This window comes from Coregonus clupeaformis, chromosome 17, assembly GCF_020615455.1.
Source record: "Coregonus clupeaformis isolate EN_2021a chromosome 17, ASM2061545v1, whole genome shotgun sequence".
NCBI lineage: Eukaryota > Metazoa > Chordata > Actinopteri > Salmoniformes > Salmonidae > Coregonus > Coregonus clupeaformis.
Genome location: NC_059208.1, coordinates 53,195,057 through 53,324,244, shown reverse-complemented (window position 1 = coordinate 53,324,244; position 129,188 = coordinate 53,195,057). Strand labels below are relative to the sequence as shown.

The window sequence follows — 129,188 nt, the reverse complement described above, 5'->3', positions numbered from 1 at the left end:
GAAACAGCACAGTACAGGATGCTATCTGGAGGGAGAACAGTACAGTACAGGATGCTATCTGGAGGGAGAACAGTACAGGACAGGATACTATCTGGAGGGAGAACAGTACAGTACAGGATACTATCTGGAGGGAGAACAGTACAGTACATGATGCTACCTGGAGGGAGAACAGTACAGTACAGGATGCTATCTGGAGGGAGAACAGCACAGTACAGTACATGATGCTATCTGGAGGGAGAACAGTACAGTACAGGATACTATCTGGAGGGAGAACAGCACAGTACATGATGCTATCTGGAGGGAGAACAGTACAGTACAGGATGCTATCTGGAGGGAGAACAGTACAGTACAGTACATGATGCTACCTGGAGGGAGAACAGTACAGTACAGGATGCTATCTGGAGGGAGAACAGTACAGTACAGGATACTATCTGGAGGGAGAACAGCACAGTACATGATACTATCTGGAGGGAGAACAGTACAGTACATGATGCTATCTGGATGGAGAACAGTACAATACAGGATACTATCTGGAGGGAGAACAGCACAGTACAGGATACTATCTGGAGGGAGAACAGCACAGTACAGGATGCTATCTGGAGGGAGAACAGCACAGTACAGGATGCTATCTGGAGGGAGAACAGTACAGTACAGGATGCTATCTGGAGGGAGAACAGCACAGTACAGGATGCTATCTGGATGAAGAACAGCACAGTACAGGATGCTATCTGGAGGGAGAACAGCACAGTACAGGATGCTATCTGGAGGGAGAACAGCACAGTACAGGATGCTATCTGGAGGGAGAACAGCACAGTACAGGATGCTATCTGGAGGGAGAACAGCACAGTACAGGATGCTATCTGGAGGGAGAACAGCACAGTACAGGATGCTATCTGGAGGGAGAACAGCACAGTACAGGATGCTATCTGGAGGGAGAACAGCACAGTACAGGATGCTATCTGGAGGGAGAACAGTACAGTACAGGATGCTATCTGGAGGGAGAACAGTACAGTACAGGATGCTATCTGGAGGGAGAACAGCACAGTACAGGATGCTATCTGGAGGGAGAACAGTACAGTACAGGATGCTATCTGGAGGGAGAACAGTACAGTACAGGATGCTATCTGGAGGGAGAACAGTACAGGACAGGATACTATCTGGAGGGAGAACAGTACAGTACAGGATACTATCTGGAGGGAGAACAGTACAGTACATGATGCTACCTGGAGGGAGAACAGTACAGTACAGGATGCTATCTGGAGGGAGAACAGTACAGTACAGTACAGTACATGATGCTACCTGGAGGGAGAACAGCACAGTACAGTACATGATGCTACCTGGAGGGAGAACAGTACAGTACAGGAAGCTATCTGGAGGGAGAACAGCACAGTACAGGATGCTATCTGGAGGGAGAACAGCACAGTACAGGATGCTATCTGGAGGGAGAACAGCACAGTACATGATGCTATCTGGAGGGAGAACAGCACAGTACATGATGCTATCTGGAGGGAGAACAGCACAGTACAGGATGCTATCTGGAGGGAGAACAGCACAGTACAGGATGCTATCTGGAGGGAGAACAGCACAGTACAGTACATGATGCTACCTGGAGGGAGAACAGCACAGTACAGTACATGATGCTACCTGGAGGGAGAACAGTACAGTACAGGAAGCTATCTGGAGGGAGAACAGCACAGTACAGGATGCTATCTGGAGGGAGAACAGCACAGTACAGGATGCTATCTGGAGGGAGAACAGCACAGTACAGGATGCTATCTGGAGGGAGAACAGTACAGTACAGGATGCTATCTGGAGGGAGAACAGCACAGTACAGGATGCTATCTGGAGGAGAACAGCACAGTACAGGATGCTATCTGGAGGGAGAACAGCACAGTACAGGATGCTATCTGGAGGGAGAACAGCACAGTACAGGATGCTATCTGGAGGGAGAACAGTACAGTACAGGATGCTATCTGGAGGGAGAACAGCACAGTACAGGATGCTATCTGGAGGGAGAACAGCACAGTACAGGATGCTATCTGGAGGGAGAACAGCACAGTACAGGACGCTATCTTAAACTCTTCATCTTAGAGCACATTTGTCCCAAGGAAGATCACTCTCTTAGGAGACACGGTGTTCGTCCCAAATAGCACTCTATTGCCTACATAGTGAATTCATTTTTTGACCATAACCCTATGGGCCCTGGTCAAAAATAGTGCACTAAGTAGGGAATAGGCTGCTATTTGGGACGCAACCCTTTCCTATGAGAACAATATGTGCTGATGGGTCTTGTATCATACTAACTAGGCCTGGAGTTGGGTGGATCAATTTTCTATTTATATCTCCATGAGATCAAATACTGCATCATCTTTTAGTAACCGGAGTTCATATCTAACTGGAAGTATAAGCTAACGTGTAAGCCTTGTGAGTATGCTTCACCATGCTGTGAAATGCAACTGATATTGTGTGGAAGTCTCATTATTCTATTTCTTTCTTTTAGGTTTAAATGATCTTATCTTCCCAACATTAAAACATCTACTTTTTTTTAAACATTTGATAAACCGAGCAGCTGCATTTCCAAAACAAAACAAAACCAATTTTGACTGTTTGGCAGTTGGGAGGTTGTGGTGGTAACACTTTCTCCTCTGAAGCATGGAAGAAACGCCACTATCAGTTATGTTCTGTCATGGCTGTCACGGGTTATAATGACAAATCCATTTTCTTCGTTTGAATAAGATCTAGAGAGCCTGAATGAAGTATTTCCTTTGACATAGAACATACACAGAAAACGGCCTCCCTCGTTAATTGACCCTCTCTCTCTCCTCAGCCGGGCTCTGACTTCCTCCCTACTAACTCTCTCTCTCTCTCTCTCTCTCTGTCTCTCTGTCTCTCTGTCTCTCTGTCTCTCTGTCTCTCTCTCTCTCTCTCTCTCTCTCTCTCTCTCTCTCTCTCTCTCTCTCTCTCTCTCTCTCTCTCTCTCTCTCTCTCTCTCTGTCTCTCTCTCTCTCTCTCACACCTCTCTCTCTCTCACCTCTCTCTCTCAATTCAATTTCAATTCAAGGGCTTTATTGGCATGGGAAACGTGTGTTAACATTGCCAAAGCAAGTGAAGTAGATAGTAACAAAAGTGAAATAAACAATAAATATTAACAGAGACAGAGTCAGACAGACAGAGACAGAAAGACAGCCAGAGTCAGACAGACAGAGACAGAAAGGCCTCATCAACAGCAGCCTCCCTCCACTGTGTATCCCTGGCCCACTGCCTAGACAGTCTCTTACTGACTGTCTCTCCAGTAACTGACTGTCTCTCCAGTAACTGACTATCTCTCTAGTAACTGACTATCTCTCTCTACTCCTACCTTGGCCTCTGTGTGTCTCTCTCTCTCTCTCTCTCTCTCTCTCCCTCTCTCTCTCGGTCTCTCTCTCTCTCTCTCTCTCTCTCTCTCTCTCTCTCTCCCTCTCTCTCTCGGTCTCTCTCTCTCTCTCTCACACCTCTCTCTCTCTCACCTCTCTCTCTCTCACCTCTCTCTCTCTCTCAATTCAATTTCAATTTAAGGGCTTCATTGGCATGGGAAAGTAGATAGTGAAGTAGATAGTAAACAAAAGTGAAATAAACAATAAATATTAACAGTAAACATTACACTCAGAAGTTCCAAAAGAATAAAGTCATTTCAAATGTCATATTATGTATATATACAGTGTTGTAACAATGTGCAAATAGTTAAAGTACAAAAAGGAAAATAAATAAACATAAATATGGGTTGTATTTACAATGGTGTTTGTTCTTCACTGGTTGCCCTTTTCTTGTGGCAACAGGTCACAAATCTTGCAGCTGTGATGGCACACTGTGGTTTTTCACCCAGTAGATAAGGGAGTTTATCAAAATTGGGTTTGTTTTCGAATTCCTTGTGGACCTCTGTAATCTGAGGGAAATATGTCTCTAATATGGTCATACATTTGGCAGGAGGTTAGGAAGTGCAGCTCAATTTCCACCTCATTTTGTGGCCAGTGTGTACATAGCCTGTCTTCTCTTGAGAGCCAGGTCTGCCTACGGCGGCCTTTCTCAATAGCAAGGCTATGCTCACTGAGTCTGTACATAGTCAAAGCTTTCCTTAAGTTTGGGTCAGTCACAGTGGTCAGGTATTCTGCCACTTTGTACTCTCTGTTTAGAGCCAGATAGCATTCTAGTTTGCTCTGTTTTTTGTAAATTCTTTCCAATGTGTCAAGTAATTCTCTTTTTGTTTTCTCATGATTTGGTGGGGTCTAATTTTGTTGCTGTCCTGGGGCTCTGTGGGGTCTGTTTGTGTTTGTGAACAGAGCCCAAGGACCAGCTGGCTGAGGGGACTCTTCTCTAGGTTAATCTCTCTGTAGGTGAGGGCTTTGTGATGGAATGTGTGGGCATCGCTTCCTTTTAGGTGGTTGTAGAATTTAACGGCTCTTTTCTGGATTTGGATAATTTGCGGATATCGGCCTAATTCTGCTCTGCATGCATTATTTGGGGTTTTGCGTTGTAAACTAAGTATATTTTTGTAAAATTCTGCATGCAGAGTCTCAATTGGGTGTTTGTCCCATTTTGTGAATTCTTGGTTGGTGAGTTTTATGTTCCTTTTGATGGCATAGAAGGCCCTTCTTGCCTTGTCTCTCAGATCGTTCACCGCCTTGTGGAAGTTACCTGTGGTGTTGATGTTTAAGCCGAGGTAGGTGTAATTCTTTGTGTGCTCTAGGGCAACGGTGTCTAGATAGAATTTGTATCTGTTGTCTTGGCTACTGGACATTATTTTAGTCTTACTGAGATTTACTGTCAGGGCCCAAGTCTGACAGAATCTGTGCAGAAGATCTAGGTGCTGCTGTAGGCCCTCCTTGGTTGGTGACAGAAGCACCAGATCATCAGGAAACAGTAGACATTTGACTTCAGATTCTAGTAGGGTGAGGCCGGGTGCTGCAGACTGTTCTAGTGCCCTCGCCAATTCATTGATATATATGTTGAAGAGGGTGGGGCTTAAACTGCATCCCTGTCTCACCGCACGGCCCTGTGGAAAGAAATCTGTTATTTTTTTATTGCCAATTTTAACTGTGGTTTGTGTACATGGATTTTATAATGTCGTATGTTTTTCCCCCAACATCACTTTCCATCAATTTGGATAGCAGACCCTCATGCCAAATTGAGTCAAAAAGTTTTTTTGAAATCAACAAAACATGAGAAGACTTTTGTTTTGGTTTGTTTGTTTGGCAATTAGGGTGTGCAAGGTGAATACGTGGTCTGTCGTACGGTAATTTGGTAAAAAGCCAATTTGACATTTGCTCAGTACATTGTTTTCACTGAGGAAATGAACTAGTCTGCTGTTGATGATAATGGAGACTCCTCAGCGGGTCTCTGGCTTCCTCCCCTTTAACTTTTTCTCTCTCTCCTCAGCGGGTCTCTTCTTCTCCTTTGTCACTCTCAGGCTGCATCCCAAATGGCTCCCTATTTCCTAAATACTACACCACGGTGTAAGTAGTACACTATATATAGGGAATAGGGTGCCATTTGGGACATAGTGACAGCTCTTTTTGAAAGACACTGTGCTGTTCCTATGGTACCAGCACCACTTTCACTCCTCTCTGACACAACAGCACAAACCTGTAAAACCAATCATCTCCTTAGTTCCTGTAAACCAGCGGTTCCCAACCTTTTTCTGTTACTGTACCAGATGTAAAATTATCCTGTTTTGATTAATTTAATAGAGTGAGTTAGGTCTGCTCTATACCAAATTAGCAATTGAGGCCCTCTTTGCGGGAGTGGGGGGGCATGGGGTGGGCAGGAGGGGCATAGGTCTGATCTGAGGGGGTCTATATGGGGTGTGGGCATGGTTGATTTGGGGGGGTATTGACTGGTTGGGGTGGGGGTGTGGATGTGGCTGGTGGTGCTGTGGTCTGGATGTAGGTCCTGTCGTCGTGGATCTTCTATGTGTAGGTCCTGGGGGGGAGGTCCCGCAGGTCTGGGAGAGTGTCTCACTGATCGGCCCGGCTCTGGCTTCCTTCCGCTTAACTTTCTCTCTCTCTCTCTCTCTCCCCTCAGCCGGTCTCTGGCTTCCTCCCCTTTAACCTTTTCTCTCTCTCCTCAGCGGGTCTCTCCTTCTCCTTTGTCACTCTCAGGCTGCATCCCAAATGGCTCCCTATTTCCTAAATACTACACCACGGTGTAAGTAGTACACTATATATAGGGAATAGGGTGCCATTTGGGACATAGTGACAGCTCTTTTTGAAAGCCACTGTGCTGTTCCTATGGTACCAGCACCACTTTCACTCCTCTCTGACACAACAGCACAAACCTGTAAAAACCAATCATCTCCTTATTTCCTGTAAACCAGTGGTTCCCAACCTTTTTCTGTTACTGTACCTCTACCTGCCTGGAGTTCCCCCTGAAGTACCCCCTTCACGTGTATTTTACCAGTAAGCCTATAGCCTCATTAGTCTTCTCAAGTTACCCGCAGCGGTCCTAGTACCCCTGGGAACCACTGCTGTAAACCAATCAGATGAGAGACGTTCTACACAGAGTGGTTATATTTCCTTAGCTGTGTTCCTTCTGAAGTTATTGTGGTGAATTTTAAAAAACAGCCAAATTACTGCAATTATGAAACTGATGGAGCCTAGTGTCCTCCAGTGTCTGTTTGTGGTATGAATAATAATAATGTATTTGAATGTTGTTTGACGTCGTTGTGATTTTACTCTGTACACGAACGATCAAGTAAAACCACGTTGTATAATGTCTCTTTACTTTATCCTCCAGAGGTATTATTCCAGATACATTCAGATCAAACAGTCCAAAGTGATATACAGATCCTACATCTGCTGTTTTCTCATTTTACCAGTGGTTTACTCTTCTTGATCATTACCTCATAATACCATTATTGATTACACTAAAGATACATAATAGCATTAAAAGTATTAAATGATGTTCCTGGTCATTGTATCCTGCTGTTAGATGAGATCAGTCTGGTGTAATAGTTAATCTCTACCTGACAGAGAAAAACAGGAATGCCATCTAGAGGTGCTCCTTGGTGCCGAGGTCTCTGTGTAACCTGGGTGACACTGGAGGACAATGGAAGTTGACGCTAAATGCTTCTTTATTATACATTTGTTTAATCAAATGTCATTGCACCTCTTGAACATCCTCCTGTCTTCAGTTGGCTCCTCAATTCATTATCCTTGGTTGGAGAGGGAGGTAGCAGCGGTGGTCTCGTAGTCTGGTGACGGTCTGAGAAATGTATGCGACACAGACAGTTGGACTGTGTAGATGGGAGATTCCTCATGTGGCCTATGATTTGCCATAAATACCTTGTTATCAATAGTTAACAGAATTCAGACGTGACAGTCGTGTTCAAGCAGAAAAGGTTTGACTGTATGTGAAAAGGTCAATTCTACTGCTACCCACTCAAAGAATAACTGTTCAAAGAATAAACAGAGATCAAATAGCTTTAGTATAAAGTAAAACATGAGAAGCAATCTTATATGATTGATCTGTTGTTTACATCCTCCGCGTGTTTTAAATGTAAACAGTTGCGTTTGGCCTTGGACCAAAAGGGATTTACACTTTGAAAAAAGGTTTCATTGATTTCTTTTCGATACTGTATGTAATGTATTCTTCACATGAATGAATGATCATAGCCTCCCTACTGTTTTTTTTTCTTTTCTCAACACTTTTTTGTTTGTTGTTGTTTTATTTTTACTTTTTTTGTTAAAAATAAATGCACTGTTGGTTAAGGGCTGTAAGTAAGCATTTCACTCTAATGTCTGCACCTGTTGTATTCGGCGCATGTGGCCAATAAAATTTGATTTGATTTGATTTGATTTGATCAGCCCGGTCTCATAGACTAGACGTAACATAGTAAAAGTAAATCCGGGGACACTCAGATTGGTACGATATGTTACCTTTGGTACGGTATGTTACCTTTGGTACGATATGTTACCTTTGGTACGATATGTTACCTTTGGTACGGTATGTTACCTTTGGTACGATATGTTACCTTTGGTACGGTATGTTACCTTTGGTACGATATGTTACCTTTGGTACGATATGTTACCTTTGGTACGATATGTTACCTTTGGTACGATATGTTACCTTTGGTACGGTATGTTACCTTTGGTACGATATGTTACCTTTGGTACGATATGTTACCTTTGGTACGGTATGTTACCTTTGGTACGGTATGTTACCTTTGGTACGATATGTTACCTTTGGTACGGTATGTTACCTTTGGTACGATATGTTACCTTTGGTACGATATGTTACCTTTGGTACGATATGTTACCTTTGGTACGATATGTTACCTTTGGTACGATATGTTACCTTTGGTACGGTATGTTACCTTTGGTACGGTATGTTACCTTTGGTACGGTTACATAACACAGAAGGTTGCTTAAGGCAGAAAGCGAAAGGAGGGTGGTTGTTCGGGGTGGATTGGTGGGCGTATAACGCGAACGTCTAGCAACCCAAAGGTTTGCGTATTCAAATCGCCTCACGGACAACTTTTAGCATTTTAGCAACTTTGCAACTACTTAGCATGTTAGCTAACCCTTCAACCTATAACCCTAACCTAGCCTTAAAGATGTATAATTTAGCTGAAAGCAAAGTCCTGTCTCTGTGGAAACCATGGTTGCGTCCCAAACGGTAACGTATTCCTTTATATAGTGCACTACATAGGGATTAGGGAATAGGGCTCCCATTTTGGGACGCAGACCAACTGATTAGAGGTAGACTTTGCCCTGGGGGGACATTTACAGGAAGAGAAGGATCGGAGCCCTGTGTAAGAGGGAAGGTGAGTAGAATTATACTACAATCAATATGCTCAAAGGATTTGTCACACCAACTGCTGTTGTAATATTAAACGTACGATGCATGTCAGTACCTTCAAAAACTGTTGCCTTATCAACAGCGGTGGGTTATTCCACAGTGGCAAGGGAGGCGTTGCCTTATCAACAGCGGTGGGTTATTCCACAGTGGCAAGGGAGGCGCTAGAGTTGGATTTTACCTAGATGATTTACAAATATATTTTGTATTTTTAGAGTCCATCATTTTGCTACAATTACTAGTGCTTTTCTCTGAATTTCACTGATCATTCAGCAGGATCATTGTGTCTATCAGTACAGTATAAGGAAGAGGAAGGTTTATTGCCAGTTTATGACGCAGGTACATTTCTCTGTGTGTGAATGAATAGGACTCATTACCTGCCGATAATCTTTTGGGAGGGTAACATGGATCAATCTAAAACAAGCAGTGAAGCCCAACCTCCACCGCCCTACTCTCAGGACTATAGGCAACAGAACCCCTATGCCCAGCAGAACCCCTATGGGCAACGGAACACCTACGGCCAGCAGAACCCCTATGGGCAACGGAACACCTACGGCCAGCAGAACCCCTATGGGCAACAGAACCCCTATGGGCAACAGAACCCCTATGGGCAACGGAACACCTACGGCCAGCAGAACCCCCTATGGGCAACGGAACACCTACGGCCAGCAGAACCCCTATGGGCAACGGAACACCTACGGCCAGCAGAACCCCTATGGGCAACGGAACACCTACGGCCAGCAGAACCCCTATGGGCAACGGAACACCTACGGCCAGCAGAACCCCTATGGGCAACGGAACACCTACGGCCAGCAGAACACATATGGTCAAAACAACTATGGTCTGAACGTTGGCCCTGGCAACATAGCGGTGGTCTCTCCAGCGGGTCAGTATGACGACATGGGTCAGGGTCATCCTGAGGACCAGCAGCAACGTTCGGCTCCTCCACTGCCACTACAGGCTGACTATTCCACTGGGCTGGAGGACACCGGCTGCTTTGATGACAAAGCTATAAGAAGAGGTCAGTCAGTGTCTGCGTCTGATATGACACCCTATTTACTATATAGTGCACTACTTTTGAACAGCGCCCATAGGGTTCTGCTGAAAAGTAGTGCACTATATAGGGAATAGGGTGCCATTTTGGAACTCAGACAGTGTTTTTTTGGGGGGTTGGCGTCCTCGTATCATGATGATCTGGAGCCGCATCAGTCCTCGAAGAGTAGGGGTGCTGATTTAGGATCAGTTTCGCCTTTAAAGATCGTAATTAATAAGATCGTGTGGACAGGGTGAACCTGACCTTAGACCAGCAAACCCTACTGTGAGAGGCTTGATGCAAACGGCCCCTGGCGCTATTGATTAAACAGGTGTTGTGGTGAATGCGACTGTAATGCTCTGCTCCGTGTTATTGTGGGCCTACGGTAAACTAGTGGGCCTACGGTAAACTAGTGGGCCTACGGTAAACATCGGCTCACAGTTAAGGGATTTGTTTCCACAGGCTTCATAAAGAAGGTGTACCTGACTCTGATGTTTCAGCTTCTGCTCACCTTTGGAATCATCTGTGCCTTTCTGTATTGGTGAGGCACTGACACTTTCATCATCACTCCATTTACAGTGTTCGACACTGAGTGTTACCCAACTTTAACACTTCAACACTTTAAGTGTTACCCAACTTTAACACTTCAACACTTTAAGTGTTACCCAACTTTAACACTTCAACACTTTAAGTGTTACCCAACTTTAACACTGCAACACTGAGTGTTACCCAACTTTAACACTTCAAGTGCCACCCAACTTCAACACTTTAAGTGTTACCCAACTTTAACACTTCAACACTTTAAGTGCTACCCAACTTCAACATTTTAAGTGTTACCCAACTTTAACACTTCAACACTTTAAGTGTTACCCAACTTTAACACTTCAACACTTTGTTACCCAATTTGAACACTTCAACACGTTAAGTGTTACCCAACTTAAAAGTGTTGAAGTGTTAAAGTTGGGAAAACACTTAAAGACTTCAACACTTGCAGTTGCCCAACAACTTTGAAGTGTTGAAAGCAGTTCCTGTTAGATTCCATGTTCCATTTTCAGCTCCCACAACGCCACAGCGTTATAATAATGTACATGGAAGGAGTGTGTAAAACAGAGAGATGAAATGTTCTCTGTAATTACAGGGAGGATCTGAGGGTCTGGTCCAGGAACACCTACTGGTTTTCTTACTCCATGATGTAAGTGACGGCAAACACTGAATCCTTTAAACATCTCTCTGCTTTGACTCCTGGGCCAGTGATCAGAAACCTTCTCAGAGTAGGAGTGTTGATCTAAGATCCGATTGGTCTTTTAGATCATAATGAATGCCATGACACGGACACGGGACCTGATGTTAGATTAGTGCTCCGACTCTGAGTGGCTTTATGAATACAGGCCTCTGATATCTAAACTATTATATGAATATATTGTATTGGTGTCTCCTGAACAGGGCAGTGGTGCTCGTTCTCATAATAGCCTTGTCCTGTTGTGTCAACATACGTCGGAAGGTCCCGCTCAATTTCATAGCCTTGGGACTGTTTGTAAGTATCCATTCCAAGAAGGCGTCAATCAATGAAAAACGCGTTGGTTGTTTTTTTTCCTGACCTTTGTGTTATTTTTTCCCCGTGTAGACCATTGCAGAAGGTCTACTGCTGGGCTCTGTGACCGTGTGAGTACTGTATGCCTCTGGAGTGAACCTGGTGTACTTGCTCTCTGCTAGACAGACTCAATCCTTTATAAACCAGCAGCTTTATATGTCACCTGTCAGTCAAAGTGAACTCATGCACATGGCAGTTTGCAGTATAAGCTTATGCCTAAATCATTCCTCCATGGCGGTTTGCAGTATAAGCTTATGCCTAAACCATTATTCCACCAAAAGGAAACCTGACTCTTAATACATCCAGTGATATTTCAGCGTAGGGGTTGAAAAAAAACTCTGTTTTTTCTCCAACCAGGATTTCTGGGAATTTTGGGAAAAGTTACAGAAATGTTGCAACCCTATTTTCAGGTGAAAGATGACAGTTTGGTTTGTGTTGTTGCAGGTTCTATGAGGCGGACGCTGTTATGTGGGCTGTGGGCGCCACAGCACTGGTCTCCCTAGCTCTGAGTGCCTTCGCCATGCAGTCCAGAGTACGTCCTCTCCACAGATATAGAAAGATGGCACACCTGAAATCCTTGTAATGGCCGTGTTCTGGTGAAAGCACGGGCAGCGCCATTTCTGGCTATATCTTAAAGTAGTCCATTTCCTCTCCTTCCACTTGTGAGTGTACTGGCAATCCATAAAGAAACAACAGCACGCTGCATATCACCATCTACTGTGCGGCAGTGTGTACAGTCTGAACAGGTTTAAAGCCAGGTTGGTGATTTACTGCCACCTGCAGTTATGGAATGCTTGCTCAGGAGTTTAAATCATTGGCTGACCCCCTCCTGATGACCTGGATGGAATTATGTGATCTTCTTAACACATAGGGAGTCTCACCCAAATGGCTACTTCTAAAATGGGGAGAATCTCAATAGCGTTTCCTTGATTCCTCGCGTCCTCTCTCTCCTCGCCTCCTTCTCAAAACCCATTGGATGACAAGGTCAGAGGTCCCTCCTTCTCAAAACCCATTGGGATGAGAAGGTTGGGAAAGGGCGGGAGCTCTGACCTTTTCATCCAATGGGTTTTGAGAAGGAGGCGAGGAGAGAGGACGCGAGAATTCAAGGAAACGCAATTGCACATTTCCCCACCAGAGGGGTGTTTCCATCAAACTGACTTGTTCCGGACAAAAGGCTGTGTGTGATGAGATGTGGCACATAAAAAAAAAAAAACTTTTGCGGTTAAGTTCCCATGAACCAGACAAAAAAATCTAAGTTAAATGGGTTTCCATGCATTTTCAACTCTACCGATGGTTTTGTCTCAAAAATTGCTGCAATAATATCGCAAACTTGCCCAAGCTGGTTTTGGAGCATTCATTAGACAGTTCGCTGATGAAGTGGACAGAGTAGGTTATATGATGAGATATGGATAAAAGCCAGACATTTTTTCTTTTTGATAATTGGCAGCCATACGGCCCATATTTCTGTATTTTGAAAGTAACATATCTTGAAAACTTGCTATATCAACAATAGACTAATGAAACAAATACCGAAATATAGTTTTTGGGTGGAGTTTTGCTTTAAGCACCATAAGTTATGAAATACACTGAGTATACCAAACATTTGGAACACCTTCCTAATATTGAGCTGCACCCCCTTCTGCCGTCAGAACAGCCTCAATTCGTCGGGGCAAGGACTCTACAAGGTGTCGAAAGCGTTCCACAGGGATGCTGGCCCATGTTGACTCCAATGCTACCCACAGTTGTGTCAAGTTGGCTGGATGTCCTTTTTTGGGTGGTGGACCATTCTTGATACACATGGGAAACTGTTGAGCGTGAAAATCCTAGCAGCATTTCAGTTCTTGACACAAACCGGTGCGCCTGGCACCTACTACCATGCCCCGTTCAAAGGTAATTCAATATTTTGTCTTGCCCATTCACCCTCTGAATGGCACATATACACAGTCCATGTCTAAATTGTCTCAAGGCTTAAAAATCCTTCTTTAACCTGTCTCCTCCCCTTCATCTACATTGATTGAAGTGGATTTAACAAGTGACATCAATAAGGGATCATAGCTTTCACCTGGATTCACCTAGTCAGTCTGTCATGGAAAGAGCAGGTGTTCCTAATGTTTTGTATACTCAGTGTATGTTAGGCATAAAGTTCATAACTTATTCCATCTGTCTATATACTCCACATGCTTTTCCACGTCGTGGTGGTAGTAGTAGTGTCTACAACTAAACATATCGCGTGACTCCAGGTCCATACAGAAATGGTTTGTCGAGATCGATGTGGAAGAACTTGACTGGCCTGCAGAAAGCCCCTGACCTCAACCCCATCAAACACCTTTGGGATGAATTGAAATGCCGACTGCGAGCCAGGCCTAATCGCCCAACATCAGTGCCCGACCTCACTAATGCTCTTGTGGCTGAATGGAAGCAAGTCCCCGCTGCAATGTTCCAACATCTAGTGGAAAACCTTCCCAGAAGAGTGGAGGCTGTTATAGCAGCAAAGGGGGGACCAACTCTATATCAATGCCCATGATTTTTGAATTAGATGTTCGACGAGCAGGTGTCCACATACTTTTGGTCATGTAGTGTACCTTAGTTGAATGCACTGACAAGTGGCTCTAGTTAAGAGCGTCTGCTAAATGACTAAAATGTAGCTTACTAGTCTACCGTCTTCCCTAATTTCTGTTATAGTGGGACTTCACCTTAGCCAGTGGGGGCTTGTGGGTGTTCGGTTGGACTCTCATATCCTTTGCATTGTTGTGTGGAATCATGCGATCCCAGGTAAGTCAAGCCATTTCACAGGTATACCAGTATGTAAAAAATATTTAAAAGGGGCAATCTGCAGTTTTAAACAATAACAAAGCCACAACCTGCCACTGTTTTGGTAAACAGCTGATGAATGAGTCTGGAGAAATGTAACCACTCTCAAATTCATAGACAGATCTAAGGATGCAAGGACTGGCCGATAATCAAATGTACCTATCGCAGATTGCCCCTTCAAAAAACACAGTATTTCATATTGTGTATTGTATTGGAGATTGAAGAACATTCACTGTGTTTCCGTTTTAGAAATACACTTGTTCGGAACTAACTTAGCGTTGTGTTTTAATCCATAGTACCTTTACATTGTGTATGCTTGCCTGGGGACCTTGCTATTTTCTTTGGTAAGTAACATTCTTCCACCATCTGTTCTATTGCTATTGATTTGGCCACCTTCATACCACCAAGCAATAAACGTTAAGAAGCTTTGGAATGGTCACCCCATGTGGGTTTTTAAAAATGAAAAGCCGTTTATGACTCATTCTGTAAGCAGGTAGAAACAGTCATGTATTTTTGTAGCAATAGAACAACTGATTTTGGTGTATATATATATATTTTTTTGTCTCTCTCCAGTACCTGGTGATGGACACCCAGCTGATACTGGGCGGGAAGCACAAATACAGCATTTCCCCAGAGGAGTACATCTTTGCGGCTCTCAACCTGTACCTGGACATCATCTCTCTGTTCACTTTGCTACTGTCACTCATTGGACTCAGCCGTTAACTTAATACATTGTCTTACGTCTGATAGCGCAACAAAGCCACCTGCCCTGATCCGTTGAGGAGGAGTTACACCACCTGTCGAATACGATGCCTTTTAATATGGATCAGCGTCAAAAGAATTCGGCCAGAGAAAGCACTTCCATGTTTCGTATTCTTTGATGTATAAATTACCCCATTGACATTCCATGTTATGCAACTCAGTGCCTTCACTAAGTATTCACACCCCTTGATTTTTTCCACATTTTGTTGTGTTACAGCTTGAATTTTAAATTGATTAAATTGACATTTTATGTCACTGGTCTACAAAACAATACCACATAATGTCAAAGTGGAATTATGTTTTTAGAAATGTTTACTAATTAATTAAAAATGAAAATCTGAATTAAAAAGTTGTCAGATATTCTTCATCCTAATCAGACAGTTTATTTTTTTTACATGGACGATACATTGGAGATAATTTAAGATAAGTACTGGAAACAACAGAACACTATGAAAAATCTGGGAAACAAGGCCTGGTATTCATAGCTGACTTTGAAAAGGCCTTTGATAAAGCATGACTAGAAATTATATTTAAATGCCTGGAATATTTCAATTTTGGAGAATATCTTATATAATGGGTTAAAGTTATGTATAGTAACCCTATGTGTAAAATAGTAAATAACGGCTACTTCTCAGAAAGTATTCAACTGTCAAGAGGAGTAAAACAAGGTTGTCCACTATCGGTATATCTATTTATTATTGCCATCAAAATGTTAGCTGTTAAAATAAGATCCAACAATATCAAGGGGCTAGAAATCCAGGGCTTAAAAACAAAGATGTCATTGTACGCTGATGATTGTTTTCTTTTAAATCCACAATTTGGATCCCTCCACAGCCTCATAAAGTTGGTTGCAATTTCAGTTTAATCCACCAGAAAAGACAGAACAAATATTACGGTTAAACTCAAATATACTAATTGATTTTTTTTTTTAAACTATATTTTTGGAAATAAATGTTTAAAAACGGTCTAATCTTTGTAAATGATATAAATAGGACTGGTGGAGTTGTCACACATGCAGCTACCAAAGATATATGGAAATGTCTGCTCTACTCAAAATTACAACCAACTAATTGCAGCATTACCACAAAAATGGAAGAGGCAAGTGGAAGGGGGAGAAAGTGAGGAGCTTGTCTGTCGGCATTAAAGACCAAAATCGGTTAACGGAAATTGTGATAAATAAAAAAGTATACCAGTTTAATTTAAGGACCACAAAATGTACAGCTGTGCCATTTATATTGCAAAATAGTTGGGAAGAGATTTTCGATGTACCGATTCTATGGCATATGGTTTATGAACTGATGAACAAAACTATGTCGGATTCAAAACGTTTAGTTTTTCCATTTAAATTATTATTCAAAATTCTTGCAACCAATAGAATGTTCTATGTATGGGGGATACAACCATTCCAGCTCTGCAGACTTTGCTGCAAAGAGACAAAATCATTAGATCACTTGTTTTGGTACTGTCCATATGTAGCTTGTTTTTGGTCGCAGGTTCAGGAATGGCTGAAGAACTGCAACATTTACCTGGAGCCAACTCTGCAAATAGCACTGCTGGGTGATTTGAAATGTCATAGTCAATCGATGAAAAATATAATAATGCTCTTAGCAAAAATGTATATCTTTAATTTACAAACTGCAGAAACTATTCGAATAGAAAGGTTCAGAACTTTTGTGAAACATCACAGCACAGTTGAAAAATATATGGCAAATAGGAAATAAAACTGGATGGGTCTTCAGAGATACAGTGGGGAGAACAAGTATTTGATACACTGCCGATTTTGCAGGTTTTCCTACTTACAAAGCATGTAGAGGTCTGTAATTTTTTATCATAGGTACACTTCAACTGTGAGAGACGGAATCTAAAACAAAAATCCAGAAAATCACATTGTATGATTTTTAAGTAATTCATTTGCATTTTATTGCATGACATAAGTATTTGATCACCTACCAACCAGTAAGAATTCCGGCTCTCACAGACCTGTTAGTTTTTCTTTAAGAAGCCCTCCTGTTCTCCACTCATTACCTGTATTAACTGCACCTGTTTGAACTCGTTACCTGTATAAAAGACACCTGTCCACACACTCAATCAAACAGACTCCAACCTCTCCACAATGGCCAAGACCAGAGAGCTGTGTAAGGACATCAGGGCTAGAATTGTAGACCTGCACAAGGCTGGGATGGGCTACAGGACAATAGGCAAGCAGCTTGGTGAGAAGGCAACAACTGTTGGCGCAATTATTAGAAAATGGAAGAAGTTCAAGATGACGGTCAATCACCCTTGGTCTGGGGCTCCATGCAAGATCTCACCTCGTGGGGCATCAATGATCATGAGGAAGGTGAGGGATCAGCCCAGAACTACACGGCAGGACCTGGTCAATGACCTGAAGAGAGCTGGGACCACAGTCTCAAAGAAAACCATTAGTAACCCACTACGCCGTCATGGATTAAAATCCTGCAGCGCACGCAAGGTCCCCCTGCTCAAGCCAGCGCATGTCCAGGCCCGTCTGAAGTTTGCCAATGACCATCTGGATGATCCAGAGGAGGAATGGGAGAAGGTAATGTGGTCTGATGAGACAAAAATATAGCTTTTTGGTTTAAACTCCACTCGCCGTGTTTGGAGGAAGAAGAAGGATGAGTACAACCTCAAGAACACCATCCCAACCGTGAAGCATGGAGGTAGAAACATAATTCTTTGGGGATGCTTTTCTGCAAAGGGGACAGGACGACTGCACCATATTGAGGGGAGGATGGATGGGGTCATGTATCGCGAGATCTTGGCCAACAACCTCCTTCCCTCAGTCAGAGCATTGAAGATGGGTCGTGGCTGGGTCTTCCAGCATGACAACGACCCGAAACACACAGCCAGTGCAACTAAGGAGTGGCTCCGTAAGAAGCATCTCAAGGTCCTGGAGTGGCCTAGCCAGTCTCCAGACCTGAACCCAATAAAAAATCTTTGGAGGGAGCTGAAAGTCCGTATTGCCCAGCGACAGCCCCGAAACCTGAAGGATCTGGAGAAGGTCTGTATGGAGCAGTGGGCCAAAATCCCTGCTGCAGTGTGTGCAAACCTGGTCAATACCTACAGGAAACGTATGATCTCTGTAATTGCAAACAAAGGTTTCTGTACCAAATATTAAGTTCTGCTTTTCTGATGTATCAAATACTTATGTCATGCAATAAAATGCAAATTAATTACTTAAAAATCATTCAATGTGATTTTCTGGATTTTTGTTTTAGATTCCGTCTCTCACAGTTGAAGTGTACCTATGATAAAAATTACAGACCTCTACATGCTTTGTAAGTAGGAAAACCTGCAAAATCGGCAGTGTATCAAATACTTGTTCTCCCCACTGTAGATGGGAGGGGTTGAGTGGAGCTGAAGGGTGGGACTAAAAATAACGAGATAACTAACGTAAAATATACTGTGTCCATAAAATGTACTGTATATAGTATGTATAAGCTGGAAGTAGAAGCCTAAGTGTTGTTTCCCACTAGTTTACTCCAATTAGGGGAAGGGAGGTAGGGTTAGGGGAAAATAATAAAGGAAAATATATTTTAAAAATATATATAAGGGGATTGGAAATGATGCAAACAATTACATTAATGGAAGCCACAATCTATCGGAAATATTAAAGATGATCCACCCCCTTAAATATTATATTTTTTTAACGAAAAGCTGAAATGTCCTGCTAAATGACTAAAATGTAAATGTAAAACTCAATAGAAAGCACTGGTTAAGATTGATATAGATTTTAATGTTTTTGTATAGAAAAAAATACATTCCACTCAGTCGTAAAACTCAAGGTTTATTGGCCACACATCAAACAGTATGTTTTTCATATAAAGAGGGAATGTTTAAAGTATGAAAGTGCAAATCGCATTTCAAGGATTAGTTGCTTTATAATAAAAATGTAAATGGCTTACAACATACGTTCGCCATTTAAAAAAAAAAAAGTAAAAATGCCAATAACGTCCAAATTCAACGTTATTTTCTGTTTTACTCATTTCATGCACAGCATACTGTTACATCAAGGACAACTCAACCGATTTACATTACTGAGGTCCCACGTATGGCACTCACAGCTAAACGGTTGCTAAACACATTTCAATGCAATACGTTTCTTTAGCGGTTGCTAAACACATTTCAATGCAATACGTTTCTTTAGCGGTTGCTAAACACATTTCAATGCAATACGTTTCTTTAGCGGTTGCTAAACACATTTCAATGCAATACGTTTCTTTAGCGGTTGCTAAACACATTTCAATGCAATACGCTTTAGCGATTCAATTTAGCGGTTGCTAAACACATTTCAATGCAATACGTTTCTTTAGCGGTTGCTAAACACATTTCAATGCAATACGTTTCTTTTAGCGGTTGCTAAACACATTTCAATGCAATACGTTTCTTTAGCGGTTGCTAAACACATTTCAATGCAATACGTTTCTTTTAGCGGTTGCTAAACACATTTCAATGCAATACGTTTCTTTTAGCGGTTGCTAAACACATTTCAATGCAATACGTTTCTTTAGCGGTTGCTAAACACATTTCAATGCAATACGTTTCTTTTAGCGGTTGCTAAACACATTTCAATGCAATACGTTTCTTTTAGCGGTTGCTAAACACATTTCAATGCAATACGTTTCTTTAGCGGTTGCTAAACACATTTCAATGCAATACGTTTCTTTTAGCGGTTGCTAAACACATTTCAATGCAATACGTTTCTTTTAGCGGTTGCTAAACACATTTCAATGCAATACGTTTCTTTTAGCGGTTGCTAAACACATTTCAATGCAATACGTTTCTTTAGCGGTTGCTAAACACATTTCAATGCAATACGTTTCTTTTAGCGGTTGCTAAACACATTTCAATGCAATACGTTTCTTTAGCGGTTGCTAAACACATTTCAATGCAATACGTTTCTTTAGCGGTTGCTAAACACATTTCAATGCAATACGTTTCTTTAGCGGTTGCTAAACACATTTCAATGCAATACGTTTCTTTAGCGGTTGCTAAACACATTTCAATGCAATACGTTTCTTTAGCGGTTGCTAAACACATTTCAATGCAATACGTTTCTTTAGCGGTTGCTAAACACATTTCAATGCAATACGTTTCTTTAGCGGTTGCTAAACACATTTCAATGCAATACGTTTCTTTAGCGGTTGCTAAACACATTTCAATGCAATACGTTTCTTTAGCGGTTGCTAAACACATTTCAATGCAATACGTTTCTTTAGCGGTTGCTAAACACATTTCAATGCAATACGTTTCTTTAGCGGTTGCTAAACACATTTCAATGCAATACGTTTCTTTTAGCGGTTGCTAAACACATTTCAATGCAATACGTTTCTTTAGCGGTTGCTAAACACATTTCAATGCAATACGTTTCTTTTAGCGGTTGCTAAACACATTTCAATGCAATACGTTCTCTAGCGGTTTGCTAAACACATTTCAATGCAATACGTTTCTTTAGCGGTTGCTAAACACATTTCAATGCAATACGTTTCTTTAGCGGTTGCTAAACACATTTCAATGCAATACGTTTCTTTAGCGGTTGCTAAACACATTTCAATGCAATACGTTTCTTTAGCGGTTGTTTCAATAGCCAGTTTACAATTACTTCAATACAAATCACACTAGATTGGATAAAGATCAATTCCAAAAGTGAAACTTTGAAATATCAATATTATTTATATTTCACAAATACTTTATAGGCGATAAATCAATACATCATATTTTTTTTCAAATCAGTTATTAAGTATATCTTAATATCCATTTTCAATCGTAATAAGAAACTTTCAATTTTAAATAAATAAGTCCGTTTTTCAATATATAGTGTTTTCTGTTCCAGAATACACTTTACAAATACCTTTCCAAAGTCAACACTCGTCATAAACTTGTAGTTCAGTTATCGACCCACAGATATGTCAAACAGTGTTCAATATACATCATCAAGTAAAATCAGAGTTATACTTAATAAATGCATTATATAAAATGCTCCTGAAACAATCTGGAACCACACTAAAGAGAGGCTACAAATGGATATAAAAATGTATTTAAAAAGTATCAAGTTTGGACACGTGTTAGTTTTATGAGTTGAATTCCTATAACGTGTCTTTGTAGTTTTTACACTGCATGACCAAAAGTATGTGGACACCTGCTCGTCAAACATCTCATTGCAAAAACATTGGTATTAATATGGAGTTGGTCCCCCCCCTTAGCTGCTATAACAGCCTCCACTCTTCTGGGAAGGCTTTCCACTAGATGTTGGAACATTGCTTCCATTCAGCCACAAGAGCATTAGTGAGGTGATTACTGATGTTGGGCGATAAGGCCTGGCTCGCAGTCGCCGTTCCAATTAATCCCAAAGGTGTTCAATGGGGTTGAGGTCAGGGCTTTGTGCGGGCCAGTCAAGTTCTTCCACACCGATCTCGACACACCATTTCTGTATGGACCTAGCTTTGTGCATGGGGCATTGTCATGCTGAAACAGGAAAGGGCCTTCCCCAAACTGTTGCCACAAAGTTGGGAGCACAGAATCGTCTAGAATGTAATTGTATGCTGTAGCGTTAAGATTTCCCTTCACTGGAACTAAGGGGCCTAGCCCAAACCATGAAAAACCGCCCCAGACCATTATTCCTCCTCCACCAAACTTTATAGTTGGCACTATGCATTCGGGCAGGTAGTGTTCTCCTGGCATCCGCCAAACCCTGATTAGTCCGTGAGACTGCCAAATGGTGAAGCGTGATTCATCACTCCAGAGAACGTGTTTTCACTGCTTCAGAGTCCAATGGCGGCGAGCTTTACACCCCTCCAGCCAACGCTTGGCATTGCGCATGGCGATCTTAGCCTTGTGTGCGGCTGCTTGGCCATGGAAACCCATTTCATGAAGCTTCTGACGAACAGTTATTGTGCTGACGTTGCTTCCAGAGGCAGTTTGGAACTCGGTAGTGAGTGTTGCAACCGAGGAAAGATGATTTCTACGTGCTACGCACTTCAGCACTCGGCGGTCCCATTCTGTGAGCTTGTGTGGCCTACCACTTCGCGGCTGAGCCGTTGTTGCTCCTAGACGTTTCCACTTAGCAATAACAGCACTTACAGTTGACCGGGGCAGCTCTAGCAGGGCAGAAATTTGATGAACTGAAAGGTGGCATCCTATGACGTTGCCACGTTGAAAGTCACTGGGCTCTTCAGTACGGGCCATTCTACTGCCAATGTTTGTCTATGGAGATTGCATGGCTGTGTGCTCGATTGTATACACCGGTCAGCAACGGGTGTGGCTGAAATAGCCGAATCCACTAATTTGAAGGGGTGTCCACATACTTTTGTATATATCAATAATGTAGCTACACACCATTAATTTCTGTAAGACCTCAGGAAAATGTGGCAATACATTTAAAAAAGATTGACACAAAGGCACTGTAATGAATCGTGTAGAGAACCGTTTTTAAGACCCGCTGAACCCCTCTACTGTCCCATCAAGGCTTGAACTTTATAAGAGTTTATTTAGCTTTATGGGCTGGTTTCCTGGACACAGATTAGGCCTGAACCTAGTTCTGGACTAGAAAGCAGGGTCGATGGAGAATCTCCATTGAAAGTGATGTTTAGCCCAGGACTAGGTATACTCTGTGTCTGAGAATGCCGCCCTGTACTAGTTTAGAATGACCAGTGACATCTTTACTACAGCGATTAGGTATAAACAAGTTATCTGATTACAATTCATCTCTTAACTACTGTTGTTTTCCTACTGAGCGAACAGCAGCAGCAACGATGATGTTACTTTCTATTCTCCTGTCAGGGCTGCTCGCCTGCGTATCTTTACGAATACTGTCAGTCAGTCTTCTAATGGGTTCAGTACAACAAGGTCTAATAGATCTAAGCAGGCACAATTCGCTTGGAGTCCACTTGGTGATTACAAACTGTGCTTTTGTTAGCCAGTGTTTGGCACCTAAGAACTTACCGACACATTAGGCAGATCTGGATGGGACTGAGAGTACTGTTATATTGGTATAATAAAACGACTAGAAACACGCATCACAGCACGGCACTGCTGTCCTGTACAGCTGATTACAACCTCCCTCAGAACTCTCCTGTACAGCTGATTCCAACCTCCCTCAGAACTCTCCTGTACAGCTGATTCCAACCTCCCTCAGAACTCTCCTGTACAGCTGATTCCAACCTCCCTCAGAACTATCCTGTACAGCTGATTACAACCTCCCTCAGAACTCTCCTGTACAGCTGATTCCAACCTCCCTCAGAACTCTCCTGTACAGCTGATTCCAACCTCCCTCAGAACTCTCCTGTACAGCTGATTACAACCTCCCTCAGAACTCCCCTGTACAGCTGATTACAACCTCCCTGAGAACTCTCCTGTATAGCTGATTCCAACCTCCCTCAGAACTCTCCTGTACAGCTGATTCCAACCTCCCTCAGAACTCTCCTGTACAGCTGATTCCAACCTCCCTCAGAACTCTCCTGTACAGCTGATTCCAACCTCCCTCAGAACTCTCCTGTACAGCTGATTCCAACCTCCCTCAGAACACTCCTGTACAGCTGATTACAACCTCCCTCAGAACTCTCCTGTACAGCTGATTCCAACCTCCCTCAGAACACTCCTGTACAGCTGATTACAACCTCCCTCAGAACTCTCCTGTACAGCTGATTACAACCTCCCTCAGAACTCTCCTGTACAGCTGATTACAACCTCCCTCAGAACTCTCCTGTACAGCTGATTACAACCTCCCTCAGAACTCTCCTGTACAGCTGATTACAACCTCCCTCAGAACTCTCCTGTACAGCTGATTACAACCTCCCTCAGAACTCTCCTGTACAGCTGATTCCAACCTCCTCAGAACTCTCCTGTACAGCTGATTACAACCTCCCTCAGAACTGTCCTGTACAGCTGATTCCAACCTCCCTCAGAACTCTCCTGTACAGCTGATTCCAACCTCCCTCAGAACTCTCCTGTACAGCTGATTCCAACCTCCCTCAGAACTCTCCTGTACAGCTGATTCCAACCTCCCTCAGAACTCTCCTGTACATCTGATTCCAACCTCCCTCAGAACTCTCCTGTACAGCTGATTCCAACCTCCCTCAGAACTCTCCTGTACAGCTGATTCCAACCTCCCTCAGAACTCTCCTGTACAGCTGATTCCAACCTCCCTCAGAACTCTCCTGTACAGCTGATTCCAACCTCCCTCAGAACTCTCCTGTACAGCTGATTACAACCTCCCTGAGAACTCTCCTGTATAGCTGATTCCAACCTCCCTCAGAACTCTCCTGTACAGCTGATTCCAACCTCCCTCAGAACTCTCCTGTACAGCTGATTCCAACCTCCCTCAGAACTCTCCTGTACAGCTGATTCCAACCTCCCTCAGAACTCTCCTGTACAGCTGATTACAACCTCCCTCAGAACTCTCCTGTACAGCTGATTCCAACCTCCCTCAGAACTCTCCTGTACAGCTGATTCCAACCTCCCTCAGAACTCTCCTGTACAGCTGATTCCAACCTCCCTCAGAACTCTCCTGTACAGCTGATTCCAACCTCCCTCAGAACTCTCCTGTACAGCTGATTCCAACCTCCCTCAGAACTCTCCTGTACAGCTGATTCCAACCTCCCTCAGAACTCTCCTGTACAGCTGATTCCAACCTCCCTCAGAACTCTCCTGTACAGCTGATTCCAACCTCCCTCAGAACTCTCCTGTACAGCTGATTCCAACCTCCCTCAGAACACTCCTGTACAGCTGATTACAACCTCCCTCAGAACTATCATGTACAGCTGATTACAACCTCCCTCAGAACTCTCCTGTACAGCTGATTACAACCTCCCTCAGAACTCTCCTGTACAGCTGATTACAACCTCCCTCAGAACTCTCCTGTACAGCTGATTACAACCTCCCTCAGAACTCTCCTGTACAGCTGATTACAACCTCCCTCAGAACTCTCCTGTACAGCTGATTACAACCTCCCTCAGAACTCTCCTGTACAGCTGATTACAACCTCCCTCAGAACTGTCCTGTACAGCTGATTACAACCTCCCTCAGAACTCTCCTGTACAGCTGATTACAACCTCCCTCAGAACTCTCCTGTACATCTGATTACAACCTCCCGCAGAACTCTCCTGTACAGCTGATTACAACCTCCCTCAGAACTCTCATGTACAGCTGATTCCAACCTCCCTCAGAACTCTCCTGTACAGCTGATTCCAACCTCCCTCAGAACTCTCCTGTACAGCTGATTCCAACCTCCCTCAGAACTCTCCTGTACAGCTGATTCCAACCTCCCTCAGAACTCTCCTGTACAGCTGATTCCAACCTCCCTCAGAACTCTCCTGTACAGCTGATTACAACCTCCCTCAGAACTCTCCTGTACAGCTGATTACAACCTCCCTCAGAACTCTCCTGTACAGCTGATTACAACCTCCCTCAGAACTCTCCTGTACAGCTGATTACAACCTCCCTCAGAACTCTCCTGTACAGCTGATTCCAACCTCCCTCAGAACTCTCCTGTACAGCTGATTCCAACCTCCCTCAGAACTCTCCTGTACAGCTGATTCCAACCTCCCTCAGAACTCTCCTGTACAGCTGATTCCAACCTCCCTCAGAACTATCATGTACAAATGATTACAACCTCCCTCAGAACTCTCCTGTACAGCTGATTACAACCTCCCTCAGAACTCTCATGTACAGCTGATTACAACCTCCCTCAGAACTCTCCTGTACAGCTGATTCCAACCTCCCTCAGAACTCTCCTGTACAGCTGATTACAACCTCCCTCAGAACTCTCCTGTACAGCTGATTCCAACCTCCCTCAGAACTCTCCTGTACAGCTGATTCCAACCTCCCTCAGAACTCTCATGTACAGCTGATTACAACCTCCCTCAGAACTCTCCTGTACAGCTGATTACAACCTCCCTCAGAACTCTCCTGTACAGCTGATTACAACCTCCCTCAGAACTCTCCTGTACAGCTGATTACAACCTCCCTCAGAACTCTCCTGTACAGCTGATTCCAACCTCCCTCAGAACCAAGTCCAAACACAATACAGTCGGCTCTTATACTCCAGCGGAATATAAAAAAAAATATCTTATTATCAATATCAGAAAATATTAGATCAAAAACTCCTGCAAATGTATTGACTATAATAATACACTACAACATTGCATCACCTCATGTTGTAATCTAAAACAGATCATCTGAGAGAAGCAACTTGTTCATCATCTTATCAGCAAATATCCATTTTGGTAATATAATACCAATAACACCCATTCAAACATCTTCCATCACGCTTTATAGGAGGAATCCATCCAGTCATCCGTCCGTCTTTTACCCTGGGGGCATCACATGCCAATATTGATCAGCTATCAAGTGTCTGATGTATACTTGTATACATTCCTCATAATATATCTTCTACTGCACTACAATCAAGTCAGGATTAATTCCCCCAACACCATCACTGGCTACTTGGTAATGTCCCCTCTCAGTCAGGATTGGTCCTCTTTCGCTCTCTCTCTCTGCATGGCTTCTCTGAAGGCTTCTGTCTTCCATCAGACCAGGAGAGTTGGCTCCTCCAATTCAGAGTTTTCGTCCAATCACAAATCAGACCAGGTGTATCTCCTCCTCCCACTTAAGATTTTTCCACCAATCAGACCAGGTGTATCTGCTCCTCCCACTCTGAAGAGCTGGTGCTGGGCAGAAGGTCAGAGGTCACAGAGTCACACATGGGCGTGTCAACGTGAACGACGTTACCCCCACCGAGCCTCTCCCCGCCCCGGTCCCCTGTCCCTGAAGTCGCCATGTAGGGCGGGGCCATGGCCTCCAACCCCACCACCAGTTCTAGCTGGGTGGGCCTCTCCCTCTCAGCCTCCATCTCCTCCAGGCCCTGGGAAAGGAAGGGGAAACAGTCCCCATCTTCCCCCAGCTCGCCCTCACCCCCCTGGGGCTTGGCATGGGGCTGGTGGAGGTTAGTGCTGGCTGTGATCTGCCCTGCTGGGTTGAAGTCTAGGTCTGTGTCTGAGGAGGTGGTGGTGGTGGTGGAGGAGGAGGGGATGAGGGTGATGCTCTGAGGGTTCATGTCATGGAACCAGGCCATGATGTTGCCCAGAAGGTTAGTGTTGGGGTTTGAGGGGTCCTGGAGCCCTGTTGAGGTGGTGGTAGTGGAGTCCGTACCCGAAGAAGGCTCCCTGAACGGGTTGAGATTGTGGTTGCTGTAGTGCTGGTGTGGGGCCTGGACACCTGGAGACCTTTCATACTGGTGCTGGCTGCCGATGGTCCTCATGTTGCCTAGTCTCATGAGACTATCCCCCAGCTCCAGGAGCTCTGAGCTGCTGATGGCTCCTCGGGGGCCCACCTCCACCCCCTGGGGCCCCGCGTCCAGCCTGGAGGGGAGGGAGGTGCCGATGGCCCCCAGGGACGCCTCATTGGACAAGAAGTCTGGAGTGTCCCCGCCCGTCGCCAACCCAGACTCTTGGAGTGACAGCTGGATAGCCAACAGGATGTTGGGATCGTCCTCATCCAATGAGCCCAAGCCCTGTAACACATAGACATAACGATGGGGGGGAAAGTATGCATTTCATGTGGAAAGAGGGACGAAGGTCTTGTAGAATATAAATATTTAGTCTGTTTAAACCTATTGGTGCTCTTTCTATATCTTGTAAGGCGTTATGACGTAAGATACATTTGTGTGAAGACAGACAGTAAAAGAAAATGTTATCAAAAGTAAGAAATAAAACCATTTTATACCGGCAAGTCTTGAACTTGACATTGGTCCCAAAAATGTATTTTGTCAATAAACTATCCGTCTTATATAATAAGAGATAAATCGTTAGGCAGGGAGGAAGACGAATACACAGACGACATGAAAACACTGAACTCACCGTGGGGGGGGCGTGTCTTCGACCACCTCCAATTTCCTGTCTGTCTGTTCATGAATAAAAAAAAACCCAGTCAGTCAATGTAACAGAACAATCACGCTGACAAACTCAGAGCTCAAACCATTCAAGGCCTTCCCAGCAAAGGAATAGCTAGCTGTTATTCATCCGTTTCTTTTTCCCAGGAAAGCAGTCATTCACGTGGTGAAAACACTGACCCATTAAAATGGGGACAGAAACACAATCAACCTTTTAGGAAACGTTTAGGAAACATACAGTCATAGCTGGATATCCTATAGAAATACCAGGTAGACAGATACCTGCAAAACACACATACAGTCATAGCTGGATATCCTATAGAAATACCAGGTAGACAGATACCTGCAAAACACACATACAGTCATAGCTGGATATCCTATAGAAATACCAGGTAGACAGATACCTGCAGAACACACACAGTCATAGCTGGATATCCTATAGAAATACCAGGTAGACAGATACCTGCAGAACACACACAGTCATAGCTGGATATCCTATAGAAATACCAGGTAGACAGATACCTGCAGAACACACACAGTCATAGCTGGATATCCTATAGAAATACCAGGTAGACAGATACCTGCAAAACACACACAGTCATAGCTGGATATCCTATAGAAATACCAGGTAGACAGATACCTGCAGAACACACACAGTCATAGCTGGATATCCTATAGAAATACCAGGTAGACAGATACCTGCTACACCTTAGTAGTGAGATGACGTGAGTTGGCAGTGTGATGGCTTGTTTAAAGCCACACCCACAGGGCCGCCCCTATTTCAATGGAAATCCTGTCCTACAGCAGAAATGCCTGTTTAGTTCCACTTCCGAATGATGAGTGAGTGAGTGGCGCAGTGGTCTAAGGCACTGCATCGCAGTGCTAACTGTGCCACTAGAGATCCTGGTTCGAATCCAGGCTCTGTCGCAGCCGGCCGCGACCGGGAGACTCATGGGGCGGCGCACAATTGGCCCAGCGTCGTCCAGGGTAGGGGAGGGAATGGCCGGCAGGGATGTAGCTCAGTTGATAGAGCATGGCATTTGCAATGCCAGGGTTGTGGGTTCGATTCCCACGGGGGGCCAGTATAAAAAAATATGTATTCACTAACTGTAAGTCGCTCTGGATAAGAGCGTCTGCTAAATGACTAAAATGTAAAATGTAAAAATGACCCTAGGCTCCTAATACATATTCAGGAACTGGGGGTGTGAACTAGAGGTCTTCACGGGTCCAACAGGGCCGAAATTCCCGAGATTCCTACCCGGGACCTGAGTGGGTCCGGATCGGGTCTGATATAAATGCCGTGGGTCTCGGGTATGCGCAATTAAAGTAGATTTACTAACTGGACCCCGTCCTCTGTTAATTGAACATGTGTGAGGTGATGTCATGTAAACGTTATGAGAACTGAGCGAGCTGTTATCCGTTTCAGCCAGTTGCAACTCAATAAAACACATGGCTTATGTCCAGCTGAAACTGGTTACAGCTGCTAACCCTCACGCGCGCCGCCTGCTGAGGACAAGGAGAGAGAGAGTGTGACTGTGAAAGGAGCCTTGGCTACTGTTGATTGCGAAGATGGAGACCCTTTTTTTTATTGAAGTAAAAATGACAGAGGAGAAAGAGTGAGAAAGAGTGTGCTGACGAGAAGCTGAGAAGGGGAAGTACATTTTTACATTTTAATCATTTTAGCAGACGCTCTTATCCAGAGCGACTTACAGTTAGTGAGTCCATACATTTATTTATACTGCCCCCCCCCGTGGGAAACGAACCCACAACCCTGGCGTTGCAAGCGCCATGCTCTACCAACTGAGCTACACGGGGCCAATACTTGAACAGTAGGCTACAGTTCCCTCGACGTGCCATAGGCTTATTTGAAGTCCCCATTTTGTGACTGTCGAATTTGTACAGAGCCTCACAATCAATCATCACACATCACCGTGTGATATTGATTATTACCCCGATAAAGTTAAGAAACGTTTGTGAAGGATTGGTGTTACTATCATTAGGCTTAGCTACAGCACGCCTACGAAGGCAGAACGCACCGGCGCCCCCAGCTGACTCCCACAGTTGAACTTTAGATGAAGGAAGAATGTTTTAGGCCACAGTTACTCTTTTAATCTAACAATAATGCTTTTTTTTTTTATAAAAAATATATTCTGATCGATTTACAAATTAGCCTCCTGTACGCCTGTATCTGTACAGCAGCTGTAGCCTATTTGACAAGAATAAAGACATTCATGTCGGTGTCGGGAACATGGTTCCGGCATCTCACTTTCCGTCTCTCTAGGGCACGAACTAAAAGCTTCTCTTCCTTTATATTGATTGAATACTAATATTATACAGAGGACACCGAAGCCTGTAGGCGTATGCATGCAATGCCCTGATGCATTTAGTGATCAAATCTCCGACAGATGAACCGCGAGGTGGACAATTATTGTTTTTAGGAAGGTAAAAAAAAAAACTATAAAACAATAGACTATAACGTTTTTAATATGCTACAGATCGAAACACAACAAATACTTTTTTTTGCTGCAATTTGTTATAGGCAGTTTTTAAGGACACATAACAGTGGATCGGCAGGCAGCTAGCTTAGTGGTTAAGAGCGTTGTGCCAGTAACCGAAAGGTCGCTGGTTCTAATCCCAGAGCCGACTAGGTGAAAAATCTGTCGATGTGCCCTTGAGCAAGGCACTTAACCCTAATTGCTCCTGTAAGTCGCTCTGGATAAGAGCATCTGCTAAATGACTAAAATGTAAATGGATAATTTGGCCAATATGGCTTGTTTATTGATGGCTTGTTTATTGATGGCTTGTTTATTGATGGCGCTGGCAGCGACCAGCTGGAGGTTTATCTCTCTTCTCTCTACTCTGGTATCTGAACGGGTCTCGGATCCGAACCAGCACGGGTCTGTTTTGGGTCGGTTTTTCCCACGGGCCTTTTCGGAACGGGTCTGACTGCCCTAGGGTCCATTCGGAACGGGTCCACATTTTTGGACCAACGAAGACCTCTATTGGGGGGCCAGTATAAAAAATATATATGTATTCACTAGCTGTAAGTCGCTCTGGATAAGAGCGTCTGCTAAATGACTTAAACGTAAACGTAAAACGTAAACGTAAACGTAAACGTAGTGCGCCTAATACATATTCAGGAATTGGGGGTCTGAACGTCGCCGTGAATTCCACGTGGACTGGAGAGAAATATACCCGCTAGGACTCTGACACGGACAGCGGTCAGCGTAGCTAGCTAGCATGCTAACCTTATGTAAACATTTTACATAATAATAATAATAATAATAATAATAATTAGTCATTTAGCAGACGCTCTTATCCAGAGCGACTTACAGGAGCAATTAGGGTTAAGTGCCTTGCTCAAGGGCACATCGACAGATTTTTCACCTAGTCGGCTCGGGGATTAGAACCAGCGACCTTTCGGTTACTGGCACAACGCTCTTAACCACTAAGCTACCTGCCGCTCTTAACCACTAAGCTACATTTTAACATTTTCGTCATTTAGCAGACGCTCTTATCCAGAGCGACTTACAAATTGGTGCATTCACCTTACGATAGCCATAAACCTTTGGTAAGCTATTTTCCGGATAGAAGTCTGTTAAAATTCTGAAATTGTCATCCAATAACAGTGGCGGAAGGCTATTTGGCTGCGGTACAGCAAAGCCAAGTCAGACATCCTGCGCTCATGGTTCTCACAGAGGAAGTGAAATGATTACGGGCTACAAGGACTTTGTTCATGATGCCGCTCAAATGATAGGCTACTTAACGAAACCCTGAGCGCACCGGACTTACTGACTTAAATCCTTGTGCAACATCATGGATAAGCTCTGGGCATCGTCTTTCAGTTGAATCTAATATTTTTATTTCACTGTGATGGCTAGTTTAAAGCACTGTGATGGCTAGTTTAAAGCACCGTGATGGCTAGTTTAAAGCACTGTGATGGCTAGTTTAAAGCACCGTGATGGCTAGTTTAAAGCACTGTGATGGCAACCTCCCGAGTGGCGCAGTGGTCTAAGGCACTGCATCGCAGTGCTAGCTGTGCCACTAGAGATCCTGGTTCGAATCCAGGCTCTGCTGTAGCCGGCCGCAACCGGGAGACCAATGGGGCGGCGCACAATTGGTCCAGCGTCGTCCAAGGTAGGGGAGGGAATGGCCGGCAGGGAGGTAGCTCAGTTGGTAGAGCATGGTGTTTGCAACGCCAGGGATGTGGGTTCGATTCCCATGGGGGGCCAGTATAAAAAAAAAAAAAAAAAAAAAATGTATGCACTAACTGTAAGTCGCTCTGGATAAGAGCGTCTGCTAAATGACGTAAATGTAAATGTAGTTTAAAGCACTGTGATGGCTAGTTTAAAGCACCGTGATGGCTAGTTTAAAGCACCGTGATGGCTAGTTTAAAGCACTGGTGATGGCTAGTTTAAAGCACCGTGATGGCTAGTTTAAAGCACCGTGATGGCTAGTTTAAAGCACTGTGATGGCTAGTTTAAAGCACTGTGATGGCTAGTTTAAAGCACTGTGATGGCTAGTTTAAAGCACTTTGAGCATCCAGTAAAAGCTATAGTATCTATCTTTTAGTTATCCATTCATTATTACCTAAAGTGCTGTCGCTGTGTTCGCCATGATCGGGAATGTCCCCCCTCTGTCTCCTCTGCTGACGATCTCTGTGTCTCCGCCGGTACTGGAACTCTGCATACTCCTGTAGGGACAACCACATAACACATGATGACGTCACAGGTCACAGGTCGTACGTCACAACGTACACACATATATAATGGGAGAATCTCAATTGCATTTCCTTGACTCCTCACATCCTCTCTATTCAGACCGCTGACGTTCTCATCCAACGCAGTTAAAAGGAGGTGAGGGATACACTGAATCCCAGAAAGACACAAATTGAGATAGAGCCACATTCTCCAGACATCCACTGTCTGATAGTGATGCGCGGGTTGACTCATAACCCGCAGTCCCCGCGGGGCGGGTGGGTTGAGGGTCATGAAACGTTGTGTGGATGAAGGGCGGGCGGGTGGGTGGCGGGTTGAATAAAGAGAAAACAATACCTTAAACATTATTGTGCAATTTCTATCTGTAGGCTACATTGAGGTTTTTCTTTCATTATTTGAGGATATCTGGAATTAATTAGTGCTGAGCTTTAAGACCTAACTGAACGCGCACCAAATGCTTTTGGGAACGGGCAGAAAACGTTAACATCGATCCACTGAGGCAAAAACACAGCCATCATGGTATCATAGCACTGTCTGAACCCCTGGCAGACAGCCATCATGGTATCACAGCACTGTCTGAACACCTGGCAGACAACCATCATGGTATCACAGCACTGTCTGAACCCCTGGCAGACAGCCATCATGGTATCACAGCACTGTCTGAACCCCTGGCAGACAGCCATCATGGTATCACAGCACTGTCTGAACCCCTGGCAGACAGCCATCATGGTATAACAGCACTGTCTGAACCCCTGGCAGACAGCCATCATGGTATCACAGCACTGTCTGAACCCCTGGCAGACAGCCATCATGGTATCACAGCACTGTCTGAACCCCTGGCAGACAGCCATCATGGTATCACAGCACTGTCTGAACCCCTGGCAGACAGCCATCATGGTATCACAGCACTGTCTGAACCCCTGGCAGACAGCTATCATGGTATCACAGCACTGTCTGAACCCCTGGCAGACAGCCATCGTGGTATCACAGCACTGTCTGAACCCCCTGGCAGACAGCCATCATGGTATAACAGCACTGTCTGAACCCCTGGCAGACAGCCATCATGGTATCAGAGCACTGTCTGAACCCCTGGCAGACAGCCATCATGGTATCACAGCACTGTCTGAACCCCTGGCAGACAGCCATCATGGTATCACAGCACTGTCTGAACACCCTGGCAGACAGCTATCATGGTATCACAGCACTGTCTGAACCCCTGGCAGACAGCCATCATGGTATCACAGCACTGTCTGAACCCCTGGCAGACAGCCATCATGGTATCACAGCACTGTCTGAACCCCTGGCAGACAGCCATCATGGTATCACAGCACTGTCTGAACCCCTGGCAGACAGCCATCATGGTATCACAGCACTGTCTGAACCCCTGGCAGACAGCTATCATGGTATCACAGCACTGTCTGAACCCCTGGCAGACAGCCATCATGGTATCACAGCACTGTCTGAACCCCTGGCAGACAGCCATCATGGTATCACAGCACTGTCTGAACCCCTGGCAGACAGCCATCATGGTATCACAGCACTGTCTGAACCCCTGGCAGACAGCCATCATGGTATCACAGCACTGTCTGAACCCCTGGCAGACAGCCATCATGGTATCACAGCACTGTCTGAACCCCTGGCAGACAGCCATCATTGTATCACAACACTGTCTGAACCCCTGGCAGACAGCCATCATGGTATCACAGCACTGTCTGAACCCCTGGCAGACAGCCATCATGGTATCACAACACTGTCTGAACCCCTGGCAGACAGCTATCATGGTATCACAGCACTGTCTGAACCCCTGGCAGACAGCCATCATGGTATCACAGCACTGTCTGAACCCCTGGCAGACAGCCATCATGGTATCACAGCACTGTCTGAACCCCTGGCAGACAGCCATCATGGTATCACAACACTGTCTGAACCCCTGGCAGACAGCTATCATGGTATCACAGCACTGTCTGAACCCCCTGGCAGACAGCCATCATGGTATCACAGCACTGTCTGAACCCCTGGCAGACAGCCATCATGGTATCACAGCACTGTCTGAACCCCCTGGCAGACAGCCATCATGGTATCACAGCACTGTCTGAACCCCTGGCAGACAGCCATCATGGTATCACAGCACTGTCTGAACCCCTGGCAGACAGCCATCATGGTATCACAGCACTGTCTGAACCCCTGGCAGACAGCCATCATGGTATCACAGCACTGTCTGAACCCCTGGCAGACAGCCATCATGGTATCACAGCACTGTCTGAACCCCTGGCAGACAGCCATCATGGTATCACAGCACACAGCACTGTCTGAACCCCTGGCAGACAACCATCATGGTGGCGTGTTGCACCCTAGTCAGGATATTCCATCACGTACTCCTTCTAAGATTAGCACCAGTGGCCCCCAAGCGGTCTTGGCACGCAGAAATAAATACATGGAATGTCCTCATCCACCAAATCCCATGCAGCTCATAAGATCAAAGACATTAACAAATACTGTATAACAAGACGGCATATCAAACACCCTCTCAGATTTCATGCCTTCAGATTTCACATCTCCAAAGCATTTTAACTGGAGGGGAGTCAGTCATCTATTTTTAAATTGCTCATACAGAGGTTGTATGTATGCACGGTATAACAAAAAGAAAAGCCAAATCATGCTGGAAGCTAGCTGGTATTGTTATGATACAGAGATGACGGCATTACAGATGTAAGGCATTGTCAATCCATTCCAGGGAAAATGCAACCTTCATTAACTACAAGGAAGAATAGAAGAGATAAGTGAATCTGTAGAGGGACGCATCTTCATCTTATATGCAACGTTCCAATACTGATGACTTATGGGTATCCTGGGGGAAAGAGGGGGAGGAAGATGATGAAGATGAGGCAGAGGAAGAGGAGGAGGAGGAAGAGGAGGAATAAGATGAGGAGGAAGATGAGGAGGAGGAGGAAGATGAGGAGGAGGAGGAGGAGGAGGAGGAGGAGGAGGAAGGGGGGGTCGATCCAAGTGAATATGGCATCCAGAGTAGAAGGAGATGTTCTGCCCTGACTATTAAAGAGAGAGAACTACTGTATAACATGGACTGACAGAATAGACCCATCTACTGTATAACATGGTCAGAATAGACCCATCTACTGTATAACATGGTCAGAATAGACCCATCTACTGTATAACATGGTCAGAATAGACCCATCTACTGTATAACATGGTCAGACAGAATATACCCATCTACTGTATAACATGGTCAGACAGAATAGACCCATCTACTGTATAACATGGTCAGAATAGACCCATCTACTGTATAACATGGTCAGACAGAATAGACCCATCTACTGTATAACCTGGTCAGAATAGACCCATCTACTGTATAACATGGACAGAATAGACCCATCTACTGTATAACATGGTCAGAATAGACCCATCTACTGTATAACATGGTCAGACAGAATATACCCATCTACTGTATAACATGGTCAGACAGAATAGACCCATCTACTGTATAACATGGTCAGACAGAATAGACCCATCTACTGTATAACATGGTCAGACATAATAGACCCATCTACTGTATAACATGGTCAGACAGAATAGACCCATCTACTGTATAACATGGTCAGACAGAATAGACCCATCTACTGTATAACATGGTCAGACAGAATAGACCCATCTACTGTATAACATGGTCAGACAGAATAGACCCATCTACTGTATAACATGGTCAGAATAGACCCATCTACTGTATAACATGGTCAGAATAGACCCATCTACTGTATAACATGGTCAGAATAGACCCATCTACTGTATAACATGGTCAGAATAGACCCATCTACTGTATAACATGGTCAGACAGAATAGACCCATCTACTGTATAACATGGTCAGACAGAATAGACCCATCTACTGTATAACATGGTCAGACAGAATAGACCCATCTACTGTATAACATGGTCAGACAGAATAGACCCATCTACTGTATAACATGGTCAGACAGAATAGACCCATCTACTGTATAACATGGTCAGACAGAATAGACCCATCTACTGTATAACATGGTCAGACAGAATAGACCCATCTACTGTATAACATGGTCAGACAGAATAGACCCATCTACTGTATAACATGGTCAGAATAGACCCATCTACTGTATAACATGGTCAGAATAGACCCATCTACTGTATAACATGGTCAGAATAGACCCATCTACTGTATAACATGGTCAGACAGAATAGACCCATCTACTGTATAACATGGTCAGAATAGACCCATCTACTGTATAACATGGTCAGAATAGACCCATCTACTGTATAACATGGTCAGAATAGACCCATCTACTGTATAACATGGTCAGAATAGACCCATCTACTGTATAACATGGTCAGAATAGACCCATCTACTGTATAACATGGTCAGACAGAATAGACCCATCTACTGTATAACATGGTCAGACAGAATAGACCCATCTACTGTATAACATGGTCAGAATAGACCCATCTACTGTATAACATGGTCAGACAGAATAGACCCATCTACTGTATAACATGGTCAGAATAGACCCATCTACTGTATAACATGGTCAGAATAGACCCATCTACTGTATAACATGGTCAGACAGAATAGACCTATCTACTGTATAACATGGTCAGACAGAATAGACCCATCTACTGTATAACATGGTCAGAATAGACCCATCTACTGTATAACATGGTCAGAATAGACCCATCTACTGTATAACATGGTCAGAATAGACCCATCTACTGTATAACATGGTCAGAATAGACCCATCTACTGTATAACATGGTCAGAATAGACCCATCTACTGTATAACATGGTCAGAATAGACCCATCTACTGTATAACATGGTCAGACAGAATAGACCTATCTACTGTATAACATGGTCAGAATAGACCCATCTACTGTATAACATGGTCAGAATAGACCCATCTACTGTATAACATGGTCAGAATAGACCCATCTACTGTATAACATGGTCAGACAGAATAGACCCATCTACTGTATAACATGGTCAGACAGAATAGACCCATCTACTGTATAACATGGTCAGAATAGACCCATCTACTGTATAACATGGTCAGACAGAATAGACCCATCTACTGTATAACATGGTCAGAATAGACCCATCTACTGTATAACATGGTCAGACAGAATAGACCCATCTACTGTATAACATGGTCAGAATAGACCCATCTACTGTATAACATGGTCAGACAGAATAGACCCATCTACTGTATAACATGGTCAGAATAGACCCATCTACTGTATAACATGGTCAGAATAGACCCATCTACTGTTTAACATGGTCAGACAGAATAGACCCATCTACTGTATAACATGGTCAGAATAGACCCATCTACTGTATAACATGGTCAGACAGAATAGACCCATCTACTGTATAACATGGTCAGAATAGACCCATCTACTGTATAACATGGTCAGAATAGACCCATCTACTGTATAACATGGTCAGAATAGACCCATCTACTGTATAACATGGTCAGAATAGACCCATCTACTGTATAACATGGTCAGAATAGACCCATCTACTGTATAACATGGTCAGAATAGACCCATCTACTGTATAACATGGTCAGAATAGACCCATCTACTGTATAACATGGTCAGACAGAATAGACCCATCTACTGTATAACATGGTCAGACAGAATAGACCCATCTACTGTATAACATGGTCAGACAGAATAGACCCATCTACTGTATAACATGGTCAGACAGAATAGACCCATCTACTGTATAACATGGTCAGACAGAATAGACCCATCTACTGTATAACATGGTCAGACAGAATAGACCCATCTACTGTATAACATGGTCAGAATAGACCCATCTACTGTATAACATGGTCAGAATAGACCCATCTACTGTATAACATGGTCAGAATAGACCCATCTACTGTATAACATGGTCAGAATAGACCCATCTACTGTATAACATGGTCAGAATAGACCCATCTACTGTATAACATGGTCAGAATAGACCCATCTACTGTATAACATGGTCAGAATAGACCCATCTACTGTATAACATGGTCAGAATAGACCCATCTACTGTATAACATGGTCAGAATAGACCCATCTACTGTATAACATGGTCAGACAGAATAGACCCATCTACTGTATAACATGGTCAGACAGAATAGACCCATCTACTGTATAACATGGTCAGAATAGACCCATCTACTGTATAACATGGTCAGACAGAATAGACCCATCTACTGTATAACATGGTCAGAATAGACCCATCTACTGTATAACATGGTCAGAATAGACCCATCTACTGTATAACATGGTCAGACAGAATAGACCTATCTACTGTATAACATGGTCAGACAGAATAGACCCATCTACTGTATAACATGGTCAGAATAGACCCATCTACTGTATAACATGGTCAGAATAGACCCATCTACTGTATAACATGGTCAGAATAGACCCATCTACTGTATAACATGGTCAGAATAGACCCATCTACTGTATAACATGGTCAGAATAGACCCATCTACTGTATAACATGGTCAGACAGAATAGACCCATCTACTGTATAACATGGTCCGAATAGACCCATCTACTGTATAACATGGTCAGAATAGACCCATCTACTGTATAACATGGTCAGAATAGACCCATCTACTGTATAACATGGTCAGACAGAATAGACCCATCTACTGTATAACATGGTCAGACAGAATAGACCCATCTACTGTATAACATGGTCAGAATAGACCCATCTACTGTATAACATGGTCAGACAGAATAGACCCATCTACTGTATAACATGGTCAGAATAGACCCATCTACTGTATAACATGGTCAGACAGAATAGACCCATCTACTGTATAACATGGTCAGAATAGACCCATCTACTGTATAACATGGTCAGAATAGACCCATCTACTGTATAACATGGTCAGACAGAATAGACCCATCTACTGTATAACATGGTCAGACAGAATAGACCCATCTACTGTATAACATGGTCAGAATAGACCCATCTACTGTATAACATGGTCAGAATAGACCCATCTACTGTATAACATGGTCAGAATAGACCCATCTACTGTATAACATGGTCAGAATAGACCCATCTACTGTATAACATGGTCAGAATAGACCCATCTACTGTATAACATGGTCAGACAGAATAGACCCATCTACTGTATAACATGGTCAGAATAGACCCATCTACTGTATAACATGGTCAGAATAGACCCATCTACTGTATAACATGGTCAGACAGAATAGACCCATCTACTGTATAACATGGTCAGACAGAATAGACCCATCTACTGTATAACATGGTCAGAATAGACCCATCTACTGTATAACATGGTCAGACAGAATAGACCCATCTACTGTATAACATGGTCAGAATAGACCCATCTACTGTATAACATGGTCAGAATAGACCCATCTACTGTATAACATGGTCAGAATAGACCCATCTACTGTATAACATGGTCAGACAGAATAGACCCATCTACTGTATAACATGGTCAGAATAGACCCATCTACTGTATAACATGGTCAGAATAGACCCATCTACTGTATAACATGGTCAGAATAGACCCATCTACTGTATAACCTGGTCAGAATAGACCCATCTACTGTATAACATGGTCAGAATAGACCCATCTACTGTATAACATGGTCAGAATAGACCCATCTACTGTATAACATGGTCAGACAGAATAGACCCATCTACTGTATAACATGGTCAGACAGAATAGACCCATCTACTGTATAACATGGTCAGAATAGACCCATCTACTGTATAACATGGTCAGAATAGACCCATCTACTGTATAACATGGTCAGAATAGACCCATCTACTGTATAACATGGTCAGAATAGACCCATCTACTGTATAACATGGTCAGACAGAATAGACCCATCTACTGTATAACATGGTCAGAATAGACCCATCTACTGTATAACATGGTCAGAATAGACCCATCTACTGTATAACATGGTCAGAATAGACCCATCTACTGTATAACATGGTCAGAATAGACCCATCTACTGTATAACATGGTCAGAATAGACCCATCTACTGTATAACATGGTCAGAATAGACCCATCTACTGTATAACATGGTCAGACAGAATAGACCCATCTACTGTATAACATGGTCAGACAGAATAGACCCATCTACTGTATAACATGGTCAGAATAGACCCATCTACTGTATAACATGGTCAGACAGAATAGACCCATCTACTGTATAACATGGTCAGAATAGACCCATCTACTGTATAACATGGTCAGAATAGACCCATCTACTGTTTAACATGGTCAGACAGAATAGACCCATCTACTGTATAACATGGTCAGAATAGACCCATCTACGGTATAACATGGTCAGAATAGACCCATCGACTGTTTAACATGGTCAGACAGAATAGACCCATCTACTGTATAACATGGTCAGAATAGACCCATCTACTGTATAACATGGTCAGAATAGACCCATCTACTGTATAACCTGGTCAGAATAGACCCATCTACTGTATAACATGGTCAGAATAGACCCATCTACTGTATAACATGGTCAGAATAGACCCATCTACTGTATAACATGGTCAGAATAGACCCATCTACTGTATAACCTGGTCAGAATAGACCCATCTACTGTATAACATGGTCAGAATAGACCCATCCACTGTATAACATGGTCAGAATAGACCCATCTACTGTATAACATGGTCAGACAGAATATACCCATCTACTGTATAACATGGTCAGACAGAATAGACCCATCTACTGTATAACATGGTCAGACAGAATAGACCCATCTACTGTATAACATGGTCAGAATAGACCCATCTACTGTATAACATGGTCAGAATAGACCCATCTACTGTATAACATGGTCAGAATAGACCCATCTACTGTATAACATGGTCAGAATAGACCCATCTACTGTATAACATGGTCAGACAGAATAGACCCATCTACTGTATAACATGGTCAGACAGAATAGACCCATCTACTGTATAACATGGTCAGAATAGACCCATCTACTGTATAACATGGTCAGACAGAATAGACCCATCTACTGTATAACATGGTCAGAATAGACCCATCTACTGTATAACATGGTCAGAATAGACCCATCTACTGTTTAACATGGTCAGACAGAATAGACCCATCTACTGTATAACATGGTCAGAATAGACCCATCTACTGTATAACATGGTCAGAATAGACCCATCGACTGTTTAACATGGTCAGACAGAATAGACCCATCTACTGTATAACATGGACAGAATAGACCCATCTACTGTATAACATGGTCAGAATAGACCCATCTACTGTATAACATGGTCAGAATAGACCCATCTACTGTATAACCTGGTCAGAATAGACCCATCTACTGTATAACATGGTCAGAATAGACCCATCTACTGTATAACATGGTCAGAATAGACCCATCTACTGTATAACATGGTCAGAATAGACCCATCTACTGTATAACCTGGTCAGAATAGACCCATCTACTGTATAACATGGTCAGAATAGACCCATCTACTGTATAACATGGTCAGACAGAAGACCCATCTACTGTATAACATGGTCAGAATAGACCCATCTACTGTATAACATGGTCAGAATAGACCCATCTACTGTATAACATGGTCAGAATAGACCCATCTACTGTATAACATGGTCAGAATAGACCCATCTACTGTATAACATGGTCAGACAGAAGACCCATCTACTGTATAACATGGACAGAATAGACCCATCTACTGTATAACATGGTCAGAATAGACCCATCTACTGTATAACATGGTCAGAATAGACCCATCTACTGTATAACCTGGTCAGAATAGACCCATCTACTGTATAACATGGTCAGAATAGACCCATCTACTGTATAACATGGTCAGAATAGACCCATCTACTGTATAACATGGTCAGAATAGACCCATCTACTGTATAACCTGGTCAGAATAGACCCATCTACTGTATAACATGGTCAGAATAGACCCATCTACTGTATAACATGGTCAGACAGAAGACCCATCTACTGTATAACATGGTCAGAATAGACCCATCTACTGTATAACATGGTCAGAATAGACCCATCTACTGTATAACATGGTCAGAATAGACCCATCTACTGTATAACATGGTCAGAATAGACCCATCTACTGTATAACATGGTCAGAATAGACCCATCTACTGTATAACATGGTCAGAATAGACCCATCTACTGTATAACATGGTCAGACAGAAGACCCATCTACTGTATAACATGGTCAGAATAGACCCATCTACTGTATAACATGGTCAGAATAGACCCATCTACTGTATAACATGGTCAGACAGAAGACCCATCTACTGTATAACATGGTCAGAATAGACCCATCTACTGTATAACATGGTCAGAATAGACCCATCTACTGTATAACATGGTCAGAATATACCCATCTACTGTATAACATGGTCAGAATATACCCATCTACTGTATAACATGGTCAGAATAGACCCATCTACTGTAGTATTGCTGCTGCTTGTGTTTGATTATAATGAATGCTCTCCGATCTTTCTGTCACAAATTCCCATTTGTGTCGGTATCTTTTATGTTACTATTCTAAAAACACAAGTAACTGAATCTGATCTGCAGGCATTGGCTACATCACAAAGGGCAACCTATTTCCTCCCTAAAACGATTATTGAGCTGGTCCCAAAGTGCACTATATAGGGAATAGGGTGCCATTTGGGACAAACCCATTGCGAGAGTTAACTGAGAGCCATCTATCTGCAGTGATGTAATATCTCTGAGGCCAGAGTTCAGAGGTTGGCTAATTTAACTCCTATGTTAATGTCACAGCCATATCCTTCCAGAGAGCTTTGGCTCAAGTCCTACTGCCTCAATGTTACAAAGTGACAGATTTTCTCTGCCACTATTTAAATGAACATTTAGTACATCATTCAATTCTACAAGATTACTCAAAATTGAGTTGACTGAGAACCATCTGATACAATCAGTGCTGTGCAGATGTATCTACTAAACCAAATATAAAATGTGATAAATAAATAATAATAATATTGAAAAAGATCCAATCAATAGCAACAAGACTTATCACCAAACCATTGGTAGTAAACCAAACATGAAAGGCAATCCAATGTTTAGTGATTCAGCAATCATCTGACAGAGAGAAGTATCGCTTAGTCCTCATAATCAGCCTCTCTGAAACCTCTCCTCGGGGACCCAAAGTCATTCCACACCTGATTCAACTGGTCTATTAATCGTCAAGCCCTTCACTACTTGAATCATGTGTGCTAGATCAGGGGTTTAAAAAAGGGCTGCTCTGAATGATCCTTGTGTCTTCAGTAGTTGTAAGTTATACCCGCTGCAGGCTTCCTGTAGCACGACAGTTCTCTGATCATTCCCTGATCCTCCCAGTACCGAGAGGTTTCCTCAGGGAGATCTTAATGGAACAGACCTTCCAGCAGATCATTAAATCATTTATATCGCAATACCTTCTCTATACTTCCCAGGATATCTATACATTCTATCTGGAACACTGTTGTTATCAAACCATCTGCAACATTTAAACCAACTGGAAACGTATTCTAGTAGTCACATGATGTATTAAGTAGCTCTATTAACTTTCTAATAGTCACATGATGTATTAAGTAGCTCTATTAACTTTCTAGTAGTCACATGATGTATTAAGTAGCTCTATTAACTTTCTAATAGTCACATGATGCATTAAGTAGCTCTATTAACTTTCTAGTAGTCACATGATGTATTAAGTAGCTCTATTAACTTTCTAGTAGTCACATGATGTATTAAGTAGCTCTATTAACTTTCTAGTAGTCACATGATGTATTAAGTAGCTCTATTAACTTTCTAATAGTCACATGATGTATTAAGTAGATCTATTAACTTTCTAATAGTCACATGATGTATTAAGTAGCTCTATTAACTTTCTAGTAGTCACATGATGTATTAAGTAGCTCTATTAACTTTCTAATAGTCACATGATGCATTAAGTAGCTCTATTAACTTTCTAATAGTCACATGATGTATTAAGTAGCTCTATTAACTTTCTAGTAGTCACATGATGTATTAAGTAGCTCTATTAACTTTCTAATAGTCACATGATGCATTAAGTAGCTCTATTAACTTTCTAGTAGTCACATGATGTATTAAGTAGCTCTATTAACTTTCTAGTAGTCACATGATGTATTAAGTAGCTCTATTAACTTTCTAGTAGTCACATGATGTATTAAGTAGCTCTATTAACTTTCTAGTAGTCACATGATGTATTAAGTAGCTCTATTAACTTTCTAGTAGTCACATGATGTATTAAGTAGCTCTATTAACTTTCTAGTAGTCACATGATGTATTAAGTAGATCTATTAACTTTCTAATAGTCACATGATGTATTAAGTAGCTCTGTTAACTTTCTAGTAGTCACATGATGTATTAAGTAGCTCTATTAACTTTCTAATAGTCACATGATGTATTAAGTAGCTCTATTAACTTTCGAATAGTCACATGATGTATTAAGTAGCTCTATTAACTTTCTAGTAGTCACATGATGTATTAAGTAGCTCTATTAACTTTCTAATAGTCACATGATGTATTAAGTAGATCTATTAACTTTCTAATAGTCACATGATGTATTAAGTAGCTCTATTAACTTTCTAGTAGTCACATGATGTATTAAGTAGCTCTATTAACTTTCTAATAGTCACATGATGTATTAAGTAGATCTATTAACTTTCTAATAGTCACATGATGTATTAAGTAGCTCTATTAACTTTCTAATAGTCACATGATGTATTAAGTAGCTCTATTAACTTTCTAATAGTCACATGATGTATTAAGTAGCTCTATTAACGTTCTAATAGTCACATGATGTATTAAGTAGCTCTATTAACTTTCTAATAGTCACATGATGTATTAAGTAGCTCTATTAACTTTCTAATAGTCACATGATGTATTAAGTAGCTCTATTAACTTTCTAATAGTCACATGATGTATTAAGTAGCTCTATTAACGTTCTAATAGTCACATGATGTATTAAGTAGCTCTATTAACTTTCTAATAGTCACATGATGTATTAAGTAGCTCTAACTTTCTAATAGTCACATGATGTATTAAGTAGCTCTATTAACTTTCTAATAGTCATATGATGTATTAAGTAGCTCTATTAACTTTCTAATAGTCACATGATGTATTAAGTAGCTCTATTAACTTTCTAATAGTCATATGATGTATTAAGTAGCTCTATTAACGTTCTAATAGTCACATGATGTATTAAGTAGCTCTATTAACTTTCTAATAGTCACATGATGTATTAAGTAGCTCTATTAACTTTCTAATAGTCACATGATGTATTAAGTAGCTCTATTAACTTTCTAATAGTCACATGATGTATTAAGTAGCTCTATTAACGTTCTAATAGTCACATGATGTATTAAGTAGCTCTATTAACTTTCTAATAGTCACATGATGTATTAAGTAGCTCTAACTTTCTAATAGTCACATGAGGTATTAAGTAGCTCTATTAACTTTCTAATAGTCACATGATGTATTAAATAGATCTATTAACTTTCTAATAGTCACATACTGATTAACTAGACATTCACAGAGGTCGTTGACATTTAGCTAGATATTCATACCTACAACAGTTAGTTAACTAGATATTTACTCACCTCAGGAGATGCAAAGCCCAAATACTCCCAGTCCCACGTTCCTCCTCCGAAACTGGAAATACAAAAAGTAGAACTGTAATAGCAGTTATTCTGTTACGTTTTTTTTTTTTTTTAAACACTTCAATTAGTGGAGAGAGAACAGAACACAGCAACTGCACCAGAAAACATACTGAGTGAACCCACAGTGGGGGTGACCTTTATCTGCAATTGATTGAATTGGGGACTGAAAGAGTTTGTGAGGGGTCAGGGGTAATGTAAAGGTTGTGGGGAGGGGGGGCGGGGGGGGTCAGGGGTTCCCACCTGCGTCTAGGGACCTCTGGGGAGTCGCTGGGGGCCACCCCGCGGGCGACGGAGGCCAGGAACTCCTGTCTCTTCTGCTGCACCAAACAGGCCGCTCGGATGATCTTATGGCGCGGAGTTCGGAGGTAAGGCCGGTTGACTTTCTGAGCTAGGTCCTCGGTCACCATCTCCAAGTCGGTCTACACACAGACAGGAAGAGACAAGTCAAAAAGGCTACAAACTGTAGAGGGAAAAGTAGTTTGTACAATCTCTCTTAGCTGTATAGTTTTTATACCTCTTCAATCTGCCCTAATGAGCGGGTCAGCCGTGTGAGGAAGTCATATTAACGAAGAGCGTTAAAAGGGTTCCTCACAACTACACCTGTTATTTTTTTTAAACCTCAGTGTTTGAGAGGAAGTAGGTTTAAAACCTCAGTGTTTGAGAGGAAGTAGGTTTAAAACCTCAGTGTTTGAGAGGAAGTAGGTTAAAAACCTCAGTGTTTGAGAGGAAGTAGGTTTAAAACCTCAGTGTTTGAGAGGAAGTAGGTTTAAAACCTCAGTGTTTGAGAGGAAGTAGGTTTAAAACCTCAGTGTTTGAGAGGAAGTAGGTTTAAAACCTCAGCGTTTGAGAGGAAGTAGGTTTAAAACCTCAGCGTTTGAGAGGAAGTAGGTTTAAAACCTCAGCGTTTGAGAGGAAGTAGGTTTAAAACCTCAGCGTTTGAGAGGAAGTAGGTTTAAAACCTCAGCGTTTGAGAGGAAGTAGGTTTAAAACCTCAGCGTTTGAGAGGAAGTAGGTTTAAAACCTCAGCGTTTGAGAGGAAGTAGGTTTAAAACCTCAGCGTTTGAGAGGAAGTAGGTTTAAAACCTCAGCGTTTGAGAGGAAGTAGGTTTAAAACCTCAGCGTTTGAGAGGAAGTAGGTTAAAAACCTCAGTGTTTGAGAGGAAGTAGGTTTAAAAACCTCAGTGTTTGAGAGGAAGTAGGTTTTTGACCAGACATTTCAAATGTTTTATACGATTGGTGTGAACTGTGAAGTGAACCGCCTTCCTTTCTCTAAGATCCGTTCCTACCTGCATGAGTTCAAAAATCTCTTTCTTGGTGGATTTGGTCTCCAGGAAGAAGCCGTAGGGGTAAGAGCACTTGAGTATGCGGCGTGTCTTCAGAAGCTCCAGGACCGCATCTTCAATGAACGTAGTGTCAGGCGGGCCTCCTTCTCCTGAGAGATTAATATGCAATATGATTCCTATCTCACACACACCGACTCATCATATCCCATTCAGAAATGTGATAAGATTTAAGCATTTTAGAGCGTAATTTAAAAACATCTCCACCGTATGATTGCGGTCTGTGTGTGTCGGTCTATTTATGTGAAATGGCTATCTGCAAACAACTGAACAAAACATTGAAACGAGGAATATCCACATACTTCCACTCAACGCCCCGCTCAGCTGTTCCATCTTTTCTTTGGCTGTCTTCAGTAGACGCTGCTCCAGCTGGACAGAAGAATGGACAGGGTAACGTCCCACATCAGGACGTACCGACGCTACAAGACAGTTAAAACAAACCCAGCTCTGCCCTACTTACCTGGACAGGGCTGGTATCAGACGACACCAGGACTTACTAATACAAAACTGATAGGAGTTACACAAACGCAGCTGTGTTCATGGTTCCTGAAGAGGTCCAGTTCTTACCTGGTAGCTGTGTTCATGGTTCCTGAAGCGGTCCAGTTCTTACCTGGTAGCTGTGTTCATGGTTCTTGAAGCGGTCCAGTTCTTACCTGGTAGCTGTGTTCATGGTTCTTGAAGCGGTCCAGTTCTTACCTGGTAGCTGTGTTCATGGTTCCTGAAGCGGTCCAGTTCTTACCTGGTAGCTGTGTTCATGGTTCCTGAAGCGGTCCAGTTCTTACCTGGTTGCTGTGTTCATGGTTCCTGAAGCGGTCCAGTTCTTACCTGGTAGCTGTGTTCATGGTTCTTGAAGCGGTCCAGTTCTTACCTGGTAGCTGTGTTCATGGTTCTTGAAGCGGGTGTAGTAATGCATAAAGCGGTCCAGTTCCTGGAAGCTGTTGTGCTTCCTCTCAGCCTGCAATGACAAGACGACAAGACAGCGAGTGTTACCTCTAGTCTCTAAACTCAGTGTCCTGATAGTTCCCTGTCAGACAGTGAGTGTTACCTCTAGTCTCTAAACTCAGTGTCCTGATAGTTCCCTGTCAGACAGTGAGTGTTACCTCTAGTCTCTAAACTCAGTGTCCTGATAGTTCCCTGTCAGACAGCGAGTGTTACCTCTAGTCTCTAAACTCAGTGTCCTGATAGTTCCCTGTCAGACAGTGAGTGTTACCTCTAGTCTCTAAACTCAGTGTCCTGATAGTTCCCTGTCAGACAGTGAGTGTTACCTCTAGTCTCTAAACTCAGTGTCCTGATAGTCCTGACAGTGAGTGTTACCTCTAGTCTCTAAACTCAGTGTCCTGATAGTCCTGACAGTGAGTGTTACCTCTAGTCTCTAAACTCAGTGTCCTGATAGTTCCCTGTCAGACAGTGAGTGTTACCTCTAGTCTCTAAACTCAGTGTCCTGATAGTTCCCTGTCAGACAGCGAGTGTTACCTCTAGTCTCTAAACTCAGTGTCCTGATAGTCCTGACAGTGAGTGTTACCTCTAGTCTCTAAACTCAGTGTCCTGATAGTCCTGACAGTGAGTGTTACCTCTAGTCTCTAAACTCAGTGTCCTGATAGTTCCCTGTCAGACAGTGAGTGTTACCTCTAGTCCAGGGTTGGGCAAACTACGGCCCGCGAGCCCATTTAATCCGGCCCGCGTGAGGTTTGAGTAAAGAAAATGTTGGTTACAAAAACACTCCTCCCCCACTATCTAAAACCAAATAGAAGGTATGAAGAAATTATAATGAACCTATACGTTTTCAAATAACTGCCCTATTTATGGCCCGCATATTGATTTAGAAAACAAACAAAAAATTTGGTCAAAAAAGAAACTGTGAGCCCTCCGTTGAAATTCTAAATCCCGAAGTGGCCCTCCAGACAAAACGCTTCCCCACCTCTGCTCTAGACTCACAGTGCGTCCCAAATGGCACCCTATTCCCTATATAGTGCACTACTTTTAACCAGAGTCCTATGGGGATAGGTGCGTCAATTCAGCCGGCCACAGTGTGCTCTGATGTGTACCTGCCAGCAATGACAAAACACTGATTCTTATTGCCTCCAGTCTCTCATCTCTCCCTGGCAGGGCAGGGCTGGTCTTGGTGGAGTACAGGAATATAACACAGGATAAAGGTGTCCTGCAGAAGTACATTAACAACATGTGGATGACCCTCTGGTCATCTGTGATGGAGGAGGACTGTGACTGAGTCAGTCAGTCTGTGTGTGTGTGTGTGTGTGTGTGTGTGTGTGTGTGTTTTATGTGTGTGTCTGTGTGCATCTGTGTGTGTGCGTGCCTATGTGCGTGTCTGTGTCTGTGTGTGTAGGTGTGTGTGTAGGTGTGTCTGTGTGTAGTGTGTGTGTGTGTGTGTGTGTAGTGTGTGTGTGTGTAGTGTGTGTGTGTGTCTGTGTGTCTGTGTGTGTAGTGTGTGTGTGTGTGTGTAGTGTGTGTGTATGTGTGTGTGTGGGTAGTGTGTAGTGTGTGTGTGTCTGTGTGTGTCTGTGTATGTGTGTGTGTGTGTGTGCGTGTAGTGTGTAGTGTGTGTGTGTCTGTGTGTGTCTGTGTGTGTGTGTGTAGTGTGTAGTGTGTGTGTGTGTGTGTGTGTGTCTGTAGTGTGTGTGTGTGTGTGTGTGTGTGTGTGTGTGTGTGTGTGTGTGTGTGTGTGTGTGTGTGTGTGTGTGTGTGTGTGTGTGTGTGTGTGTGTACTCCACCTCCACAGTCATGTCTTTCTTCTGCTCCTCCACCTGGTTGATGACCTCATAGCGGGTACAGCGGTAGTAGCCTCCCGTAGACGAGCTGTGTTTCTTCCATTCCTCCAGACAGATCCAGCAGAAGTCATACTTACACTGGGAGGGAGGGAGGAAGAGAGGGGAGAGGAGGTAGTCGGTCTGCAGCAGGAAACACCAAGGCCCTAACCTCTGCATGGCTAAAGGTAGTCAGTCAGCAGCAGGAAACACCAAGGCCCTAACCTCTGCATGGCTAAAGGTAGTCAGTCAGCAGCAGGAAACACCAAGGCCCTAACCTCTGCATGGCTAAAGGTAGTCAGTCACCAGCAGGAAACACCAAGGCCCTAACCTCTGCATGGCTAAAGGTAGTCAGTCAGCAGCAGGAAACACCAAGGCCCTAACCTCTGCATGGCTAAAGGTAGTCAGTCAGCAGCAGGAAACACCAAGGCCCTAACCTCTGCATGGCTAAAGGTAGTCAGTCAGCAGCAGGAAACACCAAGGCCCTAACCTCTGCATGGCTAAAGGTAGTCAGTCACCAGCAGGAAACACCAAGGCCCTAACCTCTGCATGGCTAAAGGTAGTCAGTCACCAGCAGGAAACACCAAGGCCCTAACCTCTGCATGGCTAAAGGTAGTCAGCTGCAGGAAACACCAAGGCCCTAACCTCTGCATGGCTAAAGGTAGTCAGTCAGCAGCAGGAAACACCAAGGCCCTAACCTCTGCATGGCTAAAGGTAGTCAGTCTGCAGCAGGAAACACCAAGGCCCTAACCTCTGCATGGCTAAAGGTAGTCAGCAGCAGGAAACACCAAGGCCCTAACCTCTGCATGGCTAAAGGTAGTCGGTCAGCAGCAGGAAACACCAAGGCCCTAACCTCTGCATGGCTAAAGGTAGTCAGTCAGCAGCAGGAAACACCAAGGCCCTAACCTCTGCATGGCTAAAGGTAGTCAGTCAGCAGCAGGAAACACCAAGGCCCTAACCTCTGCATGGCTAAAGGTAGTCTGTCAGCAGCAGGAAACACCAAGGCCCTAACCTCTGCATGGCTAAAAGTAGTCAGTCAGCAGCAGGAAACACCAAGGCCCTAACCTCTGCATGGCTAAAGGTAGTCAGTCAGCAGCAGGAAACACCAAGGCCCTAACCTCTGCATGGCTAAAGGTAGTCAGTCAGCAGCAGGAAACACCAAGGCCCTAACCTCTGCATGGCTAAAGGTAGTCAGTCAGCAGCAGGAAACACCAAGGCCCTAACCTCTGCATGGCTAAAGCCTGGGACCCATACGGGAGCCGGCCAAAGATGGTCTGTGGCTGGGGAGCCGGCCAAAGATGGTCTGTGGCTGGGGAGCCGGCCAAAGATGGTCTGTGGCTGGGGAGCCGGCCAAAGATGGTCTGTGGCTGGGGAGCTGGCCAAAGATGGTCTGTGGCTGGGTAGCTGGCCAAAGATGGTCTGTGGCTGGGTAGCTGGCCAAAGATGGTCTGTGGCTGGGTAGCTGGCCTGAATCTAGAGGGGCTGGAACGCCCCTGTGGCTTAAAACTAAATCAATGGTCTGTATGTGTTCTTTGATCTGCCACCAGTAGTCACTCCATCCGTTTACACACTGCTTCCAGATCTATCCCTCTGGGGGAAATGTACGACTAGAGTTAAAACCACCAAACACCACTACCTTTCCACATGATTTACAATCCTATTCAGCCCTAGGTGATTCCCACTAGAAACACTGCTTTGCTGTCTGCTAAAACACAAAGCCATCAGCTGAAACCACTGTTGTCCTGAGGAGACAGGACTTGAATGACACTCAAGATAATCTATAGTATATAGTGACAGAGGGAGGAGGAGTGACAGAGAGAGAGACAGAGAGAGAGAGAGAGAGAGAGAGAGAGAGAGAGAGAGAGAGAGAGAGAGAGAGAGAGAGAGAGAGAGAGAGTGACAGAGAGAGTGACAGAGAGAGTGACAGAGAGAGTGACAGAGACAGAGAGAGAGACAGAGAGAGACAGAGAGATAGAGAGAGAGAGAGAGAGAGACAGACAGAGAGAGACAGAGAGAGAGAGAGAGAGAGAGAGAGAGAGAGAGAGAGAGTGACAGAGAGAGTGACAGAGAGAGTGACAGAGACAGAGAGAGAGACAGAGAGAGACAGAGAGATAGAGAGAGAGAGAGAGCCCTCCAACATCACGTAGTACAACGGGCCTGTCACTACAGCCCTACAACATCACGCAGTACAACGGGCCAGTCACTACAGCCCTACAACATCACGTAGTACAACGGGCCAGTCACTACAGCCCTACAACATCACGCAGTACAACGGGCCTGTCACTACAGCCCTACAACATCACGCAGTACAACGGGCCTGTCACTACAGCCCTACAACATCACGCAGTACAACGGGCCAGTCACTACAGCCCTACAACATCACGCAGTACAACGGGCCAGTCACTACAGCCCTACAACATCACGCAGTACAACGGGCCAGTCACTACAGCCCTACAACATCACGCAGTACAACGGGCCAGTCACTACAGCCCTACAACATCACGCAGTACAACGGGCCAGTCACTACAGCCCTACAACATCACGCAGTACAACGGGCCTGTCACTACAGCCCTACAACATCACGCAGTACAACGGGCCAGTCACTACAGCCCCTACAACATCACGCAGTACAACGGGCCAGTCACTACAGCCCTACAACATCACGCAGTACAACGGGCCTGTCACTACAGCCCTACAACATCACGCAGTACAACGGGCCAGTCACTACAGCCCTACAACATCACGCAGTACAACGGGCCTGTCACTATAGCCCTACAACATCACGCAGTACAACGGGCCAGTCACTACAGCCCTACAACATCACGCAGTACAACGGGCCAGTCACTACAGCCCTACAACATCACGCAGTACAACGGGCCAGTCACTACAGCCCTACAACATCACGCAGTACAACGGGCCTGTCACTACAGCCCTACAACATCACGCAGTACAACAGGCCTGTCACTACAGCCCTACAACATCACGCAGTACAACGGGCCAGTCACTACAGCCCTACAACATCACGCAGTACAACGGGCCAGTCACTACAGCCCTACAACATCACGCAGTACAACGGGCCAGTCACTACAGCCCTACAACATCACGCAGTACAACGGGCCAGTCACTACAGCCCTACAACATCACGCAGTACAACGGGCCTGTCACTACAGCCCTACAACATCACGCAGTACAACGGGCCAGTCACTACAGCCCTACAACATCACGCAGTACAACGGGCCTGTCACTACAGCCCTACAACATCACGCAGTACAACGGGCCAGTCACTACAGCCCTACAACATCACGCAGTACAACGGGCCTGTCACTACAGCCCTACAACATCACGCAGTACAACGGGCCAGTCACTACAGCCCTACAACATCACGCAGTACAACGGGCCTGTCACTACAGCCCTACAACATCACGCAGTACAACGGGCCAGTCACTACAGCCCTACAACATCACGCAGTACAACGGGCCAGTCACTACAGCCCTACAACATCACGCAGTACAACGGGCCTGTCACTACAGCCCTACAACATCACGCAGTACAACGGGCCTGTCACTACAGCCCTACAACATCACGCAGTACAACGGGCCAGTCACTACAGCCCTACAACATCACGCAGTACAACGGGCCTGTCACTACAGCCCTACAACATCACGCAGTACAACGGGCCAGTCACTACAGCCCTACAACATCACGCAGTACAACGGGCCTGTCACTACAGCCCTACAACATCACGCAGTACAACGGGCCAGTCACTACAGCCCTACAACATCACGCAGTACAACGGGCCAGTCACTACAGCCCTACAACATCACGCAGTACAACGGGCCAGTCACTACAGCCCTACAACATCACGCAGTACAACGGGCCTGTCACTACAGCCCTACAACATCACGCAGTACAACGGGCCAGTCACTACAGCCCTCAGGCTAGCACAGAGCGGACGACAGTCCCCAAGGCCCGTGTCGCTCTACTCTCAACATACCTATTAATCTCTTTCAGCCACAGATGAGCAGCACTGGTGGACGTGACACAGGCCTAGTGACACATCTCTTCTCTCCTTTCTGGTTGTGTTGAACGTGAGACATGTTTTAATGGCTGTTGGAGACATGCTTCTCATACAGCGGTGGTCATCAGTGTCATGGCGGGTATATCATTAACAACTAACTTATTCAATCATTAAAATGGGCCTGAATTCAAATGGATTGAGAAGGGGAAAAAAAACAAATCACTACAAAAATACAGGCGTCCTTCCTAACTCAGTTGCCGGAGAGGAAAGAAACCCCTCAGAGATTTCACCATGAGGCCAATGGTGACTTCAAAACAGTTCGAGAGTTCAATGGCTGTGATAGGAAAAAACTCAGGATGGATCAACAACATTGTAGTTACTCCACAATACTAACCTCAATGACAGAGTTGAAAAGAAGGAAGCCTGTACAGAATAAAAATATTCCAAAACATGCCTCCTGTTTGCATTAAGGCACTAAAGTAAAACTGCAAAAAATGTGGCATAGAAATTACCTTTATGTCCTGAATAGAAAGTGTTATATTTGGGGCAAATCCAACACAACACATCACTGAGTACCACTCTTCATATATTTTCAAGCATGGTGGTGGCTGCATCATGTTATGGGTATGCTTGTCAACGGCAAGGACTAGGAAGTTTTTCAGGATAAAAAGAAACGGAATAGAGCTCAGCACAGGCAAAATCCTTGAGGAAAACCTGGTTCAGTCTGCTTTCCAACAGACACTGGGAGACAAATTCACCTTTCAGCATGACAATAACCTAAAACACAAGGCCGTATCTACACTGGAGTTGCTTACTAAAATGTTCCTATTTGAAGAATCTCAAATATAAAATATATTTTGATATGTTTAACACTTTTTTGGTTACTACATGATTCCATATGTGTTATTTCATAGTTCTGATGTCTTCACTATTATTCTACAATGTAGAAAATAGTAAAAATAAAGAAAAACCCTGGAATGAGTATGTGTGTCCAAACTTTTGACTGGTACTGTATGTAAATGAGATATTTCTGTATTTCATTTTCAATCAATTTGCAAATATTTCTAAAAACATGTTTTCACATTGTCATTACGGGGTATTGTGTGTAGATGGGTGAGAAAAATATATATTTAATCCATTTTGATTAACACAAAATGTGAAATAAGTCAAGAGGTATGAATGCTTTCTGAAGGCCATTGAGTTTCAGAGGTTTGAACATGATTAGACCCTTAGAGCTTCACACCATCACAGAGTTGCCCTACTTTCCCTGACCATAGCAAAACAGCATTTTCCAGATAGCTCTAGGTCTCAAATACATTCCCTGGCGTATCTAACATTATAACATTCCTCAGTCCTCCCAACTCTGATTACCTCCCAAATGGCACCCCCATTCCCTATTTAGTGCACTACATCTGAACAGGGCCCACAGACTCTGGTCAAAAGTAGTGCACTATATAGGGAGTGAGGTACCATTTGGGACACTGTGGCCTACCTACCTTAGCACACTGCATGTGGTTGCAGCCTTCGTTCTTCTGAATAGGGGACTTGCAGTTGGCGCAGGGTTTGGCGTTGGTGAGTAACCACAAGCAGTTGGCTGCATCTTCACAGGCTTCACTCACACCGGCCACTTCCCAGAAAAACAACAACACAACAGACCACTAACTGAACATCACTCACACCAGCCACTTCCCAGAAAACAACAACACAACAGACCACTAACTGAACATGGCATTATTCCACAGCTCAGGAGTCGGAGAGGAAAAAGTGGTAGTGTTCTTACAACCTACAGCGTGTGTGTGTGTGTGTGTGTGTGTGTGTGTTCTCTCTGATAGCCCATTCACGCTGACGGTATTTGCTGCTTTTGAAACACTTCCGTCTTTATTCTCTAGCTGCGTCCCAAATGGCACCCTATTCCCTATATAGTGCACTACTTTTGACCAGGACACACAGGGGGTTATGGTCAAAAGTAGTACACTATGTAGGGAATAGGGTGCCATTTGAGAAAACCCCTGACTGAACAGAATGTAAGTAAGCATTTCTCGGTAATGTCTGCACTTGTTGTATTCGGCGCATGTGGCCAATACAATTTGATTTGATTTGATTTGAATGGAACCGTGACAGCTTTTAAAACCAGAACAAAAGCACCTGGGGAGAATGGTTTAAAGCACAACAATAACAACTTTTATTCCTGCCTGAAACCTAGTGTTATGTGTAGCTAGCATCTGAAACCTAGTGTTATCTGTAGCTAGCATCTGAAACCTAGTGTTATGTGTAGCTAGCATCTGAAACCTAGTGTTATCTGTAGCTAGCATCTGAAACCTAGTGTTGTCTGTAGCTAGCTTCTGAAACCTAGAGTTGTCTGTAGCTAGCATCTGAAACCTAGTGTTGTCTGTAGCTAGCATCTGAAAGCTAGTGTTGTCTGTAGCTAGCATCTGAAACCTAGTGTTGTCTGTAGCTAGCATCTGAAAGCTAGTGTTGTCTGTAGCTAGCATCTGAAACCTAGTGTTATCTGTAGCTAGCATCTGAAACCTAGTGTTGTCTGTAGCTAGCATCTGAAACCTAGTGTTATCTGTAGCTAGCATCTGAAACCTAGTGTTATCTGTAGCTAGCATCTGAAACCTAGTGTTGTCTGTAGCTAGCTTCTGAAACCTAGAGTTGTCTGTAGCTAACATCTGAAACCTAGTGTTGTCTGTAGCTAGCATCTGAAACCTAGTGTTGTCTGTAGCTAGCATCTGAAACCTAGTGTTGTCTGTAGCTAGCATCTGAATCCTAGTTTTGTCTGTAGCTAGCATCTGAATCCTAGTGTTGTCTGTAGCTAGCATCTGAAACCTAGTGTTATGTGTAGCTAGCATCTGAAACCTAGTGTTATCTGTAGCTAGCATCTGAAACCTAGTGTTATCTGTAGCTAGCATCTGAAACCTAGTGTTATCTGTAGCTAGCATCTGAAACCTAGTGTTGTCTGTAGCTAGCATCTGAAACCTAGTGTTGTCTGTAGCTAGCATCTGAAACCTAGTGTTATGTGTAGCTAGCATCTGAAACCTAGTGTTATCTGTAGCTAGCATCTGAAACCTAGTGTTATCTGTAGCTAGCATCTGAAACCTAGTGTTATCTGTAGCTAGCATCTGAAACCTAGTGTTGTCTGTAGCTAGCTTCTGAAACCTAGAGTTGTCTGTAGCTAGCATCTGAAACCTAGTGTTGTCTGTAGCTAGCATCTGAAACCTAGTGTTGTCTGTAGCTAGCATCTGAAACCTAGTGTTATCTGTAGCTAGCATCTGAAACCTAGTGTTGTCTGTAGCTAGCATCTGAAACCTAGTGTTATCTGTAGCTAGCATCTGAAACCTAGTGTTATCTGTAGCTAGCATCTGAAACCTAGTGTTATCTGTAGCTAGCATCTGAAACCTAGTGTTATCTGTAGCTAGCATCTGAAACCTAGTGTTATCTGTAGCTAGCATCTGAAACCTAGTGTTATCTGTAGCTAGCATCTGAAACCTAGTGTTGTCTGTAGCTAGCATCTGAAACCTAGTGTTGTCTGTAGCTAGCATCTGAAACCTAGTGTTATGTGTAGCTAGCATCTGAAACCTAGTGTTATCTGTAGCTAGCATCTGAAACCTAGTGTTATCTGTAGCTAGCATCTGAAACCTAGTGTTATCTGTAGCTAGCATCTGAAACCTAGTGTTGTCTGTAGCTAGCTTCTGAAACCTAGAGTTGTCTGTAGCTAGCATCTGAAACCTAGTGTTGTCTGTAGCTAGCATCTGAAACCTAGTGTTGTCTGTAGCTAGCATCTGAAACCTAGTGTTATCTGTAGCTAGCATCTGAAACCTAGTGTTGTCTGTAGCTAGCATCTGAAACCTAGTGTTATCTGTAGCTAGCATCTGAAACCTAGTGTTATCTGTAGCTAGCATCTGAAACCTAGTGTTATCTGTAGCTAGCATCTGAAACCTAGTGTTATCTGTAGCTAGCATCTGAAACCTAGTGTTATCTGTAGCTAGCATCTGAAACCTAGTGTTGTCTGTAGCTAGCTTCTGAAACCTAGAGTTGTCTGTAGCTAACATCTGAAACCTAGTGTTGTCTGTAGCTAGCATCTGAAACCTAGTGTTGTCTGTAGCTAGCATCTGAAACCTAGTGTTGTCTGTAGCTAGCATCTGAAACCTAGTGTTGTCTGTAGCTAGCATCTGAAACCTAGTGTTGTCTGTAGCTAGCATCTGAAACCTAGTGTTGTCTGTAGCTAGCATCTGAAACCTAGTGTTGTCTGTAGATAGCATCTGAAACCTAGTGTTATCTGTAGCTAGCATCTGAAACCTAGTGTTATGTGTAGCTAGCATCTGAAGTGGTGATGTGAGCAGGACTGAGTCCCAAATTGCGCCCTATTCACTATATAGGCTCTGGTCAAAAGTAGTGCTCTATATAGGGAACAGGGGTGGTGTTTGAGACACAGACAAGGACTTGAGTGCGTGACGTGAACGGTCCATCAACGGATGGTAGATATCAAGCCTAGCATCACTGACCTGATACAGCTGCATGTGTTTTGAGTTTATTTTATATCTGTAAGGCAGCGTGTCCATATCATCACACAGAAACAAACATGTGGGCTTGTGGCTCCCTCAGTAGGAAGCTGTTTGGGTGACTAAACTGCTCTCATAAATATTTCTGCTTCAGTCAAAAGGCACAGGTAGAGTGTTGTAATGTGGAACTGCAGAAGGCCAGAAGCCACAGTGTGTGAAGGGGTATCGACAGTCTTCAGGAGGTGAAAGAGACGTACAACAACAGCAGATTAAGAAGTACACTGGTTTTCTTTAGAAAACTAAGACATTAATAGGTAGAGGTGCTCACGTTCTTGGGGTCTCATCTCAGTAACTTTAGCCAGCCACATCGTCCATGTCTGGCAGTCACATGGTTCATGGGCTTCTCCCTGGCACTCCCTGGAGACAGACAGACAGGTGTTGGTTTACCCCACTGATGATAACACTTCAGACAGAGACAGAGACAGAGACAGAGACAGAGACAGAGACAGAGACAGACAGTAGAGTTTACTTATACCACTTGTCTATAAATGTTCTGTCTGGGAACACAACCCATGCATTACTCAGATACCACAGACATGACAGTAGCAGACCACGGAATGCAGTATGGAACATCTTTGTGTTCTAAGATGATAAGAGAGAACAGTTACATCTTCTACCACTAATCTAAGTAATGCGTGTGTTTTTCAAACAGACAATGAATAGACAGGATAGAATGCAGAATCAAAATGCTTTGAGATCCCTAGCTCTATTCAACTCATCATCGAACCTCTCACTTGGGTTGCGCCACTGGTCTCCCGAGTGGCGCAGTGGTCTAAGGCACTGCATCGCAGTGCTAACTGTGCCACTAGATCCTGGTTCGAATCTAGGCTCTGTCGCAGCCGGCCGTGACCGGGAGACTCATGGGCGGCGCACAATTGGTCCAGGGTAGGGGAGGGAATGGCCGGCAGGGATGTAGCTCAGTTAAAAGAGCATGGCGTTTGCAACACCAGGGTTGTGGGTTCGATTCCCACGGGGGGCCAGTATATTTAAAAAAAATATGTATTCAGTAACTGTAAGTCGCTCTGGATAAGAGCGTCTGCTAAATGACATAAATGTAAATGTAAATGTAAATGATTTGGGTGTGTGGGGGTGGGGCTGGGGGTGTGCGCCCCGTTGGGTCCCCTGGACCAGGATTGAGAAGCACTGCCTTTGAACAATTATTTTTTTACCTGAATAAATATATACAGGTAACTTTGCAAAATAAAAGAAAACACTTGAGTAAACGAGGGATACAAAGTATATTGAAAGCAGGTGCTTCCACATCACGTTTGGGTCATGTATAAAAATGCCCAGTTGCCCCTTATTTTGACTACCATGGCTAGAAGAGATCTCAGTGACTTTGAAAGAGGGGTCTCGAAGGAGCATGGGGGGCTTAAAGGGTGTGTGTGTGTGTGTGTGTGTGTGTGTGTGTGTGTGTGTGTGTGTGTGTGTATGGGTGTTAGACACCAGATCTCAACCCAATTGAACACTTATGGGAGATTCTGGAGCGGCGCCTGAGACTGCATTTTCCACCACCATCAACAAAACACCAAATGATGGAATTTCTGGTGGAAGAACGGTGTCACATCCCCTCCAACAGAGTTCCAGACACTTGTAGAATCTATTTCCAAGGCTCATTGAAGCTGTTCTGGCTGGTGGTGGCCCAACGCCCTATTAAGACGCTATATGTTGGCGTTTCCTTTATTTTGGCAGTTACCTGTATATATATATATTTTTTTTTTAATGCTATGTGTTTGATAACACTGATGTTCCCCAGCAGAACTGCATTATAAGGGACTAGAACATCACTTTATAATTGTCTGGGTGATGGCTGAAAGCAGCAGTGTTTTTCACTGGTGGAGGAGGAGAGGGCATTGATGCGTGAGGATGTATTGGGAGGGTCATGGCATCACTGGGAACCTGGGGATACGTTGAGCAGGACCAGGGCTGGGCCATGGTTGTGTTGGTCGGTAGGCTTGGGATGTATACAATATATACCATATACCGGGGTATTCGGAAATAGCCACGGGATGCTTTTTCAATACCGTTGAAACTAAACGTTTATATTTGTAACTACTTTTTAAGTCAATCCCTGCAGTCAACTTGTGCAGTACGTTAGGAGATAAAGCAGATCACGTTCTTCATTTCACCCGTCACATTATTTTACATTATGAATCTTACCGTAGTTGAGTCAGTCTCGTGTTTGTTTGTAAATAGCACGACGGGAGAAAGCGGGAGCAGGTGAGTCCAGCTGCGTATTGACAGGGGTCACGTTTTATATTGAAAGTCAACAGTATTTTTTGCTTCAATCGAGTGATCAGGGACGTGCAACGCTATTTGAATGGCAACCACACAAGTAAATGACCTTACAATGAAAAAGAAAGGTATTTTTATTGTAAAACTACGCATAGCCATCATATTTCTAATATGTATCACAGAAAGAATGTAGCCAGCTACATTTCCTAATGTTTTGCTTAAAGTTAATCTTGCATTTTACCACAGAAACGTAAGCTGGCTACACGGTCTGTTGATAGAAGGCCAGTTTGTGTGAATTCTCATCCCAGTGGAGAAGTGCAACTGAAGCACAACATTAGTCTGAAGCCGAGCAGAAATTACAATAAGAAGCATTTTACATCTGCGTTTCCAAAACGCAGCAAGACATTTCTTATGCGTTTTATCTATTTTTCCCGCGTGAAAAACAAAGAATTTTGCATTAACGCGACCCCTAAATTTTACTTGCTAATTTCTAAGCAAACAGCTGGAGGCAGGGCTTTCTCCTATAGAGCTACATGTTTATGAAATGGTATGCCTGGTACGCAGACTTGGTCACAAGTCTTTACTGAAGACTCATCTCTTCAGTAGGTCTTATGATTAAGTGTAGTCTGGCCCAGGGGTGCGAAGGTGAACGGCAAGGCACTGGAGTGACGAACCACCCTTGCTGTCTCTGCCTGGCCAGTTCCCCTCTCTCCACTTGGAGATTAATTGTTCAGCAGTCTTATGGCTTGGGGGAAGAAGCTGTTAAGGAGCCTTTTGGACCTAGACTTGGCGCTCCGGTACCACTTGCCGTGCGGTAGCAGAGAGAACAGTCTATGACTAGGGTAACTGGAGTCTTTGACAGGGTAGTAAGTTAGTGGCCTGTTGATATCCCTTTAGTTGTGTGGGGTTATATCCTGCCTGGTTGGCCCTGTCCAGGGATAACTTTGTTTACCTTGCTACCTTGTCCCGGATCTACTGTCTAGACTCTCCCCTATCACTCTCTCTCTTGACCCTCCCCGCACATGCTGTCTCGACCTCTGAATGCTCTGCCGTGAAAAGCCAACTGACATTTACTCCCGAGGTGCTGACCTGTTGCACCCTCTGTAACCACTGTGACTATTTTTTGACCCTGCTGGTCATCTATGAACGTTTGAACATCTTGAAGAACGATCTGGCCAGAATGGCCATGTACCGTTATAATCTCCACCCGGCACAGCCAGAAGAAGACTGGCCACCCCTCAGAGCCTGGTTCCTCTCTAGGTTTCTTCCTAGGTTCCTGCCTTTCTAGGGAGTTTTTCCTAGCCACCGTGCTTCTACATCTGCATTGCTTGCTGTTTGAGGTTTAAGGCTGGGTTTCTGTATAAGCACTTTGTGCCAATTGATGTTGTAAAAAGGGCTTTATAAATACTACGCCATCTTAATTTACCCAGTTTATCAAGAGATGTATCATTCAAATAACATTATTACCATTATGTTATGTAGTTAGTTTGGTAAAAACAAAGTCACATGTATTGTTTGTATTATTGCACACATGGCTTTTTCTGGGAAAGTTTGTCATTTTTCTAATCGAATGATATTGAATATTGGCCATCTGCCTCCTTGACCCCCAAAAATCGCTATCGGCCCTAAAAAAAATCCATATTGGTTCTCTATGTATAACTTTATGCGACTTTGCAAATTCCCTTATTTTCATTTGTGCTCATTAGCATGTTTAGCTAGCAGCCTCCATCGCTATTACTTGTGCTAATTTTGTTAGCATTCTGGTAATAGACGCCCAATGGGCTTTTCTGCGTTTTTTTGGAAACCCCCCTTGTATACTAAGCACTAGGTAATACCCTAAATCCCGGGATGCGAGAAGGACGGTATGACGATATGAAAAATGTGGATACGGCCCAACCCTGTCGGTAGGGAGAGAAGGTAGAGCCCCAGAGATGGTACCACTCTCTGCCTGCTCCCATGCCAGCCAGGCCCAGCACACAGAGAGACCAATACGAACACAGACTAGATGAGAATGTGTACACACACACACAAGCAAGCAAGCACACACACACACACACTTATAGCAATGGGGACGTACGCACACACAGTCACACACAAAAAACCTCATGCAGAAAGAGACAATGGGATGCTGGAAACATGCAAGCACACATTATATTTTCTTAACCAACTTCCTTAAGGGTTGATGGCCTGCTGAACCATGGCACGGCTGAACCAGGTGTGAAGAGAGTGGCATGTCTACTAGGGATGGGACAAACGGACAATTTTGCTTAACGTTTGAACATACTTTCCGTTAAAAAGATAAGAAAATATAAAATCCCACATTGATTCACAACACAGAATAATAGTCCTGTTACTACTTTATGACTGCTAAGGGCCGGACAATAAAGTTATCTGCCGCAGTCATATACCCTCGAAAGCACCTTGGTTATGGCATGTTTGTTTGTGCGGAAGGGTACATCTTCTCTGGAGACTGAACGGGCATTTTACTTGTCTGTTGAGGAATGCCGCTTCTGAAGCGGGACTAATGGTCCATCACTAGGGGGACCAGAACTGCCAATCAAATAATCTCGATCTGCCTGCGCGCAGACCACGCTCTCCTAAAAAAAAAAAAAAAAGGTACTTTAAAGTTTGTTAAATACCGAGACATTTAGCAGAAATAAAGGAGTCGATTCCTAGCGGAAGAAGTGTTAAGATTCAGTCATTTTGGAACGGAGGAGACTGATTAGCCTGCCGTACTTCCGAGAACAGAAACACTTGCATCTTTCATTGTGAGCCAGCGAGGGACAGCGAGTGAGGGGAGGGCCACAGTCCAGGTAGGTCTAATCCCTAACGTATACCTGTAGATTCTAATCCTATTCTCTTGAGGAGAAACAGGTGAGTGGGACATTAATAGCAGGAGAAGAACTCAAGTGGTTAAATAAGTAAGTATGTTATGGAACGTTGCAGGGCACCATAGCCAACATGAAAATAAAGTCTTGACAGCAGAGACATTTCTTTGCATTTTAAAATGCAAATGTACAAATGTATATTTATGCCAGTATCTGTGTGTTCTCCCTATTGACAAAGAGCAGCTGAAAAAGGAGATGTGTAGTGCAGCGCAGCATGTAATGCCTATGAATGATCTGTGAAGCGCCTACGTACTGCTCTATAAAGCCTTTCTAAGCCGTTGTTAGTTTACATTTTAACACATGTAGTGGCCCCCCGGTGGACAACAGCAGAACTGACCAGCAGAAGAGGTGTTCTCTGCCACAGTCGATAGATAGCCCCTGATCTATGCATGTGGTGCTTATGAAGACTTGATCAATGCTCTATGAAGTCTTTATAAGCTGTTGTTCCAAGTGCATCTTAACTGTAAGTCGCTCTGGATAAGAGCGTCTGCTAAATGACTAAAATGTCAAATGTAAATGACCCCTATGGAACACAGAGCAGCAGCACTGACCAGGGAAACGGTGTCCCTTTGCCACAGTCTATGTAGTGCTTATGAAGACTACATGAATTCTCTATAAAGCCTTTATGAGCTGATGCACGAAGATCAGAGTAGAACTGACCAGCAGAAGAGATGTCCCTTGCCACAGTCCACAGCAGGAGCTCTGAGGAGGGGTTGACTGAAGGGGTCAGAGGAGCTGCTACCTGGACCCTGGGATGAGAGACGTACCGCCCGCTCACACCCCGCCTTGGGACACCAGCGGATAGCTGGGTTGTTCTCCACAAACGCCTGGGGAGGAAAAATTCAGTATCAATATTTGGCTGCATAACTGAGGAAGAGAGAGCAGTGTTTTGCAACATAACTGAAACATTTCTAAACTGCAACATCTGTGCCACTTAGGACAGTGGGTTCATTACAGCACCGCCTGCTGTTAGGGTCAGCACCGCCTGCTGTTAGGGTCAGCACCAAAAATAGGAAAACAACCATTTCTGATCTGGGCCTGTATGCATAAAGTTCTCTCAGAGTAGGAGTGTTGATCTCAGATCAGTTTCCCCTTTTAGATTACAATGAATGGATCAGCGCTGATACTCTGAGAGGCTTTCTGAATACAGGCCCTTTTCATCCAGAATACACCTACACTTGCTTTAGTCTTCTCCACCAGGGGTCGTGACCCCTGACTCATTTATAAACTGGACTGCACCACAGGTCCAACTGCAATCCTCCCAACCAATCACTCTGTCAGTCATTATCCTCTGACCCAGAAAAGACCAACCAATCACAGCCTCCATGTCACCCAATAAGACCTGATGTTTCCATGTCAACGTAGGTAGGTAGGGAGAGGTTAGGTCATGTCTTAAGGTCAGTCTCAGAATAGATCAGGAGTTCCGTTGTTGTTGTCCATGTAAAACCACCAGAGACTGTGTATACGGTCTCATAGTTATATGGTCAGGGTCAGGGACAGCAGTAGATGTCTCCTCTCCTCCTTAATAATACATGTTTAACTGAATACAGCTTTGACATTCAATGGGAAATAAAAACATCTTCCTTCCTTTTCAGTTTGCCTGCCTGCTGGTGTAACTTGTGTGTGTGTGTGTGTGTGTGTGGCGCGCATGTGCGTCTACGTGTACCTTGATGTCGAACTGCAGGTAGCGCTTGTCCATCTCTCTGGAGACGACACTCTCTATGACCTCCACAGGAACCAGCTGGAAGCAGTCGTACGCCGGGCAGAAGATGTTGTGAGCCTCCCCTTCCTGGATCTTCAGATTCAGAAACCTGACAAAACACACAGAGTAAGAGACAGAGACACAGAGACAGAGACAGAGAGAGACACAGAGACAGAGAGAGACACAGAGACAGAGACAGACACAGACACAGAGACGGAGACAGAGAGAGAGAGCGAGAGAGAGAGAGACAGAGACAGAGACAGGGACAGAGACACAGAGACAGAGACAGAGAGACACAGAGACAGAGAGAGAGACAGAGACAGAGAGAGACACAGACAGAGACAGACACAGAGAGAGAGACAGAGAGAGAGAGAGAGAGAGAGAGAGAGAGAGAGAGAGAGAGAGAGAGAGAGAGACAGACAGACAGAGACAGAGACAGAGAGAGAGACAGACAGAGAGAGACACAGAGACAGACACAGACACAGAGAGAGAGACAGAGACAGAGAGAGAGAGAGACAGACAGAGAGACAGAGACAGAGAGAGACACAGAGACAGAGAGAGAGAGAGAGACAGAGAGAGAGAGAGAGACAGAGACAGAGAGAGACACATAGACAGAGAGAGAGAGAGACAGAGAGACACAGAGAGACACAGAGAGACAGAGAGAGACAGAGACAGAGAAAGAGACAGAGAGATACACAGAGACAGAGACAGAGAGAGACACAGAGAGAGAGACAGAGACAGACACATAGACAGAGAGAGAGACAGAGAGAGACACAGAGACAGAGAGACAGAGAGAGAGACAGAGACAGAGAGAGACACATAGACAGAGAGAGAGAGAGAGAGACAGATAGAGACACAGAGACAGAGACAGAGAGAGACACAGAGACAGAGAGAGACAGAGACAGAGAAAGAGACAGAGAGAGACACAGAGACAGAGAGAGAGAGAGAGAGAGACAGAGAGAGACACAGAGACAGAGAGAGACAGAGACAGAGAGACAGAGACAGAGAGAGACACAGAGACAGAGAGAGACACAGAGACAGAGAGAGACACAGAGACAGAGAGAGACACAGAGACAGAGAGAGAGACAGAGACAGAGAGAGACACAGAGACAGAGACAGAGAGAGACACAGAGAGAGAGAGACACAGAGACAGAGAGAGACACAGAGACAGAGAGAGACACAGAGACAGAGACAGAGAGACACAGAGACAGAGAGAGACACAGAGACAGAGAGAGACAGAGACAGAGAGAGAGACAGAGACACACGCTTAAGGTTAAGTATCCTACTAGTGGTTTATCTTCCCCTATTGTCCTATTAAATCACACTTACACCTAGAAAAACAAACTAAGTTCAAATCAATGGAGAAACCACAGAGAAACGAGTGCGTCCAAATGGCACCCTATTCCCCATGCAGTGCCCTTCTTTTGAACAGGGCTCTGGTCAAAAGTAGTGCACTATGTAGGGAATAGGGTGCCATTTGGGACGCTTCATTGTTTTGTGGAAGGAATGAGCTCACCCTTCCCAGCAGGCTCGGCAGAACTCGTGACCACACGACATGTCAACTGGTTCCTCGAAGATAGACACGGGGCACATGCAGATCCCACACTGTCAGAGAGACAGGGAGAATAACACAACTAAGATGCTTACAGATTGATTGATCGATTGATTGATTGATTTAATTATTATAGTGTCATTCATCTTCAAGGATGCCCAGCCCAGATAGGTATAATAGATGTTTAGATACGTTTTGACAATCTAAAAAAAAACAGTTCAACAATCTTTATGACTTTCTCTCAAAGACGCAGGGAGAATAAAACACAGAACTGAGAATGACAGGAAACACATTTTGACAGGAATTACAAAGTGTCTTTACAGCAAAATAAATGACAAAACTAACAAACATGCAATAGCTGATTAGATTGTCAGAGCATCAGGAAAAAACACACGAGACTGACAGAATGACAGGCAATATTATGGATTCTGTTTAGCGCATATTCAATTAAAAAAACACAAATATCCTGCTTGGATAAGTTTGAGGATCTGGCTACAGTGTAACAGTGTACAGGAAGTTCTTAATAACATATGCACTTTTTTAGACTTGACTATCTGTGATGTGGAGAACAGCCGAGCAGATCTTCCTGAGGCCCATCATCATCTCTTTAGACAAAATGTCTATTCCATAAAACCCAATGCATTGCCCAGGCATCCTCTACTCCACACACTGCTGCCTTGTTCTACAGTCTGAAGAGGAACAATGGACTGCGGGGAACCCACTGGAACTCAACAAGGACTGTATTGATCTCTGAAAGAGGCAGCTTGTAATCCCATCTACTGAAACCTTCAGAAAAGGACCCTTTGAGTACACAGTGTGTAGCCTGGCAGTTAGGTTAAGGACTAGCTATTCACTGGTTTACTCCTCCACTGAGTTGATTTGCTGATAAAGTCAACTCTCAGACTGACAGAAATTGTTATTAGTTCAGTTTCCTCTCAGAGATGATGTGTGTTTTTCTCCAAATCAAGGTTGTCTGGTAGTAGAACCATGCCATAACACAATAAGCACTAGAGCAGGGGTGTCAAACGTCCGGCCCGCGGGCCGGATCAGGCCCGCAAACGGGTTTAATCCGGCCCGCGAGATGATTTTGTAAAGAATAAAAATGAGCTGCAATTTTTCAATAAAATAAACTGCTGTTCCAGTTGTGTCCACTGGATGACGCAATAGCAATTGTGTTAAGCAAGCAAACTGTTTATACCGGGGCAGAGCAAATAGGTCAAGCAAGTGCAGCCAGTCCGGATGAGCTACTTTGTTTTGCCCGCGATATTTATTACGGCTTCTACTTTTAACATTATGTGCTTTGGCACCCTCATTGCCCCAATATGTCTCTGTCAAAAAAGAGAAAAGTGGACGCAGAGTGCAGAGTGTTCCAAGAAAAATTGTCATCCTTCTATTTATTCACGGAATTGAATGGGAAAGCTGTATGTTTGGTGTGTTCACAGCATGTTGCAGTGCTGAAAGAATATAACCTTCGTCGCCACTATGTGAGAGTCTTCATGCCGACAAATATGACAACTTTCAAGGACAGCGGAGAAGAGAGAAGGTGAATGAACTGTTGGCGGGTCTGAAGAAACAGCAGTCTGTGTTTACTCACAGCTGAGACATCAGTGACGCTGCAGTGAAAGCTAGCTACCTCATTGCTAATGAAATCGCAGTGGCTTCAAAACCATTTAGTGAGGGTGAATTTGTAAAAACATGCATGATGAAGGCAGCAGAGATTGTGTGCCCTGAAAAGCACCAGGCTTTTGCAAATATCAGCCTGACAAGAAACACAGTTGCAGACAGGATTTCCGATCTTTCAGTGGATTTGGACAGCCAGTTGAAGCAAAAAGTAAAGTCATTTATTGCGTTTTCGGTTGCAATTGATGAAAGCACGGACATTACAGATGTTGCACAACTGGCCATTTTCATCCGCGGAGTTGATGACACATTGACCGTCACCGAGGAGTTCGTGGAGTTGGTGCCGATGACAGATACAACGACAGCAGCTGATATTTTCACTGCACTCGTCGGCGCGCTGGACAGGGTCGGAGTGGACTGGTCCCGCGCTGTCAGCCTGGCTACAGATGGTGTGCCCTCAATGATCGGGAAAAAAGCAGGCGTTGTGACAAAGTTCAGAGAGAAAGTGCAATCTAAAAATGGAGGACGTGATTTTTGGACTTTTCACTGTATTTTGCACCAGGAGGCTTTGTGTTGCAAGTCATTAAAGATGGATAACGTCATGAAGGTGGTCATCCAAACTGTTAATTTCATCCGATCCAGAAGCCTGAATCACCGTCAGTTTGACAGCCTTCTCAGAGAGAAAGACCACATCTATGGCCTGCCATACCACACTGAGGTAAGATGGTTAAGCCGAGGTGCTGTGCTGAGGCGTTTCTTTGATTTACGAGAAGAAATTGAACAGTTCATGGAAGAAAAGGGCAAACCAGTGTTAGAATTTAATTCCGCAGAATGGATGCAGGACCTTGCATTTATGGTGGATGTTACAGAGCACCTGAATAACTTGAACAAACAGCTGCAAGGGCGCTACAAAGTTGCCACGCAGTATTATGACAGCATACGTTCTTTCAAGTTGAAGCTGTCATTGTGGGAGACGCAACTTGCCGGTGGTGATGCAGCTCACTTCCCCTGTCTGAAAAATGTGTGCGCGACCCAACATGTGGCAGACATGAAGCGGTTCAAAGATAAAATAACGGGACTGTTAAGGGAGATTGAGCAACGCTTTCAGATTTTTGGTGAACTAGAGAAAGACTTCAAAGTTTTTTGTTCGCCATTCACCGTGAATCCCTCTGATCTGCCCGTCAGCATCCAACTTGAAATAATAGACTTGCAGTGTGACTCGGATTTGAAGGGCAAATTTGCCGCAGATGGCTTGGACACATTTTATCAGAATCTCTTGCCAGGTTACCCCAACTTGACAGCCCTCGCTGCAAAACTGTTGTGCATGTTTGGAACCACATATCTTTGTGAGCAAGTTCTCTGTAATGAGCATAAATAAAACAAAGCTGCGCTCAAGGCTCACGCACAAGCACTTGAATCACATCCTGAAGTTGGCTGCCACTCAGGATGTGACGCCTGATATTGATGCGCTGGTGAAAGCTAAAAGATGCCAGGTATCAGGAGTCAAATAAACTATGCAACCCCACTTAAAGTGCTGCATGAGACACCCTGATATAGTTCTGTGATCTGTGATATACTTCTGTGAATCACTGAGGCATTGTGTGTTTGTGTGTTGTTTGTCCTCATAATTTCAAATAACTTGAGGTGTTTTATGATTAATAGTGATGTTGTGCTTTTGGACACACCGTCCTCAGGCTCCAGCTTTATGTTTATATGTTTTTATGTTGATGTGCTATTGTTTTTAATTGATTTTATTTTATTTGTATATTTAACCTATTCTTGACTCTGTGGTTCTTGCACTTGTTTGGGGAACAGGATTTCATTATTTGTATCTACATTTCTGCCTGAGAAATGACACCCTGATATAGTTCTGTGATCTGTGAAACAGTTATGTGAATCACTGAGGCATTGTGTGTTTGTGTATTCTTTTTCTTTAGAATTTTCAAATAAACTTGAGGTGTTTTATGATTAATAGTGATGTTGTGCTTGTACTATTTTGGACACACTGTCCTCAGGCTCCAGCTTTATGTTTTATGTTGATAGTATTAAAACAAAGAAAACAATGAAGTTGTTGTTTTTAAGTTATATATACCATGATTTTACCGGTCCGGCCCACTTGGGAATAGATTTTCCTCCATGTGGCCCCTGAGCTAAAATGAGTTTGACACCCCTGCACTAGAGACTCAATATGATACTGGAAGTAAGTCTCAATACTGTCTCATGGCTTCCTTTCCTTGTCTCTTGACATGATACTGGGAGTAATTCTCAATACTGTCTCATTGCTTCCTTTCCTTGTCTCTTGACATGATACTGGGAGTAAGTCTCAATACTGACTCATGGCTTCCTTTCCTTGTCTCTTGACATGATACTGGGAGTAATTCTCAATACTGTCTCATTGCTTCCTTTCCTTGTCTCTGACATGATACTGGGAGTAAGTCTCAATACTGTCTCATGGCTTCCTTTCCTTGTCTCTGACATGATACTGGGAGTAAGTCTCAATACTGTCTCATGGCTTCCTTTCCTTGTCTCTTGACATGATACTGGGAGTAATTCTCAATACTGTCTCATTGCTTCCTTTCCTTGTCTCTTGACATGATACTGGGAGTAAGTCTCAATACTGACTCATGGCTTCCTTTCCTTGTCTCTGACACATGAAAGGTTTGGAATTGAATAGGTTTTCAGTTTCAACAAATTCATTTCACCAGAGATAACAGAGGAAGGGAAGCCACTTCACACTATTGAGCTGTCTTTGACTGGATGAATGATCTATAAGCATCAGTGTGTGTGTGTGTGTGTGTGTGTGTGTGTGTGTGTGTGTATGCCTGTATCTGTGTGTGTGTGTGTGTGTGTGTGTGTGCGCCTGTATCTGTGTGTGTGTGTGTGTGTCTGTGTGCCTGTGTGTGTGTGTGTGCCTGTGTGTGTGTGTGTGTGTGTGTGTGTGTGTGTGTGTGTGTGTGTGTGTGTGTGTGTGTGTGTGTGTGTGCGCCTGTATCTGTGTGTGTGTGTGTGCCTGTGTGTGTGTGTGTGTATGCCTGTATCTGTGTGTGTGTGTGTGTGTGTGTGCGCCTGTATCTGTGTGTGTGTGTGTGTGTGTGTGCCTGTATCTGTGTGTGTGTGTGTGTGTGTGCCTGTGTGTGTGTGTGCCTGTGTGTGTGTGTGTGTGTGTGTGTGTGTGTGCTGTGCCTGTGTGTGTGTGTGTGTGTGTGCCTGTGTGTGTGTGTGTGTGCCTGTGTGTGTGTGTGTGTGTGTGTGTGTGTGTGTGTGTCTCCTCCTCTCTCTATGCTTCCTGCCCTCACCAGTGTTCCATCATCGTCCCCGGGGGTGAGGCTGATCTCGTCGGGGGAGGTGATGGAGGAGCGGGTGGTCCTGGGGGTACGAGGGGAGGGCAGGGTGTCCCAGGCGTTGAACCCACTAGGGGGAGCACTGGGCATGTGGACCCCAGACCGCTGGCAGCACTCCTCAGAATTACACATCCAGGCCTCCAGCAGCTTCTCTCTGTCCCAGTCTATAGCAGGAGAGGTGGAAAATACTAGTTAGGTAATACCCTTTCAGTCTTAAAGCTATCCTCTCAACCAAATACTCCAGAAGGTTCTCTAGGTCCCAGTCTATAGCAGGAGAGGTAGAAAATACTAGTTAGGTAATACCCTTTCAGTCTTAAAGCTATCCTCTCAACCAAATACTCCAGAAGGTTCTCTAGGTCCCAGTCTATAGCAGGAGAGGTAGAAAATACTAGTTAGGTAATACCCTTTATTCTGCCCTTGAGTTGCGTTCCCGTGCAAAACTAGACAGATAGCTAACAACTGAGTCGTCAATAAAACTTCCAAGGCGTGACTTTTCTTGAACGAATGTATTGAAAACGTTTATGTTGTGAAACTGCAAATACAGAAAATAATATACTTTAGTATTCAATTCACATTGACATACTGTAGCTGTACATTATACATTTCAAGTTGAAGTTGCATAAATACAAAGCAAGTGCCAAGTTACCATGTATCTGGCATGACGACAAACCAAATAGATAATTACTCTATGAGTAACAACTAGCCAACTCCTTTCATTACTCTAATAATGTACTAACACCTCTGTACAATAACAAAGCATATTACACTAGAAACAGTAACAAACTATAGTATGTTTTACACTTCTTTTACATGACGCATGAGCAAACTAATACAGCTAACGGCATCCATGAAAGTCAATGCAATTTGCGTGAGTAAATGTAACCAATTAACTTTGATAAGTAAGCAATTCTGTCAATAACAATATTATCATCACTTGTAATATGCTTGAATTGAACTTACAAACAAATATTTTCCGAGGCTGAAGCGTAACAAGAAATAGTTGCACTGAAAGAACTGTACAGTAACGTTGTTTCTAGCTGCTTGTCGCGTGCATAATAACAACTTTACTTCCGGGTTTTCGTCCATAATTCTAAGTACCAGAAAGCTCCACTAGGGGGCGCTAAACACCATGGAACACAATGAAAGTCACTCTAAATCACTATAATAAAATACATCTGTTACCTTCTAACAAGATGGCAGCACACTCCCCGCCTGGTATAATGAGATTGTGCCACTATGAAATCAAATATTTTGTCTCTAGGATGCTTCAGAAAGAAGAACAACAATCTCTGAGATTGGTCTCAGAAACACCTTAGCAATCCCTTGCTTGACAACCTTTAGTTCTACTTTCCTGACCTTTCCGTCAGTACTGGGAAAGGTTTTGACCACAAGTCCGACTGGCCAGTCATTTCTGTGCGTCTGACTGTCTTTCAATAAGACAACATCTCCCACTTTCACATTTGGCTTTTCTGCTGTCCATTTTCTGCGTCTCTGCAGTGTTGTCAGGTACTCCTGTCTCCACCTTTTCCAAAAAGTGTCAGCGAGACACTGGACTTGCTTCCACTGTTTTCCATGAAGATCGTTCATGTGGAAATATCCAGAAGGGGCTGAGGTAGCGTTGGTCTTTTGTGTCAGTAACATTGAGGGTGTAAGAATGGCAGGCATGTCAGGATCGGTTGACACTGACACTAGGGGTCTCGCATTGATTATTGCCATAACTTCAGACATAAGAGTGCTCAAGACCTCATGTGTGAGACGAGTGGAGCCCGTCTGAAACAGCATAGCATCAAGGATACGTCTGGCAACCCCAATGAGTCTCTCCCAAGAACCACCCATATGAGACGAGTGTGGGGGATTAAATATCCAAGTACATCCCTTGTCTGAGAGGTATTTAGTCAACTCTGAGTCATTTGTGTCGATTCCCAGTTCCCTGCAGGCACCTATAAAGTTTGTACCTCGATCAGAGCGTAGCACTTTTGCTGGACCACGGATAGAGAAAAAACGCCTCAGCGCGTTGATGAAGCTGGATGTGGACATGGATTCGATGAGCTCAATATGGACTGCTCTAGTAGACATACATGTAAAGAGTACCGCCCATCGCTTGGAGTCTGCACTACCACCTCTAGTGCGACGAGTTATGACATTCCATGGTCCAAACACATCAAGTCCAACACTGGTGAATGGTGGCTCTGATGTGAGTCTGTCTGCAGGTAAGTCCGCCATCTTTTGGTCAACTGACTTTCCTCTAACCTTACGGCAGGTGACACACTTGTGGATGATACCAGAGACCAGATGTTTGCTCCCAATAATCCAGAAGCCTGCTGCTCGAATAGCTCCATCTGAAAAATGACGGCCCTGGTGAGCCACTTGCTCGTGATAATGTCTTACCAGCAGAGTGGCGACATGATGCGTCCGTGGGATGATGAGAGGATGTTTTTCGTCTTGTGACAGGTCGGCAGAGGATAATCGGCCTCCCACCCTCAGCAACCCATCCTCATCAATCACTGGGTTCAGCTTTTTGAGTGTACTTTGTTTTGGTAACTCCTTTCCTTTCTCAAGGCATTTTAATTCCTCTTTGAAGGCTTCATGTTGCACACAGTGAATGATTGCTGTTTTGGCTTGTGATAACTCACTTGTACTGCATGGTTTTTTACACTGATGCCAGCCTCTGCAGTTGTTGCCGTCCGCACTTTTGTGAAAGGATCTGGCAACATGAATGAGTCGTGCTGTGGCTCGATTGAGAGCTTTCCAGTTCGAGAACCTCTCAAAGCGATGAGAGCCGAATTGAGCTCCAGAAACCTTAGTGACGAAGGCAGTGACGTCTGGCTGAATCTCTGCGTCTGCGTCAGGCTCTACAAGGTCAAAATTGATGGTCTCAGACTCACTTGAGTTTGCTTGAGCCAGAAAAGGGGGACCTGAGAACCAACTGGTGTGCTTTAAGAGAGTGGCTCGTATGGGCCTGGTTGCATGGTCTGCTGGATTGCTGTCAGTGTTTACGTAACACCACTGGTCTGGATTGGTAGACTTCCTGATACGAGTTACCCTATTGGCAACATACACATAAAATCTTTTGGTGACATTGTGGATGTAACCGAGAACTATCTTACTGTCTGTGTAGAACTTGGCTGCATTTACATCAATGTCTATTTCGTCTCTGATCAGTTCATACATCTCAACAGCTAGCACAGCCGCACACAGTTCTAGGCGTGGGATAGTGTGGGCCGGGTCGAGGGCCAATTTAGATTTCCCCATGACAAATCCAACATGGCATTGACCTTCCGAGTCAATAACTCTCAGATAGGCTACCGCTCCTATGGCTACTGTAGAGGCATCCGAGAAGATGTGCAGCTCTCTTCTTTGAGTGGTAGACAAGGAGACTGGGATGTAGGGCCGCTGAATATACAGATGTTCCAACTCCATCAAAGATTCCTTCCACATTTTCCATTCCTCTTCTTTTTCTGTGGGAAGGGGGGCATCCCACTCACTCTGATCAGAAGAGAGTTCTCTGATTAAGGCTTTCCCTTGCATTGTTATTGGAGCCACAAACCCAAGGGGGTCATAAAGACTATTCACTGTGGACAGGATACCTCTCCGTGTAAAAGGCTTCTCATTGTGGGACACCTGGAATGTGAAGCTGTCTGTTTCCAGGTTCCAGGAAAGTCCCAGGCTCCGTTGAAAAGGGAGAGGATCTACTCCGAGTTCCAAGTCTTTTAAGTCCTTGGCACGGTCCTCCATGGGGAAGGCTTCCATAACTGTTTTGCTATTGGATGCAATCTTGTGTAGTTTCATGTTGGACTCCGCTAACATTGCTTGTGTTTTTTCTCATAATGTTGATAGCTTCTTCTGGAGTAGCTACTGATATCAGCCCATCATCGACATAAAAGTTCCTCACTACAAACTGCTTGGGTTCTGACCCGTATTCCTTCTCACCCTGTAGAGCTGCTCGTCTCATGCAGTAGATGGCTACGGCTGGTGAGGGGCTGTTCCCAAATACATGGACTTTCATCCTGTACTCAGTTATGTTTCTATCTGGGTTGTTGTCTTCATACCAGAGAAACCTTAAGTAATCTCTGTGATCCTCACGTACACCAAAACAGTAAAACATTTGTTGCACATCTGTCGTTAGTGCAATGCCATCCTTGCGGAAGCGCATTAAGACGCCCAAGAGTGTGTTGTTTAAGTCTGGACCCCTGAGCAGGACGTCGTTCAGTGACACGCCTTGACACTCAGCGCTGGAGTCAAACACCACTCTTATTTGTTCAGGCTTTTGTGGATGGTAAACACCAAATATTGGCAGATACCAGCATTCTTTTTCTCCCTCTAGTGTCGGAGAATGTTCAGCTTGGTCGTTATCCAGCATCTTTTGCATGAAGTCAATAAATTGAAGTTTCATGTCAGGCTTTTTGTCTAAAGTCCTACGAAGTGATGTGAGACGCTTCATGGCCTGCTCCCTGTTATTAGGAAGACGACGTCTAGTGGGGCAAAAGGGTAGTGGAGCCACCCAGTTGTTTCCATCATCCTGGAAAACCTGTTTGTCCATAATGTCCAAGAAAGCTTTGTCTTCCACAGATGGTGCTGGTTTATCATCGTCTTGTGTTTTGTTGAACACGGAACATCCCAGGCTGTCTGTGTTCACAGTTGTGCTTGGATCTCTCGAGTGCCCTGTAGAGAGAGAAATGTGTTGCTGAGCTACGCTGCTGTAGTTCTCTTTCACCTGGATGATGTCAGGGCAAGGGCTCAGATAGGACGTGCGACCATTTTGAAGTATGTTTGTCCTGAACACGTTAACACTGGCTGGTCGGTGAGCCGTTCCCAGACAAACTTCACCCACGATGACCCACCCGAGGTCGAGTCGCTGTGCATAAGGAGTGTCGTGGGGCCCATTGATTTGTTCTCGTACCTTGTGTACCCTTAAGATGTCTCGTCCTAAGAGCAGGAGAATGGGAGCGTCTGGGTCTACAGCTGGAATTTTGTCCGCCACTGGTTGCAGATGGGGATGATAATGCGCAATGTCTGGGGAGGGAATCTCCATTCTATCGTCTGGCATCATGTCACACTCTATCAGAGTAGGGAGAGTGAGCTGCTTGTGTCCGTCTATAGACTCCACCATGAAGTTGACGGCTCTCCTGCCTGAAGTCTCTGTTACCCCAGAACAGGTCTTCATGGTGTATGGAGCAGAGTTGTCATTGATGTTGAAGAGATTGAAAAACTCTGTCTTGGCCAGAGATTTGTTGCTCTGTTCATCAAGCACTGCATACATTTTGACAGCTTTCTCTCTTTTCCCAGCTGGATAAGCTTTGACTAGGCATATTTTTGAACATGATCTTGGATTGGCTGCCTCACCACAGATCTCGGTACACTTTGAGGTGACTGATAGAAGAGCATCTTCACCTTGCTCCCCCGCCATGCTCTTTCTCTGCTGTAGCGGTATCTATCGTTGAAGGAGCTGGACCTGGATGCAGAGCAGCAAGATGTCTGTCGCTGTCACACTCGAGCACTTGATTGACACCTTACAGTCTTTAGCTCTGTGCTGAGTTGACCCACAACATCGGAAACAAATGCCATTCTCTTTGAGATATGATTTGCGCTCATCTAGAGTTTTGAATCTAAACCCGCGACACTTTTTAAGAGGATGAGGCTTGTTATGTATTGGACAGTGATGGTCAGGGCTTTCAACCTTTGTCTTACTGGGTTTGGTTTGGTGGTCTGAGGGCTCAGATGACACATCTGTTTTGTGTACAGTCACAGGTGTCTTGCTGTTGTACCTGACAGGTTTCTCACTTTTCACAGACACCTGGGTAGTTGAGGTGTAGAGGGTGAAGCTGGGGTCGTTTCTAATTTTCGCCTGGTTCCTGATGAATCTCGAGAAAAACGAGAATGGTGGGAATGCTACCCGATAGTCCTCCTTGTATTTGGATCCCTGTGCTATCCATTTCTCTTGTAAACTGAATGGAAGTTTCTCTACTATAGGGTTTACCCCACGAGATGTGTCCAGATAAGCGAGGCCTGGAAGGTACCCTTCTTCTTTAGCACACTCCAGTTCGAGAAGAATGTCACCCAGTTCTCTTAGTTTGTGATTGTCTTTGTTAGACAGTTTTGGAAATTCATCAATTTTCTTCAACAGTGCATTCTCGATCACTTCAGGTGTACCATAGCACTCTTCTAGTCGTTGCCAGACCATGTTAAGCCCTGCTGTTGCATTGAGAATATAGACAGATCTAATTCTCTTTGCTTGCTCAGACGACTCTGCCCCTAGCCACTTGGTAATTAGATCTAACTCTTCCCTGGCTGATAGATTCAAGTCTCTGGTCGCATTGAGAAAAGATGCTTTCCATGCCCAATAATTTTCAGGACGATCATCAAACTTCAGGAGTCCGGAACTCACCATCTCACGGCGCAGGAGGTACTTGGTGAGTTCTGGTGCCACTTGTGACTCAGGGAAGCTTTGTTTCGGTGACTGGAAGTGGGTTTGTTTTCCCTTTCCACCATGCTGCTTTTAATTTCTTTTGTACGGAGAGTCTCTGCTCATGCTCCGTTGTTTGCTACTTTCTGGATTGTGGCCTGTAGCTGGGCCAACACTAAGCTCTTGTGTCTCTACTTCAAATGGCATTTCAGCAAAGTAGGGCCTAGCATGTTGTTGCACATACTCACGAGTACGTTGGACTGGACTTAAGGGCTGTGTCCCTGTGTTGAGTTCTCTGTGGAGCTCTCTGCGTTCAGACTCTACCGCTTCTTCAAGGGCTACAGCTTCAGCCAACGCAGCTGTTCTCTCAACTTGGAGAACATATAAACTTGCATCCAGTTCCGCTTTTTGTTTCATCATAGAAGCTTCCTTTTCAGCATAGGAGACTCGAGCACGCGCTGCGTCCGCCTTGGCACGTGCTTTGATGGCTGCACAACTCACAGTTGAGGATCTGCTTGACTGTTTTGATGACCTTGATCTTGTAGACTGAGACTTGGTCTCAATGTGCTGAAGAGGCTCCTCCATCTCTCTTACTCGCTCCTCTTCCTCTTTCTGTCGAACACTTGCCTCTGGTTGCTGCATCGTAGACTGCTGGTCATCCCTAGGATCAGAGGCTTTGTTGGCTAATGAACGTAGAATCATAACCACCACGTGCGATTATTCTTGTGCTTGAGCCCGCCGTGATGATGTTTTTTCACTATTCTGCCCTTGAGTTGCGTTCCCGTGCAAAACTAGACAGATAGCTAACAACTGAGTCGTCAATAAAACTTCCAAGGCGTGACTTTTCTTGAACGAATGTATTGAAAACGTTTATGTTGTGAAACTGCAAATACAGAAAATAATATACTTTAGTATTCAATTCACATTGACATACTGTAGCTGTACATTATACATTTCAAGTTGAAGTTGCATAAATACAAAGCAAGTGCCAAGTTACCATGTATCTGGCATGACGACAAACCAAATAGATAATTACTCTATGAGTAACAACTAGCCAACTCCTTTCATTACTCTAATAATGTACTAACACCTCTGTACAATAACAAAGCATATTACACTAGAAACAGTAACAAACTATAGTATGTTTTACACTTCTTTTACATGACGCATGAGCAAACTAATACAGCTAACGGCATCCATGAAAGTCAATGCAATTTGCGTGAGTAAATGTAACCAATTAACTTTGATAAGTAAGCAATTCTGTCAATAACAATATTATCATCACTTGTAATATGCTTGAATTGAACTTACAAACAAATATTTTCCGAGGCTGAAGCGTAACAAGAAATAGTTGCACTGAAAGAACTGTACAGTAACGTTGTTTCTAGCTGCTTGTCGCGTGCATAATAACAACTTTACTTCCGGGTTTTCGTCCATAATTCTAAGTACCAGAAAGCTCCACTAGGGGGCGCTAAACACCATGGAACACAATGAAAGTCACTCTAAATCACTATAATAAAATACATCTGTTACCTTCTAACAAGATGGCAGCACACCCTTTCAGTCTTAAAGCTATCCTCTCAACCAAATACTCCAGAAGGTTCTCTAGGTCCCAGTCTATAGCAGGAGAGGTAGAAAATACTAGTTAGGTAATACCCTTTCAGTCTTAAAGCTATCCTCTCAACCAAATACTCCAGAAGGTTCTCTAGGTCCCAGTCTATAGCAGGAGAGGTAGAAAATACTAGTTAGGTAATACCCTTTCAGTCTTAAAGCTATCCTCTCAACCAAATACTCCAGAAGGTTCTCTAGGTCCCAGTCTATAGCAGGAGAGGTAGAAAATACTAGTTAGGTAATACCCTTTCCAGTCTTAAAGCTATCCTCTCAACCAAATACTCCAGAAGGTTCTCTAGGTCCCAGTCTATAGCAGGAGAGGTAGAAAATACTAGTTAGGTAATACCCTTTCAGTCTTAAAGCTATCCTCTCAACCAAATACTCCAGAAGGTTCTCTAGGTCCCAGTCTATAGCAGGAGAGGTAGAAAATACTAGTTAGGTAATACCCTTTCAGTCTTAAAGCTATCCTCTCAACCAAATACTCCAGAAGGTTCTCTAGGTCCCAGTCTATAGCAGGAGAGGTAGAAAATACTAGTTAGGTAATACCCTTTCAGTCTTAAAGCTATCCTCTCAACCAAATACTCCAGAAGGTTCTCTAGGTCCCAGTCTATAGCAGGAGAGGTAGAAAATACTAGTTAGGTAATACCCTTTCAGTCTTAAAGCTATCCTCTCAACCAAATACTCCAGAAGGTTCTCTAGGTCCCAGTCTATAGCAGGAGAGGTGGAAAATACTAGTTAGGTAATACCCTTTCAGTCTTAAAGCTATCCTCTCAACCAAATACTCCAGAAGGTTCTCTAGGTCCCAGTCTATAGCAGGAGAGGTAGAAAATACTAGTTAGGTAATACCCTTTCAGTCTTAAAGCTATCCTCTCAACCAAATACTCCAGAAGGTTCTCTAGGTCCCAGTCTATAGCAGGAGAGGTGGAAAATACTAGTTAGGTAATACCCTTTCAGTCTTAAAGCTATCCTCTCAACCAAATACTCCAGAAGGTTCTCTAGGTCCCAGTCTATAGCAGGAGAGGTAGAAAATACTAGTTAGGTAATACCCTTTCAGTCTTAAAGCTATCCTCTCAACCAAATACTCCAGAAGGTTCTATAGGTCCCAGTCTATAGCAGGAGAGGTAGAAAATACTAGTTAGGTAATACCCTTTCAGTCTTAAAGCTATCCTCTCAACCAAATACTCCAGAAGGTTCTCTAGGTCCCAGTCTATAGCAGGAGAGGTGGAAAATACTAGTTAGGTAATACCCTTTCAGTCTTAAAGCTATCCTCTCAACCAAATACTCCAGAAGGTTCTCTAGGTCCCAGTCTATAGCAGGAGAGGTAGAAAATACTAGTTAGGTAATACCCTTTCAGTCTTAAAGCTATCCTCTCAACCAAATACTCCAGAAGGTTCTCTAGGTCCCAGTGTGTGGCACAGCAGCGACAGACAATCTGGTCAGCACCTGCAATTTAGGGCATACAAGACCTTTCTTATTCCAGGAAACCCTCAAATCATTTACTCCAGCCTTTTGTCTGTAAAGGAAAAATAATCCTCTCTCTCTCTCACTACTCTCTTTCAAACAAAGGTACAAGGAGAATGACGACATGTTCTGCCTCTCCTGGAGGACAATGGGAAGAACCTGATTTCAAACATCTTTCTTTCGTGTTTGTTTCTGGGTATTCTATACATAATGCAGTCAGAAGCCACAACCAGCCTTTCTTAGAAACTCTCTGGATGTGTCTGAATGGCACCCTATTCCCTACACAGTGCACTTCTTTGAACCAGAGCGCTATGGGCCCTACTATAGACTGCCGTCCTGTCCAGCAAGCTGCCTCAGAGCGCTATGGGCCCTGTGATAGACTGCCGTCCTGTCCAGCAAGCTGCCTCAGAGCGCTATGGGCCCTGTGATAGACTGGCGTCCTGTCCAGCAAGCTGCCTCAGAGCGCTATGGGCCCTGTGATAGACTGCCGTCCTGTCCAGCAAGCTGCCTCAGAGCGCTATGGGCCCTGTGATAGACTGCCGTCCTGTCCAGCAAGCTGCCTCAGAGCGCTATGGGCCCTGTGATAGACTGCCGTCCTGTCCAGCAAGCTGCCTCAGAGCGCTATGGGCCCTGTGATAGACTGAGCGTCCTGTCCAGCAAGCTGCCTCAGAGCGCTATGGGCCCTGTGATAGACTGCCGTCCTGTCCAGCAAGCTGCCTCAGAGCACTATGGGCCCTGTGATAGACTGGCGTCCTGTCCAGCAAGCTGCCTCAGAGCACTATGGGCCCTGTGATAGACTGGCGTCCTGTCCAGCAAGCTGCCTCAGAGCGCTATGGGCCCTGTGATAGACTGCCGTCCTGTCCAGCAAGCTGCCTCAGAGCGCTATGGGCCCTGTGATAGACTGCCGTCCTGTCCAGCAAGCTGCCTCAGAGCACTATGGGCCCTGTGATAGACTGCCGTCCTGTCCAGCAAGCTGCCTCAGAGCGCTATGGGCCCTGTGATAGACTGGCGTCCTGTCCAGCAAGCTGCCTCAGAGCACTATGGGCCCTGTGATAGACTGGCGTCCTGTCCAGCAAGCTGCCTCAGAGCGCTATGGGCCCTGTGATAGACTGGCGTCCTGTCCAGCAAGCTGGCCCTGTGATAGACTGGCGTCCTGTCCAGCAAGCTGCCTCAGAGCACTATGGCCCCTGTGATAGACTGCCGTCCTGTCCAGCAAGCTGCCTCAGAGCGCTATGGGCCCTGTGATAGACTGGCGTCCTGTCCAGCAAGCTGCCTCAGAGCGCTATGGGCCCTGTGATAGACTGCCGTCCTGTCCAGCAAGCTGCCTCAGAGCGCTATGGGCCCTGTGATAGACTGCCGTCCTGTCCAGCAAGCTGCCTCAGAGCACTATGGGCCCTGTGATAGACTGGCGTCCTGTCCAGCAAGCTGCCTCAGAGCGCTATGGGCCCTGTGATAGACTGCCGTCCTGTCCAGCAAGCTGCCTCAGAGCGCTATGGGCCCTGTGATAGACTGCCGTCCTGTCCAGCAAGCTGCCTCAGAGCGCTATGGGCCCTACTATAGACTGCCGTCCTGTCCAGCAAGCTGCCTCACGCTACAGAAACAGGAGAGAGGCTCCTGCTCCTATGAGCCGTTCCGGCTGTCACAAGGTGCTCTTGTACAAGGCTACTTCCTTACATAAGGAATAGGGAAGCATTAGGGAAGCATCTTCAGTCATATAGCTACTTCCTTAAATAAGGAATAGGGAAGCATCTTCAGTCATATAGCTACTTCCTTACATAAGGAATAGGGAAGCATTAGGGAAGCATCTTCAGTCATATAGCTACTTCCTTACATAAGGAATAGGGAAGCATCTTCAGTCATATAGCTACTTCCTTAAATAAGGAATAGGGAAGCATCTTCAGTCATATAGCTACTTCCTTAAATAAGGAATAGGGAAGCATTAGGGAAGCATCTTCAGTCATATAGCTACTTCCTTACATAAGGAATAGGGAAGCATCTTCAGTCATATAGCTACTTCCTTACATAAGGAATAGGGAAGCATCTTCAGTCATATAGCTACTTCCTTACATAAGGAATAGGGAAGCATTAGGGAAGCATCTTCAGTCATATAGCTACTTCCTTACATAAGGAATAGGGAAGCATTAGGGAAGCATCTTCAGTCATATAGCTACTTCCTTACATAAGGAATAGGGAAGCATCTTCAGTCATATAGCTACTTCCTTACATAAGGAATAGGGAAGCATCTTCAGTCATATAGCTACTTCCTTACATAAGGAATAGGGAAGCATTAGGGAAGCATCTTCAGTCATATAGCTACTTCCTTACATAAGGAATAGGGAAGCATCTTCAGTCATATAGCTACTTCCTTAAATAAGGAATAGGGAAGCATCTTCAGTCATATAGCTACTTCCTTACATAAGGAATAGGGAAGCATTAGGGAAGCATCTTCAGTCATATAGCTACTTCCTTACATAAGGAATAGGGAAGCATTAGGGAAGCATCTTCAGTCATATAGCTACTTCCTTAAATAAGGAATAGGGAAGCATCTTCAGTCATATAGCTACTTCCTTAAATAAGGAATAGGGAAGCATCTTCAGTCATATAGCTACTTCCTTAAATAAGGAATAGGGAAGCATCTTCAGTCATATAGCTACTTCCTTAAATAAGGAATAGGGAAGCATTAGGGAAGCATCTTCAGTCATATAGCTACTTCCTTAAATAAGGAATAGGGAAGCATCTTCAGTCATATAGCTACTTCCTTAAATAAGGAATAGGGAAGCATCTTCAGTCATATAGCTACTTCCTTACATAAGGAATAGGGAAGCATTAGGGAAGCATCTTCAGTCATATAGCTACTTCCTTACATAAGGAATAGGGAAGCATTAGGGAAGCATCTTCAGTCATATAGCTACTTCCTTAAATAAGGAATAAGGAAGCATCTTCAGTCATATAGCTACTTCCTTACATAAGGAATAGGGAAGCATTAGGGAAGCATCTTCAGTCATATAGCTAATTACTTACAGTAATTGTCTAATTACCATTAGTAACCATGTCGTCCAAAAAGTTATACTTTTGAATCATCTGTCCATAGAACGTTCTTCCAAGAGTCTTGACGATCATCCAGGTGCTATTTGGCAAACTTGAGTCAACATTTTGGACGACATGGTTCCAGTAATGCCTGGCGAAAACCAAACTCTGCATTCCACAGTAAGAACATCATACCAAAGGTCAAGCATGGTGGTGGTGGTGGTGTGATGGTTTGGGGATGCTTTGCTGCCTCAGGACCTGGACGACTTGCCTTAATAGAAGGAACCATGGATTCTGCTCTGTATCAGAGAATTCTACAGGAGAATGTCAGACCATCCGTCTGTGAGCTGAAGCTGAAGCGCAGCTGGGTCATGCAGCAAGACAATGATCCAAAACACACAATCAAGTCTAAATGAAAATTGCTAAAAAGCAACAAATTGGAAGTTTTGGAATAGCCTAGCCAAAGTCCAGACCTAATCCCAATTGAGATGTTGTGGCAGGACTTGAAACGAGCAGTTCATGCTTGAAAACCCACACGTCACTGAGTTAAAGCAGTTCTGCATGGAAGAGTGGGCCAAAATTCCTCCACAGCGACGTGAGAGACAGATCAACAACTACAGGAAGCATTTGGTTGGAGGCATTGCATCTAAAGGTGGCATAACCAGTTATTGAGTGTAAGGGGGAAATTACTTTTTCACACAGGGGAATTGGGTGTTGCATAACTTTATGAAATAAATATGTAATTGTTGTGTTATTTGTTCACTTATGTTCCCTTTATCTAATATTAGGTTTTGGTTGAAGATCTGATAACATTCAGAATCACAAATATGCAAAAGTGGAGAAAATTAGAAAGGGGGCAAATACTTTTTCATAGCACTGTAGGATTCTACCAGTCCCCTATTCATATAGGATTCTCCCAGTCCCCTATTCATATAGGATTCTACCAGTCCCCTATTCATATAGGATTCTCCCAGTCCCCTATTCATATAGGATTCTACCAGTCCCCTATTCATATAGGATTCTCCCAGTCCCCTATTCATATAGGATTCTACCAGTCCCCTATTCATATAGGATTCTCCCAGTCCCCTATTCATATAGGATTCTCCCAGTCCCCTATTCATATAGGATTCTACCAGTCCCCTATTCATATAGGATTCTCCCAGTCCCCTATTCATATAGGATTCTCCCAGTCCCCTATTCATATAGGATTCTCCCAGTCCCCTATTCACATGTCAGTTCAGCTCTGAACAGTTTAGCTGTGTGTGTGTGTGTGTGTGTGTGTGTGTGTGTGTAGTCCATACCATGTGCTCTGAGCAGTTTAGCTGTGTGTGTGTGTGTGTGTGTGTGTGTGTGTGTGTGTGTGTGTGTGTGTGTGTGTGTGTGTGTGTGTGTGAGTCCATACCATGTGCTCTGAGCAGACCCTCAGCAGTAAAGAGAGGGGCCTGCAGCATGTCTGCTGTCTCCACTATCAGCATGTCCTTCAGACCACGCAGCTCCTGAGGCCTCAGACCCTCGTATAACTGGAGGGAGAGGGAGACAGAGGGAGAGGGAGACAGAGACAGAGAGAGACAGAGGGAGAGGGAGAGAGAGACAGAGACAGAGAGAGAGGGAGAGAGAGACAGAGGGAGAGGGAGAGGGAGAGGGAGGGAGAGGGAGAGAGAGAGAGAGAGAGAGACAGAGGGAGAGGGAGAGAGAGAGAGAGAGAGAGACAGAGGGAGACAAAGGGAGACAAAGAGAGGGAGAGAGAGACAGAGACAGAGGGAGAGAGAGACAGAGGGAGACAAAGACAGAGGGAGAGAGAGGGAGAGGGAGAGGGAGACAGAGGGAGACAAAGGGAGACAAAGACAGAGGGAGAGAGAGACAGAGACAGAGGGAGAGAGAGACAGAGGGAGACAAAGACAGAGGGAGAGAGAGGGAGAGGGAGAGAGAGAGAGAGGGAGACAGAGGGAGACAAAGGCAGAGGGAGAGAGAGGGAGAGGGAGAGAGAGACAGAGGGAGACGAGGGAGAGAGGGAGAGAGAGGGAGAGGGAGAGAGAGAGAGAGAGAGAGACAGAGAGAGTGAGTGAGTGAGTGAGTGAGTGAGTGAGTGAGTGAGTGAGTGAGTGAGTGAGTGAGTGAGTGAGAGAGAGAGAGAGAGAGAGAGAGGGAGAGAGAGAGTGAGTGAGAGTGAGAGAGCGAGCGAGCGAGAGAGAGGGAGAGAGGGAGAGAGAGCGGGAGAGAGAGAGAGAGAGAGAGAGAGAGAGAGAGAGAGAGCGAGAGAGAGAGAGAGAGAGAGAGAGAGAGAGAGAGAGAGAGAGAGAGAGAGAGAGAGAGAGAGAGAGAGAGAGAGACAGAGAGATAGAGAGACAGAGAGATAGAGAGAGAGAGAGAACAGGGCAGTCACATCCATGGGACTCTAACCGTGATAATGTTTCTGTAGTGTGGCCAATAGCCCAGCTGATGGTTCCGCCTCGCCGGTTCAAGTGGTCAGCGCATTCCTACAACAACACTGGACTGTATTCAAAGACAGTCCCCAGTATTGCAAAATACCTTTTGCTATGTTGCACTGGAGATGACCTTGTCTGGGTCTGAATTCCTCTAAAAGGTAAAGGGGTATCCCTCTGTGTTCCAGAGCAGCGTACTCTGCCTCTATGCCCTCTGGGGCCAGACTGAAGACATGGTGAGGTAACTACACTACAGTATCTCCCGAGTGGCGCAGTGGTCTAAGGCACTGCATCGCAGTGCTAGCTGTGCCACTAGAGATCCTGGTTCGAATCCAGGCTCTGTTGTAGCCGGCCGCGACCGGGAGACCCATGGGGCGGCGCACAATTGGCCGAGCGTCGTCCAGGGTAGGGGAGGGAATGGCCGGCAGGGAAGTAGCTCAGTTGGTAGAGCATGGCGTTTGCAACGCCAGGGTTGTGGGTTTGATTCCCACGGGGGGGCCAATATGAAAAAATTAAAAGTAAAAAAAAGAATGTATGCACTCACTAACTGTAAGTCGCTCTGGATAAGAGCGTCTGCTAAATGACTAAAATGTAAATGTATCTCTCTACAGTAGGGATATCTATCTAGTATCTAGCCTACCTCTCTGTGTTCCAGAGCAGCGTACTCTGCCTCTATGTCCTCTGGGGCCAGGCTAAAGACCATCTGAGACTCCAGGCTGAGGGCCAGCTCCTGGTGGTGCTGCTTCTCTGCACAGTCACACGGCGTCTCGCGGTCCTCATTCTCTGCAAACAGGTCCGCTTCCCTCTTCACTAGAATCTAGAAGAGGACATTCATTGGAAAGAGAGAATAGTCAAACAGGTGGGTTTCTCTTCACTAGGATCTAGAGGCAGAGGGAGAGGAGAGTCACTGTTAACAGATAACTGCCAAAATAAAGGAAACACCAACATATAGTGTCTTAATAGGGCGTTGGGCCACCACGAGCCAGAAAAGCTTCAATGAGCCTTGGAAATAGATTCTACAACTGTCTGGAACTCTGTTGGAGGGGATGCGGTACCGTTCTTCCACGAGAAATTCCATAATTTGGTGTTTTGTTGCTGGTGGTGGAAAATGCAGTCTCAGGCGCCGCTCCAGAATCTCTCAATTGGGTTGAGATCTGGTGACAGACGGCCACGGCATATGGTTTACTTCGTATTCATGTTCATCAAACCATTCAATGATCACACGTCCTGTGGATGGGGTCATTGTCATCCTATGGGGGGATAGCCATGGTAGTCAAAATAATGGCCTGCCCAGCATTTTTATACATGACCCTAAGCATGATGGGATGTTAATAGCTTAATTCACCCAGGAACCACACCTGTGTGGAAGCACCTGCTTTCAATATACTTTGTATCCCTCATTTAGTGTTTCAATAATTTTGGCAGTTACCACAGTTACCTGTATATGGGATGTTCGAAGATAATCGACAAGACAGATTTTCCTTGTTGTGAAATCTGATCAGATCTACAGAAGAGCCTAGGGCAGGGCTCTGGGTTTTAACTCCAACCCTCTTCCTGGAGAGCTACCATCCTATAGGTTCACTCCAACCCTGTTCCTGGAGAGATACCCTCCTATAGGTTCACTCCAACCCTGTTCCTGGAGAGATACCATCCTATAGGTTCACTCCAACCCTGTTCCTGGAGAGATACCATCCTATTGGTTCACTCCAACCCTGTTCCTGGAGAGATACCCTCCTATAGGTTCACTCCAACCCTGTTCCTGGAGAGATACCCTCCTGTAGGTTCACTCCAACCCTGTTCCTGGAGAGATACCATCCTATAGGTTCACTCCAACCCTAATCTAGCACACCTGATTCTAATAATTAGCTGTTTTTTTTAACTGAAATCAGGTCAGTTACAACTGAGGTTGGAGCGAAAACCTACAGGAGGGCAGTTCTCCTGGAACAGGGTTGGAGAGCCCTGGCCTAGGGGAAAGGGGCTTTAGGGAAGAAGTGCCTATGAGGTAGGGCTTATGGAAAGTGCCTATGAGGTAGGGCTTATGGGAAGTGTCTAAGGGGTTAGGGGGTTCGCACCTCTACACACTTCTTCATCCCTGAGGCGGCTGCGTAGTGCAGCGATGTATTCTTCTTGTTATCAGTAGCGTTGACATCAGCGTTCTCATACTCTCCCTGGTCCAGCTTGGCTCCGGTCCATTTCAGGATGATCTGGAGACACTCTGCCCTCTTCATCTCGTCCAGCTCGGGCCGGGCCAGCCGCGGCTGCAGAGCCCCCTCCCCCATTAGGATCTGGGGGCCCATACAGAGGAGATGGAGGGACGTCTCATTGTGAGCGTTACGCTTGTTGGGGTTGCCGTCCTTACTGAAGAGAAACGACCTGGAAGGAAGAGGAGAGGAGGAAGAGGAAGAAGGGACATGGTTTAGTTGGTACTAATAAGACCCGTTTGATATTTCACAGTCATCCTTAAAAGGGATACTTGGGGATTTTGGCATCAGGGCCCCTTTGTCTACCTGCCCAGATTCAGATGAACTCGTGAACACCATTTTTATGTCTCTCTGCGTTCAGGTTGAAGGAAGTTGCCAACTAGTGTTAGCAAAATTTGCTAACTAGCGTTTGCGCAATGACTTGAAGTCTATGGGAACAGCTAACATACTAGCTGTTCCTGTAGACTTCCAGTCATTGCGCTAACGCTAGTTAGCGTTGGCTCGCGAAACTACCTCTTAACTTCCTTCATACTGGATGCAGTGACATAAAAATGGTATCCACGAGTTCATCTCACTCTGGGGAAATCCTGAACTATCCCTTTAAGTACTAGTACTTAGTGAGTACATCAGACTACATTTACATTTACGTCATTTAGCAGACGCTCTTATCCAGAGCGACTTACATTATTATTATATTTTTTATACCCCCGTGGGAAACGAACCCACAACCCTGGCGTTGCAAATGCCATGCTCTATCAACTGAGCTACATCCCCGCCGGCCATTCCCTCCCCTACCCTAGACGACGCTGGGCCAATTGTGCGCCGCCCCATTGGTCTCCCGGTCACGGCCGGCTACGACAGAGCCTGGATTCGAACCAGGATCTCTAGTTTACTGTAGTGAAGTAATATTTGATATTGTGTATATACAGTATACTATTTATACCTCACATGAGACTCGAAATAAGACTAAGCAATTAGCCTATTAAAATGTTTATGACGCCATAAAGATAATTAGCAATATGCAAGAACACTATAGAGTTACAGTAACAGGCAATGAAGAAATGTCTGAATGGAATTCTAAATACAAGTGTATTTAATTACTTTGTCAAATTAATGGATTCACGTTCAAGGCATAAAGCTTAAGTTACAAAGCATTACAATACATTATTCTAAGCATGGTCAGAGAGAGAGAGAGAGAGAGAGAGACAGAGAGAGAGACAGAGAGAGAGACAGAGAGAGAGAGACAGAGAGAGACAGAGAGAGAGAGAGAGAGAGAGAGAGAGAGAGAGAGAGAGAGCAGAGAGAGATAGAGAGAGACAGAGAGAGAGAGACAGAGAGAGAGAGACAGAGAGAGAGAGACAGAGAGAGACAGAGAGAGAGAGAGAGAGAGAGAGAGAGAGAGAGAGAGAGAGACAGAGAGAGACAGAGAGAGATAGAGACAGAGAGCGAGAGAGCGAGAGAGAGAGAGAGAGAGACAGAGAGAGAGAGACAGAGAGAGATAGAGACAGAGAGCGAGAGAGCGAGAGAGAGAGAGAGAGAGAGAGCGAGAGAGCGAGAGAGAGAGAGAGAGAGAGAGAGAGAGAGAGAGAGAGAGAGAGAGAGAGAGAGAGAGAGAGAGAGAGACCATAGTTCATGGGAGAGCGAAAGAAAGAGTGTAGGTTTCTCACCACAGCAAGTCAGGAACATAAAGAGGAAAGAACAATGAATCTAAGACCCTTTATAACATCTGAGTTGTTTGGATTTAAAATCTGAGTTGTTGACCAATAGTATTACTGTAAAGTTAACCTCAGACATCAGACCTACAGGAAGGAACCTCTGCTTCTCAGGGGTTGGATTCCTAAGAGAACACAGATGAAACTCTTGCGTACAGTTGATAAGAAGAGTTCCTTCGGGGGTTTCCCTAATGTCGAAGTGGAATTTTACAAATTAATTTAAAATGAAAAGCTGAAACGTCTCGAGTAAATAAGTATTCAACCCCTTTGTTATTGCAAGCCCCACAATAAGTTGCAATTTCAAGCACAGATTCAACCACAAAGACCAGGGAGCTTTTCCAATGCCTCGCAAAGAAGGACACCTATTGGTACAGTAGATAGGTAAAAATAGATATTGAATATCCCTTTGAGCATGGTGAAGTTATTAATTACACTTTGGATGGTGTATCAATACACCCAGTCACTTCAAAGATACAGGCATCCTTCCTAACTCAGTTGCCGGAGAGGAAGGAAACCGCTCAGGGATTTCACCATGAGCCCCATGGTGACTTTAAAACAGTTACAGAGTTTAATGGCTGTGATAGGAGAAAACTGAGGATGGATCAACAACATTGTAGTTACTCCACAATACTAACCTTATTGACAGATTGAAAAGAAGGAAGCCTGTACAGAATAAAAAATATTCAAAAACATGCATCCTGTTTGCAACAAGGCACTAAAGTAATACTGCAAAAATGTAGCAAAGCAATTAACTTTTTGTCCTGAATACAAAGTGTTATGTTTGGGGCAAATCAAATACAACACATTACTGAGTACCACTCTCCATATATTCAAGCATAGTGGTGGCTGCATCATTTTATGGGTATGCTTGTCATCGTAAAGGACTAGGGAGTTTTTCAGGATGAAAAAGAAACGGAATGGAGCTAATCACAGGCAAAATCCCAGAGGAAAACCTGGTTCACTCTGCTTTCCGCCAGACACAGAGATTAATTCACCTTTCAGCAGGACAATAACCTAAAACACAAGGCCAAATCTACACTGGAGATTGCTTCCCAAGAAGACAGTGAATGTTCCTCAGTGGCCGAGTTACAGTTTTGACTTAAATCTATTTAAAAGTCTATGGCAAGACCTGAAAATGGTTGTCTAGCAAGGATCAACAACCAATTATACAGAGTGTGAAGAATTTTGAAAAATAATAAAAATGGGCAAATTATGCACAATCCAGGTGTGAAAAGCTCTTAGAGACTTACCAGACTCACAGCTGTAATCGCTGCTAAAATGTGCTTCTACAAAGTATTGACTCAGGGGTGTGAATAGATTTGATATTTCAGTTTTTCATTATCAATAAATTTGCAAAAACATGTTGTTTTCACTGTCATGATGGGTATTCTACTGAATCCATTTTGAATTCAGGCTATAACAACAACATGTGGAATAAGTCCAGGGGCATGAATAATTTCTGAAGGCACTGTATACATTCAGTCAATAAAAAAATATCAACTAGTTGATATAAATGTAGTAACCTCAGCAGTGGTGCTTGCTTGTAGAAGCCTACGGCTTTGCAATGGCATTACCTTGTTTGAAACAGGGCTGATTTTTGAAAAGTTGAAATAAAACAATTTCAGGGTTCCAAACCTTTTCGATATATAGGACGTTCAATTTGGTTTATTCTGCCTGTTCTTTGGAATTTTCTAAATGGACTATTCCACGTTGAACACTGCATGGTGATGAATTACGGCCACAACATCTGTTTGGTGAGTCAGCCTAGGCTTAATGATTCTGATGAAAATACGCTCTGTATTTATCAAAATAACGTTTTTGCATATTTTCCGTGTAGAACCTTTCTATGTTTAGGGGGGGTTATAGACTAGCCCTAGGCTAACTAACCTGTCTATATTTAGGGGGGTTATAGACTAGCCCTAGGCTAACTAACCTGTCTATGTTTAGGGGGTTATAGACTAGCCCTAGGCTAACTAACCTGTCTATGTTTAGGGGGTTATAGACTAGCCCTAGGCTAACTAACCTGTCTATGTTTAGGGGTTATAGACTAGCCCTAGGCTAACTAACCTGTCTATGTTTAGGGGGTTATAGACTAGCCCTAGGCTAACTAACCTGTCTATGTTTAGGGGTTATAGACTAGCCCCTAGGCTAACTAACCTGTCTATGTTTAGGGGGTTATAGACTAGCCCTAGGCTAACTAACCTGTCTATGTTTAGGGGGTTATAGACTAGCCCCTAGGCTAACTAACCTGTCTATGTTTAGGGGGTTATAGACCAGCCCCAGGCTAACTAACCTGTCTATGTTTAGGGGGTTATAGACTAGCCCCTAGGCTAACTAACCTGTCTATGTTTAGGGGGTTATAGACCAGCCCTAGGCTAACTAACCTGTCTATGTTTAGGGGGTTATAGACTAGCCCTAGGCTAACTAACCTGTCTATGTTTAGGGGGTTATAGACTAGCCCTAGGCTAACTAACCTGTCTATGTTTAGGGGGTTATAGACTAGCCCCTAGGCTAACTAACCTGTCTATGTTTAGGGGGTTATAGACTAGCCCTAGGCTAACTAACCTGTCTATGTTTAGGGGGTTATAGACTAGCCCTAGGCTAACTAACCTGTCTATGTTTAGGGGTTATAGACCAGCCCTAGGCTAACTAACCTGTCTATGTTTAGGGGTTATAGACTAGCCCTAGGCTAACTAACCTGTCTATGTTTAGGGGGTTATAGACTAGCCCTAGGCTAACTAACCTGTCTATGTTTAGGAGGTTATAGACTAGCCCTAGGCTAACTAACCTGTCTATGTTTAGGGGGTTATAGACTAGCCCTAGGCTAACTAACCTGTCTATGTTTAGGGGGTTATAGACTAGCCCTAGGCTAACTAACCTGTCTATGTTTAGGGGGTTATAGACTAGCCCTAGGCTAACTAACCTGTCTATGTTTAGGGGGGTTATAGACTAGCCCTAGGCTAACTAACCTGTCTATGTTTAGGGGGTTATAGACTAGCCCTAGGCTAACTAACCTGTCTATGTTTAGGGGTTATAGACTAGCCCTAGGCTAACTAACCTGTCTATGTTTAGGGGTTATAGACTAGCCCTAGGCTAACTAACCTGTCTATGTTTAGGGGGGTTATAGACCAGCCCTAGGCTAACTAACCTGTCTATGTTTAGGGGTTATAGACTCAGCCCTAGGCTAACTAACCTGTCTATGTTTAGGGGGTTATAGACTAGCCCTAGGCTAACTAACCTGTCTATGTTTAGGGGGGTTATAGACTAGCCCTAGGCCAACTAACCTGTCTATGTTTAGGGGGTTATAGACTAGCCCTAGGCTAACTAACCTGTCTATGTTTAGGGGGGTTATAGACTAGCCCTAGGCTAACTAACCTGTCTATGTTTAGGGGGTTATAGACTAGCCCTAGGCTAACTAACCTGTCTATGTTAAGGGGGTTATAGACTAGCCCTAGGCTAACTAACCTGTCTATGTTTAGGGGGTTATAGACTAGCCCTAGGCTAACTATCCTGTCTATGTTTAGGGGGGTTATAGACTAGCCCTAGGCTAACTAACCTGTCTATGTTTAGGGGGGTTATAGACTAGCCCTAGGCTAACTAACCTGTCTATGTTTAGGGGGGTTATAGACTAGCCCTAGGCTAACTAACCTGTCTATGTTTAGGGGGTTATAGACTAGCCCTAGGCTAACTAACCTGTCTATGTTTAGGGGGTTATAGACTAGCCCTAGGCTAACTAACCTGTCTATGTTTAGGGGGTTATAGACTAGCCCTAGGCTAACTAACCTGTCTATGTTAAGGGGGTTATAGACCAGCCCAGGCTAACTAACCTGTCTATGTTTAGGGGTTGTAGACTAGCCCTAGGCTAACTAACCTGTCTATGTTTAGGGGGTTATAGACCAGCCCTAGGCTAACTAACCTGTCTATGTTTAGGGGTTATAGACTAGCCCCTAGGCTAACTAACCTGTCTATGTTTAGGGGGTTATAGACTAGCCCTAGGCAAACTAACCTGTCTATGTTTAGGGGTTATAGACCAGCCCTAGGCTAACTAACCTGTCTATGTTTAGGGGGTTATAGACTAGCCCCTAGGCTAACTAACCCTGTCTATGTTTAGGGGGTTTATAGACTAGCCCTAGGCTAACTAACCTGTCTATGTTAAGGGGGGTTATAGACTAGCCCTAGGCTAACTAACCTGTCTATGTTTAGGGGGTTATAGACTAGCCCTAGGCTAACTAACCTGTCTATGTTTAGGGGGTTATAGACTAGCCCTAGGCTAACTAACCTGTCTATGTTTAGGGGGTTATAGACTAGCCCTAGGCTAACTAACCTGTCTATGTTTAGGGGGGTTATAGACTAGCCCTAGGCTAACTAACCTGTCTATGTTTAGGGGTTATAGACCAGCCCTAGGCTAACTAACCTGTCTATGTTTAGGGGGTTATAGACTAGCCCTAGGCTAACTAACCTGTCTATGTTTAGGGGGTTATAGACTAGCCCCTAGGCTAACTAACCTGTCTATGTTAAGGGGGGTTATAGACCAGCCCTAGGCTAACTAACCTGTCTATGTTTAGGGGGTTATAGACCAGCCCTAGGCTAACTAACCTGTCTATGTTTAGGGGGTTATAGACTAGCCCTAGGCTAACTAACCTGTCTATGTTTAGGGGGGTTATAGACTAGCCCCTAGGCTAACTAACCTGTCTATGTTTAGGGGGTTATAGACTAGCCCTAGGCTAACTAACCTGTCTATGTTAAGGGGGTTATAGACTAGCCCTAGGCTAACTAACCTGTCTATGTTTAGGGGGGGTTATAGACTAGCCCTAGGCTAACTAACCTGTCTATGTTTAGGGGGATTATAGACCAGCCCCTAGGCTAACTAACCTGTCTATGTTTAGGGGGTTATAGACCAGCCCTAGGCTAACTAACCTGTCTATGTTTAGGGGGTTATAGACTAGCCCCTAGGCTAACTAACCTGTCTATGTTTAGGGGGGTTATAGACTAGCCCTAGGCTAACTAACCTGTCTATGTTTAGGGGGGTTATAGACTAGCCCTAGGCTAACTAACCTGTCTATGTTTAGGGGGTTACTAGGCTAACTAACCTGTCTATGTTTAGGAGGTTATAGACTAGCCCTAGGCTAACTAACCTGTCTATGTTTAGGGGGTTATAGACTAGCCCTAGGCTAACTAACCTGTCTATGTTAAGGGGGGTTATAGACTAGCCCTAGGCTAACTAACCTTTAGTCTAGGCTAACTAACCTGTCTATGTTAAGGGGGTTATAGACTAGCCCTAGGCTAACTAACCTGTCTATGTTTAGGGGGGGTTATAGACTAGCCCTAGGCTAACTAACCTGTCTATGTTTAGGGGGTTATAGACTAGCCCTAGGCTAACTAATCTGTCTATGTTTAGGGGGTTATAGACTAGCCCTAGGCTAACTATCCTGTCTATGTTTAGGGGGGTTATAGACTAGCCCTAAGCTAACTAACCTGTCTATGTTAAGGGGGTTATAGACTAGCCCTAGGCTAACTAACCTGTCTATGTTTAGGGGGTTATAGACTAGCCCTAGGCTAACTAACCTGTCTATGTTTAGGGGGGGTTATAGACTAGCCCTAGGCTAACTAACCTGTCTATTTTTAGGGGGGTTATAGACTAGCCCCTAGGCTAACTAACCTGTCTATGTTTAGGGGGTTATAGACTAGCCCTAGGCTAACCAACCTGTCTATGTTTAGGGGGTTATAGACTAGCCCTAGGCTAACTAACCTGTCTATGTTTAGGGGGGTTATAGACTAGCCCTAGGCTAACTAACCTGTCTATGTTTAGGGGTTATAGACTAGCCCTAGGCTAACTAACCTGTCTATGTTTAGGGGGTTATAGACTAGCCCTAGGCTAACTAACCTGTCTATGTTTAGGGGGTTATAGACTAGCCCTAGGCTAACTAACCTGTCTATGTTTAGGGGGGTTATAGACTAGCCCTAGGCTAACTAACCTGTCTATGTTTAGGGGGTTATAGACTAGCCCTAGGCTAACTAACCTGTCTATGTTTAGGGGGTTATAGACCAGCCCCTAGGCTAACTAACCTGTCTATGTTTAGGGGGTTATAGACCAGCCCCTAGGCTAACTAACCTGTCTATGTTTAGGGGGGTTATAGACTAGCCCTAGGCTAACTAACCTGTCTATGTTTAGGGGGGTTATAGACTGGCCCAGGCTAACTAACCTGTCTATGTTTAGGGGTTATAGACTAGCCCCTAGGCTAACTAACCTGTCTATGTTTAGGGGGTTATAGACTAGCCCTAGGCTAACTAACCTGTCTATGTTTAGGGGGGTTATAGACTAGCCCTAGGCTAACTAACCTGTCTATGTTTAGGGGGTTATAGACTAGCCCAGGCTAACTAACCTGTCTATGTTTAGGGGTTATAGACTAGCCCTAGGCTAACTAACCTGTCTATGTTTAGGGGGGTTATAGACCAGCCCTAGGCTAACTAACCTGTCTATGTTTAGGGGGTTATAGACCAGCCCTAGGCCAACTAACCTGTCTATGTTAAGGGGGTTATAGACTAGCCCTAGGCTAACTAACCTGTCTATGTTTAGGGGGGTTATAGACTAGCCCTAGGCTAACTAACCTGTCTATGTTAAGGGGGTTATAGACTAGCCCTAGGCTAACTAACCTGTCTATGTTTAGGGGGTTATAGACTAGCCCTAGGCTAACTAACCTGTCTATGTTTAGGGGGTTATAGACTAGCCCTAGGCTAACTAACCTGTCTATGTTTAGGGGTTATAGACTAGCCCTAGGCTAACTAACCTGTCTATGTTTAGGGGGTTATAGACTAGCCCTAGGCTAACTAACCTGTCTATGTTTAGGGGGGTTATAGACTAGCCCTAGGCTAACTAACCTGTCTATGTTTAGGGGGGTTATAGACTAGCCCTATGCTAACTAACCTGTCTATGTTTAGGGGGTTATAGACTAGCCCTAGGCTAACTAACCTGTCTATGTTTAGGGGGTTATAGACTAGCCCTAGGCTAACTAACCTGTCTATGTTAAGGGGGTTATAGACCAGCCCTAGGCTAACTAACCTGTCTATGTTTAGGGGGTTATAGACTAGCCCTAGGCTAACTAACCTGTCTATGTTTAGGGGGTTATAGACCAGCCCCTAGGCTAACTAACCTGTATATATTAAGGGGGGGTTATAGACTAGCCCTAGGCTAACTAACCTGTCTATGTTTAGGGGGTTATAGACTAGCTCTAGGCTAACTAACCTGTATATATTAGGGGGTTATAGACTAGCCCTAGGCTAACTAACCTGTCTATGTTTAGGGGGTTATAGACTAGCCCTAGGCTAACTAACCTGTCTATGTTTAGGGGGGTTATAGACTAGCCCTAGGCTAACTAACCTGTCTATGTTTAGGGGGTTATAGACTAGCCCTAGGCTAACTAACCTGTCTATGTTTAGGGGGGTTATAGACTAGCCCTAGGCTAACTAACCTGTCTATGTTTAGGGGGTTATAGACTAGCCCTAGGCTAACTAACCTGTCTATGTTAAGGGGGTTATAGACTAGCCCTAGGCTAACTAACCTGTCTATGTTTAGGGGGGTTATAGACTAGCCCTAGGCTAACTAACCTGTATATATTAAGGGGGGGTATAGACTAGCCCTAGGCTAACTAACCTGTCTATGTTTAGGGGGGTTATAGACTAGCTCTAGGCTAACTAACCTGTATATATTAAGGGGGTTATAGACTAGCCCTAGGCTAACTAACCTGTCTATGTTAAGGGGGTTATAGACTAGCCCTAGGCTAACTAACCTGTCTATGTTTAGGGGGGTTATAGACTAGCCCTAGGCTAACTAACCTGTCTATGTTTAGGGGGTTATAGACTAGCCCTAGGCTAACTAACCTGTCTATGTTTAGGGGGTTATAGACTAGCCCTAGGCTAACTAACCTGTCTATGTTTAGGGGGTTATAGACTAGCCCCTAGGCTAACTAACCTGTCTATGTTTAGGGGGTTATAGACTAGCCCCTAGGCTAACTAACCTGTCTATGTTTAGGGGGTTATAGACTAGCCCTAGGCTAACTAACCTGTCTATGTTTAGGGGGGTTATAGACTAGCCCTAGGCTAACTAACCGTTAGTAGGGGTTATAGACTAGCCCTAGGCTAACTAACCTGTCTATGTTTAGGGGGTTATAGACCAGCCCTAGGCTAACTAACCTGTCTATGTTTAGGGGGGTTATAGACTAGCCCTAGGCTAACTAACCTATCTATGTTTAGGGGGTTATAGACTAGCCCCTATGCTAACTAACCTGTCTATGTTTAGGGGGGTTATAGACCAGCCCCTAGGCTAACTAACCTGTCTATGTTAAGGGGGGTTATAGACTAGCCCTAGGCTAACTAACCTGTCTATGTTTAGGGGGGTTATAGACTAGCCCTAGGCTAACTAACCTGTCTATGTTTAGGGGGGTTATAGACTAGCCCTAGGCTAACTAACCTGTCTATGTTTAGGGGGGGTTATAGACTAGCCCTAGGCTAACTAACCTGTCTATGTTTAGGGGGTTATAGACTAGCCCTAGGCCAACTAACCTGTCTATGTTTAGGGGGTTATAGACCAGCCCCTAGGCTAACTAACCTGTCTATGTTTAGGGGGTTATAGACCAGCCCTAGGCTAACTAACCTGTCTATGTTTAGGGGGGTTATAGACTAGCCCTAGGCTAACTAACCTGTCTATGTTTAGGGGGTTATAGACTAGCCCCTAGCCTAACTAACCTGTCTATGTTTAGGGGGGTTATAGACTAGCCCTAGGCTAACTAACCTGTCTATGTTTAGGGGGTTATAGACTAGCCCTAGGCTAACTAACCTGTCTATGTTTAGGGGGTTATAGACTAGCCCTAGGCTAACTAGGGGGGTTATAGACAAGCCCTAGGCTAACTAACCTGTCTATGTTTAGGGGGTTATAGACTATCCCTAGGCTAACTAACCTGTCTCTGTTAAGGGGGGTTATAGACTAGCCCTAGGCTAACTAACCTGTCTATGTTTAGGGGGTTATAGACCAGCCCCTAGGCTAACTAACCTGTCTATGTTTAGGGGGTTATAGACTAGCCCTAGGCTAACTAACCTGTCTATGTTAGGGGGGTTATAGACCAGCCCCTAGGCTAACTAACCTGTCTATGTTTAGGGGGTTATAGACTAGCCCTAGGCTAACTAACCTGTCTATGTTTAGGGGGTTATAGACCAGCCCTAGGCTAACTAACCTGTCTATGTTTAGGGGGGTTATAGACTAGCCCTAGGCTAACTAACCTGTCTATGTCTAGGGGGGTTATAGACTAGCCCTAGGCTAACTAACCTGTCTATGTTTAGGGGGTTATAGACTAGCCCTAGGCTAACTAACCTGTCTATGTTTAGGGGGTTATAGACTAGCCCTAGGCTAACTAACCTGTCTATGTTTAGGGGGGTTATAGACTAGCCCTAGGCTAACTAACCTGTCTATGTTTAGGGGGGTTATAGACTAGCCCTAGGCTAACTAACCTGTCTATGTTTAGGGGTTATAGACCAGCCCTAGGCTAACTAACCTGTCTATGTTTAGGGGGTTATAGACTAGCCCTAGGCTAACTAACCTGTCTATGTTTAGGGGGTTATAGACTAGCCCTAGGCTAACTAACCTGTCTATGTTTAGGGGGTTATAGACTAGCCCTAGGCTAACTAACCTGTCTATGTTTAGGGGGTTATAGACTAGCCCCTAGGCTAACTAACCTGTCTATGTTTAGGGGGTTATAGACTAGCCCTAGGCTAACTAACCTGTCTATGTTTAGGGGGTTATAGACCAGCCCTAGGCTAACTAACCTGTCTATGTTTAGGGGGTTATAGACTAGCCCTAGGCTAACTAACCTGTCTATGTTTAGGGGGTTATAGACTAGCCTAGGCTAACTAACCTGTCTATGTTTAGGGGGGTTATAGACTAGCCCTAGGCTAACTAACCTGTCTATGTTTAGGGGGTTATAGACTAGCCCTAGGCTAACTAACCTGTCTATGTTTAGGGGGTTATAGACCAGCCCTAGGCTAACTAACCTGTCTATGTTTAGGGGGTTATAGACTAGCCCCTAGGCTAACTAACCTGTCTATGTTTAGGGGGTTATAGACTAGCCCCTAGGCTAACTAACCTGTCTATGTTTAGGGGGTTATAGACCAGCCCTAGGCTAACTAACCTGTCTATGTTTAGGGGGTTATAGACCAGCCCTAGGCTAACTAACCTGTCTATGTTTAGGGGGTTATAGACTAGCCCCTAGGCTAACTAACCTGTCTATGTTAAGGGGGTTATAGACTAGCCCTAGGCTAACTAACCTGTCTATGTTTAGGGGGTTATAGACTAGCCCTAGGCTAACTAACCTGTCTATGTTTAGGGGGGTTATAGACTAGCCCTAGGCTAACTAACCTGTCTATGTTTAGGGGGGTTATAGACTAGCCCTAGGCTAACTAACCTGTCTATGTTTGGGGGTTATAGACTAGCCCCTAGGCTAACTAACCTGTCTATGTTTAGGGGGGTTATAGACTAGCCCTAGGCTAACTAACCTGTCTATGTTTAGGGGGTTATAGACTAGCCCTAGGCTAACTAACCTATCTATGTTTAGGGGGTTATAGACTAGCCCTAGGCTAACTAACCTGTCTATGTTTAGGGGGGTTATAGACCAGCCCTAGGCTAACTAACCTGTCTATGTTTAGGGGGTTATAGACTAGCCCTAGGCTAACTAACCTGTCTATGTTTAGGGGGTTATAGACCAGCCCTAGGCTAACTAACCTGTCTATGTTTAGGGGGGTTATAGACCAGCCCCTAGGCTAACTAACCTGTCTATGTTTAGGGGGGTTATAGACCAGCCCTAGGCTAACTAACCTGTCTATGTTTAGGGGGTTATAGACTAGCCCTAGGCTAACTAACCTGTCTATGTTTAGGGGGGTTATAGACTGGCCCTAGGCTAACTAACCTGTCTATGTTTAGGGGTTATAGACCAGCCCCTAGGCTAACTAACCTGTCTATGTTTAGGGGGTTATAGACCAGCCCCTAGGCCAACTAACCTGTCTATGTTTAGGGGGTTATAGACCAGCCCTAGGCTAACTAACCTGTCTATGTTTAGGGGTTATAGACTAGCCCCTAGGCTAACTAACCTGTCTATGTTTAGGGGGGTTATAGACTAGCCCTAGGCCAACTAACCTGTCTATGTTTAGGGGGTTATAGACTAGCCCCAGCTAACTACCAGCCCTAGGCTAACTAACCTGTCTATGTTTAGGGGGTTATAGACCAGCCCTAGGCTAACTAACCTGTCTATGTTTAGGGGGTTATAGACCAGCCCTAGGCTAACTAACCTGTCTATGTTTAGGGGGTTATAGACCCAGCCCTAGGCTAACTAACCTGTCTATGTTTAGGGGGTTATAGACTAGCCCTAGGCTAACTAACCTGTCTATGTTTAGGGGGTTATAGACTAGCCCTAGGCTAACTAACCTGTCTATGTTTAGGGGGTTATAGACTAGCCCTAGGCTAACTAACCTGTCTATGTTTAGGGGGTTATAGACTAGCCCTAGGCTAACTAACCTGTCTATGTTTAGGGGGTTATAGACCAGCCCCTAGGCTAACTAACCTGTCTATGTTTAGGGGGTTATAGACTAGCCCTAGGCTAACTAACCTGTCTATGTTTAGGGGGGTTATAGACTAGCCCTAGGCTAACTAACCTGTCTATGTTTAGGGGGGTTATAGACTAGCCCTAGGCTAACTAACCTGTCTATGTTTAGGGGGGTTATAGACTAGCCCTAGGCTAACTAACCTGTCTATGTTTAGGGGGGTTATAGACTAGCCCTAGGCTAACTAACCTGTCTATGTTTAGGGGGTTATAGACTAGCCCTAGGCTAACTAACCTGTCTATGTTTAGGGGGTTATAGACTAGCCCTAGGCTAACTAACCTGTCTATGTTTAGGGGGTTATAGACTAGCCCCTAGGCTAACTAACCTGTCTATGTTTAGGGGGTTATGGACTAGCCCTAGGCTAACTAACCTGTCTATGTTTGGGGTTATAGACTAGCCCTAGGCTAACTAACCTGTCTATGTTTAGGGGGTTATAGACTAGCCCTAGGCTAACTAACCTGTCTATGTTTAGGGGGTTATAGACTAGCCCTAGGCTAACTAACCTGTCTATGTTTAGGGGGGTTATAGACTAGCCCTAGGCTAACTAACCTGTCTATGTTTAGGGGGGTTATAGACTAGCCCTAGGCTAACTAACCTGTCTATGTTTAGGGGGGGTTATAGACTAGCCCTAGGCTAACTAACCTGTCTATGTTTAGGGGGTTATAGACTAGCCCTAGGCTAACTAACCTGTCTATGTTTAGGGGTTATAGACTAGCCCTAGGCTAACTAACCTGTCTATGTTTAGGGGGTTATAGACCAGCCCTAGGCTAACTAACCTGTCTATGTTTAGGGGGTTATAGACTAGCCCTAGGCTAACTAACCTGTCTATGTTAAGGGGGTTATAGACCAGCCCCTAGGCTAACTAACCTGTCTATGTTTAGGGGGTTATAGACTAGCCCTAGGCTAACTAACCTGTCTATGTTTAGGGGGGGTTATAGACTGAGCCCCTAGGCTAACTAACCTGTCTATGTTAAGGGGGGTTATAGACCAGCCCTAGGCTAACTAACCTGTCTATGTTTAGGGGGTTATAGACTAGCCCTAGGCTAACTAACCTGTCTATGTTTAGGGGGTTACAGACTAGCCCTAGGCTAACTAACCTGTCTATGTTTAGGGGGGTTATAGACCAGCCCTAGGCCAACTAACCTGTCTATGTTTAGGGGGTTATAGACTTGCCCCTAGGCTAACTAACCTGTCTATGTTTAGGGGGGTTATAGACCAGCCCTAGGCTAACTAACCTGTCTATGTTTAGGGGGGTTATAGACCAGCCCCTAGGCTAACTAACCTGTCTATGTTTAGGGGGTTATAGACCAGCCCTAGGCTAACTAACCTGTCTATGTTTAGGGGGGTTATAGACCTAGCCCTAGGCTAACTAACCTGTCTATGTTTAGGGGTTACTAGGCTAACTAACCTGTCTATGTTTAGGAGGTTATAGACCAGCCCCTAGGCTAACTAACCTGTCTATGTTTAGGGGGTTATAGACTAGCCCCTAGGCTAACTAACCTGTCTATGTTAAGGGGGGTTATAGACTAGCCCTAGGCTAACTAACCTTTAGTCTAGGCTAACTAACCTGTCTATGTTAAGGGGGTTTATAGACTAGCCCAGGGTAAACTAACTGTCTAAGGTTTAGGGGGGGTTATAGACTAGCCCTAGGCCAACTAACCTGTCTATGTTTAGGGGGTTATAGACTAGCCCTAGGCTAACTAACCTGTCTATGTTTAGGGGGTTATAGACCAGCCCTAGGCTAACTATCCTGTCTATGTTTAGGGGGTTATAGACTAGCCCCTAAGCTAACTAACCTGTCTATGTTTAGGGGGTTATAGACCAGCCCTAGGCTAACTAACCTGTCTATGTTTAGGGGGTTATAGACTAGCCCTAGGCTAACTAACCTGTCTATGTTTAGGGGGTTATAGACTAGCCCTAGGCTAACTAACCTGTCTATTTTTAGGGGGTTATAGACTAGCCCTAGGCTAACTAACCTGTCTATGTTTAGGGGGTTATAGACCAGCCCTAGGCTAACTAACCTGTCTATGTTTAGGGGTTATAGACTAGCCCTAGGCTAACTAACCTGTCTATGTTTAGGGGGGTTATAGACCAGCCCCTAGGCTAACTAACCTGTCTATGTTTAGGGGGGTTATAGACCAGCCCCTAGGCCAACTAACCTGTCTATGTTTAGGGGGTTATAGACCAGCCCTAGGCTAACTAACCTGTCTATGTTTAGGGGGTTATAGACCAGCCCTAGGCTAACTAACCTGTCTATGTTTAGGGGGTTATAGACCAGCCCTAGGCTAACTAACCTGTCTATGTTTAGGGGGGTTATAGACCAGCCCTAGGCTAACTAACCTGTCTATGTTTAGGGGGTTATAGACTAGCCCTAGGCTAACTAACCTGTCTATGTTTAGGGGGTTATAGACTAGCCCCTAGGCTAACTAACCTGTCTATGTTTAGGGGGGTTATAGACCAGCCCTAGGCTAACTAACCTGTCTATGTTTAGGGGGGTTATAGACTAGCCCCTAGGCTAACTAACCTGTCTATGTTTAGGGGGTTATAGACCAGCCCTAGGCTAACTAACCTGTCTATGTTTAGGGGTTATAGACTAGCCCTAGGCTAACTAACCTGTCTATGTTTAGGGGGTTATAGACTAGCCCTAGGCTAACTAACCTGTCTATGTTTAGGGGGGTTATAGACCAGCCCTAGGCTAACTAACCTGTCTATGTTTAGGGGGTTATAGACTAGCCCTAGGCTAACTAACCTGTCTATGTTTAGGGGGTTATAGACTGGCCCTAGGCTAACTAACCTGTCTATGTTTAGGGGGTTATAGACCAGCCCCTAGGCTAACTAACCTGTCTATGTTAAGGGGGTTATAGACTAGCCCTAGGCTAACTAACCTGTCTATGTTTAGGGGGTTATAGACTAGCCCTAGGCTAACTAACCTGTCTATGTTAAGGGGGGGTTATAGACTAGCCCTAGGCTAACTAACCTGTCTATGTTCAGGGGGGTTATAGACTGGCCCTAGGCTAACTAACCTGTTTATGTTTAGGGGGGTTATAGACCAGCCCCTAGGCTAACTAACCTGTCTATGTTTAGGGGTTATAGACTAGCCCCAGGCTAACTAACCTGTCTATGTTTAGGGGGGTTATAGACTAGCCCTAGGCTAACTAACCTGTCTATGTTTAGGGGGTTATAGACTAGCCCTAGGCTAACTAACCTGTCTATGTTTAGGGGGTTATAGACTAGCCCCTATGCTAACTAACCTGTCTATGTTTAGGGGGTTATAGACCAGCCCTAGGCTAACTAACCTGTCTATGTTTAGGGGGTTATAGACTAGCCCTAGGCTAACTAACCTGTCTATGTTAAGGGGGTTATAGACTAGCCCTAGGCTAACTAACCTGTCTATGTTTAGGGGGTTATAGACTAGCCCTAGGCTAACTAACCTGTCTATGTTTAGGGGGTTATAGACTAGCCCTAGGCTAACTAACCTGTATATATTAAGGGGGGTTATAGACCAGCCCTAGGCTAACTAACCTGTCTATGTTTAGGGGGTTATAGACTAGCTCTAGGCCAACTAACCTGTATATATTAAGGGGGGTTATAGACCAGCCCTAGGCTAACTAACCTGTCTATGTTTAGGGGGTTATAGACTAGCCCCTAGGCTAACTAACCTGTCTATGTTTAGGGGTTATAGACTCAGCCCTAGGCTAACTAACCTGTCTATGTTTAGGGGGTTATAGACCAGCCCTAGGCTAACTAACCTGTCTATGTTTAGGGGGGTTATAGACTAGCCCTAGGCTAACTAACCTGTCTATGTTTAGGGGGGTTATAGACTAGCCCTAGGCTAACTAACCTGTCTATGTTAAGGGGGTTATAGACTAGCCCCTAGGCTAACTAACCTGTCTATGTTTAGGGGGGTTATAGACCAGCCCTAGGCTAACTAACCTGTATATATTAAGGGGGGGTTATAGACTAGCCTCAGGCCAACTAACCTGTCTATGTTTAGGGGGTTATAGACTAGCTCTAGGCTAACTAACCTGTATATTTAAGGGGGGTTATAGACTAGCCCCTAGGCTAACTAACCTGTCTATGTTAAGGGGGTTATAGACTAGCCCTAGGCCAACTAACCTGTCTATGTTTAGGGGGTTATAGACTAGCCCTAGGCTAACTAACCTGTCTATGTTTAGGGGGTTATAGACTAGCCCCAGGCTAACTAACCTGTCTATGTTTAGGGGGGTTATAGACTAGCCCTAGGCTAACTAACCTGTCTATGTTTAGGGGGTTATAGACTAGCCCTAGGCTAACTAACCTGTCTATGTTTAGGGGGTTATAGACTAGCCCTAGGCTAACTAACCTGTCTATGTTTAGGGTTATAGACTAGCCCTAGGCTAACTAACCTGTCTATGTTTAGGGGGGTTATAGACCAGCCCTAGGCTAACTAACCTGTCTATGTTCAGGGGGGTTATAGACCAGCCCTAGGCTAACTACCTGTCTGTTTAGGGGGTTATAGACTAGCCCTAGGCTAACTAACCTGTCTATGTTTAGGGGTTATAGACTAGCCCCTAGGCTAACTAACCTATCTATGTTTAGGGGGGTTATAGACTAGCCCCATGCTAACTAACCTGTCTATGTTTAGGGGGGTTATAGACTAGCCCAGGCTAACTAACCTGTCTATGTTAAGGGGGTTATAGACTAGCCCCTAGGCTAACTAACCTGTCTATGTTTAGGGGGTTATAGACTAGCCCTAGGCTAACTAACCTGTCTATGTTTAGGGGGGTTATAGACTAGCCCCTAGGCTAACTAACCTGTCTATGTTAAGGGGGTTATAGACCAGCCCTAGGCTAACTAACCTGTCTATGTTTAGGGGGGGTTATAGACCAGCCCTAGGCTAACTAACCTGTCTATGTTTAGGGGGTTATAGACTAGCCCTAGGCTAACAACCTGTCTATGTTTAGGGGGTTATAGACCAGCCCCAGGCTAACTAACCTGTCTATGTTTAGGGGGGGTTATAGACTAGCCCCAGGCTAACTAACCTGTCTATGTTTAGGGGGTTATAGACTAGCCCTAGGCTAACTACCTGGGGTTATAGACTAGCCCCTAGGCTAACTAACCTGTCTATGTTTAGGGGGTTATAGACTAGCCCTAGGCTAACTAACCTGTCTATGTTTAGGGGGGTTATAGACTAGCCCCAGGCTAACTAGGGGGTTATAGACCATGCCCCTAGGCTAACTAACCTGTCTATGTTTAGGGGTTTTATAGACTAGCCCTAGGCTAACTAACCTGTCTATGTTTAGGGGGTTATAGACTAGCCCTAGGCTAACTAACCTGTCTATGTTTAGGGGGTTATAGACCAGCCCTAGGCTAACTAACCTGTCTATGTTTAGGGGGTTATAGACCAGCCCCTAGGCTAACTAACCTGTCTATGTTTAGGGGGTTATAGACTAGCCCTAGGCTAACTAACCTGTCTATGTTTAGGGGGGTTATAGACCAGCCCCTAGGCTAACTAACCTGTCTATGTTTAGGGGGTTATAGACCAGCCCTAGGCTAACTAACCTGTCTATGTTTAGGGGGGGTTATAGACTAGCCCTAGGCTAACTAACCTGTCTATGTTTAGGGGGTTATAGACTAGCCCTAGGCTAACTAACCTGTCTATGTTTAGGGGGTTATAGACTAGCCCTAGGCTAACTAACCTGTCTATGTTTAGGGGGTTATAGACTAGCCCTAGGCTAACTAACCTGTCTATGTTTAGGGTTATAGACTAGCCCTAGGCTAACTAACCTGTCTATGTTTAGGGGTTATAGACTAGCCCTAGGCTAACTAACCTGTCTATGTTTAGGGGGTTATAGACTAGCCCTAGGCTAACTAACCTGTCTATGTTTAGGGGGTTATAGACTAGCCCTAGGCTAACTAACCTGTCTATGTTTAGGGGGTTATAGACTAGCCCTAGGCCAACTAACCTGTCTATGTTTAGGGGTTATAGACTAGCCCTAGGCTAACTAACCTGTTCATGTTTAGGGGGTTATAGACTAGCCCTAGGCTAACTAACCTGTCTATGTTTAGGGGTTATAGACTAGCCCTAGGCTAACTAACCTGTCTATGTTTAGGGGGTTATAGACTAGCCCTAGGCTAACTAACCTGTCTATGTTTAGGGGGGTTATAGACTAGCCCTAGGCTAACTAACCTGTCTATGTTTAGGGGGGTTATAGACCCAGCCCTAGGCTAACTAACCTGTCTATGTTTAGGGGGTTATAGACTAGCCCTAGGCTAACTAACCTGTCTATGTTTAGGGGGTTATAGACCAGCCCTAGGCTAACTAACCTGTCTATGTTTAGGGGGGTTATAGACTAGCCCTAGGCTAACTAACCTGTCTATGTTTAGGGGGGTTATAGACTAGCCCTAGGCTAACTAACCTGTCTATGTTAAGGGGGTTATAGACTAGCCCTAGGCTAACTAACCTGTCTATGTTTAGGGGGGTTATAGACCAGCCCCTAGGCTAACTAACCTGTCTATGTTTAGGGGGTTATAGACCAGCCCTAGGCTAACTAACCTGTCTATGTTAAGGGGGTTATAGACTAGCCCTAGGCTAACTAACCTGTCTATGTTTAGGGGTTATAGACTAGCCCTAGGCTAACTAACCTGTCTATGTTTAGGGGGTTATAGACCAGCCCTAGGCTAACTAACCTGTCTATGTTTAGGGGTTATAGACTAGCCCTAGGCTAACTAACCTGTCTATGTTTAGGGGGTTATAGACCAGCCCTAGGCTAACTAACCTGTCTATGTTTAGGGGGTTATAGACTAGCCCTAGGCTAACTAACCTGTCTATGTTTAGGGGTTATAGACCAGCCCTAGGCTAACTAACCTGTCTATGTTTAGGGGGTTATAGACTAGCCCCTAGGCTAACTAACCTGTCTATGTTTAGGGGGGTTATAGACTAGCCCTAGGCTAACTAGGGGGGTTATAGACCAGCCCTAGGCCAACTAACCTGTCTATGTTTAGGGGGTTATAGACTAGCCCCTAGGCTAACAACCTGTCTATGTTAAGGGGGTTATAGACTAGCCCTAGGCTAACTAACCTGTCTATGTTTAGGGGGTTATAGACTAGCCCTAGGCTAACTAACCTGTCTATGTTTAGGGGGGTTATAGACCAGCCCTCAGGCTAACTAACCTGTCTATGTTAAGGGGGGTTATAGACTAGCCCTAGGCTAACTAACCTGTCTATGTTTAGGGGGTTATAGACTAGCCCTAGGCTAACTAACCTGTCTATGTTTAGGGGGTTATAGACCAGCCCTAGGCTAACTAACCTGTCTATGTTTAGGGGGTTATAGACCAGCCCTAGGCTAACTAACCTGTCTATGTTTAGGGGGTTATAGACTAGCCCTAGGCTAACTAACCTGTCTATGTTTAGGGGGTTATAGACCAGCCCCTAGGCTAACTAACCTGTCTATGTTTAGGGGGTTATAGACTAGCCCTAGGCTAACTAACCTGTCTATGTTTAGGGGGTTATAGACCAGCCCTAGGCTAACTAACCTGTCTATGTTTAGGGGGTTATAGACTAGCCCTAGGCTAACTAACCTGTCTATGTTTAGGGGTTATAGACTATCCCTAGGCTAACTAACCTGTCTATGTTTAGGGGTTATAGACTAGCCCCTAGGCTAACTAACCTGTCTATGTTTAGGGGTTATAGACTAGCCCTAGGCTAACTAACCTGTCTATGTTTAGGGGTTATAGACTAGCCCTAGGCTAACTAACCTGTCTATGTTTAGAGGGTTATAGACTAGCCCTAGGCTAACTAACCTGTCTCTGTTAAGGGGGTTATAGACTAGCCCTAGGCTAACTAACCTGTCTATGTTTAGGGGGGTTATAGACTAGCCCCTAGGCTAACTAACCTGTCTATGTTTAGGGGTTATAGACTAGCCCTTAGGCTAACTAACCTGTCTATGTTTAGGGGGTTATAGACCAGCCCAGGCTAACTAACCTGTCTATGTTTAGGGGTTATAGACCAGCCCTTAGGCTAACTAGGGGGTTATAGACTAGTCCCAGGCTAACTAACCTGTCTATGTTTAGGGGGTTATAGACTATCCCTAGGCTAACTAACCTGTCTCGTTAAGGGGGTTATAGACTAGCCCTAGGCTAACTAACCTGTCTATGTTTAGGGGGTTATAGACCAGCCCTAGGCTAACTAACCTGTCTATGTTTAGGGGGTTATAGACCAGCCCCAGGCTAACTAACCTGTCTATGTTTAGGGGGTTATAGACTCAGCCCTAGGCTAACTAACCTGTCTATGTTTAGGTGGGGTTATAGACTAGCCCTAGGGCTAACTAACCTGTCTATGTTTAGGGGGTTATAGACCAGCCCCTAGGCCAACTAACCTGTCTATGTTTAGGGGGTTATAGACTAGCCCTAGGCTAACTAACCTGTCTATGTTTAGGGGGTTATAGACCAGCCCTAGGCTAACTAACCTGTCTATGTTTAGGGGGGTTATAGACTAGCCCTAGGCTAACTAACCTGTCTATGTTTAGGGGGTTATAGACTAGCCCAGGCTAACTAACCTGTCTATGTTTAGGGGGTTATAGACTAGCCCTAGGCTAACTAACCTGTCTATGTTTAGGGGGTTATAGACCAGCCCTAGGCTAACTAACCTGTCTATGTTTAGGGGGTTGTAGACTAGCCCTAGGCTAACTAACCTGTCTATGTTTAGGGGGTTATAGACCAGCCCTAGGCAGGCTAACTAACCTGTCTATGTTTAGGGGGTTATAGACTAGCCCCTAGGCTAACTAACCTGTCTATGTTTAGGGGTTATAGACTAGCCCTAGGCTAACTAACCTGTCTATGTTTAGGGGTTATGACTCAGCCCTAGGCTAACTAACCTGTCTATGTTTAGGGGGGTTATAGACTAGCCCTAGGCTAACTAACCTGTCTATGTTAAGGGGGTTATAGCCTAGCCCTAGGCTAACTAACCTGTCTATGTTTAGGGGGTTATAGACTAGCCCTAGGCTAACCAATTCTAAATGGCACTAGCAGTTCGCAAGGTAGCCTAAGCGGATAACAGACTGAACGCAATTATTCCAAAACTGTAGCTCGTTGGAACACATATTTCCCTACTTCAGTCAACCAGTCCATTTTGAATTTGTGATAAAACTGTCGTCATTTGGCAGGGAAATGTAGCTTGTGCATACAATCAGTTAGATACGTTTTTAATAGGCATTTATTTCTGTAGGGCTAACGGGAGCTTGTGTGTGAGCACTCAGGACGTGTGTGTGTGTAGAGGGAGCACTCAGGACGTGTGTGTGTGTAGAGGGAGCACTCAGGACGTGTGTGTGTAGAGGGAGCACTCAGGACGTGTGTGGGTAGAGGGAGCACTCAGGACGTGTGTGGGTAGAGGGAGCACTCAGGACGTGTGTGGGTAGAGGGAGCACTCAGGACGTGTGTGGGTAGAGGGAGCACTCAGGACGTGTGTGTGTGTGTAGAGGGAGCACTCAGGACGTGTGTGTGTGTGTAGAGGGGAGCACTCAGGACGTGTGTGTGTGTAGAGGGAGCACTCAGGACGTGTGTGTGTGTAGAGGGAGCACTCAGGACGTGTGTGTGTGTAGAGGGAGCACTCAGGACGTGTGTGTGTGTGTAGAGGGAGCACTCAGGACGTGTGTGTGTTAGAGGGAGCACTCAGGACGTGTGTGTGTGTAGAGGGAGCACTCAGGACGTGTGTGTGTTAGAGGGAGCACTCAGGACGTGTGTGTGTGTAGAGGGAGCACTCAGGACGTGTGTGTGTGTAGAGGGAGCACTCAGGACGTGTGTGTGTAGAGGGAGCACTCAGGACGGGTGTAGAGGAGCACTCAGGGCGTGTGTGTGTGTGTAGAGGAGCACTCAGGACGTGTGTGTGTGTGTAGAGGGAGCACTCAGGACGTGTGTGTGTGTGTGTAGAGGGAGCACTCAGGACGTGTGTGTGTAGAGGAGCACTCAGGACGTGTGTTTGTGTAGAGGGAGCACTCAGGACGTGTGTGTGTGTAGAGGGAGCACTCAGGACGTGTGTGGGTAGAGGGAGCACTCAGGACGTGTGTGTGTAGAGGGAGCACTCAGGACGTGTGTGTGTAGAGGGAGCACTCAGGACGTGTGTGGGTAGAGGGAGCACTCAGGACGTGTGTGGGTAGAGGGAGCACTCAGGACGTGTGTGTGTGTAGAGGGAGCACTCAGGACGTGTGTGTGTGTGTAGAGGGAGCACTCAGGACGTGTGTGTGTGTAGAGGGAGCACTCAGGACGTGTGTGTGTGTGTAGAGGGAGCACTCAGGACGTGTGTGTGTGTGTGTGTAGAGGGAGCACTCAGGACGTGTGTGTGTGTGTAGAGGGAGCACTCAGGACGTGTGTGTGTGTAGAGGGAGCACTCAGGACGTGTGTGTGTGTAGAGGGAGCACTCAGGACGTGTGTGTGTAGAGGGAGCACTCAGGGCGTGTGTGTAGAGGGAGCACTCAGGACGTGTGTGTGTGTGTGTAGAGGGAGCACTCAGGACGTGTGTGTATGTAGAGGGAGCACTCAGGATGTGTGTGTGTGTAGAGGGAGCACTCAGGACGTGTGTGTGTGTAGAGGGAGCACTCAGGACGTGTGTGTGTGTAGAGGGAGCACTCAGGACGTGTGTGTGTGTAGAGGGAGCACTCAGGACGTGTGTGTGTGTAGAGGGAGCACTCAGGGCGTGTGTGTGTGTAGAGGGAGCACTCAGGGCGTGTGTGTGTGTAGAGGGAGCACTCAGGGCTGTGTGTGTGTAGAGGGAGCACTCAGGACGTGTGTGTGTAGAGGGAGCACTCAGGACGTGTGTGTGTAGAGGGAGCACTCAGGACGTGTGTGTGTGTAGAGGGAGCACTCAGGACGTGTGTGTGTGTGTGTAGAGGGAGCACTCAGGACGTGTGTGTGTGTGTAGAGGGAGCACTCAGGACGTGTGTGTGTGTGTGTAGAGGGAGCACTCAGGACGTGTGTGTGTGTAGAGGGAGCACTCAGGACGTGTGTGTGTGTAGAGGGAGCACTCAGGACGTGTGTGTGTGTAGAGGGAGCACTCAGGACGTGTGTGTGTGTAGAGGGAGCACTCAGGACGTGTGTGTGTGTAGAGGAGCACTCATGTGTAGAGGGAGCACTCAGGACGTGTGTGTGTGTAGAGGGAGCACTCAGGACGTGTGTGTGTAGAGGGAGCACTCAGGACGTGTGTGTGTAGAGGGAGCACTCAGGACGTGTGTGTGTGTAGAGGGAGCACTCAGGACGTGTGTGTGTAGAGGGAGCACTCAGGACGTGTGTGTGTAGAGGGAGCACTCAGGACGTGTGTGTGTAGAGGGAGCACTCAGGACGTGTGTGTGTATAGAGGGAGCACTCAGGACGTGTGTGTGTAGAGGGAGCACTCAGGACGTGTGTGTGTGTGTAGAGGGAGCACTCAGAATGCAATTGAGTGAGTGAGACAGAGTGGAAAGGGAATTTAGGGAGAAGAACTGCGTGACGCTTGGCTTGATTTCTTTTTTGTTGTGCCCCGCAAATGCACATGTAGGCCTATGGAGCACAAGAGTCAAAGCAAATTAAGGTTGTCTTCAAGAAGAAGAAAAAAATGTCACATTTTTCCAAGGCCACGTTACACCAAATAGTTTTACAGTCGCCTGTATGCCCATAGGCGACACTGTAACCAGGAAGCAGGCGACACTGTAACCAGGAAGCGCATACGGGGCTCAGCCAGGACTGTTACTTTTGGAACTCAATGAAAACATTTTAACAATGTGATTTAACCGATTGATGATGTCGGGAAAATAGATAGCAAAAATGCAGAATGATGTTAAATGCCTGTAAACATCTTGGGGAGATTTTGTTATTTATTTACAGATTTAATCATGTGATATCAGGCCTCAGTATCTACTTGAGAGCTACACATTGACAGCCCCCGAGCTACCGGACAAGCAGTTTCCTGTTAAGGTACAACCTTTGGATGGCTGATGGAAGCCTACTGAGTCAATGGGAGAATCTCAATTGCATACTCTCTCCTTCTCAAAACCCATTGGATGAGAAAGCCTAGAGGTCCCTCCCCTTTGACCTTCTCCTCCAATGGGTTTTGAGAAGGTGGTGAGGAGAGAGGACGTGAGATTCTCCCATTGACTCAGATTAGAGTTTACCTTCCAGAGGCTGTGACACAGAGAACCCACAGACCGTGCTCATCACGGTTCGGCAAAGTTAAATGTCAATTTGCTCGTGGGTCAGGGTCGAGCAAATGGGGGGGCTATGTGGTCAAGCAAACAGAGGGGAAATGATGCCTTCATAGAATTGGCAGGAATGGCCAGCAGAGCAGCAGTCTGGTGGGAACAGGTTCCAGACACGATGGTTGGTTGTTCTCTACAATAATGGTTAGCCCAGGGGCAACTGTCAACTACGCTGTTGTTACGATGAAAAAAACAGTCTCATCTGACTTTAACAGTTTGACTCATTTGTCCTTTCTGTGGTCTAGAACACCACCATGTCCACAGCCAAACCAAAGGACCACAGCCACTTGTACTGATGGCCAACAATTGATTACCAATAACCGCAGTGAAATAGATTTCCCTCTGAGCGTGTGATGAACTCAAGAGTACACAGCTACTCTGACAGGTCCAGACAATAACACCCAAGTCTGTGTAGGAAGGGCCCTGGTCAAAAGCAGTGCACTACATAGGGGATAGGAAGCCATTTGAGACACATCCTAAGCAAAATGACAGTATGATGAAGAAGCAGGAAAAAATGGTGTCGCCGGTCAATGTAGTTCCCTGCAAGTTGCCCTAGAGAAACACACACACACAGACTATCATGCCCTATTAGGGGCGGCAGGTAGCTTAGTGGTTAAGAGCGTTGTGCCAGTAACCGAATGGTCGCTGGTTCTAATCCCAGAGCCAACTAGGTGAAAAATCTGTCGGTGTGCCCTTGAGCAAGGCACTTAAACCTAATTGCTCCTGTAAGTCGCTCTGGATAAGAGCGTCTGCTAAATGACTAAAATGTAAATGTATTAAACCTTCATAGAGCTAAGCCCTGCTATAGAACTACATCCTGTTGGAATCCTTCAGAAATGATTAGCGCGCTTCCTTTCCTCCTTTGAAACGATCACATATATCTGAACTGGCTGGGTTGGTAGAAGTAGTATGGTGGTAAGTTCGCTTACACCCTGTCCAGTTATTTATAGATCTGTGCTTGGCTCAACGCAACAAGGAAGGAAGGACGCATTTCTAAAGTATTGTAACAGGGCCCCTAGTGTTAGAGACTAGTGCCCTGCAGTCCAGGTAGTCACTTCCTGTTTCAGTAGGATTTCTTCTGTTTAGTGGAGCCCTGCAGTCCAGGTAGTCACTTCCTGTTTCAGTAGGATTTATTCTGTTTAGTGGAGCCCTGCAGTCCAGGTAGTCACTTCCTGTTTCAGTAGGATTTCTTCTGTTTAGTGGAGCCCTGCAGTCCAGGTAGTCACTTCCTGTTTCCAGTAGGATTTCTTCTGTTTAGTGGAGCCCTGCAGTCCAGGTAGTCACTTCCTGTTTCAGTAGGATTTCTTCTGTTTAGTGGAGCCCTGCAGTCCAGGTAGTCACTTCCTGTTTCAGTAGGATTTCTTCTGTTTAGTGGAGCCCTGCAGTCCAGGTAGTCACTTCCTGTTTCAGTAGGATTTCTTCTGTTTAGTGGAGCCCTGCAGTCACTTCCTGTTTCAGTAGGATTTCTTCTGTTTGGTGCCTGATGAACACCACCCTGGCTTTATAGGAATTGGTGCCCTGCTATATCGTAAGTACAGTGTTAGAGAGTGAAGGAGGCTTGTAGCTCAGTCTCAGGGTGGTTTTTGCATTCCCGTGTGTGTGTCTAACAGATGGTTCCTAGCAGGGGCAGATGGGGCAGAGCACACTGAGCAGGACCACAGACACACAACACTTTCCCCATCCTGGACACAGAGAGCAGGGGAGTAGCTGCTACCACGCAATAATAATAATAATAATAATAATAATAATAATAATAATGCCATTTAGCAGACACTTTTATCCAAAGCGACTTACAGTCATGCGTGCATACATTCTTTTTATTTTTTTTGTGTATGGGTGGTCCCGGGGATCGAACCCACTACCTTGGCGTTACAAGTGCCGTGCTCTACCAGCTGAGCTACAGAGGACCACATAGGCTACATACAGCTAAAAATGTAGTGGTGAATACCTCCACTTGAAAAGCCATTGAAAAAAAAAAAAAAAAAAAAAGGGGGGAAGCCATTCCCATCAAGTCATCTTTAAACTAACTGCTCAATTCAATCACATTTTAAATAGCATGTTAGTCTGTCTGTGCAACTCACTGACACCATTTTGCCCTTCTACAGCACAAATCTACTGAATTTCATTTCCGAGCCATAACTGTAGCCTAAATACTACTTTGTCAACTGACTTGCTGTTGCTGGATAAATAAAAAGGTTAAACAAACGGTTTAGATAAATACACTGAATTAGCGGTGAACCCAAACAAGCCGTTTGTTGCTGGGTCCAGACGAAGACCTTCAGGTCGAAACGGAACGTTGCACAACAACAACTGTGGGAACACTCACCAGTGAAGCGTCCTGGGTATCTATGCTATAACCCAGGGATCATCAACTAGACTCACCAGTGAAGCGTCCTGGGTATCTATGCTATAACCCAGGGATCATCAACTAGACTCACCAGTGAAGCGTCCTGGGTATCTATGCTATAACCCAGGGATCATCAACTAGACTCACCAGTGAAGCTTCCTGGGTATCTATGCTATAACCCAGGGATCATCAACTAGACTCACCAGTGAAGCTTCCTGGGTATCTATGCTATAACCCAGGGATCATCTAGATTCAGCCGCCGGTCATTTTTTTCTTGAGCCCAAACAGATGTAATATTTGACTAAAACAATCTCAGACCTTGCTTACATTTGTATACGATCACATATAAAACGACATAGCCAAAAGGTATGCGGACACCACTTCAAAATTAGTGGATTTGGTTATTTCAGCCACATCCGTTGCTGACCGGTGTATAGAATCGAGCACACCGCCATGCAATCTCCATAGACAAACATTGGCAGTAGAATGGCCTTACTGAAGAGCTCAGAGACTTTCAACGTGGCACCGTCATAGGATGCCACCTTTCCAACAAGTCAGTTCGTCAAATTTCTGCCCTGCTGGAGATGCCCGGGTCAACTGTAAGTGCTGTTATTGCTAAGTGGAAACGTCTAGGAGCAACAACGGCTCAGCCGTGAAGTGGTAGGCCACACAAGCTCACAGAACGGGACCGCTGACTGCTGAAGCGCGTAGCGCGTAAAAATCGTCTCTCCTTGGTTGCAACACTCACTACCGAGTTCCAAACTGCCTTTGGAAGCAACGTTAGCACTAGAACTGTTCGTCGGGAGCTTCATGAAATGGGTTTCCATGGCCAAGCAGCCGCTCACAAGCCTAAGATCGCCATGCGCAATGCCAAGTGTCGGCTGGAGGGGTGTAAAGCTCGCCGCCATTGGACTCTGGAGCAGTGGAAACGCGTTCTCTGGAGTGATGAATCACGCTTCACCATCTGGCAGTCCGACGGACGAATCTGGGTTTGGTGGATGCCAGGAGAACGCTACCTGCCCCAATGCATAGTGCCAACTGTAAAGTTTGGTGGAGGAGGAATAATGGTCTGAGACTGTTTTTCATGGTTCGGGCTAGGCCCCTTACTAATGCTCTTGGCAGAATGGAAGCAAGTCCCCGCAGCAATGTTCCAACATCTAGTCTTTATATCCAAACACCAACAACAACAAAAATATACATACACTACCGGTCAAAAGTTTTAGAACACCTACTCATTCAAGGGCTTTTCTTTATTTTTGCTATTTTCTACATTGTAGAATAATAGTGAAGACATCAAAACTATGAAATAACGCATATGGAATCATGTAGTAACCAAAAAAGTGTTCAACAAATCAAAATATATTTTATATTTGAGATTCTTCAATAGCCACCCTTTGCCTTGATGACAGCTTGCACACTCTTGAAGCATACACTGCCGATTTTGCAGGTTTTCCTACTTACAAAGCATGTAGAGGTCTGTAATTTTTATCATAGGTACACTTCAACTGTGAGAGACGGAATCTAAAACAAAAATCCAGAAAATCACATTGTATGATTTTTAAGTAATTAATTTGCATTTTATTGCATGACATAAGTATTTGATCACCTACCAACCAGTAAGAATTCCGGCTCTCACAGACCTGTTCGTTTTTCTTTAAGAAGCCCTCCTGTTCTCCACTCATTACCTGTATTAACTGCACCTGTTTGAACTCGTTACCTGTATAAAAGACACCTGTCCACACATTCAATCAAACAGACTCCAACCTCTCCACAATGGCCAAGACCAGAGAGCTGTGTAAGGACATCAGGGATAAAATTGTAGACTTGCACAAGGCTGGGATGGGCTACAGGACAATAGGCAAGCAGCTTGGTGAGAAGGCAACAACTGTTGGCGCAATTATTAGAAAATGGAAGAAGTTCAAGATGACGGTCAATCATCATCGGTCTGGGGCTCCATGCAAGATCTCACCTCGTGGGGCATCAATGATCATGAGGAAGGTGAGGGATCAGCCCAGAACTACACGGCAGGACCTGGTCAATGACCTGAAGAGAGCTGGGACCACAGTCTCAAAGAAAACCATTAGTAACACACTACGCCCGTCATGGATTAAAATCCTGCAGCGCACGCAAGGTCCCCCTGCTCAAGCCAGCGCATGTCCAGGCCCATCTGAAGTTTGCCAATGACCATCTGGATGATCCAGAGGAGGAATGGGAGAAGGTCATGTGGTCTGATGCGACAAAAATAGAGCTTTTTGGTCTAAACTCCACTCGCCGTGTTTGGAGGAAGAAGAAGGATGAGTACAACCCCAAGAACACCATCCCAACCGTGAAGCATGGAGGTGGAAACATCATTCTTTGGAGATGCTTTTCTGCAAAGGGGACAGGACGACTGCACCGTATTGAGGGGAGGATGGATGGGGCCATGTATCGCGAGATCTTGGCCAACAACCTCCTTCCCTCAGTAAGAGCATTGAAGATGGGTCGTGGCTGGGTCTTCCAGCATGACAACGATCCGAAACACACAGCCAGGGCAACTAAGGAGTGGCTCCGTAAGAAGCATCTCAAGGTCCTGGAGTGGCCTAGCCAGTCTCCAGACCTGAACCCAATAGAACATCTTTGGAGGGAGCTGAAAGTCCGTATTGCCCAGCGACAGCCCCGAAACCTGAGGGATCTGGAGAAGGTCTGTATAGAGGAGTGGGCCAAAATCCCTGCTGCAGTGTGTGCAAACTTGGTCAAGACCTACAGGAAACATATGATCTCTGTAATTGCAAACAAAGGTTTCTGTACCAAATATTAAGTTCTGCTTTTCTGATGTATCAAATACTTATGTCATGCAATAAAATGCAAATTAATTACTTAAAAATCATACAATGTGATTTTTTGGATTTTTGTTTTAGATTCCGTCTCTCACAGTTGAAGTGTACCTATGATAAAAATTACAGACCTCTACATGCTTTGTAAGTAGGAAAACCTGCAAAATCGGCAGTGTATCAAATACTTCTTCTACCCACTGTATATTTATTCAGGTTCTTTCCTCAGTTTTCATATTTCTGGTTACTACACATTTCATTGACTCCCAATTTCAGATGACTTCATACAATTAGATGGGCCAGAGGGGTCAGACACACTGTAGATTTGAAAAAGGGGGGCATGTATCCGTCATGTCCTCACCTGACGATTCGTGTCATGGCGTGCCTGGTGGCATAGTGGAGAGGAGTGTTACGCTGGTAGGGTTCGCCATACGAGGTGTTGGGGTCCAGACTCTCTTTAAACTGGGGGCTACCCTCATACAGCTGATAGGCCAGACCCTCGTCACCATTGATCAGAGCCTTGCGGAACTTGGTGGCTGTGTTCCCCATCGCCACCTCAGATTCCAGCAGGAGCTTCAACCTGAAGGTGTTTGGTGATATTCAACCCGTCCAAGCGCAGAGGGACAGCATACTGGAGCTCCTAAGGGGGAGAGCAGAGAGGATAGAGATGAAATTACAGCCAAAGAAATACAGCTAGTTCCATCAGACCATAACAATACATCATGCTCGCATTTAGGAGGGTGCAATGCATTGAATAACATTTAGGAGGGTGCAATGCATTGAATAACATTTAGGAGGGTGCAATGCATTGAATAACATTTAGGAGGGTGTAATGCATTGAATAACATTTAGGAGGGTGCGATGCATTGAATAACATTTAGGAGGGTGCAATGCATTGAATAACATTTAGGAGGGTGCGATGCATTGAATAACATTTAGGAGGGTGCAATGCATTGAATAACATTTAGGAGGGTGCAATGCATTGAATAACATTTAGGAGGGTGCAATGCATTGAATATCATTTAGGAGGGTGCAATGCATTGAATATCATTTAGGAGGGTGCAATGCATTGAATATCATTTAGGAGGGTGCAATGCATTGAATAACATTTAGGAGGGTGTAATGCATTGAATAACATTTAGGAGGGTGCGATGCATTGAACAACATTTAGGAGGGTGTAATGCATTGAATATCATTTAGGAAGGTTCAATGCATTGAATAACATTTAGGAGGGTGCAATGCATTGAATAACATTTAGGAGGGTGTAATGCATTGAATAACATTCCTTTAATCTACATGATTCCTTTACTCAGAGAGGTACGTATGCTCTATGCTATTTTTCTGTCTGAACATTCCACAACATTGTTCCCTACCGAACACAACCCAGATTTCAACAACACACAATAACAGGATTTGTCATGCCAAACATACCTAAAGCCATTTTTCTGGTTAACCTAAGAATTTCAAATTTTTCAACTGTCATTCTGGTTTATCCTAGAATTCCTAACAATAAACGCTTTTCAATTGACAACAAATACAAAATCATAGAATCCTACAAAACCACCCTACTTACCAACAATAAAACAGGAGAAGAGTAGCCTAACTGGGTAACTGCAAGTCCAAACCACAAAACCACTAACTGAGGGGGAGAGGCTGATTTCCACGCATGCACCTTGTTGTCCTGCTAGGGTTAATGCTATTTTCTGACTGGCTCACCGTGCCAGCTCATCTCATGGGGAGAGAGAGAGAGAGAGACAAGACTTCCTTTAGTATCACCAGGGGCTTCCTGCTTCACTCTGCCAACTGTCCTCACTCTGAGACCAGGGCCCAGGCCCAAATTGAACCCTATTCTCTATGTAGTGCGCTACTTTTAACCAGAGCCCTATGGGTCCTGATCAAAAGTAGCGCACTACATAGGGAATAGGGTGCCATTTGGGACTAACCATAAGACCCATTGTGGACTTGGACTCCACCGATGCCATATGTTGATGTGGGTACACAGGCACAGGGCAGTGGGGACGGACATGCTCCTACTACCATCCTGCTCTACTCACAATAGGGACATCCCAGACATAGACTGTATGAGTCAGTACCCAGACATAGACTGTATGAGACAGTACCCAGACATAGACTGTATGAGTCAGTACCCAGACATAGACTGTATGAGTCAGTACCCAGACATAGACTGTATGAGTCAGTACCCAGACATAGACTGTATGAGTCAGTACCCAGACATAGACTGTATGAGTCAGTACCCAGACATAGACTGTATGAGTCAGTACCCAGACATAGACTGTATGAGTCAGTACCCAGACATAGACTGTATGAGTCAGTACCCAGACATAGACTGTATGAGTCAGTACCCAGACATAGACTGTATGAGTCAGTACCCAGACATAGACTGTATGAGTCAGTACCCAGACATAGACTGTATGAGTCAGTACCCAGACATAGACTGTATGAGTCAGTACCCAGACATAGACTGTATGAGTCAGTACCCAGACATAGACTGTATGAGTCAGTACCCAGACATAGACTGTATGAGACAGTACCCAGACATAGACTGTATGAGTCAGTACCCAGACATAGACTGTATGAGTCAGTACCCAGACATAGACTGTATGAGTCAGTACCCAGACATAGACTGTATGAGTCAGTACCCAGACATAGACTGTATGAGTCAGTACCCAGACATAGACTGTATGAGTCAGTACCCAGACATAGACTGTATGAGTCAGTACCCAGACATAGACTGTATGAGTCAGTACCCAGACATAGACTGTATGAGTCAGTACCCAGACATAGACTGTATGAGTCAGTACCCAGACATAGACTGTATGAGTCAGTACCCAGACATAGACTGTATGAGTCAGCACCCAGACATAGACTGTATGAGTCAGTACCCAGACATAGACTGTATGAGTCAGTACCCAGACATAGACTGTATGAGTCAGTACCCAGACATAGACTGTATGAGTCAGTACCCAGACATAGACTGTATGAGACAGTACCCAGACAGACTGTATGAGACAGTACCCAGACATAGACTGTATGAGTCAGTACCCAGACATAGACTGTATGAGACAGTACCCAGACATAGACTGTATGAGACAGTACCCAGACATAGACTGTATGAGTCAGTACCCAGACATAGACTGTATGAGTCAGTACCCAGACATAGACTGTATGAGTCAGTACCCAGACAGACTGTATTAAAACCTCAACTCCACTCAGCAATACAAATTACAAAACATGCTACTAGCTAACGTTTGGGAAATCATGTGACAAACCACCAAATTGTTTTAATTTGCAACTCTTCCTGGGCACGTTACATAATGTTTGTTTATTTGGCTCAGCCTCCACATAGTCAATGTGATTGTCTTGATTGTTTTATTGTGTGACCTGTTGGGGCTGTTTTGATAACAATAAAGTATAATGTGATCCCAAATGAGTTTAGGTCTTCACAGAGGACAGGACCAGAGGACCTTCTGCATCCCAAATGGCACCCTGTTCCCTATTTAGTGCACTACTTTTGACCAGGGCCCATTGACTGCAAGAGAGATAGAAGTGGACGTTGCCCAGCAATGGAGTCCGCATATGGAGCAGTACAACACCGCAAGAGAGATACAGCGGCTTGCGAAAGTATTCCCCCCCCCCTTGGCATTTTTCCTATTTTGCTGCCTTACAAACTGGAATTAAAATTGATTTTTGGGGGGTTTGTATCATTTGATTTACACAACATGCCTACCACTTTGAAGATGATATATATTTTTTTAAACAAACAAGAAATAAGACAAAAAAAACAGAAAACTTGAGCGTGCATAACTATTCACCCCCCCAAAGGCAATACTTTGTAGAGCCACCTTTTGCAGCAATTACAGCTGCAGGTCTCTTGGGGTATTTCTCTATGAGCTCGGCACATCTAGCCACTGGGATGTTTACCCATTCTTCAAGGCAAAACTGCTCCAGCTCCTTGAGGTTGGATGGGTTCCGCTGGTGTACAGCAATCTTTAAGTCATACCACATATTCTCAATTGGATTGAGGTCTGGGCTTTGACTAGGCCATTCCAATACATTTATATGTTTCCCCTTAAACCACTCAAGTGTTGCTTTAGCAGTATGCTTATGGTCATTGTCCTGCTGGAAGGTGAACCTCCGTCCCAGTCTCAAATCTCTGGAAGATTGAAACAGGTTTCCCTCAAGAATTTCCCCTGTATTTAGCGCCATCCATCATTCCTTCAATTCAGACCAGCTTCCCAGTCCCTGCCGAAGAAAAACATCCCCACAACATGATGGTGCCACCACCATGCTTCACTGTGGGGATGGTGTTCTCAGGGTGATGAGAGGTGTTGGGTTTGCGCCAGACATAGCGTTGTCCTTGATGGCCAAAAAGCTCAATTTTAGTCTCATCTGACCATGCCTTTTGGAGAACACCAAACGTGTTTGCTTATTTTTTTCTTTAAGCAATGGCTTTTCTCTGGCCACTCTTCCGTAAAGCCTAGCTCTGTGGAGTGTACGGCTTAAAGTGATCCTATGGACAGATACTCCAATCTCCGCTGTGGAGCTTTGCAGCTCCTTCAGGGTTATCTCTGGTCTCTTTGTTGCCTCTCTAATTTATGCCCTCCTTGCCTGGTCCGTGGGTTTTGGTGGGCGGCCCTCTCTTGGCAGGTTTGTTGTGGTGCCATATTCTTTCCATCTTTTAATAACGGATTTAAAATGGTGCTCCATATGCATATTGACTCAAGTTTGCCAAAAAGCACCTGGATGATCATCAATACTCTTGGAAGAACGTTCTATGGACAGATTATTCAAAAGTATAACTTTTTGGACGACATGGTTCCAGTAATGCCTGGCGAAAACCAAACTCTGCATTCCACAGTAAGAACATCATACCAAAGGTCAAGCATGGTGGTGGTGGTGGTGTGATGGTTTGGGGATGCTTTGCTGCCTCAGGACCTGGACGACTTGCCTTAATAGAAGGAACCATGGATTCTGCTCTGTATCAGAGAATTCTACAGGAGAATGGCAGACCATCCGTCTGTGAGCTGAAGCTAAAGCGCAGCTGGGTCATGCAGCAAGACAATGATCCAAAACACACAATCAAGTCTACATGAAAAATGGTTAAAAAGCAACAAATTGGAAGTTTTGGAATGGCCTAGTCAAAGTCCAGACCTAATCCCAATTGAGATGGTGTGGCAGGACTTGAAACGAGCAGTTCATGCTTGAAAACCCACATGTCACTGAGTTAAAGCAGTTCCGCATGGAAGAGTGGGCCAAAATTCCTCCACAGTGACGTGAGAGACCGATCAACAACTACAGGAAGCATTTGGTTGGAGTCATTGCAGCTAAAGGTGGCACAACCAGTTATTGAGTGTAAGGGGGCAATTACTTTTCACACAGGGGAATTGGGTGTTGCATAACTTTGTTTATGAAATAAATATGTAATTGTTGTGTTATTTGTCCACTTATGTTCCCTTTATCTAATATTAGGTTTTGGTTGAAGATCTGATAACATTCATTATCACAAATATGCAAAAGTAGAGAAAATTAGAAAGGGGGCAAATACTTTTTCATAGCACTGTAGATACGGGTTTGATCCCGGTGCAGTGTCGCAGCCGGCCACGACCGGGAGACCCATGAGGCGGCGCACAATTGGCCCAGCGTCGTCCGGGTTAGGGGAGGGTTTGGCCGGCCGGGATTTCCTTGTCCCATCGCGCTCTAGCGACTCCTTGTGGCGGACCGGGCGCCTGCACGCTGACTTCGGTCGCCAGGTGTACAGTGTTTCCTCCGACACATTGGTGTGGCTGGCTTCCGGGTTAAGCGAGCAGTGTGTCAAGAAGCAGTGCGGCTTGCAGGGGTCATGTTTTCGGGGGGGCATGGCTCTCGACGTTCGACTCTCCCGAGTCCGTACGGGAGTTACAGCGATGGGACAAGACCGTAACTACCAATTGGGGAGAAAATGGGGTAAAATAATGTTTTTTATATTTTTACCCCTTTTTCTCTGTAACAAAAACATTAGCTCTTTGCTGTTTCCTTTGACAGTCTCTCTCTGGTCATGGTTTTAAAAGTTATGAAATCTCACCTAGGCTAGTATTAAACTTTCCTGTGTTGTGTTGTGGAAGCTGTAGGAACGGTGATTTGAGCTATCTGATGGGCCCAGCGCAGTAGGCATACTTTATTTTAGCGCTCCTGGTCCACTGGGTAGGCAAAGTTTATCCCATTAGACAAATGAAATGGTTCAAAATGGGAACACTTTGCCTACCAGGCGCACAGGGCTTCTGAATCAAGTCACCTACCACCAACAGCGCAAGACGAATTGTAAAACAGAAATGTTTGGTGATCGACTAGGAATGCCTTGAAGATTGACCGGTTTGGTGATTGACTAGGAATGCCTTGAAGATTGACTGGTTTGGTGATCAACTAGGAATGCCTTGAAGATTGACCAGTTGATCTCAAACCACCGGTTGATGACCACTGCTCTATGCACTTCTTGATTAACTCAGTCACCGAGTAAGTGTATACGTCAATGTTATTCTCAGAGACAACCCAGAACACATCCCAGTCAGTGTGATCAAAACAATCTTGAAGCATTGATTCAGATAGGGCAAACCAACATTGAACAGTCGCTTCTTAGGCTGCGTTTACACAGGCAGACAAATTCTGATATTTTTTCACAAATTGTTCTTTTGACCAATCGGATCTGAAAAATATTGGATGTGAAAAGATCTAGTGAAATACCCAATGGGCTAGACGATTCTCTTCCCATCTTGAAAAAATGTTTACAAAAAACTTGGAAGTCAATCAATCTGCCATCATTGACACAATGGAAAAATCTAATGATTTATTATTCAAATATTGAAATAGCATGGGCGACCGAGAAAAACAAATTGGTACAATTTAAGGCCAATTTAAGCCCCCACCCCCAAAAAAAAAGGTTGAAGATACCGCCATACACATTTTGTACCAAGGCGGAAGTTAGAAATAACACATTTCTTGGAATCACTGGGTCACTTGTTGATACTAGTGTTCACTCTTTGATACGAACGTCCAGCTAACATGATAGTTAGCTATTATCTAACAGCTGTCAACCAAAACACTGTCCATTGGCACTGCCTGATAATTTTTGCAGGTTCATCATGCAGGAAATTTCGCCTGACTGCTAGCTAGCTAATCAGTAGCAACCAATATATTCAACAGACAAAGTAACAATGCCCAGTCAGCCAGACTTGACTGTAAAGTTACATTTTAGGCCGTTAGGGGAGATCAAGTGGCTGACATGTTTTGTAACTAGCATAACGTTAGTTAGCTTCTTTTGTAGCTAACGTTAGTTAGCTTCTTCATCATCCAACTTTTTGTTGTTTTAACGAACACATTTTAAAACGTTCTAGCTAGTTAGCTGCTTACTAATTGTTCATGTTTGTAAACTAGCTAGCTAGCTACATTATCGTTAGCTAGCCAACTAGCTGAAGTTAGCTAGCTGTTTTGACCAAGCTAGCTAACAGTACCTGGAGAAAGCTAACTAACTAGCCAACATTAGCTAACAACTCGCAGCAGTTGACAATGACCAGCAGGCAAATGAACTACACTTCTCTGGCTTTTCTGTGTTTGCTAACCAGCAAGTTAAAAACATTAATTAACTAGCTAGCCAGCTATCTAGACTTACAAAAGAGGCTGGTGCGGTTCCACTTCTGCTGCCAGTGACTATTCCCTATTCTTCTGCCAGGCAATGCTGATATTCCATAATGCGTGTGTACTCAAAAGCTTTCGTTGTTCCTCTAGCCGTTAGTCTGCCTGTGTAGCTGGCTGTCTGCACTCTGCCCTCCTTCTGTTTTGTTGGCCACTGACGCTCAAAGCACCAGACTGCCAGTTGGGTGTTATCAGGAATCAGGGCTGCGCTGTAAAGTGCAGGATGTTAACGTTCTAGGAAGTCTGAAGTTAAACGATGATTCCTTTCTCTAAGAATCTTTCAGAATATTTTTATGTCAACAATTACTCATGTCCTGTTTGTTTACTGTAAATAACCGGTAAACGCTTCCTCCCTTCCAGAATGTGAATGTTCCACATTGAAAACAACGAGAGTTTTCCTCTTGTTCAACCAGCACATGTGACTTTCTCCCACTCGAGGGCGGCAGAGTCCATCATTTCAATGGCCATGTTTCTCTTGGTCCAGGCTTCTTTCTCAACCAATGATGTATGCGGATTCGATTATGCTGAGCCGCTGGACACCGGTCTATGGCCCGTGACGTGAACGCGCAAAACTGTGCGGGAGGAGCGCCCATCTCTAATCGAACAGTAATCTGCGCCGCTCGGTGATGTTGTCAACAAGGGAGCATTGTGCATCTTCCAGAAATATAGGCTACAACATCTTTGTTCCATAAAATATATGTTTGAATTTTCAAACTAGTTTTTATTGGGAAGGCAGATAAAGCGTTTTTATCAAAAGCAATTCCTTTTGCATGTGAAAACACAGGATCCTCATTCACAGAATCGTCATTACTCCACGTGCTTAGATACTGCACACAGACTTCAGTTCAACATCTAGTTTTTATTTACATTTGGTTGAGTTGTCAACTAACTTGAATTCAACGTGAAATCAGCAAAAAAAATGTCACCATGTCATTGGATTTAGGTAAAAAGTTGGCGCCCCTCATCGCTGATTCTCTGCTGGGCGCACAATATCAAGTGCACCTATAGGCTATTTAGTTTGGTCTCGATCAAATGATCTATAGCCTATAGGCTACGACGTGCATGCTCGGAGAAGCACAGAGCAAAGTTATATTTCTCAGATAGCTGCTGGGATGGTGTAAATAAAACTAGACTGCATTACACACTGCAATGGATATTCCAACCCTGAGCCACAGCCTGCTCTGCTCTTGCTGATCCAAAACGTGTTTGTGTGCTGCTTAACCAA

At 44.6% G+C, this 129,188-nt stretch overlaps 2 protein-coding genes across 3 annotated transcripts; one reads left to right on the top strand and one right to left on the bottom strand.

The window, feature by feature from the left end:
* The first annotated feature begins 8,732 nt into the window (after window positions 1–8,732).
* LOC121542566 (protein lifeguard 1-like) lies at window positions 8,733–15,393 on the top strand. Its single transcript, XM_045226662.1, has 11 exons — window positions 8,733–8,797; window positions 9,197–9,394; window positions 9,468–9,850; window positions 10,325–10,403; window positions 11,001–11,054; window positions 11,306–11,396; window positions 11,487–11,524; window positions 11,898–11,985; window positions 14,136–14,225; window positions 14,561–14,608; window positions 14,838–15,393. Exons 2-11 carry the CDS (start codon window positions 9,234–9,236, stop codon window positions 14,985–14,987), a joined length of 1,182 nt encoding a protein of 393 aa, XP_045082597.1. The 5' UTR covers window positions 8,733–8,797; window positions 9,197–9,233; the 3' UTR covers window positions 14,988–15,393.
* Window positions 15,394–22,287: 6,894 nt separating this feature from the next.
* Window positions 22,288–128,095, bottom strand: LOC121542564 (ankyrin repeat and IBR domain-containing protein 1). 2 transcript variants are annotated; one of them, XM_041851975.2, is made up of 20 exons: window positions 127,941–128,095; window positions 120,639–120,917; window positions 89,435–89,735; window positions 88,003–88,179; window positions 86,342–86,459; window positions 72,393–72,601; window positions 67,441–67,529; window positions 65,889–66,033; window positions 64,883–65,049; window positions 59,368–59,456; window positions 56,034–56,164; window positions 50,487–50,621; window positions 48,626–48,712; window positions 48,060–48,126; window positions 47,704–47,849; window positions 46,658–46,836; window positions 46,358–46,409; window positions 32,521–32,623; window positions 27,899–27,942; window positions 22,288–27,552 (listed from the first exon to the last, which is right to left on the bottom strand). In XM_041851975.2, the coding sequence occupies exons 2-20, from the start codon at window positions 120,824–120,826 to the stop codon at window positions 26,668–26,670; spliced, it is 3,312 nt and encodes a 1,103-aa protein (XP_041707909.2). In that variant the 5' UTR covers window positions 120,827–120,917; window positions 127,941–128,095; the 3' UTR covers window positions 22,288–26,667. The 2 variants fall into 2 exon arrangements, with proteins under 2 accessions (XP_041707909.2, XP_041707910.2); XM_041851976.2 differs by lacking the exon at window positions 127,941–128,095 and adding an exon at window positions 121,851–121,902.
* Window positions 128,096–129,188: the final 1,093 nt, after the last annotated feature.

Excerpts from the sequence above, each read along its gene's own strand:
- LOC121542566 (XM_045226662.1), top strand. The coding sequence starts at position 9,234 with ATGGATCAATCTAAAACAAGCAGTGAAGCCCAACCTCCACCGCCCTAC. Across the intron at positions 9,395-9,467 it reads AACACCTACGGCCAGCAGAA|CCCCTATGGGCAACGGAACA; the intron begins CCCCTATGGGCA and ends GGCCAGCAGAAC. Across the intron at positions 10,404-11,000 it reads ATCTGTGCCTTTCTGTATTG|GGAGGATCTGAGGGTCTGGT; the intron begins GTGAGGCACTGA and ends CTGTAATTACAG.
- LOC121542564 (XM_041851975.2), bottom strand. The coding sequence starts at position 120,826 with ATGGGGAACACAGCCACCAAGTTCCGCAAGGCTCTGATCAATGGTGAC. Across the intron at positions 89,736-120,638 it reads GCCATGACACGAATCGTCAG|GTCGTTTCTCTTCAGTAAGG; the intron begins GTGAGGACATGA and ends TCTTCCTTCCAG. Across the intron at positions 27,553-27,898 it reads GAAGACACGCCCCCCCCACG|GGCTTGGGCTCATTGGATGA; the intron begins GTGAGTTCAGTG and ends TATGTGTTACAG.